This window comes from Diadema antillarum, unplaced genomic scaffold (assembly GCF_040938485.1).
Source record: "Diadema antillarum isolate AM-2024a unplaced genomic scaffold, OU_Dant_1.0 scf00000087, whole genome shotgun sequence".
In the NCBI taxonomy this organism is placed as follows: domain Eukaryota; kingdom Metazoa; phylum Echinodermata; class Echinoidea; order Diadematoida; family Diadematidae; genus Diadema; species Diadema antillarum.
In genome coordinates, this window is record NW_027270976.1 from 703,535 (window position 1) to 847,713 (window position 144,179).

Consider the following 144,179-nt stretch of genomic DNA (forward strand, 5'->3'; position numbering starts at 1 on the left):
ATGAATATAGTGTGTATTCTATCTAATTATATTTTCAGAATGATTGCTTTAAACCAGCTTGGGCAAGGAGGAGAATGATATGACAGATGAGATTTAGTACTTGGTGTCCTAAACTTATCGGACAAGAAAATGTCACTATATTCAGGATTTTTCTTTTTTTCAGTGGAATTCAATGTACTTTCTTCAGAAGGATAAAGGGAAATTCAAGGCAGTCATTTTCTGCTGCTCAAATTACTATTTAGTAATCAAAGGAATGAAAATTATTCTCTTATGTGAGTCTCTGACATTGCTTTTAGAATCTTGAAATAATGATAGTAATAATAATAATGAAAAGAAAAGAAACCATCCATCTGCATGATTGTGTTTGTCTGCCCATATTATTGACTAGTGAAGAAGCGGCACCTCCAGAGATCTAAGTTATCATAATATCACCAAATTTATGTAGTTTTCGCAAATTAACAACATAAAAGTCAAAGATTGAAAGTTAATTTGTATATCTTGTTGCAGATAGTTCCAAATATATATAAAGGAAATTGTAGTTTAAATGTAGTAGGACTTGAGTCGAGTCCTTATTGTTTTTGATGTGAGATTTTCCTCATACAGGAGCTAAGAAAACAGTAGTGATCGTTTGACGCTTACAGCTATTTTTTTCTTAGTTGTGATTTAGAATTTTCCTTATGTCTCCAAGGGAGCAATGAAGCCAGACATATTTAAGAGTTGTTTGCCATATTTTGACAATCTCTTGCTGTTTGCAACAGCCTTCTGTACTCCTCTCTGCAGTCTTTACCACTCCACCTACCAAACTTCCATTAGTTTTTGTGCCTTTGATATAAAACTTTTCCCACAGTGTATATCTGTGGGTTTGTTGTTAGCATTGTGTGGTCATAGGGACAGTTGTCAAATGTAGAAATGAAATTTGTAACTCATTTTTCTGCATTAAATGTACTCTAGAGACTTCTCAAGCATTGGATTAGAATGCACAGTCACACTGAGAACATGCTCCTTATGTGATTAGAGGAAGTTTAAGCTGAACAGCAAGTACGCTACTTGCAGTATTCTGATTGCAGCCCTACAAGTTTATGGACTAAAGCTTTCAGTAAGGGCCCTTCCAACACACAGTTTACATGAGATATGTACATGTAAGTTCACATGTATGTACTTGACAAGGTAGCCTTGCAGTGTTAGAGCATATCAGTTGTTTTTTTAAACCTTCGACTATTTGAATGCTAGGAAGTTTTCTAACATGGACTCGTAAATGTCGTCCTTGTCAACTCTTCAAAGTGTAAGATGGGAGGCCATGGTAAGAGTATTGACTGACATTCAAACTTACTGTCTGTTATAGTTTGATAATAACATCATGTTTACTGAGACCCTTCTAAACTTGTTATGTAACTTACCCCCAAAACCAGCAACACCCGTCCATATATCATTTTGTCCTGATTTACTTTTTGTTAGTGTGTCATGAACCAATTTTAAGTACAGTGTATGTATGCCTTGATTTAAGTCTGACTCGTGCAAAGGATATGTTTTGATACAGTATGTAATTAATTTGTGTGAAGCCAACGCCATAGTCATGTGACCAAAAAGACTACACTGTATTTTCAGATGAGTTTCAAATATTTTCATTATCTGGCCATGCGGCCTGGGTACAGGGTTATAGATCAAGCTTTTAGGATATAATAGATGCTTCCTGGTGCTATCTCAGCCTTATTTCTGAACATACTAATATGACAAAATTAAAGTTTTTTAGGGGGGAGATAGGTTTTAAGCAGGAGTAATTCAGGCTTACATGGGGGAGCTTGAGATCTTCTGCCAGGAGATTTGAACATTTTGAATGTTTCTTTCCTTGGGTGTATTGCCCTGTTTAGTGTCTGTAACCTCTTCTCTCAGTTTGGTATGAGGCTGCTGAAAAGCAAATGAATGAGATAAGGATTGCAAGACACCTATTGATTCAGAGTTTTTATACCCCCCTCATACACAAAGTGTATGAGGGGGTATATAGGAATTTAATAGCATGTGTGTGTATGAGGGGGTATATAGGAATTTAATAGCATGTGGTTGGTCGGGCGGTCCGTCGCAAATCTTGAGTCACAAAGTCCTTCTACAAAAAAAAGCACATCAATTTAGTTTGCTTGACTGAGCAATGAGGCAAGTCCTCTTGTAGCCTTGGATGCCCTAGTCAAATCTGAGTGTTGTTTATAGAACCCTGATGTGATGGGTGTCTGATGTCAATTTTCACATTTGACATAAGTAACAAATTGCACCATTCATTCCTATTCCACAGTGATGTGTGTGTGTGTGCGTGTGTGTGCATTTATGATATCGATGTTTAATCATATCAAAGCTGTAGTTGTCAAGTTATGCAATCTATTGTGCTGAGGTGGGCATGTACAGAATGTCATAATGAAAACACACAATAATATTGTCTGCAATTAAAGGTAAAATGGACTACCTGGGTAATGACTAGTGAGGCCATCGGGTGTGAACTTGGCATGAAGTGCATTCACTCTAATACAGAGCGAGAAGCCACACTGCCAGGTGGTATGTTTTTAGGAGTCTTTAATCAGCTCATTCCCTTCTGAGTTTTACTCTTAAAGTACACTTCACACATCAGTGTTCTTTATCAGATTGTTGTGCATTCATACTAGAAGAGGAGAAATCAATGTGTGTGTTGTATTCCTTTGACTACTTGTTATTGCTAATCTTTATTGGTGGGCCCAGCTAATTTACCTTGTTATATCTGATCTTTGTACAGTTGAACCTCTCTTATCCGGCCTCCCTTTATCCGGATCTCTCTATTATACGGACGCAATCTCTCCGTGATTTTTTTTTAAATGATTGCAGGAGGAAAGGGGGATTCCCAACTCCTTGAGAACTCCTACACAAACACACATGAATTGCATATACTTGATACATTTCTTAATAATTATTTAGGTAAATCATCCCAAGAATTTATAAAAGAAAATGATTTCATTCTTGTAAACACGAACCTCTATTTTGGGGTCTGTTACTGAGTGTAACAATGAAAAGGTTGCAGTATACACATTACTACATGTGGTACTACAATGGGCTACATCAGTACATGTGTATGTATATGTACATGTATAAAGCATTGAGTCTCTCGTATCCGGCCAAATCCCTTATCCGGATAAGCCCCGGTCCCGACTTGTCCGGATACGAGAGGTTCAACTGTATTTGTACACTTGCAACACACCCAGAAATTTACACTGAATGAACAAGCTCCCCTATGAAAGGCTAGAACAGGAAAACAGAAGATGCGATAGAAAAATGCCCAGGTATTCACACACATACAAAGTGTGTTACATTGTATTTTCAATAGTTGTCCAATGTCATAGATTTGATTATAACTGTAGTCCAGACCGAATCTTCATTTTGTTAAGTTCTTGCCCACTAAAAGCTGATCAGAGCTAAGATAATTCAGAGCACACATTGTTGTATGTGAGGCTCGTCAATGGAGGTACCAGGCAGTGATTATGCAGACAGGTATAGAGAGTGGTTCAATGGTAGTTTGCTGGCCTAGTTTTGACACAGTGACAGAGCATACCCGTAATTTTGTCCACTGTTTGGTTTGGGACCAAAACTTGTCCTCATTCTATCTGTACAAATTCGTCTTTGTTTTTCTTTGTATCCCCTTGAATTTGTCTTGCAGTAAATGAATTGTCGATTCCTTTAGGTAAACACATAAATGTTTGTTGGGACCCAAATTACCTTGTACAATGTACATGTAGGCTGATTTTCATTGTATCCAACCTTGCTACAAAGGGACTTCCCTGTAGAAGACTTTTCTTGATGTACACCTCTATGCATAAAATTTAGAAAACAGCTTGGAGTCACTGAATATCATTCACACCTAGCTTTCAAATCATTTGCGTTCATTGCTTGTTCATCCTGGCAAGGAATTCCATCACCTGTCTGCTCTTCAAAATCTGGCAGTGAACAATTCAAAAACATGTTTGAGAATCCGGAGTGTTACAAATCTTTTAATTACAGTGCTTCAGGGACTCTGATGAAGGTGATGTGATGTTGTAAGGGTATTTGTAAAATTCATGTATTGTGATAACTGATAACAGATGAAAACATTGTGGTGTTAGCAGGATAGACAAACTTTACAATCATTTTGTTAGTGCAGTGATATAAACTTCCAGTAGCCTTTGAGATTGTAAACAGTAGATACATTATGACATAACAGTTTGTAACCTGGTTTGCATTCTAGTACTCCGTAGCTTATGCAGCATGGTAACATTGAACTGCAGCAAGCTATAAACCACATCACAAAGTGGTCATTCAATTCATGCTTTATGGCTGGCCCAGTGTGGCGAGGTAGAACACTGCTCTAATATATAGCATGAATGCACCCATTGTAAGTTTGAAGTTCAATCAGCACTGCGCTAATTTCATATAACGGGTATTACATACTTTATTTACGCATCTTAGCCATACATTTCTGTGGCCTGCTTTTATCAAATTTGGAAATGAGGAAAGCAGTTTTACAAGGTATGGTAAGAAATTGATGTACAGTGTACTTCATCATGGCATCTGTAGCTGAAAGTAATAGCATGGACCATATAAAGTCTTTTCTAGTAACAGGTGTATGTGTGCTCTTACTGAAAGACACATTACCAAAGAAACAAAAACCCATTTTTTAAGAACACGGCTACTGCAGTCTGCAGCATCAAATCAAACATGGTTAAAATTCAATTAACATGTTTGTGTTTACAAATTATTAACCCGTTGAGGACGAGTCCCGAGTATACTCGGGCAAGCGTCTACGGGAAATAGTGTTGCAGCAAAATCAAACCGTCCTCAACGGGTTAACAAAGCTTGGGGCAGCATTGCCCGTCACATGCTGGGTGATATTTGGTGACTGAATCAGCTCATATATGTACATGTATTTCTTTGTGAAATGTGGTTGGGGTTGTTTTACAAAGTGTCCTATACAACCATTTCACTTGTGTGTGGAATATATTCTGCTGTACTTGTCCTGATAGCAATAAAAAAATATATAGATATTGATTTCTGTGTGAATTGCTATACATGTACAAGTCTAGTACAATGCAATGTACACATGTACTTCCAAAAACTGCAGACAACAATGTGTTACATGTACACAAGCAATACAAGAGAATGACAGCACAGTTCAGATTTAAACACAAACACACACACACACACAAACACATGACTTTTTGAGAGCTGTAGCTGCACTGCATACATTATATATCAGATACAGTGATTGATTATGTGCTTGTTTATAACTGATTGAGAAATAGTAGAACGACAAAAATACAGAAATAGAATAAGCACGTCCCATTCCATCATTTTCACAAAAGTAGAAATTCAAGAAAATTGTCTGGATTACAGACCTTCCCCATTGTAGGAACCTGTACACCTGTACATTGTACATGTACAACCTATAATGTATGTACCTGGTACTGAGTACAGTATACACATCCTACCAGCAAACCAAGTTATGTATGTGATGTATTCTTTTATCAATCGTTGACAATTACTCATGAGAGCTCTGCCAATAACACCCATATGGTAGGAACTGCAAGGATGATTGGATTTACTGTGCCAATGAAATGGCTGATACAACTCGTACATCTCCATGATTTTTTGCTCCAATAGGAAGGCAAGACCCAGAGAAAGTTCTCTGCCAGAAAGCAGATGATGTCACACTTTCACATCTGTAGCTGGTAAAACACCAGAGATGTAGGTATACATTGTACAAATAACACTTGTAACGAGCTTTATCTGCAAGTGAATGAAAAAAGGCCAAATTCACATTCATTGCAATAAGTGTATCCTCTCACACAGTGCAATAGTGTTGTACATGTATCGCCTATTAAGTCAATTTTTTTTTTTTTTTTTTTGGGGGGGGGGGGGGTCAGTCTCATGAAGATCCAGCTTAACGGAGTTAGATGTAATGAAGCTGATAATGTATCATTTACCACCATGTCACATACTTGCAGGGGGAAAAATGTGAAAAAGAGACAATTATATACACACGATGACAAACACCTTCAAGGCCAATAATGAGAAGTGTGAAAACGAAGTATTGAGACATTGTAGCAAGAATAAGAGTCGTACAATCTGATTTTAATCTGAATTGCTTTGTGTTGTAATTTCAAATAAAAGTGCAAGTACATGAAAATACATGGTACGTATTTCAAAAGCCAGAAACCTGGGGGTGTTTCATCGACGTTTGTCAGCGCTGACAACTTGAATCACCATAGTAACAGTCAGTGACCAGAGCATCTCAGCCAATCAAAACCGAGGATTTTGCTGAAATTGTCAGCGCTGACAAACGTTGATGAAACACCCCCTGGACATGATTTTACAGCTTTTCAGTATCTCAACCAAACAAAAGGTACAACTGTCATAGGGAAAGGTGATTGAAAAAAAAAGTGCAGTAGATCGACTGATAGGGAGAATGTCCCTCAATACAAGTACTCGCCAAGGTGTTCATGTACATAACTAACCTAAAACATGACAGTGACATGCAACAAGTATATTTCATGCTGTGTGATACAAATTTATCAAAATTATTGTCTGTAATGAATTACATGTACTCTGCTTTTGGGTTTGTTTCTCTTTCATTAGAGTGTTTCCCTATGGTACCTTTTGGTGCTACGATTTGTCTGGTTTGGATGGTCAAAGTTTAAAAATTAATGTTGCCGTAATATTGTACAATTTGTTGGAAAATATGTGATCAAATTGCATTTACAATGCCATGTAGCTCCATTTATTAGGTATCACAGCTTAAGTTTAGAGACATGAAGTCCAGTAATTACACATTTTCCCCTCTCATACATCCCATCAACAAAGTCTCTGCCACCTACCCACATACCAAAATATATGAACTATATTATTTACACTATATTACACACAATAAACATGTTAATATGTGACTAGATTTCACAATTTGCCAGATACATAGTAATGACAAGATACAGGTACGTATGAATAAATAATAGTTAGTTTCTTCCTTAATATTCGGGAAATTTCAAAATTTTAAAGTGTTTCAAGTCCTTTGCTTAGAGTGTGTCAATACAATTGTACTGGAAAGCATGATATCACATGATTACTGTTATCTACACACACTGTATTAGTCCTCTTCTCTGGCTCCATTTAGTCTTCCTTCTCCCATTGTGACTCATAAACAGAATATACAGTGTATCATTTTAATCTAGTCTATTCAGCAGATACCTTGATGTGTGTTGCATCAAACAAATACATTGTACTTACACATGGTAGTGTGTGGGTAATGTAGATGGTGAGTGGCAATAAAGAGGCTTTTTATAATAAAATGTCTTTCCCTTGGAAGAAGTCAGGTTTGTTTGTTCATTTGGTTTGTTTGTTTATTTGTTTTTTTGCTGTTTTTAAACCAATGCATTTTTCAAGGTAAAGCTTGTACATGATATGCAAGACAACACCAATGAAGGGATTATTCCATTTGATACATATACATGTAGGTACCATTGGCGGATCCAGAGGGGGGCGCACCGGGTGCGTTCCCCCTCTTTATTTTTGGTTAAAACAAAAGAAATAAAAAGAAAAAAATTGGGGGGGGGGGGCTCATGCGCCCACCTTTAATTTTGTAGGTGGCCACTATAGGCAGGAGGCCGCTTAGACAAGTTTGACTGTATCATAGTACATTGTATGGTGTTACCAGTGAGTTTTCCTTAGCCTTAAGATTTATAATCTTTTTCCAATAACACAGATTGTAGGCTTGATAATGACTAGACAGAAAGATCCGTCTGTCTGGAGGAGTCTTTCTTTTTTAACGTAATCGCTCTCCTCCATATAGGAGGAGATCCGTGAAGCCAGACGCAGTCTCCGCGGAACATATATCCCTGATGACCAGATACAGACCGATCTTTCGGTCAAGATAATGACTCGCTATTAATGTAAATACACTTGTACAATTAGATGTATACAGTGCACTCCCGTTACAACGAACACGGTTATAACGAAATTTCGTTACAACGAAGTAAATCTTCTGGTCCCAAAATTATCACCATTAAAGTCTATGGTGCAAAATTCGCTTGTAACGAACACGGTTATAGCGAAATTTCCGTTATAACGAAGTCTTTTCCGGGCGCCACAGACAAAAAAAAAACAAAAGAAATGTGCTCCGTTACAACGAAATGCAAATTGCTTTCGAAAATACGTAGCGGAACAAGCATATAGCGTCTCTGCATGGGTGAACGCTTCACACCACTGTGTGTTCGCTCCTTGTGTCACGCACAGTTTCTGAGGGGAACTTGCGTTTATTATTGTAATACAGTTATCCCATCACACTTCAGATAGCTTTCCAGTGTATGATGAGTATTCAGCAAACAGAATATGATATATATACGTGGTTTCCTTGTTTTTGTTATATATTGTATTTGTTCGGTTATAACAAAATTTCGTTATAACGAAAGAAAATTGCCAGTACCGAGCATTTCGTTATAACGGGAGTGCACTGTACATACATAGTAAGGGTTCTTTATGTATATCATACACTATTGCTCTCCAATTTAGACAAACACACAAAATATGAGTGCTGTACATGCATTTCCATTCTTGGTTATCTGAAAGTAATTGAACTTCTGTCATCATGAGTTCTGCCAATAAATTATGCACAACCACATGTGGTAGAGAAAGGCATCTTTGAAGACAGAAAAATATGCAGATTACATTGTACATGTAATTCATGATTGGTAATTTGCCAAAAATTACATTGTTATAAATATACTCTCAAGATCAAGGAAATTACTCCATGCTCATGATTATACAATTGTAACCTCTATCTACAAAATACAATCTTGTACACACGTACATGTATTTCCAAATTAGAATGATGATAGAAGAAAAATGGAATTTGAATTGTACAACTGTATGTGACATCAATCCTGATGTGAATTAGCCTAGACAACTTTTCTCAGTTTGTTGCCAGGATACTGCATACGCCATATATTTCGCGAGTCGAAATTTTCACGAATCGGGAATTCCCGACGATTTCGCAAGTGGTTAAATTCGCGATCGTGGAGTCTTGTACTGAACGGAGAAATGTACATGCGTACGTCACATCCACATGGGATAAGAGTCAATATTATCGCGTGTCTTTAATTTCGCAAATAGCACGTGACTTACATAATTCGCGAAAATAAAAACCTCGCGAAACATTCAGCATGTACAGTAAACCAAGAGCCAACTTTACGATCAGTCTTCCATGATATGAAGAAAAAGATTGACACAGAAGAGTTGACATTTGTAGGCAACCATCTCCTGAGGCTGTTCATCTAGCGTGAAATGGATCGTCTGTCCGAGTCGGGAATACTTGATTCATACTCTTCCCTCATCTTGCGGAAGTCATTGACGAAGTTGTATTGCTAGAAAAACATGAGATAGAAAGGAAGCACATGAAATGAAATGATGTATAAATATATTAGACGATACTGTACATTGGGCTGCCATTATAATGAAGCCCTCGGGACCAGTTGTTTTCTTTCATTACATCAAAATTTTGTTACAACCAAACAAATTAACAATAAAAAACACAGAGTCGACAATGTTGCGGCCTGATTTTTACTTCATTGTAAACAGGAATTTCGATATAACTGTGTTCATTATAACAGGAATGCACTGTTTAACACTTCAGTACACTGAACACTATATCTCCATCTATTGATGGTGATAATAACCAGGATAAATATTAAACGTTCACCACCACCACCAAAAAAAAAACAACAACAACCCCAAAACAACATGAAATGTTTCTTTTTTGATTAGTTCAATTTAATTTCATAAAGAAAATACAATTCCCTATTTCTCATTCACATGACATGACAAATTCTACAAAGAAGTTTACCAACTTTTGATCGGCAAGAGGCAATTTAATTGTGGTCTAGAATACACACACCTTTGTGGACCCAACGTCCAACATGCCCAAAGGTGTCTTTGAGTGTCTATGTTAAATTCAAATGAATATGAGCATGTCAACTACTTTCATGACATTCCTTTGCTCCAAGGATGACACTTTCATTGCATTGCATTTGGTGTTGTCCTGAATATGTTTCATTATGAATTAGTTGTGAAAATAAATTTGTGACTGAAATGTTAACTGCAGTTATGCTTATGTCATAATGTAAGTGTCTATAATTGATACACTTATCACATTTTTTTTTTACTTTCCTGCTTTTTAAATATCCCGCAGTAGAATGCACTTTACAGGACAGAAAGTCCCCTCATAACAATATTCAGGAGGAGAAACAAACTGACAAAAGAAGATGAGTGTTAAAATATTTAGATTTTATTTTTGTTAATTTAATTTGTTTTGTTCTTTTTTTGGGGTGGTGGTGGGGCAGGGAATAACCTTGTAAAGATAAGAAATAACAAATTACCACTCTTGAACGTACTTTGACAGTTTGTATGGCCCTGGAACCTTTCAGCTGTCTTATCTTTGTGATTGCATCTTTCCAGTCCATGTATTCATCCACCATCAGAAGGAGACAAGCTGCAATCAAGGCTGCCCGTCCTATCCCACCATAGCAGTGGACCAGTGTACCGCGTTCTGCAACCAAATTGAGCCGAATCTCATCCAACATCTTCAGGCAGTTCCCGGGGGAGGGCACAAGACCATCCGGGAAGGGATAATGGTGGACTGCCAGCCCTGCTGTTGTGTACTCCTGCAGGAGACGTGGTACTCGATACTTGTAGAGTTCACCTCTTGTGCAGAGCACAAATACCTCTTCAACACCTTGACTTATCAGACTACCTGATGATAAAAGAAATCAAATGATGAAACATCCTTGACATTGCATATGGTTTTATCATGAAGATTTATGTGAACAGGGCTGCCAACTCTCACGCATTGAGCATGAGACTCACTCATTTTGGTCCTTTCTCACTCTAAAACTTTATTTCATTTGCATGCATTTCTATTGATCTCACTTATTTTGACTCCTGAATTATAGCATTGGCCTATGGGAGTCTCACTCTCAACTAGTTTCCAGTGTTGGCAGCCCTGGAACAATCATGTCTTGATTTATACACTTCTGCCTCAAGAATGAATTTCACATTTACTATGTGTCTATTCAATCTCAACAATGTATGTAAAATAAACATTCGATCAACACCACAAATGTTAGCAACAGTACCAAAAATAGCTCACATGATGATGAGAAGGTCATGTGCAGACTGGTCCTGACTGAAGTAGACTTGTGAGAAACTTAATTAAGAGAGAACTTACTGACATCACTTTCGATGCTTCTCCAAGTTTCATCAAATCTGCAACCTGCAGAGGGAATGGAGAAGGTTTCACAAGATACTATGTACATGTATGCAGTGCTGTGCCTGTGTCTGTCCCTGTCTGTTTTTAAAGGGATTGTACAGTACTGGTTGAGGTGAGAATTCAGGTTTATAACATTTTTTTGGTGAGATGATAAGAAAGCTCTTATGAAATATGAAAGAGTATGTAATTTTAAGAAGGATTCAATGTTTATGTGATGAGGTCTTGAAATGGCTGAGATATCCAAAAAAGCGATCCTAATAAAATTGACAGGCCACAACTTTTACATACGGTATTAGGATCTCTTTGTTTTACCTTGTTTTTAGATATCTCAGTCATTTCAAAACTGATTTTCATCAAATAAACTTTTGATTACCCTTAGAATTGTATGTTCTTTAACATTTCATAGAGTGGTTTCTAAATATCTCGCAAAACGTTAAAGCTGAATCCTCACCTCAGCCAGTACTGTACAGTCCCTTTGAAGACCTGGTACCGTAGCATGAGGATTCATGGGTGGCCCATGTTTTCTTGATATATTTATTAAAATTATAAGCACCAAAATTCCAATGCAACTGATCATAAATTAAAGTCAAATAAACAGAATAGAATAAGTTTCATCACAATCTGACTTAAGTTGTACTTAAAACACTACATGGGACCTGTCATCAGTGGCTGGATTCACCTTGATTTGATTTACCACCTTGAAGTTTCATTCTACAGTTATTTTCACCAAAGAAAAAAAGAAAGCAGAGCAAACCAATCGCACCTGCAAATGCAAATAAGGGGTAATGGAATGTCTGAGTGTGTGTGTGTGTGTGTGTGTGTGGGGGGGGGGGTCAATAAGATAGGACAATGATGTCATCACCTTACAAAGCTCTCATTGACATGTAGGCATCCATTCTTTTTATTGACATGAAAAATTTGTTTGAAGTGTTCTTCACGTCAAATCAATGTTGCAATTAGTTACTTAACTATGATGATTTTTCGAGAAAGGGTTACAAGTGCTAAATGATTGACCACCTCACTGGAAAGAATGTGACATGACATCCTCACAGTATGTACTAAACACTATACTTGCCAAACTGCCACCAATTACCATTACTGCATAAAAGCATGTGAAACTTTTTCCAGAACATCACATAGCATTGTAATATTCTTTGTCTCATTTTTATAAAAAGTCTGCAAATAGTCTTGTCACTTATATTTTGCCATATTCCTCAGTTTACTTGAACATGGAGTGACAAGTTGCATGATCATGAAATAAGGAATCATGAAATAAGGAATGGTTAAGTGTAGAATAAAAAACAGTGTGTGCAGTGAAGCTTTGTCTTTATAAAATCAATGCACTAAAAATAGTCCTATGGGATAATGCATAATTGTCATTATGTGCATCAAAAGAAAATTAATATGTTGAAAGTAATTGTTCAAAACAACAAAATCTAAACAAATTATTAAACATCTTACCTGGCAGTCCACTGACTCCAAGTTTTTCAGATATTCCATATTCGGACAAGTCCATCCTTTGACCAAGAAATGAAAACAGTTCATAACAGTTAAAGGCATAATTCACCATTTGCAGATGAAACAAAATTCCAGCATTAGTGTTTAAAATACAGTAGTTAGAAAATGTGAGTTAGGAATAGAAACATTCACTGTAAATATCTTAATTGGTAAAATCGATGTTAAGTATTGTTAAATAAAAATGTGAACAATAGTTATAATAAAATGCTTCCAGATTAAACCATCTAAAGTTACGGTTTATTGAAAAAAAATACAGAATCCCCTTGTATATTATCTTGGTCCTTATCGCAAAAATTTATAGGATGTTTTATGGTACAACAGACCTACACATATAGATGCATTAAATGTCATATCTTGAATTTTTTTTAAATCACTGTTCCCAAAGGTAAACAGGACCTTTAAAATGGCAAAGAATCACACTTTTCACACAGAAACCCTCATGAAAATGAAATATTAATTCTTTAAGTAGTTATAAATCAATGACATAAAGAGAATACAATCCAATAGTTATGATCAAATTCACATTTTGCAATTAAACCTAAGAGGAAAAAAAAAACAGAGTGAAACAGACATTCTGACAAATGTTAGACAATATTTTAGAGAGTGATGAAATAAACACATACATGTCTATTTCTTTTATACACTGTAGTTTATGTTTGAAGAAGTATTTTTGCATGGCATACATGAATTAGTACAGCTCTTTTATATGTTCTGTTGTACCTGTAAGGAGATACTTTGTACATATATCTTTTTATGAGTCTGACTAAAAATTATGTTGATATGACTGTTTTGATCTCTTTTGATGACAGCAAAGGTCTCCTGATGTTTAGAAAAAATAATGATTACCTTGAGTATCACAGCCCAAAATAGAACATGGCGCCATACGACATTGTATGTACTACTCTAATCCTCGCCCAGAGTTGTGAACCAGTGTTTATTCACCAACTCACAATACAATGTACACATGTACTTGTATATTGGTTGCTGATAAACATACTGCTTCTATCATACACTTGTATCTCACCAGCTAATGTTGAATGGAGATTTGTCAATGGCTTCATTTTCATCATCTGAGGAGTCAAAACCAGAAGAAGCTCCATCTTCTCTCCTGCTTTGGTCTTTCAGCTGAAATGAAGAAAGCAGCATTTTATCATGTCTAGATGATACAATAGCAGGATAACTTTTTTTTTTCCACACATGAACATGTATTTTGACATGTTTCACCAGCTGATGCTTGTTAAACAGTAAAGTCATTAGATTTGTACTAATACATTATATTCATGTATTTAGATTTATGGCATACACAATTTTACAAACCATATCTGAAAAGTTTTTAAGTGTATAAATACAACATGATCAAAATATGTATTTGCATAATATTTTCTCTATATTCAAGAATGGTCACATACATGTGCACATAGCAGGGCTTGAAATAAATTTTTTAAAGGTGCACTTTTGGCTTGGGGCAAAGTGGCCTTGGATAACCCAAATTTAAAAGGAGCATCAAGGCCATTTGAAAGGGCAACTAATTCTGGTCAAAAGGGCACCAAGGCCTTTTTCTTTTTCTAAAAATGACAAGTAGTGCAATGTAAGGTACTGGTTCCAGAATTATATAACTAACACACACACAAGGACCTATACAGTATACCGGTATAGAATGCCTAATAAGGTCACACTAAAAGTTGTGGAGACTCGATCATCAGCCTCAACGTCTCAGAGATGTCTCCTCAGTCGCAGAGACTGAGTGTCTCTTTGGTCCCCAATTGCCAATTATAGCCGGGTCTTCGCAAGGTAGTGGAGAGATTCACTTGCAGACGATACTGAATACTAATAGTCTTTGTGACTTGGCTTTGCGTGCAGAATTCATGGGAACAATTGTTGCAGGAGCAACTGTCACAGAACCGTCACCATCACCACCTACCAGTGTACCACTACAGTGCTGGTAGTCTCCTAAAACTGCGACCAGCCCAAACGTGAAGTATTAAGCCAAAAGGAGCGCCCCGGATAGTAGTCTGCAACTTGAACCAAGCAAATGAGATACCCACTTAAACAAACACAAAGCTAGATCCAATGACGTGGTAGATAAGCAAAACATATATCTGCCAATTGCAAAAGGAACCGTTGTTCACAGTGATAGGCCCTAGCTTCTCACCCTACTACTGCCAGTAGGGTGAGAAGCTAGGGCCTAGCTAAGGTAGCTAGTTGATAGTCTAGACTTGCTAGAGTTCATGAATGATAAAAGCAACAACAACAACAGCAAGTGTTCGTCAGAAAAAAAAAGAAGAAAGAAACATGAAACAAAAAATCAACTTGCACTCCACCCACCTCTGGCATTTCTGTGGCAACCCCCATCTGTATATCTGGTACACCTTTCTTCTGATGAAAAGAAGCGAAATACGGAGTTATGTCGTGCACTACGCCACTATCTAGACAGATCAGAGCAGAGGCTGTGTTCCAGCTGGAGTGTACCTCTCTAGCTGCTTTAATATGCACGCACGCACACGAACGTATAGCTTTACACGTTTCCACTCTCACGTCTCACACGCACATGCCCACTTGATTGCTTGTTGATGCATTCAAATCGTGGGAAAATTTTGTTGTCGTAATTCATTGGACAGTGTGTAATTTGCCAGCTTGTTTACTAATATAAGATAAATCATACAATTGTTATAATTTTTACCTTTTATTTGCATTTTAAAAATTAATGATAATATCAAATAATTTTTAAAATGAATATATTGGCGTATTTTACTATTATAGGGTAAATAAATGAACAACAACAACAAAACTTTTCTTTGAGCTTGCTCCTCCTAGTAACGTTGTAATCAATATGGCGACGTCCTAGAACCGACTGAAATGCCGACATGCGACATCGCACGAAGTGTCTTTAAATTTTACGTTTTATTTTTCGGGATTTCAACAGATTGACTCGGTATGTTTAAACTTGTGTACATCTTTCAATCGTAAATCCGCTATATAGATCTCTAAGTGATCGCGCTTATGTAGCTTAGGTCTAGCTAAGTTGAGTTCGTATCGGACTTAGCTTAGAAGTCGTAGCGAGCCGTAGGTTCTGTATGTTATATTCCGAATCCTATATGCGAGCTTTATACAGTCGTATAGCGTGGTCCCATGAATTCGCTTTCACGCTGGGAGATGATTTCAGTCATTGGTTTTTACTCGGCCTAATTTAGGTCTACTAGTCTTAGTGAATTGTATTGACTCTTTCGACCCCCTCTCGGGGTATGAGAGTACAAACAAAGAATATAAATAACAATATGACAAACCAGGGAATATAATAGAAGATTTACACATAAATTCTAACCGTTGCAATTTCTAGTCATAGACTAGAGTCTACTGAGACATAACACATAGACTAACAGGTGTTAGGCCTACCTAGATAGTTCTACGACACAGTTAACCATTCAAAACTTCAAAAGATAATCATAGAACCCTAATACTATAAGTAATAGGAGCCTACTAGTAGGGTTGGGGGTACCACGTATCGACACCCTAAGGATCTGTAGCTTGTTTATTCTAAAAATATAATACAAATCCGCCTAATTCTTACCTCAAATATGCCATAAATACTGCAGTTTTGAATGTCGTGACCGTCTCGTTGATTATGAATCTCCGTTTTAAAATAGCGCAATTTTAGTGCGTGCGTTCCGTTTTCTTCGCGCAGCTAAAAAGGGAACCTTGCGATCGACACCCCCTCTCCTCCATAGGTATACACGTGAATTTCACAGCATAGGTATACACGTGAATTTCACAGGCCATAGGTAATACACGTGAATTTCACAGCCATGCGTCGTTACTGATCGGATGTGTAATTTTTAGCTTGGTTTGTTTGAGTTTGATTTTCGTTTCTTCGTTTTTATTGTTTTTATAGCTAATGACACTTAATCCCGCGCGTACTTTTTTGTTCTATACGCAAACAGCCATGATACGCAGGGTGTCGATGGGAAGGTGCCCTGTCGATAGGTGGTGCCCCATACTATAATACTTTAGGCCCCAGCCCGACCAGACGAGACCAGACGGCAGACCCTCGAACACGTCCACACAACAAAACTGTTGAAAATTTCTAACCGTTAGTGGTCTACATTCTTAATCTTATCACAAATTTTAGTACGAATCACTCACATGTCACATGAATTGAAATGCTTGTTTGGAGGGTTGGACGAGGGAGTAGGGTATGTGAATGAGCATGGTATCGCTGTTGAATCACCGGTCCATAGTAATCCCTCACACAACATACACTGAGCAAAAAGTCCAATCTTACTTAACCCGGAATGCTGTGATCGTAGCTGGGCGATTAAAAAACAATCTTTCCCAGCTTTGAACAATGCAAATTGCGCTGCTAGAGATTGTATTTACGCCCGCTCGGTCGACAGCATTTCGAATCATTTCTGCGATTTCTACAATTTCTGCAGCGTATACAATTAAAAAAGGCTTCATTTTCGGTAAGTTGTGATCTGTATGTCAATATCGATAGCTAAAGACGGAAGCTAAATAGATAAAGTTCTCATTTTACATAGTCTGAGTAACAAATATGGTGTCGTAAATTCAGAATAGTGTCGGCGCCCCAGAATTTGAAGATTTACAGACTGTACATTGCCTCCAGTCGGAACGTCGGTAAAGCCCTGTCGTGACACTTGTGAAGTTGTGTACGGTGACAGGGCTGTGTATAGTTATATCAGTTCGGGAAACCCACTCACAAGGGGGGCCCCTCCTTATAAGTAACCCGTCCCCCTTATAAGTAACCCCGTCCCCCTTATAAGTAACCCCCGGGGCACCCCTTATAAGGAGTCTCCACGCTTTTTTGCAATGCAACGCGAAAATGAAAGGACTGCGGCAATTCGCTTGATTATGTCCATAAAGCTTCACAAGTTTCCTAGTTACTCACGAAATTTGAGCAAAATCGGTTCGAGGCATCATATCTAAAATCATGGATTTAAATGCGATGTCAAACGACCCATGCGAATGCTGAAATGCGAGCGATTACTGGCGTGAGTGTCGCCAGGCGCGGCGGCGCGGCAATGCTTGAGTGCAGACGTGGCGACTGAGTACAATACTCAAAAAAGCGTGGAGACTCCTTATAAGGGGTGCCCCGGGGGTTACTTATAAGGGGGACGGGTTACTTATAAGGAGGGGCCCCCCTTGTGAGTGGGTTTCCCGAACTGATATAGGCCCTAGTGTATACGTGTATGTGGTATGGTAGCCCTACTACATGTCGACCACCTTCTTTTAAACCGACCGCGTATAATTCGCGCACTGAACACTTAGTACGCACTTCTCTGCGCGCAAAGCAGGGCAATTCCACGATAACACCGTGACACTTTTGAGTATAATTTCACTCATCAAATGTAAATAATAATTAAAATGTAACACTTGAGAAAATTTTTTATCGTGTATCTATGCATATCGTCATAAGCAATTTTGAAAACAAAAGAAAGGAAGAAAAACTGCTGTGGTAAATGAGTTTAATATGCACAATTAATTACCACTGTAACACCGTGACGCAAAATGGACATGGGTTTTTGTGCACTTTGTTTACGGACAAAACTCTGTGAAGTTAATAAACATTTTGATAAGTGGATCTGTTCGTTGGATGTACTAGAGACTCGATGATAATAATCAAGCAAAATTTGATTGAAGAATCAATTGACAGGAAAACTATGACATAGATTTTAAATGAGTGCAACGTAACACCGTGACTGTAACACCGTGACCTCTGAAATGTGTGTAGAAAACCTATGGAGAATCCTGTTGTCTTACTTTCAGCTCATAGTGTTTCTCCATTAGGTAGAATGAAATGATGATTCATGATGAATGTTTGACATCACAGTATAACACTTCCAGATAAAACAGAAAATTATTGAAATCATAACAGATTAACAAAAACAACAAAGTAAAGAAAAACTTTGCACTGTAACGCCGTGACATGTCATATACGTTTGTACACATTACAGTCAGGAACACTGCTCTTTCAGTAAAATATACTTTATGTTTTGAGACATAATTCACTCTATCATCATTGAAAGCTTGTTAAATATTTCTGAGTGAACTTTTAGGGTTTACAACTACTCTTTAAAAGTCCAATTTGTATATTTAAAGATGACATTCAAATTTGAAACTTTGATTTTAATAGCTTTGGTCACAAAGCCAGGTGAACCCACTTAGCAATTTCAGTAGCAATAAAAAGAATCATTCAAGCAATTTGTGTGGTACAAAATGTACCATGATTATTATTCTTTTTCAAAGATGTACTGGAAAATGAACATGTACATAAAAATGATTACAATGCAAATTCTCATTCATACACATAAATCCTAGTGAGTGTGGCTCTTTTAATGGTGAAACTTCTAAGATTGTGCACAGCATCATGCACAGGAAAGTAGTATTCCAGTGAGATTAACTTTAGGTGGACACATCGATCTAGCTTACAGTATGCCCTAAGTAATTCTTTAGGATACCAAGGAAGCTGCAGCAAGACTTCAGACTGTTTATCATGTTAGGAACACATTTGAGTCTACAAAAGAAGAGTCAAACCATGTGGTAAAATGGTCAGTTATGATAAAAATGTTAAACAAAGGGGATTAACTCAACTGAAACTGTTGCCTTTACTGTAATTAAAAGTTCAAAACCTTCAGAAATGTTTGCTCTGGATAGTTATGAATCTGGTAGGTGAAACACTGTGAGTGGACTGCTTCCATTTTAACCCACCATGTGCTCTGAGTGTTGATTGACATATCAAACCACACTGCATTGTAAACACAGTTCTCGATTTTTGGCACAGAAAGGGTTAAAATTGCATGATGCTGGCAACAAGTACAAGTGATAATCTTTGTGGATATAGCTTGACCCATCTGTTATGAACAATCTTTGAAAAACCTCTATCTTTTGAGTAAATGTGACAGAGAAATCAGATGGTCACTTCAACGGTTAATTATCATGTGTAATCCGGTATGTGTCCTGTGTTATTGCAATGGAAGTCACGGTGTTATAGTCACGGTGTTACAGTTACTGTAACACCGTGACACATTTTAATCAGCTTTAATTAATTAACAAAATGAGTTACCATCTTTTTAGTACTTGTATATGGTAGCTACATGTGGTCATGATTTGGGCTGTCAAAATAAACCCATTTGTGTTTGTAATTTTCAAACAATACTAAAAACATCAGTTTTTACCGTAACACCGTGACATTATTGATGATTGTATTTGCGATGTTCGCTGAAGCTTAACACATAGAAAATCTTGCACTTTGATGATTTGGTAATGATGTTCAACCCTGAAACTCTGAAAACAAAGGCAAAGCTTTTACCTCCTTTTTCATTTTCTCGTGCTACATTCATTTAACTTCATTATATTTTTCAGATATTTATGTCAAATTTAATTATGCTGATTTTATGCACACATTTAGCAAAGTTAATGATGTAATTTTTTGTCCCCGCCGAACGAGTTCGAGCAGGGGACTATGAAACGGGCTCCGTACGTGTGTGTGTCCGTGTGTCCGTCCGTGTGTCCGTCCGTCCGTCCGTCTGTGTGTCCGTGTGTGCGTCCGTGTGTGATCAAAATCTTCAATTTGCTACTTCTCTGTCATTTATGAGCCAATTTTGATTCTGTTTGCTTTATATGATAGCACTACATGGGAGCTTTGAAACTTCTACACAGAATTTCAGTCGTGACCTTTGACCTTGACCTTTGACCTATATTGTACATTTTGCTACAAAATGCTACTCCTTCGCCATTTCTAACCCGATTTCGATTCCGTTTGCTTTATGTGATGGCACTAGGTGAGGGCTTCAAAACTTCTACACAGAATTTTGACCTTTGACTTCTTTGACCTTTGACCTTGATTTTTTGACCTATATTGTACATTTTGCTACAAAATGCTACTCCTTCGCCATTTCTAACCCGATTTCGATTCCGTTTGCTTTATGTGATGGCACTAGGTGAGGGCTTCAAAACTTCTACACAGAATTTTGACCTTTGACTTCTTTGACCTTTGACCTTGATTTTTGACCTATATTGTACATTTTGCTACAAAATGCTACTCCTTCGCCATTTCTAACCCGATTTCGATTCCGTTTGCTTTATGTGATGGCACTAGTTGAGGGCTTCAAAACTTCTACACAGAATTTTGACCTTTGACTTCTTTGACCTTTGACCTTGATTTTTGACCTATATTGTGCATTTTGCTACAGAATGCTACTCCTTCGCCATTTTTAACCCGATTTCGATTCCGTTTGCTTTATATGATGGCACTAGGTGAGGGCTTCAAAACTTCTACACAGAATTTTGACCTTTGTCTTCTTTGACCTTTGACCTTGATTTTTGACCTATATTGTACATTGGCTACAGAATGCTACTCCTTCGCCATTTCTAACCCAATTTCGATTCCGTTTGCTTTATGTGATGGCACTAGGTGAGGGCTTCAAAACTTCTACACAGAATTTTGACCTTTGACTTCTTTGACCTTTGACCTTGATTTTTGACCTATATTGCACATTTTGTTACAAAATGCTACTTCCGGCGGGGACATATGTTACGCACCGCGTAATTTCTACTTTTCCTTGTTTAATAAGATTGTCAAATATGAAAAATTCAGTCCTTAAGCTTTCATTTGATACCAAAATGAATGAGATTTGACGATTTTGAAAATTTGATGGTCATGTTCACTTTATCGTGGAATTGCCCAGCACATAAAAATGGATTGGCTTTGAATGCTAGATGAGGATGGTGTGGGAAAACGCAATAATTCACTGTTCATTAATGGTTTTAATCAAGGACAAAATTTCGAATAAATATTTTCACCGAATCGTAATGACAGCACAATGTAATGTCTATGGAAGTTTCTAAAAGGCTTCTAAAAGCTTCGTACAACACGGTGTTCAATACAACTCGGTTTGCGTGCATTGTCAATGCAAAAACAGCGGTTGATCCTAATAAACGCGATTTACCGCGGGGAGCTGAAACGAGGCCACGCAAGTTCGTCGGCGATATTTTTGCACTGAAACTTCGAATCGAAAAGGGAACAATGGCATTTGATAGAGCTGGATTTTCTCAATCACGTAGGTCAAGTTTTTTATGTGAATTTCAGTGTTAAATATTCTTATCAAGCAAATAAACATTAGGCGGTCGATGAGTAGTAGGTCCAACCCTATATGAGAATACAAACATGAATAAAAGGAAAAGATACGCAGACAATCTGCATGTAAATGGCAGAATATAACATTTAACAAAGGAGGTTGCTTCACTAACCTACTGCTACATGTCTGTGTAGAACCAACTCTTTTTGTACTATCTAGATTTTTCTATGGTGCTTGTGTGATTATCTTTATCAGTGTTTTTAGAAAACTGGGACATGATAAGGCAAGTAAATCTTGCTATGTTTTTCAACTGAGAGGTACTTTTGGTATCAAAAAGCTCTGTCATGTGCAAAGCACTTGGAAACCTAATTTTGGTTAACTTTTGAGGCAGACACAAACGTCTGTCTCTCCCTTTGGAAATAAGGGCAAACAAAAATGTAATGAAACACATCTCCTATGTGAGACGACAAGCAGAGTGTACACTGCATATCACAATGTGATGTGTTCGCATTAAATCGACCTTTGTTTACAGGTAATTAATGCGATCTTCACCGAAACTTACATACAATGAACTAAAAGCATCAGATTTATAATTTAGGGTGATGAAATAATTTTCAAAAACATGGCTGCTTTTTAATATTCTATAATTTGTGCAAACATGGTTTGACCATACTGCGACTCCCCATTCCTGACAAAAAATATCATTCAGTCTAAGTTTTAGCAAGTTAACGTATAAACACAATCTAAAGTTTTCATTTTGGCCTAACCAAATATTTGATAGACCAGCTTGATTAAGTGTGTCTTCAATGAATCTTAACCATGAGGAGTTAAAGTCCAATTTTTCATCTTAATGAATGACGGATATGAATTTCAATAGAACAGTATGAATATTTATTCACTTTACTTCTCAATATTCTTAGCCAGTTAATAACTCTACACTTCACATGGTTTAAAATCAATCCTCATCGACCTTGACTTGAAAAATTGTATCTTAGAAAATATTCCTCTGTTTCAGATTTAGATCTAATGTCATTTCACTATCGCAGAAAATACCACAGAGTCATATCACAGGCTCAGATCGTTGACTCATATCATCATGTATGCACGGAATTCTCAGTGGCAAGTGCAAGTGACACTTTTAATTGTGCACCAGTACAAGTTCATCATTTTAACTGACTGCCTGTTCTCTGTTAGATATATATGTGCATTAACTAATGAGGATTTTCTTCAATTCTTTTTGCCTTCTCTTTCCTCAGGTTATTTACCTGTGCCCTCCTCATTTCTCTTGATTTGTATAATTTATATTCAAATATTCAAACATATTAATTGAGCCCCGTCCCACACATACTTTTGATTTTATACACAAGGAAGCCATTGCATGAGGATGGTCAATCTAAAAATAGGCAGTCGATAAGTAGTAGACTTACTATAGAATCTAGGACATTAGGTATCAATCATTAACTTTTTTGTTGTGTGTAATTTATCAAATATCATACAATATTTCCCGAGAAAAATAAAATGCTCAAATATCAGTGATTTTACTAATAAATCTGCTTTGTACTATGCTACTCTAGAACCAAACTGCCAGTGGATGGACAGATTCCATTGCCTGACCCTCAATTTCTGTAATGAGAGGATTCATTCACCTACATCTCTGTTATTTGCAAAATTTGAAAGGATGACTTAGTAGAATCTATTGTCCAATTTTCTATTTGCTGAAAAGGTGATGTTACAGCATTGCATCAAGCTTTTTGATGCAATAATTATGTTGTTCAAATACTGTGTCATCATCGCATGATAGCATATTTTTTGCTTTCAGAAATGGAGATGAGTACCATGTTATTTATTGTTATCTGTGTGATGCTAAGATGATCTAAAGGCTGCGGATATGGGTTTAGCTATTTTTATTCACCCTTTTAACAGTGAATCAGAGTTTTTGCCAGTATAGATGTTGATATCAATATTTCTTTGTCATTTAAATCATGAGACTCTGCTATCATAACTTGCCAGCTGTTGTGTCTGTTTGATTTTTGTATTGCAATGTCACATTGATTAATTTTATCACATTTTTCTTGTTGAAAATAGGATACATGGAGCAGTTTGTATCTCCACTACCTGCCTTCAAAGGTGGATCATCAGGACACAACTTTGCCAGTTTTCAATCTCTCCCATCTGTTATGAGTGCCAGGCCAACTGCAAAGTCAAGGGAGCATGTTAGCACCTTTTTCAATAATAGGCAAATATTGCGCACAATATGTGACTGGTTTGAGACATGGATGCCGTGGCAGAGACGTATTGTGTTGTGTGGGACTACTGACCGGTGCTCCACAGCCCAGTTGGAATACCTTGCCACAGCATTGGAACCTGTCTTCCACAGAGATTTTCAGACTTCTCTTCGAGGTTCTTATCCACCTTTGACAGCCAAGCATGTGATACCCACAAATACACAGTTAGAGAAGGCTGTGCAATTAGTAGATGGAGGGTATGAGGTAGACAGTGAAAACAAGCTGCACACCCAGACTGCTTCCCAACAACCTACTAATGAATTACTACATAATTTTGCAGCCAACTTAGTAAGGAAGGTAGTGGCAGAAGCAATCAAGGGTTTTGATGGGACTCAGTCTGAGCCATCAACTGAAAATTCTGTAAGTACTGGTAGTGAAGAATCACAAGAACAGAATCATAAAGCAAAACTGAAAAGAGATCAGAGGCGAAAACCATCTCCAATTGCTGAAGTTCAGGAAGATGCTGACATCATTTTAAGTATTGCCTTGCAGACTCTAGACCAAACATCTCATTCTGAAGTGACAAGTCCTACCTCATCCAGAGAGTCTGCCTTGAGAGTACCAAAGAGTGACAAAACCAGCTTTACCAAGCACAGTAGTGCTTCCAGTCAGCTTGGCTTTCTGCAGATAGAGAGAAAAAGTGTGGACAGTGCATCTTTTGTAAATAAGCAAAACAAATCTTTTGGCCGCCCTCTAGAATCATCCTTTTCCACTCGTCCATCAGAAAGACGTAAAGAGAGGACCCGATCGGATGCCTACAATCAATACTATTGCGGTCAAGCAGACACATCACTGACAAATGATACTACACTTGGGGAAAGTCAGTTAAATACCCTACCCCCTCTAGAGGCAAAAAAGGTATCTACCTTCAACTGGTGTGTGAATCACAGAGTGACTCCTTCTGTGCCTTCCACTGCCAACTCTACTGCAAGTCAATACAGTAGACCACAGCACAGAAACAAGGTTCAGCCCATTCCTGGGAGTGCTGCTTCAACAGCCGACTTCTTCGATAAGAAGAAGATTCAGAAGCTAGGCAAGTTTGGTCATAGAGTTGATTACATCTCCTAGTTTAATTATTGTAAAATGTAGATTGAAGCAATTTGTGAATGAAAATAGAAGTTACCATATGTAGTGTAGTTTGAATTGTTTGGACTATTCAAAAAATCAACACTTTCCACAAACTTGGTCAAGACCATAGTGAGCAGTAAATTCATGGCATTGTCCAAATCAAGAGTTATAGGACAAAGTGGCTATAATATGAACATCTTTAATTGTTAATTTCTTTTATCAATGGAACCTGTAATGCTTCATTTTCACAAACATATGAAGCTGAATAGAGATGTGATACATTCTTAAATTGCCCTCAATATTTTAGGCATTAATGGACATTAAACTATTTAAAATGTGTTTCATAGTGGTGTCCAACTCTAAGAGTGCATAGAGAATAGTGATCTCCTCTAAAAGTTTGTTTTTGTCTGTGTATAATGTATCTGTGATAATAATTTTGCAGTATTTTAGCAGGCATTGTACAGAGTAAGAAATTTTGTGAAAAATTGATGCCTAATGCTTCCAATATGTGCAATGGACATTCAGTGCTCATTTAGTTTCTAATAACTAATTGAAAAAAAAATCAATTCTCAAAAATGTTGTGTACAATCTGCTGAAGGAGATGGGAACATGATCAATAATGCCACCTGTACACCACCTTGCACTGAGGGATCGTGTACTATGAGGCACTTGTAAATGAGGATTGAGAGGATGAGTTGAGACTCGTATGTTCTTCTTTTTTTGTCATTTCTAGGACCAATGAAAGGTGTCCTTCGCACAGGTCAAATTAACAAGCCACCTTATGTTGAAGACATCCACATATCTCTCCAAAAGGCGTTCAAACCCAGTAAGTGGTGGACCAGAGATGGCCATGGTAGACCAATGCCCAGTGGAGCTGCACAGCTGGTGTCAGCCAAAAAGCAGCCATTGAGAGCCGTTTTCAAGGAACAAGTGGAGCAAATATGGGCAGTAAGTCTTCATTACTGTAACACACAATATTTTCGTGGCATGGAAAATTTTCGCAAGTTGCCTCTAACATTCAATGCATATAGTGTAGGTAAGAACTATCACATGCATTTTAATTTCGCAAATCTTGGCTCTTGCGAAATTCACAAAATTAGAGTGCATGCAAAGATTCCTTCTCTTACAGTATCCTTCCAGTAATGCTTATTCTCAGAACAGATCAGCTATCACAACCTTGCTTTTTGTTTTCATATTCTACAGGGCATGACCAGGCGAGATTGTCGTATGAGTATTGTCATCATGCCATGGCCAAGTACAAGGTTTATATCAGAATGTGTGGCATTAGCAAGGAATTTCCTAATTTTGCCTCCCCTGAAATTTGATCAGCCTACGTTATGGTTAGACAAAATCTTAAAGAGTATGGTCTGTACATTAAAATGACATTGTTGGTGAAAGGCTTTGCAGTTTTTGGGTGGTCATGAATACAAGTCATTTCAAAGGTAAAGTCTTTTTAATGTGTTATCATCTTCAGAGCAGGAAGTAGTTATCCCTGATGTGTGTTGTATCCCACAGTGGCTGAAGGAGTGGGAGGATCATGAGAAAGGAGACCTCCTGGTGGAGCTCATCAAGATGTGTGACCAAGAGCTGATCAGGTTCTTTGCCTCCTGCCTCATGAAGAGGTTAGTGCTGGCAATGACTTATATCACATGACTATCATTTTCACCATGGACAAATACCATCACAAACAAAATCTTGGGTTATGGATATGCAACACCCAAATTGATTTAGTAAATCTCAGTATGGTACCATGCACTATGCTGTCAGTATTTAAGTCCTTTCTTTAACTTAATTTCAGGAAGAGTACTCCAATATCTTGATGCATATTCAAGTTTTTACATCTTGTTTGGGTTTATTCGTGGACAAACTTTTTATATTGAGAGACAAAAATGAAAAAATATGAGGTGATAAATATTACATTGTTAGTACTGATTATGACTGGATACCAGAATGCACAGCCCAAAAACAAACATTGCCAAACCAACAAAGAATGGTAGTGTTTATTGTGGATAATAATTCTTTCAACTCTTCTTTTTGAGGTCCTGCAGTGCAGAGAGACTTTGTACAGGAATTACCAAGTTTTATAGGAAAAGGGTTAAGAATCTTGCAGTGATAGAGGAGATTAGTGTAAACATTGTTATTCATATGTTGTATCTCATTCAAAATGTAACATTTGGGTTAACATAGACTCCAGTCTTGTACATATCTGTATACTATTTGCATGGAGGAATATTTGATATTCTGCCATGAAAAATGTGAGCAAGTGGTTATGCTTTTGCCAGAAGAATTAAAAAACACACACACACACACTTTTATTCCCACACATAATGCTTCTTTGTATGATCATTTGATTTGCTAAATTAGCTTTGAGATCAAAACAGTCTAGATATGGAAAATACATTGCTATGAATAAATGGGGATCAAATATTTTTTTCCCATTTTGATTGATGAGTGTTACAGCATTTAAAAAGATTAATGATAACAAAGATGGATATCCTTGTTACTTTTTGTTACTACTTCACAAAAGACCAGACTTGATATTTAAATAATAACAAAATAGGTTATTTCAAATCAATAAAATTCTTGCGTTGAGTTTTGTGCCCGAGTATGTATGCCCATGATTTTTATTATGGCTACTACTGAACACTGATTAATTTATTGCATATTTACGTCAATGTAGGGCAATTTGTCAGTCAGTTGCAAAAAGTATTGTAACCCTATTTGTGTGCATATTGATTTATAGAGACATTGACTAAATACTGATGTCTTTGTATGATTTGTATAGTTTTATATGATTTACTGACTTTTGCATGCTGATTGTTCATCTCAATATGTCATCTACTCTTCAGGTTACAGCAATATATGCATTGGTATGTGCAAACTTTGCCTGTACTTTTTGTGCAAAAGTTTGATGTGTGACCTTGATTGTGCAGTTTTTCATTGGTCAGTGCTCTGCGGTAGTAAAAATGGTGCTATGCTGCACAACGTTTGTGTGTGTAACAAATTGGACATTATTGCTGTGCATCTTCATTGTGCTCATTTGATACAGTTACTTAATTGAAAGTCATGTAAAATCATGATAATGTATGTTATCTTGCTGTCTCGCAATATTTTTACATCATTGAGTCATGTACTTGCACTTTATACAACACCTTCCTAGAATGTAGCTATCCGATTAGTTGATTGCCCATCACATGACATTCAGTTAAAAATACCATTGCACGCTGTGGCTGTCAGCTATGCAATTTTATTGAGCAAAAAATGGATAGCGCATGTGTTCCATTGCACGGCTCTGATGTCACAGTAAACAAAAATTTGCCGCGCGTACTCATCAATTACAAGTGTGCTTGCAAACGTGTACATTTGTCACACATTTTTTTATACAACTTCTACCGATTGGTTATGCGTACATACAGTTAAACTCGCATAAGTCGATCTTCTCGGGACTCAGCAAAACACATCGACTTAGGCAAGTTTCGACTTGTGCGTAAGTCAAAAAAATCGACTTACAGTTACACCACGCGTACACATGTATTTAAAATGTACATGTATGTTGTCTACTCTGGAGCCGAGAGCTGGAGCAGTGTGCCCGATATTTGCCCTTCAGCAAGACACTTTATCCACATTGAATATTACAGTTATTCATTTCAAAAATTAAGAGGAAACATCTGACATTTATTCTAGCATCTTATGGAGCCAATTGTTACCGCTGTTCATTTCCAAAACTGAAGGCAAACATTGGGCTTTTTTTTCCGGTGGCCCGGCGTGCGTTTTTGGTGACCCCGGTCGCGTATTAACCATTCGCGAAATCGTGATTCGATTCGCGAAAAGACTCCGCTAAGTATATAAGGCGTAGCTCGCTACACTCGGCAGGGGCTACGTCGTCCTTTCACCAGGTCTGGGTAACGGAAACCAAAATCCCGCGTGAGTTCTTGCCTTACCTATCGTTAATGTCAACGAAACATCGTTAATTTGCGCATGGGATCGTTACTACAAACGTTAGTTTTCCCGATCGTTAGTTTGCATTAATAACGATTCAGGTGAAACCGCTTGCGTTAATGAAACGTTAATGTTTATTGAAGCAAAAGTTTCTTTTGGTAATACTGTATGTAAACAAAAACTGACGTCTCGTGATTTTGACAGTGATTTATTACACAATAAAATCTTATTCGACTTAGGCACAGTGAATTCAATGGTTTTTCCGTGAAAGTGTTCTTGAAATTTCATCGACTTAGGCGAGTATTCGACTTAAAAAATTCGACTTGTGAGTGAATTAATACACGTAAGTCAATGGGGAAAAATCGGGACTTTTTAAAATCTTCGACTTGCGCGATTATTCGACATATGCGACGTCGACTTAGGTGAGTTTAACTGTATCTACTTACATACACGTACGCAAACACTTGACGGCGGACTGTAACTGTGCAGCTGCTCCTTTGCTATTCACAAAAAGGGTTACCATTTCTGTGCTAAACTCAAGAATCTGTGTGGACCACATCAGTTGACGTCGGAGGTGTTGTATAAAACATAGTGTATGGTCTTTACTCGTGCAATAGTATACAAATGATGCACAGGATAGAGTGCGTTAGTGTAGGCGTAGTGCACTCTCGGGTATTTACAATGTAGTGCAACATGCACTCGGCTTCGCCTCGTGCATGTTTCACAATTGTAAATACCCTCGAGTGCACTACGCCTACACTAACGCCACGAAATAATCCTGTGCATCATTTGTTTTATAAAATGGGTCGAAAATTCGAAAACTAACATCATTTTTCAGCGTTTTTCACGTACCTGTGTGGGTCAAGACGTCCGAAGATGTTCGTCCCAAACTTTTACGCACGTCGCACTCGCGGAAGTCCCGCACATACAGTATAAGTATAATGGGGGGTTGGGTTTCCGGACACCCGCATGAAAACTTACTTATTTTACATAGAATATGCACCCTTTACCTTAAAGACTTGATATAGACTCCTCATATAGGCCTACTAGACAACATACTCTGAAAACGGCGTGAGAATTAACCTGCTAAATCGTTGGATTTGCTCTTCAAAGTGACTCCATGTACGCGTCCGGTCCCATAACGCTTGGTCTACTGTACTGTACAAAGTGTACGTATAGTACAGTATACGTACGTACGCCACATAACATGCACAAGGGAAGACAGGCCGGCCGGCCGGCAGCCCGAACTAGAAGTTGTTTACAGGATTGACAGCACGTACGCGTATGCATGCAATTCATCAAAGGAGCCGCCGCGCGCACAGACGATCGGCAATCTACCATAGGATTACAGGCAGTGCAGTTGTACTGAAGTAAAGGAAGGAGGTGTGTCTCATTTCAGCGCTTCCTATTGGCTACATTCTTGAACCCATTTTATAAAACAAGATCTCGCACTCGGTGAAGATGAGGGGCACTATTCAACTCGGCTTCGCCTCGTTGAGTGCCCCTACATGTATTTTTCACCTTGTGCGAAATCATGTACCATTGCACTCGTGACCATTCACTATTTGTATACTATGTGTGTTCATCTTTGTAGAAGGGTTTGCTGTGGAGGGAATTCCATTGGTTGAAGTGTCATGATCCTATTCATGTGTCATTTTGTGCTCTGAATTCTTCTACTTTTCATTCTTTTTAAAAAGAATAGACTCAATAGCATCCAAGGAACCTTCAATGAGCTTTGTGTAAAGATGTGAAAGTTTTGGTATCTACAGCCATGAGAGACATGAGAGTATTAACATTATTTGCAGTGATGTTACTAATATAGTTCTTATCCAAGCCAATCAAGCAAGAAATAAAGCTTATTTCAGTTCTATAATTCAGGTTTCCATTTGCTGCTCTGGTTTAGTGTTTGCAGTGAAGATCACTGTTCTTGGTGTCGTTATTCATATTCTACTTTCTCTGCAGCAATTATATATCCATGTCGTGTTACTTGCGGTCATTAGCGAGTGAAAAGGATAGATTTGAAAATATTTCATTCATATTTTCTTATCTATAGTATTGCAATATTTTTCCTTGGTAGAACCACTGCGTATTTCATAATGGTCTCTGCCAGTTAATTTTTTCCCCATCAAATCTATTTGAACGTTGTGTGCTGTGGTATAATGCACTGTTCTTATATAAAACACAATCATTAATTCTAGTGTAGATATCAAACAAAGCCTGTCTCTTTGTCACCATGGTAACAGGCTTGCAGACCATATGGACATCAACAGTCTGCCAGACAGAGTGCTTCTCAATGTTTTCAGCTTGTTGTCACCTGGCGATCTGCTGCAGGTAGAGGGCGTCTGTCACAGGTGGCAATTTCTAGTCTCCCATGAGGAACTGTGGCGTTTCAAGTGCAAGGAGCTAGGTAACTACAATGCATCCTTTTCAAACTTGATCAATCTTTGCTTTGAATCCTTATTGTTATGTGAGACATGCAAGGACAAGTAAACCATCCAATGGCTGTCTTGAACATTTGCTTTTGTACACTGCTATGAAATGTCCCAACATGAAATCTACTGTAAATCATCCAAAAATTCGTTGTAAAGCATTTGATATACAGTCAAACCTGTGTATAGTGGCCACCCAAGGGAGACGAAAAAGTGGCCATTATATACAGGTGGCCGCTATACACAGGTTATCCAAATTTGTGTGCATTGTTGTATACATCTGTAAGTACTTACATGTACATGTATGTGTGTACGTATGCATGTGCAAGCGTGTTTCATGCATTGAGCAATGCCGGTAGCAGTAGCATGTGTACCATGAAGAAAGCTTAACACTAGTGCAGTATTATGACAGAAAGAGTGATGAATGCAGCGGTGGTGATCACTGAACATTGCCCAGGAATGACTGGCACGGCTACAAAGCAGAAAAACACGCTGAATAACTGGTTCGGCTACGGCTCCATTGGGTCTGTGGCCGCTATAGACAGGTTGAAAATTACCGCGGGAAACAACAGTTGTGGCCGCTGGTCGCGTTAGGCGGGAGGCCGCTATAGGCGGGAGGCTGCTATACACAGGGTCTTTAACAGGGCTTTTCTCTCGGGGGGATTTTTCAGTGGCCGCTGTAGACAGGTGGCCGCTATAGACAGGTGGCTGCTAAAGCAGGTTTGACTGTAGGAACTAAAGTCATTTCAGGGGGAGGGTTTGTAACAAAGACGGAGTATATAGGGATTTATTTAGTGTATTGATCATGAATTCCTGAGCACTCTGATCTCACCTTTGACCTCCTCCAGGTGTCATGCATAATATCCCAGACCTGGTGCTTCTTGTGGAGTTCTACATGAGTGAGAATACAGTTGACTGGAAGGAGGCATACAGGCAGCTAAGTGAGGTCCTGGCCCAAGGGAGGCCCGAGACTGGTTCTAGATGCAGAAGCAGAGGTAAAGTAGGAGAACTTAGCTTTTGATAGGCTTCTTACCGTAACAGCTTACTATAGCAAACAATATATTGGTGCTATGACTAGATACTGTCCATAGAACGACTTATCCTGTAAGACCGTCACGTTAGGTTAAAGCAGTCGTGGATACTACTCACATTTGGCATTCCACAAAGTATGGCAAAATGACTTCCTTGAGGTATTCTTATGCAGCATTTGAATTGATCTTTAACAGTTAAGTGGGGGACAGTCTGAAACAAAATTTGGTTTATGTTACCTTGCTGCTCTTTGCCATCTATAAGAGAAATGTAAACAAATTTAGGTTCTTGCAAAGTGCAGACTTGTTATATGTTGTGTCAGAAAAAGTGCTCATAAGATGTGTTTTAGGGAGAAAGCATACTGAAGTCAAATATTTATACATCAGTGAGAAATTGTCAATAGAAACTGTAAGTACCAATGTTTGTTTGTTTGTTTGTTTGTTTGTTTTTTCTCAGTAACAGTCTTCACAGTCAGCAGATAAACTGGACTGGATTTACAAATTTAAGAGTTAGGTGACTGCTGTAATGCACATTGAAATGTATAATAAGAATATTGCCATGTGTGTTATCATCTCTACAGACCCATCATACAGCTTCTGGAAGAAGCTTTCAGAACGAATCAACCAGTTGAGGGCCAAGTATTTACCCCCAGTAGAGTCTGACACAGAGTCTTCAGGTAAATATTTCACTCAGCCTCCCCCTTTTCCACTCACACCTCTATATATGTGACCCTGCATCACAAAAATACAAAAAAAGTCACCAGACATTGATTTTTCATTAATGGCAGATTCTGAAAGAGCAAGCTTTATGCTTTAAAATGATGTTTAACTCTTTATGTGCCATTGTGTAAACCCCCTGTGTGCCACATCATTCTGAGACCGCAACATAGTCATGCTCTAGAAAAGCATTTTGTTTTTTCAAAACTATGTAACTTTTATAGATTTCTGTTACCCTGTACATGAAATGAACAGAGTTGTAGAGAAAATGCCAAGCTTTGATTGGATATTACATGACACATCTATAGTTGTTTTTCTTTCAAATGACCTTAAAGGGTGTGTACAGTTCTGGTTGAGGTGAGGATTTAGCTTTTAACGTTTTGTGAGATATTCAGGAGCAACTCTATGAGGTGTCAAAGACCATGCAATTCTAAGGGGTATCAAAAGTTTATTTGATGAAAATCGGTTTTGAAATGGCTGAGATATCCAAAAACAAGGTGAAGCAAAGAGATCCTAATAAAGGCGTGGCCTGTCGCCTTTTATTATTATCACTTTTTTTGATATCTCAGCCATTTGGAAACCAATTTTCATCAAATAAATGTTGAATCCTTCTTAAAATTACATGCTCTTTCATATTTCATTAGAGGTTTCTCATTATCTCACTTAGGAACTTAGAAACCTGAATCCCCACCTCAACCAGTACTGTACAGTCCCTTTAAGCTACGTTATTGTAAAGGCATGATTTTTTCACGCAAAAAGTGACAGAATCTGAAAATTTACTCGCAAATCCAGTATTGAACATCACCTATTAGTCAATCACCTCATAGAATGCAAGCTACATGTGACATAAATGGTATCGTGTGAAGCACTTTCATTATAATTATTGTAGCATTTTGGCAATTTATCGATCGGTTTGAGCGGGGTTGTGCAGGGTTGTGCAGGGTTGAGCAGGGCATGCGTTTTTTTGTTGTGTTGGATGCAAGGTCACATATAACATTTAATTGTTTGGATTACTTCATGTGAGAATGTGTTTTCCACCATCATATTTCATGATTTACATCATTTGACAAAATTACCCTGTTACACAACAACAATTAACATTAACCTAAAACACATGGGACATCAAGATTATGACTTTATCATGAGATAGACCTAACAGTCACTTATCACACCATCATTTATATAGAATAGAAACCCAATTTTTCACAAATTAGATAGGATATAGAGTAAATAGCACCACCATATTAGTATTTTGATTTTTTTTTTGTGGATAAAATAGATTCCTGAATGAATGGTTTCCTTCTTCATTCTTAACCCTATCTTCTCCCCTTACCCCCTACCTACAAATAGTCAATGTCAAAGAAAGGTCATTGTTTCCTGCAACTTAGTGTAATTTTCTCCTTTTTTTTAAGTTGATGTACAAAAACTTACCCCATTTCCCTTTCTTATATTGTAACACTGCTCACTTTACCCTGAAAAAATGCTTCATACAAATGTACATGCTGAACACACAAGTTGGAAATTAACAATGCACTCAATCACACAGAATAAGAATGTTTGGCATACACTTTGGCAAGTCATTTTATCACTGGTTCAATTGATTATAAGAGCCATGCAGAAAGGTTCTGTGAACCTAAATTTCTGGGATTCAAGGGCACTTTGCTCTAAAGTCTACTACAATGCAACCATCTTTTCTCCCCGACCCTTTCCCCATGCTGCTATAGAGAGCAGTTTTCTTAACTAGTACAATATACTAAGACCTGTGTCCATCGGACATCCTGTGAGCAGCACATGCTATTCTTGTAGTGTATCAAATTTCTATCGTAATTCTGAGCATTTTTCACTTTTTTATGTCAACCTATAGGAATTTAAGTGCAGTGGCTACAACTGAAATAGGAACAAGCTAATATACTTTCACTGAAGTATCTGCAATTGATAATAAATAGCTAGTATATTTTAACCCTATTCCCAACGGGGGGGCCACTTTGGCCCTCCCCCCTCGTCGTTTCGGGTGATTATTCCACAACGCGTGATGCTCTTGCCGCGACATTTTATGACTTTTTTTTTTCAAGTATTGCGCAACTTTTGAGACCAAATTTGTTGCTCCCGGGCATACCGTTTTGAAGCCACGCCCCTTTGAAAAAAATTCGTCGGCCCAAAAATTGCTCAAAAAGGTGATTTTGTGTACAAATCTAATGTAAATTATGTTTTTGCAATTCATATGAAAATAAATATTTTTACTTTCAATGGCTGATAATGATTTGCTTTAGCCTGATTATGCTTTAAAAAGTTTCTGCGACAAATTTTGATGAAAAAAACAAAAACAAAAAAGTAAAAAACATAGAAATACGTAAGAAATTCAATAAACAGAAAATACATAAGAAATAATTATGAAGCCGAATTTTTGCTTCAATATTATTGTTGAGGATATTGAAAAGAATATGTTCACCAAAAATCAAAAATCTTTTGCATAAATTAGCATAAATTAATTAGTATAAAATACTTGAATTAAAATTTGAAAAATCTAACTATACAGTCTTGTAGATTACATTGGCCTCTACCTTAGTGCAAATTTTCGTGAGGATCGCGCGATCCACGAGATATGTAGGGGGGCCAAAAAGGCCCCCCCCCCCCCCCCCCCCCCCCCCGATGGGATTAGGGTTTAATAAGCGGATGCCTGCCTGTTGCTGTGCACAAGGTTGCATTGTGGTCAAATTCTGTTGTTTAGCCAGGTAAAATAGAGGTGGGACTAAGAAATTGAAATATTGTCCAACCTTTGCCCATCCATTGTCTGTCTGTAAATGTATTGAAATTAGTATTCAAATTTACCCAGAGATGCTTTTTTATGAATAATTGTTGTTCCATTTGCATCCAAACTTGGGTTAGAGATCTACCTAGAACTTCTCTCTACATTATGACATTTTGGTTTCTCACAATTTATTGCTCTGAAGAAATGTAATGCTAAGGAAACTCAGTTATGTTTCTTTTCTTCAAATATGCAATTTACCACTGACACCTATGCACATTTCCACATACCACTTTCAATATTTGTTCCATTCTTACATTCTATCTTAAAATGAGCATTCTAAATACAGTGCACTCCCAGTGTCATGAATACGGTTATAATGAAAGTCCAGTTGCAACGAAGTAAAAATTCAGGCCGCAACATCATCCATTCTATGTATCTATTGTATTTATTTGTTTGGTTATAACGAAAGAAAAACTGCCGATCCGAAGGACTTCGTTATAATGGGAGTCCACTGTAGGCTGAAGTAGGCAAGGCACAATTTGGAAATTGCTTTTCTGTGAACGTAATGTGTTATCTATTTCAAATCATGGCTGCTTTGCATCACTTCATGTTATGTGATTGTCTAAATGTGAGTGTGCAAATCTGTAATGCATTGCTTATTTCCTGTCTATCAAATCTATCATATTATCACTTCTTCTTTCTTCAAGTTATTATTATTATCATCTTCATCAAAGAAATATTGGTTTATTCTACAGAGTATTTCACATCAAGTTCCGGAATTTACACGGAAATGTAAATGTAGTGATTATAAAAGAGTAATAATGAATTGTGATATTCATTGCTTGAAATACATTTGTAAGTGCTTCATGAAAGTTACTACTTTTTTGCAACATTTACCCTTAGATGTATTTGCAGTGAAGATCTATCTTCCTCACTCATTTCCTTGTTTCTGTGGCTTTCTCTGTATGTGTTTCCTTCATTCTACACCTGAGAAGTCATATCAGTCACTGAAACAGAATCCACAGTCTCAGATGTAGGTGAGCTGCTGATGTTTGCATGTTGAAGCAAGAAATTCAGCTTTTCATGGTCTCTTTTTCTTTTTCTATTTCTTTGATGGATATAAAGCTTGACGTTTTAATAGGTTGTTTTTTATGCCTCCGCCAACGAAGTGGCCGGAGGCATTATGTTTTCGGGTCGTCCGTCCGTCCCATTTTGTTTTTGTCGATATCTCAAGAACCGTGAGGTGGTTTTGCATCAAACTTGGTATGAGGGTATATCCTGGGGGGATAATACTTTGTTTGGATTTTAGGGTCACGGGGTCAAAGGTCAAAGGTCACAGGTTATTTTGTGAAAAAAAGGTTGAAATTTCATGTTTTTCTCCATATCTCGCAAATGGTTCAAGGTATCTTCATGGAACTTAGTATATATGCATGTACCGATGGGCAGTGATTATCTAGGGAAGTTGGGGGTCATGGGTCAAAGGTCGGGGTCAAAGGTCAAGGTCAACTCCTCAAAATATCACTACTTTCCTTATATTTATGCAATGCTTGAAGGATTTATTTTAACTTGATGTATGCATGTATAACCCAATATATATTCTGTGGGAAGTTTCTTGCCAAAAGGTCAAAGGTCAAAGGTCAAGTGAAAGTGCTAAATTGCACTTCTTCTTCCATATCTCAAAAGTAACTCAAGGTATTATCATGAAACTTATATATTTATGCATGTTCTACCTAACAGTGATTCTCTTTGGAACTGTGAGGTCAAAAGTCAAAGGCCAGGTTTAGATAATACTATTTTACCATTTGATACTGAAATTATACTTTTTCTCAATTCCTTGATAATTACTCAATGCATAAACTTATAAAAGGGTCAAAAGTCAAGTAAAAATCATCAGTTCCCCCAAATACCTGCACTTTGACGTTTTAATCATTCATCCAATTGAACCTAGTTCTAGGAAAGTGAACATTCAGCACATTTGTGGCAAACCTGTCATTTCAATATTTTGCCAATTGTGTGAAACTGTCATCACACATTGTCAAGACATTGTACTATAGACCTATTAGGAGAACCATGCATTATGGCGGAGGCATACACCAGTTGCTGTTGCGACATTTCTAGTTTTCTTTCTTTGTTCAGATTTGATTTAGTATCAATTTGATGGACTGAAAAGGCTTTATCTGTTAACTGGCACCTTGTGTTTCCAAAGCTTGCAATATTTTCCTTTTTTTTTGCCACTTTTATTGCTTCCTATTGTGCATGTTTGAAGCTTTTCTTTTTTGTATTTGTTCTTTAAATGCTATTGTGGCATGATTCACACAGTTTGTACAGTTTTCTATCTTTCAATGATGATGATATTAAAGTCATGCTACGTTGTATTTCCTCCCTCCAAAACCTCACTTATCATTGTGAACAATGTGTTGTGTGTCTGTCTGTCTTACTGAAACTCTTGTTGTGTATTATGACTGAACTGAATTAAGATCTTTTGATTGAACATGCTGTCATAACATACTCACTGTCCATAATCCAGTGGAGCTGAACATTGCCGTGACAGCTGCACGAACGTCCAGTCCTTGCACAGACACACCAAAAGAGGAAGGGGATCAGCCAGATGACCGGTATGTGAACACTCTCAGTGGTGTCTGAGTGTATAAGGGGAAATTCTTATAACTTGTAGCTACCAATCAGTATGAATATAATATTTAACATTTTTCCTCATATTACAGGAATATGGAAAGATTTTATATTGTTCTTTCATAACAAGCTGTGCGTTGTTACAGGGTCTAGTATATGTTTTATTTTTACATCCTACATCTCTAGGTTTATGTCTGCAAGTTTGCATGGTCACTACCTTGCAAACACAGTTCAAGATGCAGAGTATTTATTCATCTAGTCTTCGATGTGAATGAATCACCAGTCATAACTACCAATTCAGGAAAATTCATTGTTCATGTACCCTGTAGCACTGCAGTCAGACAGATGTTGCAATGCAATTCAAACACAAACTCAGTTTGAAGTCCTGTTTCCATGGAGACAGATAACCAGTATAAATCATGTTCTTCCTTGATCTCAGTCAAGAAGCTGGTGAGTCGACCACACCCCCACTCTCATCAGAGAAATCAAGCAGGAGGAAGCAGAGGTTGCAGTCATCCAAGATGGAAGAGATTGCCTTAGACATCCGACCAGAGCTACAAAGAGCTAAGAATCTCTTGGTGAGTTCTCTCATGTTTCCTCACAACTCTTAATCCAACACATGACAGCACATTTCACCAGTCCCAGGACTAGCAACATTCACACATGAACATCAGAGAGATTTTCGTGTGCTACCTGCATCTCATAATAGGTAGAAATAATCCCAAATCAAGGATGCTCTTCCATCTTCTTGTCAGGACCTGAAGAGATATCTGATTTTTTTTTTCCAGGGGTCCTTCTGCAGAATCAAGGAAACTTGGCAGCTCTGTAGTCAATGTTTCTAATTTTACACTGTTAGCATACCTTGCCAAACTTTCTTGCCTCTTTTCTCTTGTGTGCGGTGTCAGTGGCAGAGACTCCAACTCTCCCGTTTTCGACGGGAGATCTCCCGCCGAAAACCCATTTTTGCAAAATGTCCCGTTCTCCCGTTTGGGATTTAATTTCTCCCGCCCTGGCTCTGAGTCTCCCGTTCGAAAGGATTTCTTACTTATTGCTATTGTATGTTGCAAAAAATAATCCTTATATAGCACCAGAGAGCATCTAACCCTGGGAACTTCGCGCTTCGCAAACATCAACTTGGAGTCTCCCGTTTGCTAGGGGTTTCAGGCGGGAGAATCTCCAGATCAGAAGGTGCTTTGGGTTGGAGTCTCTGCAGTGGTGTCAGTGTCACTGACCTCACACACAGCAGGCATACCCCCAACGCCTTAAAAGCCCTTGAAAAAGCCCGGTAACTCGGTTGAAAGCTCGGGAGAATAAAAGGCTATTATAGTGAACATACTGTAACGTCTGCGAGCAGTCATTCCTACGTCACACCTACATAAAGATAATGCAGCACCCACAACGTACGAGGCCAAGCCCGCTTCACCTTATTTTATTCGGGGGGGGGGGGGGGGGGGCTTCGATTTTTATGTCTATATATATATATATATATATATATATACTGAAAGAAATTGGACTGAGGCGGACGTTGCTCTCGAGAGCAACGTCCGCCTCAGTCCAATTTTTTTCAGTATATGCTACCCACAATGAGGCACTGCGTACGTTTGGGAAGGGAATTATCTCTCGCACTATTTATATACATATATATATTTCAAGCAAATTATGAAATCCACATTTGCTGAAATATGAGGGAGAGATATGCCTCCGGCGTGAGACTCACACCTCAGTTCCTCATCTCACGCTCACACGCCCAGCATCCATTTCTCACACCTCCAGGTGTGGCAAGGAAAAAAAGTAATTTTCAATCCAGAAGTAAATTATAAAATGTCCTGTTTGCATTTTATTCTCAGAAAGCCAGTTATTGATAAAAGCATGAGATTTGGTGCATACCTGTAATGCAATTACATTTACAAAATTGCCTCACAGGTATGCTTCAAATCTCATAATTTTATATCCCAAATTAAACAAATCTCCCTACTGAGGGGAGGCCCTGCCCCCTCCCATGCCCTCCCCCTGCAACTAAAGTTGAGCTAGAGAAGGCTAAATGTTAAGTGGGAGAAAGTACATCTTAAGCGAGAGTGTGAGAATTGGAGATTTTGAGAAAATGATTTCAAAGTGAATCCCTGAGAAAGTTTGTTGTACAAAATATCTCCTTTGCCAACTCAATGAGATTGCAGCACTAACGCTTTGACTTACAATGTTTTTTGGGTTGTTTTTTTTTCAGTCATAAGTGAAATGAGTTTCATATTCCTCCAAAAGTCTTTTTCTGTCCAATACACTAACTCCCTGTGGTTCAGAATACCGAATACATTGCACTCCCCTTAAGAAGTACATGGTTTTGACAAAATTCTTGTTACAATGAAGTAGAAATTCAGTTCCCCAAATTATTATATGTATCTTTTTACATACTTTACTGTTTGGCTGTAGCGAAATTTCAATATACAAATGACGCACAGGTCTGAGTGCGTCAGTCGGAATTGTGTGCATAAGGCAACTATGGAATGCTTAACCCACGAGGCGAAGCCGAGTGGGTTTAGGCTAAATTCCATAGTTACCGCATGCACACTATATTCCGTCTGACGCACGAAAAGACATGTGCGTCATCTGATTTATAGAATGGGTAATTTTCTTGTCAAAAACCCATTTTTCTATCGTGTTACCCGATGACAAAATTACTGGATGCATTTCCTTTTGGCTTGCCGTAAACGAGCATGCATCAGTTTTTACTGGACGCACGGCCAGCCATGCATCAGTATTTACTGGACGCATGGCCAACTTGAGTGCGTGAACGCTTGCTTAGTGCGCAAACCTTTGTTACAAGTACGCGTACTCTTGCTACAAGTGCGCGATAACATGTTTACCACTGTGACTCAGCGTACGTAGCGTGCGGCCAGTAAAAATCAACACATAGCTCTCGACCAATCAGATCGCAGGATTCTCGCTACCCATTCTATAATATATACTGAAAGAAAATTGCCAGTCCTGAGGTCTTCGTCATAACAGGATTTGCCTGTATTGAAAAAACACAAAATCTCTCATCTGACTATTTCGCTTTTCAAATCATTTTGCATTTTTCATCTTTGATAACCTGTTCAGATAATTAAGTTCTGTAGAGATAGTGATGATGTATTTTGATTATCATTCTTGATGAGGATATCATATTTGTATAACATTAGCAGCTAAAGCAGAATACCCATTCTGGAGTGAGCATAATCGAAATTGCCAGTACAGCCTGAAATTTGTATGACTTGTTTTGCTTTAGCAAGAACTTCAATGAAAATGTAGCTTGAGACAACTCAGTAATTGATTTGAACATCTTCCTTGTTTATTACAATATAGATCAAATGACAGAAGTAAGAAACAATGTAATCTTCTGCAGAAAAAGATGTTTGTGAAGCTCCAGTCCTGTTTTTGCCCATTTCGTTTCAGAGACTGCAAAAATGACATACCAAATGTGTATTCTTCAAAAGAGAAATGAAGTGTCAACTAGATTTTGAAGAGAGAGGACAGTGTGTTCAGTAGAATTACTATATTTGCCTTTATGTACCACTTGAAAGGGTTTTACACTTCTTTCTGTTTGATGCCTCTAGGAGCCTTCAGTGGATGATGGTCCACTTCATTATGATGGAAAGATCAAGCAAGTGAAGAGGGTTCGTAGATTGCAGGTAAGATGAATTCGGCAGAATTAGGATATTAACTACTTGAGAACATATGGCATGCAAAAATATTTGCTCGCTTTCATTTCACACTATCTTCTGGTAGCACGAAATGCACGAAAATTTTCACACCGTGAAAATTTCCACTTTTACAGTAATTCTTTGTTTGATGCATGAAACATCACTGATTTTGTTGTATTGGAGGTGATTGACAAATTTTCATTCATCAACATAAACAAGCATTTATTTTCTTTCTCTTTTTTTTTTGCACAAGAGAATTAATCACTTTGTGACTGTCATTTTTCAATCATCTTTCAAGCTAGCCAAAGTGATTACCTTCATACACATAAAAGAAAAGTCATACTTTCAGTCAGCTTGAGTACCAAGCAGATGAATAATGATACCCAAAATATACAACAACAACAACAACAACAACAAAGAGAGAAGAGAGAGAAAGATAAACTTTGATCTTTGGTATTTTGATATTTATTTATTTGATAAGCTTGTGATGTTTTCCAATGTATACAAAATCACTGATATTTACAGTGTGAGAATTCAGTGGAATATATGACTTTTATTGTATAATTAGTAAGGTTTTGATTTTCATACAATCGGTCATCACAGTCCTATACTGATAGGAGTTCTTCCTTTGTCTTAATGGATACCTATGGTTGCCTATCTTCATATGTTTATTATGGTTATTTTATGTGCAGAGCTAAATATTGATACGTGTATTTGCACACTCTTGTTGAAGTCTACTTCAGTTTGTTACAGTGTTAGTCTGTTCCCTTATGTTGATTGTTACTAGAGCTTATAGATCATAATTGATTACTCTAAAAGGTTTGGATAGTAAGATGATATTGTACAGCTTCTTGGCTTAATAAATGGGCAGTGTCATAGCCCATCCCTATGGAATAGTGAAGCAGTATTTGATGGATATGAAGCATACAGGTACAATGAGAGTGCAGACTGCAAGGCCAGAGATTGTAGCCGGTTGCTCTCATTGTACATACATGCAGTGTACCACGGTCATCTTTTCATTCCCTGGCTGACATCAACACAAGGTCCTGTCTCCCTTCATCATTGTCATTTATGTCTACCAACTTAAAACAAACCTTTTGGGGGCTATTTCAGTATGCTCATAATTACATCAATTGAGGTATTTCCACACTGGAGAAGGAACTTAGTTAAGTGAATTTTGTGAGGAATATGCCTTTTTTTATGTGGAAGGGGGAGGGAGTGGAATGGGGTTGTGACTCTTTATGTGGTCTTTTAATTTAGGTTTAAGTTGAAATGAAAGAGAAATGTGTGTTGAGTGATGGAAAATACCGAACCTGTGTAGGGAAGACTAGAGTAAATATGCATTCATTTTATTAAGTAACTTTTCATGAAACCAAAGAATATTTGTGTGTTCTGTTGCTGTGCTTACCAACACATTGCTGGACAAACCTGATACTCTAAACCTGATTTGTGATGTGGGGTTTGGATCCACTGCAAGAATGCGCCCAGGTGTGCTACCGACAGACACCTTTCCCTCTGTGCCAGTCATGTCATTCGACGGTCTCTGCCCACAGATTGACAGTATAATGATACATCCATAAGGCCTGAAAATAGGTCGGCCAAATGCTGTTGGTACCCACCAGCTGCCTCCATTACTAGATGAGATACAAACTCAACTGAACTTCTACATACTGATGAGTGTTAAGTAACTCTCAATATGGCTTCTCCTCCTTCCATCTTGAGAATGCTGTGGGTGTGATGCAAGGCATTCAAGCTCAGTCACCTTCTCCTGTTATTTCCATTTGAATTACTATATGGAAGAAAGTCCTTCAAGGTTTAGTGTCATTAGATGGAGATACAAATTCAAATGACTTTTTATACGTGTCGATTATTTGATTTGATTTGATTTGATATGACTTATTCACAAAATGCATATACATACATTATTCACAAATATGCACATAGTTTGTACATGAAACATATTACACATTTTGTCTGGATCGTCATAAGCTATGAAAAGCTTGACTGGGACGTCCAGTATGGATAACGTACACAAAGTATGTACATAAACATCATTAAAAAAAAATGTATGACAATGATAATGAAAGACTGTAAAATCCAAACAGCACTCATCATGCTGTCATTGTAATTCACATTCTGACTGAATTGAAGTGAGATGTGGCAGGGCTAAAAGTAGATCATTTAAGTCCTCTCAGCTTTGGTTAAAGGACAGTCCCAATTCACAGACAACCACAAAATGTGGCCGAAACAGGAAAACTTTCTTATACCAGGGAGGTAGGAATCTCACCTCCCTTCTTAGACAACATGTAGGTCAAAATTGCTTTATTAATATACAGAGTACACCTGGAAAATGTCACTCTCTTTATAATAGATTTCATTAATAACTATCATCATGTCTTATTGATTCCAGTGCCAGACAAGCTGCTGGTCCAAAGGATTTATGTACGAAAGTAGATCAAACATAAATACATGACTTTTCAGGTGAAAGATTGATGTGAATGAAAAAAAAAATAGAAATATGAAATTCTGTTGTTGTGATTGTACTCTTCAAATGTGTTTTGATGAGAGATGCTGACTTCACCATACAAGTTATCTCCCTTACAAGACAAGAGCTACTTCAGAATGACATTTTGACTTTTTTGGAACAACCATTTTGCCCAATAACAGTGTTGCTTGGTGGACATGTAGGAGGTCGACTGTGATACCAAGGTGTGCAATTTGTGTGTACTAATCCACTTCATGGCATGTCTTTTAAATGACTTGAAAGTTTGCATATTAAGTAGGGAATGACCTTTGATATCACTTAAGCAGACTGAGGTTTTCACAGTATAGTGACCTTTGTGTGTAAAAACATTGCTAAAGTGTAATTAAATGATATTTTTTCATCAGGGATGTGGGAATTCATTTTTATGACTGTGATTAGAGTGTTGATTAAACATTTCCATGTGCAGAAAGAAAATGAAGGTGAGTGTGCATTATTCTGTCATTCCTGGCCAACTAGCCAGTCAGTGATTGTAAAACTTCATCAAGCGTCACTCAAAGTGATGGCATGTGACAGGAAGTGGACAACCAAATAACTCATGGTATTTTAATGATGATTTGATGATAGATAAACGATGTGCACCCCTGATTGCTCCGCTACCAATGCCTGATTGTAATTGCAGCTATGTGGAGTGGTGGAAAAATCCCTTCACCCCATTACAAAACCCATCTTGTTGCACTGCCAACTGGAATAGCCATCCCTCTCACTCACTGTAGAGTGACGAGCTTTCAGGATGCACTGACATTGCGCATCCCTCACACAATGCGGAAGGTGATGCGGTAAGACCTTGTCTGTCTCCAAGGTGACGAGTACTCTACCCCAGCAGATGTTTTAGCTGCCATCTATCCACTCCTGACTGGCATTCACTGCACTTTCCTCCTCGTTCTTTGGTGTCCTCAAATATCAATGAAACTCCTACAATGTTTTGCCTGATGTAGTGTCTCTGTTTGGATGTCTTGTTCAGGCTGTTCATGTTTATGAAGGGTCCGTGTTTGCATACATGTTTATGGCATTTGTCAGGATAGCTGTACTCAGACACCAATTGAATTAGATGGTACTAGTTATTGATATTGACAAGCTCATATATTGTGTGCGTAAGGGATGTTCCAACAGAGGGCATTCTGCTGATAGATAGCTGCACAGTGTACATCAAGTGAGATTGCTTTGTCTGTCTTTTAATGTACATTAATCTGCATCTTATCAGAACATTATTTAGTGCTGCTAGGAAAGCAACAACATCAAGACAAACATACTGTAGGTTTTATCAATGTGTCATTTCTGCAGTTTGAAGGTTACATGTATATGTTTATCTGTTTATGCACAAAATATGTTCATTCCAGATGTTGTTTAATGATTTAAGGCTGAAACTAAAATAACTAGAAAAGCACTCTGAGAGCGCAGACCTCCGCCAAGTATGCAGCTCATTTCCACCACTGATCTTGTTCATCCATAGAGATATCAGTGATTTCCACCATACATACTTATAGCATTGTGTGCTGCAAGTCGCCCGATTTCCCCATGTATAAGCCTTTGTTACGTCATAAACCCTCAGCTGCACGGCACGCCTTGCCTAGCAGAAACAGAGCACGCACTTTAGTGCGCGCATGCAAACCTCAAATACGCGCAGCCTGAACTCCCAAGTTCATTGACCCTACCTGCCAAAATATCAAAAATCCTTCATAAATTCCCCCAAAATTTTCGGATCACTACCAAAAGTTAATCGTTTGTTACTTGTGTCATTCTCAACCTTTCCTGCAAGTTTCATCCCAATCCGTTAACTACTTTTAGAGTTATTTTGCACACAGACAAACTAACTAACTAACTAACTAACTAACTAACTAACTAACTAACTAACTAACTAACTAAAGAACAAACAAATAAACCAACGGTAACGAAAACATAACCTCCTCCCTTGGCGGAGGTAATGATTTTATAGTATAAGTGTGTGCACACATGTATCTGTGCACGAATCAACAGCATAGGAGAATGAATATTTATTCGGAATGAGCTTTTGTATGTCTGTAATACAAAGAAACAAACTTTTATGGAATGAGAGGGTTTAAAGATATATTGACATAAAACTGACACATTTGAATTCAAACAATGTTTGTTTCAAAGGTATACAGTCGAATCCAGAATAAAGTTTAAACCAGTAGGATGAAATGATGCTATCACTGTACGTGTATAGGTTATTAAGTAGATTTGATTCTAATCAACAAGCATTGCTGTTCATAGACATGACTGAGTAAAGACATTTGTTATTAACTGACATGTCTTGAAGCAAGTCAGAAGGCGATACCTTGCCATGAGGGAGAAATGATCAGTCCTTAGATACCATGGTGGTTGATCTGATGGCTAGTTTTCATATTGTAATGCCTAAATATCTGGTCATTGACCTACTGCGCTGTGGACGACACACAAGTGGGTTTAGTGCTGTTTTCACTTTGTCCCACATAGAATGAAGCCTGCAGGGCAGTCCATTACAATGACTATATATACCCATGGTCAAACTACGCAAAACTACACATAGTTTGCTTCCCTATAACTTTCAGAAGTTTGAGCACTCTGTCACACTACGACAAAACTATGCGTAATTTCAGTCATAGGAAACTATGGATACTTTCACTTTCTCGCGGAAAAAAATTTAGACACGCAGCAGCGTACAAAAGAATGCACAGTGTGCAGAAACAACGTGAATTGATCTATCATAGTGTCACAAACTACATGAAGTTGCAGTCGAGCATGGTCACACTGCATAAAACTATATATAGTTTTGCAAGAAGTGAGAAACTTGCCTAGTACATGCAGGAAGTTTTGCCGGTTACTTCTGTAGAAGTTTGCTGTCATTACCCAAACTACACAAAGCAAGATACCTGTGCCTAATGAGACAGTGTGAGAAAGAAAAGCTGTACTTGTGAATTGTAGCTACATGGGTTTGGATGGTAACAACATTGATACCATCTAGCCTCATGGTGAGTGCTATAACATCAGTTGAATACTGATACACAGTACTGATGAGAAATGAGAATGGGATATCATCACTGTCATGCATTTGTTTTAAAAGCCCCACAAAGTTATGAGTAGTAGTATCACAGAAACCACACTGTGACAAAAACAGTTGACTCATACATGCAGATTGCCTTGTTCGCCATCCATAGAAAGTGTCATGCTGAATGGAATAGACAGACCTGCTATCTAAAGCTCTGCTAACACACAGTAATGCTAAGAACATTGAATGATGAACTGCTATCTTTGAGACTCATGTCAGTCAAATTTTCTAGACTCATATGATCTCTGCAGTGACAGCCATTCCTATTTTTTGAAGACTTGTGTTCTGGACATGTACTTTGGCAGTGAAAAAAAGTTTGTGATCGATATTGAAAGAGAGAAAGAGAGGAAGAGGGAAGGAGGGATGGGGCAAAGAGGGTAGGGAAGAGAAGGGAGAAATGTGCCTAGTCATTCTGCTACCTTCAGGCCACTTAAAGGGGATGTGGCTATTTATTCATGACTGTTGATTGCAGTAATAAAATTGACAAACTGCTGTCTCCTAGTTTTTGCCTCAACTTTTAGATGGTCTTGTTGAAACCTAGACAAGGGTCAGTTTACTCAGCTACTCACATTTTGATTCCCACAGAGTGGTGTTAAGGCTAATAGCTGGAAATGAACATGCATACTCATTCTTCATTAATGACCTTATAGGGATATGGCTAATTGATTGCTTGATATACATGCTTGGCAGATGTTTGGAACAATCAAGTAGCAAGCCAATGAATACTTAATGCCATCACATTATCAGGGTATAACAATGTATCAGAATGTAAAGCAATACATATATCTTGCAAGTTTTCTGCAAATTCAGTATCACAATTTTAAGTGAAGGAGACAACACAGTATTTTTGTTTTGGTCACAACTATCTGTGTCTTTTGTGTGCATGTGTGTGTGTGTGTGTGTGGGGGGGGGGGGGTGAGGGGGAGGGGAAGGGTGGCATGGAAGATATTAATCTTACCAGTGCAGTGCATCCATTTCTGTTGCTGTTGTTGAGTGCTGTACGTAGTACTGACATCCAAGTCATGTTCTAGTAATGAAGTGTTTGGATGTAATTCAGGAAAGAATCATTGTGACTTGTCATAGAAGTATTCTCAGATACTACGTGAATTGATTCTTTGTTGACCTCTATAATATGATATCAATAGTTCATGTCCTGGCAGTGAGAGAGGATAGACTACTTGATATGCTGATTTGCTGGGATGACAATTTTTACAATTAAAACAATGATGATTGAACAGATAAAACATGTTCTTGTCAAATGAGGAAAATCACAGCGTCATAACTTCATTATGTTACTCTTCTCATGAGTGTACCATTTCCCTCAACTTCAAACTCTTTAACAATAGGGGATGAGCTTTCAAGTTCAAGCCCTGTGATTAGCCCATGGAGATTCTCCACAACTATAGTCAATATCTGTTTTTACCCCTCAGATCTTGTTCACACATCTAAAGTAATATGCCTCAGTGGAGTTTGTCGATACTTGGTCCAATTAAGTTATACAACAGAGATATTGGCGCACAGGATTAACCAGGATATTCCGTTGAGAATATGATGTGGTGAAACAAAGCAGTAAATGAGATAATGTTACCCTTGTGCACAGAGTATAGAAATTTGATTCTCAAGTTCAAGAGGTATCAACTTAGTCTAGTTTATGTGAATTAAGGCCATGCTATCATAATGTAATAATGCTGTGAAAATTCCAAATAACTGATAATCTCAGCCAAATGATTCCACTTGTTGTGTTTCTCATAATGTTGAAAATAAATTTCTGCAGGATTTGTTAATCAAAATGATTATTAAATCATTCAAGAATGAAAATCTATATATAACGTGATAAATTGGATCACAATAATTCTTAATTTTATTCACTTAATGATAGAAAAGTCCCAAGCCTTGAATTAAGTATGGGCTTTTCTGTTTATTGGTTTGATGAAGTAATCGGAAAGGTAGAGTCTCTGTAAGAGCTAGAAACAATCACATTTGAGTGTTGCGATCAATAGACAAGTCATTTAGATTCCAACAATGAATTCTGAGCACATTTATATTGTTAGATAGTTGTCTGTTTGAAAGACAGACTGAAACAAAGGGGTACAGATACATAGTAAAACACACCTGTGAGTTGATAAGAAATGCCAATTGTATCCTTGGTTGTAGCAGCTGACATTGCAACACCAGACTGCCCATTCTTTGGATGTGAATTTGAGAGTTGTTGTATTTCAGTCTATGATAGCAACTTGTTATTTCTCACAACCAGCAGGATTTTATGTGAACAGGCCTCAGAAGTGTAGGACAGTTGTTGTAAATGTATAAATGTCACTGTGTTTCCAAGGAGAAAGAAACTGAGAAAGAGAATAACAGTCAGAAGTGAGTAAAGGAGAGACATTCCAGTAGCATGTAGTCATCCATAGAAATTATTGACATCTCAGTCTGGCAGATACATGTATGTGTTGGCTGCTGCATTTTAAAGTGAAGATAAAAATCTAAAAAAGATAGAAGAGAATAGATTGGTTGTGGAAGGAGAAATGCAGTCCAGTGATGATGTTAGTCCAGCAGTAGCTGCTCTGAGCTGCGTGACAGATCACACACATTGTCAATGTCTGTTCCATGTTTGCTGCTCCAGGCAAATATTACATGTGCCAGCTTCCAACCTCCTGAACCCTGGAGGACACTTTCCTCCAGATTTATGGAGCACCTCTGAATGACAAGCGGTAATAGTGCCAAGGCTGCCCCCAAGGTTTAAAAGAGAGAAACAGTTTCTATCACCCAGTTTTGTCAAGAATACAGGAGATATATGAGTGATGGTTGAGGCAGGATTAGAGTAGCCTGATAATTGATGCACTGTGTGAAAGCTGAAATCATATGGCAGCATTGAGTGATGAGGAGGGAACCCTGCCTCTGAATTGCTACCATTTGTGTGGTGATACATGATCTATGCTTCTCAGCAAAACTGTTTGCTATTTAACTTCCAGGGAAAGTGGTCTAAAAATATGAGTGTCACTAGTTGATATATGGATTCATTGAAAGACCAAGGGTATGATGCCAGTAGCGCTATTGATGAGTTATTTGATCAACATTGAAACAATGCTCACAGTCACTCTTGTCACATTATTCATTTATTTGTTTGTTAACTCAAACAATATGAAAAGTAACACATATTCCCAGTGCTGCCCCGTGTATAAGTGAAGATACATGTACAATGAAGAACATATTGATTTGCTGTTATAAAGTATTAGCAATTTTTGTGATAGTCCTACCCTGTACCATTCCATGCTAACAGGATGTTTGCACACCTATCAGACAGAGAAGAGCAATCACTTTGCCTCGTGATGGTTGCCCTGTGAATTGGAATGGATTAGAAGCTGGAAAACAGTTCTATTGTTTGATTGTTTTCGGTTGTGGTAATAAGGCTATCGTGCACCCCTTGTCTGAGGCCTACTTGTATTTTCTTGTTTTGGGTTATTGTTTGCCTTGTGTGTGTATTCTTCTTTTTTTTTTTGGGGGGGAGGGGGTTTAGACTGTAAAAACCAGGGAAATTTAGCTGTGGATTCTAGGTATTCCCTGATGATCCTACCTTACTAGGCAGCTTGAACTCTAGATCCCTGCCACCCGCTGTCTCTCTTTCCTCTGCCCAACGTCAAAGTATCACTCAGGGAATTGGACTATCCAGGTCCAATTTCCTGGTTGGGGGGAGAATGTCAAGCTGGCCACATGGCCTAGCTAACAATAAATCAGCCAACATATTTGCTAGTCTGTAAATCCTGCCTTGACTGAATTGATTTCTCACAATACAATATCAAAAGCCTTTTCCTTCTAAGATTTAATTGATACAGCATTTCGAGGACATGTTTGTTATTGATTATAGGCAATCGCTGTCTAATAGAGGAAATGAAACAGTTCTAAAAGACCACTTTTTAGGTTTATTTGTTGAAAAAATATGCATGGAAAATGTTGATTTTTACATTGTTGTCTCGATTTTATTTTCTTTTTTTTTTAAACTTAGGAATCAGTCTTTCATGAGCATTGTGGAGTGCATCAAACATGATTGTGGGAGAGCATACAGCAAAGATCCAGACATAAAGTTGTAGCTTTACATGAACATTATTGTATTTGTTCTCACTCCTTTTTCTTTTCTTTTTTTTCCTGCTAAACTTTGGAGTGAATTCATGGTATGTGCCAAAATATGATGTATCCCATCTTGTCAGGATGTGCATATCAGTGTGTAAAGGCCCTGTCACATCAGAGCGTACTGAGCTAACGAATAATGGTAAACAAATTAGAAAATTTGAAAATGCATTCGCATCTGTGCTAGTACCGGAATAGTTCATAGCTTGTTTGATCTTCTTTGCTGGAGCCTACTGTATAATTTCTACAAATAGCTAATGGAATCAAAGAATTGTGAGCAGTTACATGTAGTTTTGCCAAGCTTGAGATCACAAGAGTTTTTGCATTGTCATGATCATTCTGTGTTACCTGACATCTATGCTTAATGTGCCTGGCATACAATGTAAGCATGTTGTGTGCCCCGACGACGCTCAGCTGTATTTGCTATGGCATACAACCTCTTCCCACGAAGTGATAAATCAATCTTTTTGCAGGGTTGAATGAACCTGATGATACATAAATCAACCATTTGCTGTGTATATTTTAGGTCAAAAGAAAGACAAATAGAAGTCATGATGTTTTCAATGACGGAGTAGAGCTTAGAGACATTTCCTGGCTGTTCCCAGGCTGTTTATGACTTCAAGGAATGCCAGTGTGCAGCGTACTATTGTTTGAAGTTCTCTACCCTTCCCTTTTCTGGCACTCTGTCTTTTATAGAAATGTTTGTCAAGTTAATGTTTTTTCTAATTCATCATGAAGTAAATTTTGCTTCAAGAGACTCAAATACATTAGTTGTTCGCAAATGGTCCTTGTTTGTAGGGTCTTTTTCGTTCATCATTCATAGGGAAGGGGAGAAAAAGGAGTGATTGAAAAGAAGGGAAATTGACAGAAAGCTGTGAGTGTGAGACAAACACATTTCTACAGATAGCGTAAAGCAGTAAGAGCAAAACTTCCTTCTTAAAAATACTGCAGCAAAACGGGCAAATTACCAATACAAAACTAAGCACAACACACTTAAATACCAACAGCTGACTTCTAAATCAAGGGAAAGGATGAAGGGAAGTAAAGAGAGAAAGTTTACCAAAACAGGTATGAAAAAGGATGGAAGAGAAACATCGATCATTCAAGATTTCATCAGCAAAGTGCTTGCGGAATAAAAATATTAGTGTCAATAATTTTGTGGCTTAAATTATATGCACTGCTTATGGACTTTTCATGGGGCTAGTAGGGTAAGATCAACGTCTTAGCAGGTTAATCGCTTGAAAATTAATTCCTATAGGTTGTTCACTGACTCATGTGTCAGTGGTAGTAAAACAAGCAGCAAGTACTGACTGATGTTGCCTTTGGAAGTAGAGCGATGCGCCAATGTGCCTGTGCCACTAGTAGAGCCGAATCAAACTTTCAGTGCCAAAAGTCAGATGTGCCTTATGCATGAGAAAATAATGGTTTAAGTTCATGTTATTGTTCTGTCTTCAATTCCTTATCCCATTTGACATCACAATCAGTTGAAAATTAAAGAAAACCCAAATGCAGTCAACATTGCTTGGGTGTAAAAATAAATGACTGTCCCTCTGAAGTTCTCCCTGTGACAGTATTAACCTGAAGTGTGGAAAGCAAAGTGAATGATGGCCAAACTTCTGTCTACTATTCACTATAATTTGACACTTGAATGTGGCATTACAGAATTTTGGCAAAAATATCTCGACGTTGGATGTTGGCTTGCGGTGGGAAAGAGGTGGGTGATGAGTTCAGTGACAGTGTTTAATCCCTGTGCTTAGGGAGTGACTGTCACTAGCAGGAGGTAAAGGCTGTAGCTGGGCTGGCTAGTCAAGGTCATCTGTGGCCACTACATCACTTTATATTAGTAACCAAAGTATGGCTCAAACCTTTCCATCTCATATCTTGTGCCAGAGCTTGTGTCTAGATAATGCAACATACAGAGAATACCTGCAAATACTCCAGTCATTAGATGTAGGGGAGACAGATATGTCTCATTTTATGAGGAATAGTATTCACATATATCAATATTGTCACAAGAAATATTCAGAGTGCATGGTGAGACCTCATCATGTGGTGTAAACAATCAAACAACTTTTAGTTTTCCTCCTAAAGGGAGAATTTCATTGGAGGTGTCTTTGTTATTGTGTGTCAGTAATTAGGACTCAGTCTTTTTTTCTGCATATAATTTTTTCCACTGTATCTGTCGGAAAAGAATGCTTCCCTAATTAAAATGCATGATCTGACTTTCCCTTGTGCTCTGTGTGCTAGTATGTCTCTAGCATTCTCAAGGTATGTGTCAAGACCCTGTACAATGGTTGGTTTTGTGTGTCACAGGATTATGAATTCCATGAAAAATGTGACACATAAAACTCACCTCCTACAGTCACCATTGTGTTTGGCTCACACCTGTGAGTAGTTTTATGGCATTTGTCAGTGGGAAAGAGAAATGTCATGATGAGTATGCTATCAGTATTTTCATGTAGATAAACTTGGATGCCATACTGTGAATCTTCAAAAGTCGATATTTCTGTGTACTTCCCCATCCCACACATGATAGAAAGAGTTCGAGCCATATTTATTAGAATGGCTATCTTAGAATTAGACAGAAATAGTTTTATTTGAAAAATGCTAGATACAATCATCTCAGATTACGGAGATCATAGAACTCTCCTTTATTTCTTTCAGTGTTTACAATATATACATTTAGAAAATGTAATGAAGCATAATGTTATTAATTTGTACATTTCTACTACTAAATACTGACTAATTCAGTGCTTACCTAGATCGATGTAGGGCAATTTGTCAATCAGTTGCAATCTGAAACTAAGACCCCATTTACAGTGCGGGGCTGGGATGCCCGCCTTCTTTTCAGTGTAAACGCACAAAAGGCCAAATGCGGAGCCAAAATTGGCCGCGCATTTGGCCACGCGCTGGAGGTGGTCTCGGCCTTTTCTCAGTGTAAACGCAAACTGGGCCAAATGCGCGGCCAATTTTAGTCTGGCTTCCAGACCCTCTGCCCGTATTATTTTGCTATTCAGGATATTAACCAATTTTGAATGGATGTTTGTTTCCATTTTCAAGTTGTGAAATTTGGTTGACTGTTGGGTGGAACTATGTACATTTTCATTCAAACAAAACATTTCAATGAGGTATGGGCAAGGCTTTTGGTGAAATATCCATGCATCAAAGAAGGAACTTGCCAAAAATATGTTTGACAAACCAGTAATATAGAGTAGAAGTCACTTCATACACTATCCCCTCTCTCTCACCCTCTCTAGATCTGACTATCCCTCTCCATCTCTTTCTCCATTTTTTAATCTCTCTCCCCTCTCTCTCTTTCTCTCTCTCTCTCTCTCTCTTCCTTGTAGAAGGTAATGCAATGTAAGCTGTCTTTGATATGCCAAAGTAAGTGTCAACCAGGAATAGGGCTACCATTCATGTTCTGATCAAATAATTTGGTTTTCCTGATTGGATGACCAAAAGTATACATTTGCAGTGTGTAACACATTCAATTTCCTTAGGTTTTTGCCATCTACATCTGCCATTGGCTGGTGTGCTTGAAAGACACTGACAATTGCTGGCAGTTGATCTTCATATACTCATGCAAGATTCCAATTGTCACAATTATGCCATTTTAACACATATAACTACAAATCTAAGAGAGCTGGAAAAATGAAATTTTGTTATTTGTGCCATACACTGCATTGTTGATCTTAAGACAGTGGTACAGTTTTTTTTTTATATTTGCTTTTATTTATCTATTTTAGCAGTTTCTTTATTGTACATATTTGTTTCATTTTGTTCCTATTCTGTTGATGACTGTAGGGTCATGGGGATGGAGTCTGCTGTGTAATGTTCGATACTCGTAGACTGGTGACTGGTTCCATGGATCGTTCAATTCGTGTCTGGGACATTCGAAGTGGCAAGAGTGTTCGCAAGCTGTGTGGGCATAAGGTAAGTACCTTCAGCCAACTAGAAATCAAGGCGCTCACTACAGGCAGGAGCCCTCTTTGTTAGAGCATTGTGTAGGGTAGCTGTATCTCAGCTGGAAGGGAAATATATTATAAGAATGTGTCATGAAGTGCAATGTGCAGTGAAATTAATAGTATTTGTAAGACATTTAGCATGCAGAGTAAAACAAATGATATGGTTTTGAAATGAAACCATTTCTGAAATTTGATTTAGTATGCTTAATACATGCCATTTTTCTATTCTTGAACCAGCTTCTGGATGTGTTTTCTTTTTCTTTCCTTTTTTTGTCTGTCTAACCGTGAGCTTTATTATTATTTTTTTTTTGGGTAGGTTTGCCACCTTGATATTATGGAACCAGAGATAAGTGTGGAGAGCTTTTACCTCAAAATAAAGGAGGATGTGTGGGGAGCATGTAACAGAACTGTTTGAATAAAATGTTAGTTATACTTTATTCTTATGAAAACATGAGGAAATTTTCTACATTGGTTATCATATTAGCTTATGATGGAAGAAAGTCACCACTCCCACTTGATTTTGAATTTCTCCCACTTTAGTTTTACCACTCTACCACTTAACCACTTTGAAGTTTTGCACATGTTCAAAATTTCTCTGCGACAAGAAAAACTGTTTATGACAAAGAAAACTGTTTGCAAAAATTTGCACTTGTTTACGAATTTGATTGCAACTGTCAACAAACCCTGAAGAGTTTGCTACGCTCGCAAACATTCACCGTTCAGTGAGATACCCCCTTTATGTTGTGCAGAAAGAATTTTCAGTCTAAGAAATGCATGGTGGTTAAAGTCACACCCTGCGTTCAGATGATCCCCTACTTCGCGGGGGAAGTTTGGAGAAATTGTATCTTTTTTATGGTCGACCGTCCACACATGCATTGAAATCTCCCACTGAAAGGGGGACAAAATCACGGCTGGTGGTTTTAGCTGTGTGTTAGGTCACCGTACGTGGCGCTCCAGGGCGCTCGATTGCAAATACAAACACGTGTCGTAGTTCTTCGCCACCACATTTCGAGCATGCGCACTGATGAGGAAAACAGCTGTGCGAGAAATCAAGGTCAGCCCCCCGCCAGAGTTTGTTGCCGGACTCGACAAGCTTGCCAGGGGAGCGGGGGATGTCCCAGGCGAGCATTCAGATGATGGGATTGCGGGGGAAAGTCCTGGCAAACGGGACATTCCCTGCGAAGCGGGGGATCGTCTGAACGCACGGTATGTGTCACTTTGGAATGAAAGTCATGTAATACCAGAGAATTGTCTCAGATTTTGTGATGCAGGCATCTGACTTGAAATTGATGCATAGAGAACTTGTAAATCCACTAGTGGCATACCTGCATTGTATATCAGGGGCTCTAGTTTTGTCATGCAGAACTCCTCCTCCTTTCTACACATAAACGTGCATGCATAAAAAATGCATGAAGTAACACTTCAATATTAAACACAATTTAAGTTGGGTAATGATGAAAATACAAACTGTTAGCCAAAAAGGTTTACCTGGAAGTGCTACAGTCTCATAGCACACCCAAAGGTGGTTGCCGTGTAATTTTTCATAATTGATTAGCGGTTTTTGACCAATCAGGCCACAGCAATATCCGCCCGTCTTCCATGCTGGAGTGAATTGCATGCAGCATGTTGGAAAATATAACTGCTAGGGCACAATCGATCGTCATGTAACAGTCTGCATACTCACTGCTGAAAGTCGGGGGTGTTTCAGGTATAAAGGTTGGATGCATAGGATTGAAACTACTCTACACTTTCGATTTGAAAATACTCTTGGCAAATCGCTGCAGCCATATAAATTTCTTGGTAGACCCTTTCAATGTATTGCAAGCAAATTCCAAATGGTGGAAGGTGAATTTTGAGCCCTTCTGAGATCTATGTTTTGGCTTTCAGCATTAACCCGTTGAAGACGAGTCCCTAGTATACTTAGGCAGGTGTCTGTGGGAAATATGTCTTGTAGGAAAATCAGTCCGTCCTCAATGGGTTAATTGATGAAATTATTCATAACTCATTTAGGAAGTGATTTCCATGTGTAACTTATGGGATAAGCATTTATTGTCTTTACATTGCAAGCTCTGTGTGTAGGTATTCATATAGCACAGTATACTCGCACCTCAATACCCTCTATTGTGTATCATCCATTGTTTTAAATGCTGCTCTGCGTGTGTATGCGTGTGTGTGTGACTTGAATAAAGGTCTGCACTTGGCATGCTGTCAAGCAACATGAGTTTGCATGGGCCAAAAGCAAAGCAAAGCAATGAAAAAAAAAAAAAATCCAGACCTCTCACTGTGATCATATGAGCCTTATGATACTAGAATCTCCCCAAACTGTAACAAGCTCGTCCCTGCAGATAGAAGATAGTGGTAGTAGTGGCTCCTGTTTTTCCCACATATCATGTTTTATCAAGAATACCTGACCTGCCAAGTACAGGGACATAGTAATTTTTTACCACATCTTTGTTTTTCTACATCTAAGATCAGAAAATTTGATCTTTGTAAATGCAATGATTTTTTTTTTCTAGGATGTATGAGCTTTTTCCAATTTCTGAACCAATAATTGCCCTTTGCCCACACAATGTATTTTTATTCCTCCACCACAAAGGTCGCTAGAGGCATAGTGTTTTCAGATTGTGCATCCGTTATCTGTAATCAATTTTGTGAAAGACATAACGACTTGATATATCCAATTATATACCTCATTTCTAGAATCCTCTCATCTGATTGGTTAAAAGGGGAGTCATGAAAATAACTGTGCCCTATTTTTGAGTTACTGTGACCTGGGCCCGGGCACAGTTAGTAAATAGGTTTTAGAGACAGTGGCGACCCCGTACACGTAGATCGCTCATATGTACGCACCAATGATACGACCGCCGCGCATTCAATCAGCGTGCTGTAAAAGAGACTAGCGGACTGGTTTGGAGACAATCGCAACCTCGTGTACACGTAACGTACACTGTACACATCACTGTACGCACCAATGATACGACCGCCGCGCTGTCGATCAGCATTGATTACGAGTGCTGTAAAAGAGACTAGAATCTATATTTTCGATATCTATATTTCGGAATCTATATTTTCGGTATATAAAACAAATAATGACTGCTTGATATTCGGGGTACAGTTAAAATTATGTAGGCCCTCGATGATGTGAAAACCGTAACAATGCCCTCAGCTTCGCTTCGGGCATAGTTACGGTTTTCACGTCACCTTGGGCCCATAATTTTAACTGTGCCCCTCATAGCAGTCATTATTTGTATAATAACACTTAGTATATGTGCCATATGTGTGAGTGGACAAAGCTGCGCCTGTCAACTTGTGGACAGCGCCCAAGGTCAAAGGTCATACGTGTAGGCTAAGGTCAAATTCTAAAGTGGGTATCTCATTGGGTTGGAGACGAGTTGGCGACCTGGTGGCAACTCAAGTCTCCTTAGTCCCAGAGACATCTCTGCGACATCTCTGCAACAGCTCCTGGAATGTAGCCGAGTCTCCGGGGAGGCAGGAGAAAATCAAATATGTTTGATTTTTGCAGAGACTCTTTCTAGTCTCCAGCAGGTCATGGAGACATCTCCGCAACGTCTCCGCAACGTCTCTGCAACGTTGCGGTCAAGTCATGATGACTTATCTCATTAGCGAGGTCTCCAAGACGTCTCTGCGACTTTGTGAAGACCCATTAGTGACCTTCCAGAGACGTTGCAGAGATGTTTTGGAGATGTTGTGGTGACATCTCTGCGATTTCTGGACAAATGAATCATCATTTTATTTGGAGACATCTGTAAAGTTGCCTTGGAGTCTCCTTGGTTAGAGCCCAAGCCCTTTTTATGTATAGTCTGTCAAGTTGCAAGAGTCATGGCAGGCAGTCTTGGCAAAGTCCCCTCCAGTGAGATACGTCCTGAACATATTTCACTAATGCCCCCATTTCTCTACAGTGCTTGAGGAAATTTTTTTAGGAAGCTTTGTGTATACATGTATTACCAAGATTCTCTAGGGAGAGTTTTTGGCCATGGGGTCAGATGTTGAAGATCAAGTAAAAATGATAAAATTTCACTTTTTTCTACATATCCGGTAAATAGGTTAAAGGTCCTGTTTACCTTTGGGAGCAGTGATTTAAAAATGTTTGAGATATGTGTAGGTCTGTTGTATCGCAAAACATCCCACCATATAGAATTTTTGCGATAAAGCCTGAAATATAAGGAGATATCAGTATTTTTGTCGAGCACAGCGGACATGTGGGGAGGGATCGCCTGCGGCGTCTGTCTGTCCGTCGTCCGTCCGTAACGCTACAAAAACTTGAATAACTCTCTACTGAGGACTTCAATTTCAATCAAACTTGGAGGGAAGACTGGTTTTACAAAGTTACACATTTAACCAAACATGAAGGTCACCTCAAGGTCAAAGGTTACAGGCATAGGTCAATGAACTTTAGGGGCCAATGTTAAGTTTTTACGGCACGTTTCGATTATGGCTTATAACTGTATTTGTCCGTTTGTAACCAAACTTGGATGGTAGATGTTCCCTGGGGAGTTCAAGGTCACCACAAGGTCAAAGGTGACAGACAGGGGTGAACAAACTTTTAGGGCCCAATGTTAAGTTTTTACGACGCGTTTTGATTATGACTCATAACTTTTGATGTATATGTTCGTTTGTGACCAAACTTGGATGGTAGATGTCCCTTGGGGAGGTGAAGGTCACCACAAGGTCAAACGTGACAGACACGGATCAACAAACTTTTAGGCCCAATGTTAAGTTTTTCGGCGCATTTCGATTATGGCTCATAAGTTTTGATCCCTATGTCCATTTGTGACCAAACTTGGATGGTAGATGTCCCTTGGGGAGTTGAAGGTCAACGCAAGGTCAGAGGTTACAGACAGGGGTCAACAAACTTTTAGGGCCCAATGTTCAGTTTTTACGCCGCGTTTCGATTATGGCTCATAACTTTAGATCGCTATGTACGTTTGTGACCAAACTTGGCTGGTAAGTGTCCCTTGGGGAGTTGAAGGTCGTCACAAGGTCAAAGGTCACAGACAGGAGTAGCAAACTTTAAGGGCCCAATGGTAAGTTTTTACGGGGCGTTTCGATTATGGCTCATAACTTTTGATGCCTTTGTCCGTTTGTGACCAAACTTGGATGGTAAATGTCCCTTGGGGATTTGAAGGTCATCACAAGGTCAAAGGTCATAGGCGGGTCTATGAACTTGCGGGAGTTAGAAAAACATTGATTTCTTCAACGCGAATGGGCAAGACACAATTTGGCACTTGCCTTGTTCTCATTAAACCGTAACTGTCGATGGTCTAGTCTTGAAACATTTTTATCATAATGATTGTTCACATTTTGTGTATTTAAACAATACTCAACATCGATTATACGGATTCGAATTTTTACAGTGGTTGTTTTTATCCCTAACTCACATTTTAGAACTATTCTAAAGCACTAATGCTGGGTTTTTGTTTCTTCTGCAAATGGTAAATTATTCCTTTAAGGCAGTGCCGTATATTAAGTGAGTCTGGACAACTACTAAATTGGACGCCATGCTGTTGCCCAGAGTATTACGCGTTACAGGGTTAGTGTCTTCGCTCAGAAGTTATAATGAAAGCAAGCCAAATAAGGGATGGTGAACAATGGGCACTGTGTAGGAGCACACTTTGGTAACAACATGGCTCCACAAACATCACGGGACCCGACGGGCTTCAAAACTCATTATCCGAAAACCGAGTTGGCACTGGCTTGAGGTATCTTTATGAAACTTAGTACATATACACATGAATTGCCTGACAATGATTCTTGTGGGATATTTTGGGTCATGGGTTCAAAGGTCAAGGGTCATAGGTCAGGTTAAAACGCTAAAATTGTGCTATTTAATGCTGACATTGCACTATTTTCTCAATACCTCAGAAATGAGTCAATGTACAGGCCTATACTTTCTTAGACGTGATGCACTACAGCATGATGGTTCTGTAGGGAAAGATTTGGGCAGTGGGGTCAACGGTCAAAAATGAAAATGTCACCTTTTTCCCTCGTATTTTGAAATTGGCTCAAAGTATTGTCATGAAAATTGTTGTATACAAGTAGTGATTATGTAGAGAAATTTGGGGGCCATGTTGGTCAAAGGTCCAGGGTCAAAGGTCAAATGAAACTTGTTTCAAGGAATGTAGCCACTCCAGACATTTTGGGGATGTGCCATCAAACTTTCATACATGTCATTTCAATTTCTTGATAATCATGTGAAATGTCTTCTTACATTGTCAAGATGTACTATAGACCTATTGAGAGAATAATGCAATATGGTAGAAGCATACCCATTGCCATGGTGACATTTCTAGCTTGTTTGTGTTGTTCTTTACTGTACATCAATATGTTTCCAGGATTGCAGAATTTGGCTGCCCCAGAACACTCTTTGCATGTTACTTTTAGTTTTTCTGTTTGTGTCTCTTTGTACATTTGAGCGTTTGAGATTCGCTTCCAACCAATCATCTCTTACCCAAGATTGACTTAAGAGGTTACCATTCACATTTTTTTTTTTTTACATTGAATTGTCTGAATAACAAGTCCTTATCAGAAAGAGACTACAGTAGGTTAGTCAGGGACAGAAGCTTTCGACATCTGCCACAGAGGGAGGAATAATATCTGTATTTGTCCCCTCCAACCCCCCACCCCCCACCCCACTTCCCCAAATCTTTGGACTATTGACTGCATGAATCATGTTGACCTTGTGCACATGTCTGACCAATCACTGGCATCAGTTTGAAATGGATGCTGATGTCCAGTAATGACTGCAAAATGGTTCATTGGGTCATTAACCCAGAAAGGAACCAGGGGAAGAAAAAAAAAATCACGGTTTCAGCACTGGCTAACAGCTTCAATTGGACATCAGTCATGGAGATTGTTTTCTACATTGACGACAGCTCAGAGAAAGTGCCTTATTTTGTACAGGGAACAATCACATCCTGTCAAAATTACATTTGTTTTGTCATCTGCCTAATATACATTGCTGTCACATAGGCTGCTGTTTTCTCTTCATTAGCTGAATGATATAATATGCTAAATGCACCAGTCTTTTTGCCTGCTTTATACCTCAACAACATGAAGGAGATTGAACATGAATGTAAGAGTTATTTGTTGCTATCATTTCAATATTATGCAGCTTTCTCAGGTGTCAGTTGGGAACAAGTTAGTCAGGGGAAATTTCCTGTTGTGCCATTCATTATTTCAGTAGCATAAGGATATGACTTCTCTCTGAGGATCCAGGTCATAGAGTATTGTGCTGACAAAATTGTATCAGCATGTCTGTATCAGCATGTCTTGTAGAAGTATGTCATTGAGAGACAGATAGATGATCCCTACTCCTCTCTTTCATGTCAGTGCAGTAGGTCCTCTTTTCAGTTTAAGGAATATTTGAGTGGAACTTTGCATATACTAGATTTTTACCAAATCATTGAGAACTTTGTTGCCTTACAACTGTTTTGTAACATGCAGGCTAAAACTAATGTAGGCTCTGTAAATGCATAATATCCATGATATGAGCATTACTTTCTTAAAATGCTGTATTATGTAAGGTCATTTTCATTCAGACATTATCTTTTTATTTGTTTCAATATATTACATTTACGCACATGTATGTCTTTTGAATTGTCAAAGTTGAACATGTATTATTTGGTTGGTTGAAAGTAAAGTCTTACTCATTAGGAGGAAATGATGCAAATGTCTCAAATTTTGTGTGTTACAATAACATGTCTGATTTCCTGATAATTTAGTCAAGAGATGATGTGAAAGTGAGATGACAAGTGCGAGTGTTTTGACCAGGTGAATGGAAGCAACCAATAGGAAACTTGCTGAAGTGGGCAGTGAAAGAGACCAAGTCATAACATCCTGTGACCAGTACAGACTCTTAAACTCTCTTTCATTTTTTTTCTTCATCTCTGTCATACTATCCTTCTGTCTCTCCTATTTCCTGTATCTGTCTTAGTCTTCATTGTACTACCTGCACCCAAAATACTTTTATTCATTCCCTCAATTCATTCACTGTTTTCAGCACTATTCATCCAAGCTTCTGATTTTCTTCAATTTGTTTGTGATTAGTTGGCGTACAATTTCTTTTGCTATATGTCTCAACTTCTTTTAAAAGACTGTTTAGAATAATTCTGAGATTTCAAAAACAAAAAAATTAAATTGTATTGTTGTTTCTGAAGTTATGCATGCAATCATAAAATGCTAACTAAATTTGGAATTTAAAGGGAATTTTTTATTTTCCCAGTTTCTTTAGAAGTAGTTGTGTAAATAGGTGTATGTTGATTAATGACTGATCATTCATTACCTGTCCAGATCATCATGATTGAGTTTAATTCTGGCTTTTTTGATGAAGTCTTGTAGGAAGGATATTGTTGCTTATAATCTAATTTACTTTTACTTTGTCATGTTGATTTTTCAGTGTCCCTGGGAGAAATAGCTGACATCCTACCTTACTTTTAATTTTTTCCCCTTCAACCACGAAACATTAATTATGACAATTGGATGCCTGCCAAATATTAGCTGGTCTTCCCAAAATGACCGAGCCTGCAATTCACAAATTCCTTGCAGTGTTCATGAAATGTTCCCCAGGGAAAACACTCCTTAAGGAGAACAAATATTTAGCTTAGGGAGCTCTCTTATGTCAGTGTGTAATGCAATGATTTCCGTACCTGTCGCATGGCAAGAAACATTGAGCAGAGGTGCCCTCCTGGTCACAATCTTTATTTTTCTTATCATTGTGGAACAATTGGGCAGGATAGAGGCTAGAGAGAAGCAAGGGTCAAACTGCAGCCAGTGAATTAGGCCAATTAAGCCATCATGTAGCCTCCTTCCTCCCTGCCTTCCCGTCTCTAGGCACTCAATCAGGATGGCTGCTGGTGTTCCTGAGAGCTTCTCATCTCGACATCCAACCTTTCTATTTGTACAGTTGAAATATTTATGGGGCTGACAGATCTTCATTTGACTTTTCCTATCTAGAGAAAAAAAAAATAGATCTGTTGTCATGTTTCAGTTTTCATTTGTTCTCTTCAAATGTCATATGTGTAGACATCCATAATTACAATCACAATGATTGGAATTTGATAATTTTAAGGTCAAGTAGTGACTTGCAAAACAGGATGGATGATCAATTTTTCTTTCGGTTTTTATTTTTTTTTTAAATACTTTTTAATGAAAATATTGACGAGGATACTTTATTTTGCTATTTTGCAGGCCTTGATGATAAAATTGACTCTTCATCAGGAAAAAACCAAACATGTTATGTGTATGAGATATGCAGGAATCAAATCTCACATATATATTCAATGTAAAAGTATAATGTGCTGTTTTATACAGGATTGTGAATTTCAGCTCTAAAGGGGCAGATGCTGAGATTCAGCCTTTCCTGTTTGCATTCTTTTTCATTTTTATTTGTATTCATGGGGAGGGGGCAGCAGTAATAAATTGCTAATACATCATTTCTTCACTCATTGTAACCATTTCCTTTTGGGTTTTAGAATTTCACTTAAATTTGAACCTTTGACAGAATATACTTCAGGGTCATTTTATTTTGTTTTTGTTATGTTTCTAGTGACAAAGCAAAAGAGCATGTCTGTAGATGTATGTAACTTTCTCAATTATTTTCCGCCAATTTAGTACACTTTGTTGATGAATCCGTCAGAAGATTTGTCATTGCAAAGGGTTGAAATACTTACTTCAAAGGCAAAAACAAAAAACAAAGAATTGAATGGTTCTTAGTACCTGATATCCTTTACTAAGTTTGATATCAATTAATGGCACTGTTAACATTGGGCAGCTTTCACATATGTAAATAACAAAGTCATCTTACAAGTACACTACAATATCATGAGAAGCAGCAGGGATTATGTAGGGTTTTTCATGACGTTAGATGGGTAACTGGTAAAAACTGATATATCAGAGATTTTCAAGGAGAGTCAATGCAACGAAGTTGGATTTCTGAACCACACCATATATAAGCTCATAATGCTAGTTTGATGCAGTCCTAGAAATTCCATGGCTCAGTCCCTTGTGTCACTGTTATACTAGAAAGACTGCCCCCTTGTGGTGGGCTCATTTATATCGGCATAAACATACACCAGAGTTTGTTGAGTAGTCCTGTGTAATATATCCTTTTCTCGCTATTGCTCTCTCCATGCCTCCTTCTCTCTTCTTCTCTTTCCTTTTATCTTCTTTTTTGTTTTCTTCTCTTTTTCTACCCCCCCCCCCCCCCTTGCTTGCTGCCTCTGCCTCCCTCTCATGACTAATACAGTCGGCAGTATCAGGCACAGCATCGCAGAATTAGCAAGGAAATTGCTGTGGACAAGCCCAGCCGCAGCACGCTGGGCATCGCCACCATGTGGTTTGCATTAATGGAGTGCACACCCCACTAGGCCTGCTCTGTACTATGTGACCCAGCTCTCAGGCAGTGGTACTCAGACACGCAAACCAAGGCTCCTAATCTCCCTCTCTCTCTCTCCTCTCTTCCTCTCCTCCTCTCTCCTGGCTCATATTTTGTTGGTCCAGACAATAGATCAGTTGCGTTATGTCTCTTCGTCTAGTAATCAGCTACTTCACTTCATGCGACTGATCCCTACAAAACACTGGACATTGTTGTATGTGTTCTTTACTTTGTTTCTCACATATCACAATTTGTTTCATTCCTAATTTATACACCTGATTTTCAATACTGATGACTTCTTCCACACTTTCTCTACTTTTGTTGATATACTGGTAACAGATCAATCAATTTAATGTTCCATTGAATACAGTTCTCTGTCTGTGTGTGAAAACTGGTGACAAAGAGTTGAAAGCACCATCTCAATACAGAAGCAGGTATTGTTTGCTTGATATAGGACCTATATGGAAGCTTTTTCTCTCTTCTTTAACTGTTTTTTTTTTTAACACATAAATGTCTTTTGTCAGATATTAATTTGCCACTGGTGTTCCGTGCAATTTTGGTGAAGAACACCTCTACTTCTTTATCTTTATTTTAAAAAAAATCATATGAATATAGCCTGCATAGGACAAAAAATATTTGTCCTCAACAATATTGTGCTTGTGTGCATGGAAAGTAGCAAACAATGTGGTTTATTTATAATCACTGAATCACCAAGGAGCAAGTGGTAGGTTGCCATCTACAAATTTCCATTTCCCCAGAGTGTCATAGAATGCCTACTTGATATACCACCACTTAGAGAAATTATCACCCCACTGAGAGCTGAGCCAAATCCGCCCAGTTAGATGGCAGGCAACATGAGGTCAAGTGCATTTTGGAGGTAGCTGATCCCGACTACAGAGGTGAATTGTGCCAGTTAACACTCACCCCTCATGTTCTCCACCCAAGCAAGATGGTGTCCCAAACGAGAGGATTCTCTCTGCACACCCTTTTCACCTGATCCTACCCTCATCTCGGTAGGAAAGGAAGCGGCCCATCTTTGCAAACTGTCCTAATTCCATCAAATTTCACCGTAATATGACCTGATATGATTTTAGAGGAGCTTCGGTACAGTATCAACTTCACAAAACTACCTCCTGGTTCTGAAGTGAGGTATGTAATTGATTTCAATTTCCCTATCCTTTTTTTCCCCTACACAGCTCATTTTCCTTTCTCTTGTAGCTGAAAACGCAATCTTTGAAAAAAAAACAGAAACAGTATTCTTTTTTTCTCTTTCTCTCTCATAGCCAAGTAAAGCTTGGCAGCACTGACAAGTCTGGTCTGTAATTACTACAACGAGGACATTCATTTACAACAAACACAATGGAAATGATCAATTTAGAATTTTTTGTTTTGTTTAAAAAAAAACCAGAAGGAGGTTGAATTGAAGACCTTGAATGTATGGAGCAGTAAAGAAATGTTAATCTTGATATGATTTGATAGTGTGTGCAGTCTGGGTGGGCAGAGAAAAGATGGAGTCAAACTATAAAAGCATGATTGAGTGTGACTGGGAAGAAGTCATTGCACTCCTTGGACTGTCCTCTCTCAACTAATGGCTTCCAAGTTTGTCTCTCCACTAATGAGGAGCAAGGTTTACTTTTTGATGTGGAAGGATCGAAGGCTGGTCAACAACAAGGTTCTGACCTTTTCTGACTCTCTCTTAATGGTCAGTTGGGAGGGGGAGGGATGGACAAGATTGGAGAAGGTATGGAAGGATGGATGAAATGGATGGAGGTAGGAAGAAATGGAAAAAATGAGTGGAGGAAGAGAAGGACTGGTGAGAGAGATGAAAGAAAGAAAAAATTCCATCTCAAACTCTTCTGCCATTATTATACTGTACTTCACTCCTGTTCTGTGCATCTCTCCAGCTATTATATTTGCTAGTCTTCAATTACGTTAGAATCGGTAGAATGTTCAGACACTTTTTAAGCCAATTTTTACAAGCTTATATGAATAGTAGTTTGTGACAAAGATAGGGTTCTCCCTGGTCTATGGCAATGATCAATGAGGTCACTTTTTTTTTTCAAGATAAAAAACGACAACAAACAAACAAACAAACAAAGAGAAGGCAGAGCCTATGGAGGGGGATCTCTGTCCCCTTGCTATTCCTCTAGACCCTGCTGGCTGTGGCATGGTGCTCCTGGTGGCTACATCTATTTTCAGTCTGCCTCAACCTCTGTCAAGGCTTTGTATAACAGGGCACGTGTACTGTGCAATTCATTCATGTCAGTGTCGACTCTTGGTTGTTCAATTTGTCCAAATGTAGTTGGGACCCATGCATTTCCGCCTGAAATTGACATGGCAGTAAATTAGATTTGCCTGATGATCTATTTCCGATGCTTACTGCACCTCGAGATACAAGCCTATCAGTGGCCCATAGTTTGTACACTGAGACTAATGGAGAAGTGAAGTAGCTGAGATAACATTCATGTAAAGTGGGGTGTTAGATTGAGCTCTGTAAGTTTTTTAAACATTTGAAAACAAAATATTTGTAAGGGCGTATTTACGGAGGTATTGACTTAGGTGTCTAGAAAGATTTTGTGTATTTGGACCTAAGTGTTGATCAGTACATATAGTGAAAATGCATACTGTTCAGGCTTTGAATTGACATTGTGATTTTTTTTTTTTAAATACACATATTATCCCGCAAAATCTGAAGAGAAAAATTTCATTATGCCCAACTGAGAACAGAAGAACTTAGTGCTAAAAGTACCCAAACCTATTGGACTTCCTTGTTTAAAATATGAAAATTACCTAAAGGCATAATTTACCATTTGCAGATGAAACAAAAACCCAGCATTAGTGCTTCAAAATAGTTCTAGAATGTGAGTTAGGGATAGAAACGATCAATGTAAAAATTTGAACCAGTATAATCGATGTTAAGTACTGTTAAATATACAGAATGTGAACAATGATTATAATAAACATGTTTCCAGACTAAACCGTCTACAGTTACGGTTTAATGAGAAAAATAGTGATATCTCCTTATATTTTAGGCTTTAATGTTTTGTGATACAACTGATGTACACATATGCATCAAAAGTGATATCTTGAACATTTTTTTAAATCACTGCTCCCAAAGTAAACAGGACCTTTAATACCAGTGCATTTACATTAAAGGCATTAAAAATATCTTCAAGCTTACAATGATAATCATTTATATGTGTACATCTCATTGAATATTTTCAGTTCAGACAAAACAATTCACACATTGGAAATTATGTAGGACCTAAAGAGAAATTATCATAATAATGTTCTGTATTTAGTAGGTAAAGTATGGTGTATAATGTAAACTATCAAACATTCCTCACATCCTCACATTCCAAGCCATTGCTTTAGGAGTGTAGGTCTAGCTCCTTTTTGCTGATGACCAGTCATGTCTCTATTCATAAAGCGAATACTTTCATGAAAATAAAAGAGATCAGCCATTTGAAGTCTTAGTGATGTCTTAGGGATGAGACTGGTATTATCAAGGGACATCTTTAGGAAGCACAACCAGGTACATTATGTGTCTTGATGTATTTTACTTCCATTGAAATGCTCACAGTGTGCTGAATGTGGCTTCCATGAAAAAGGAAGTCATTGAGTTGTCAGCTCTGGCTCATTGCAGCAATTCTCTTCTCAGTTTCTTCTTTAGGAAGAGCTTTTACACTTGTCATTCCAGGCTAAGATTACCTCTTTTACTTTCCCTACGTCCTGTAAACATACTAATCTTCCTTTGGAGATACACTTTAATGATAAGTCATCATAAATTGCAAAGCAAGAAACAAAAACAGACTAATTTTGAATAATGAAAAGATCAAAGCAGTTCTGGGGTCAATGAACATCGTTTACACATTTCATCACTGCATGGAGCAGAAGCACTGTTAATGAGGTAACATATTGCAGGAGTGTCCTCACCCATTTTCTTGGAAGTAGTGCAAGTGGCTAGTTTCAGGCATAGCCAGGCACTTGACTAAGCACATTTTTGGAGAGAGGTAACAAAAACAGTTTGGTGAGAGGACAGTGATCTTTCTTCTCTAAAGCCAAGTCAATTATGCATCTTATGATGATTCAGCTTGCCCAAGAGTAGAACAGAATTGCTTTATTTCAAACACATTTCCCCCAATAGGTCATCTGAAGTCAATCCAACTAAGTTGTTGTTCTCATGAATTGATGTTTGCCAGGTACTGTTACCTTCTCTTAGCATCACTCACACCTGAAATATTTTCGAGGTTATCATCAGTTTGAAATATGTCCATTAGCACTACATCGGGTGAAGGTGAAAGGTAGGTTATCCTTAGATTATACATAGCTTTTGCCTCTGTTTGCAAGAGAGTATAGAGTCTCTTGTCACAATGATTTATCCCACCTATCAATGCGTTGCATCACTTTATAGATGAGTCAAGTTGAACGTAATGAAGCATTTCACTCTGTGTGAGGTGAAGTTGTACAGGTGACATGAATTCAAGCTGGGTTGCAGTGGTTTTACACGTTTCAATAAACCTGTAAAGCCAAAGTTCATGCAGAATCTCATTGATGATGATAATGATCTGTTAGAAAGCCTTTCAGATAATGGAGTCAATGACTTATCAGATTGAGGTATCAGAGACCCACCACATGCTATCACGTCCCTAGAACTTGGCTAGCCTACATAACAAGAGCATTGACGCATTCAACATTATTACACCTTAGGTGATTCACACAAAACATGCATGCACAGACATACAATTGGAAAATATCTCCTATTTGTCTCTAACCAATTCATTCATTTAGTGGTGGGAGGGGATGGTCCTTTTTAGTTGTTGTTTTTTTTTTAATCCTGTGATTTCAACTGGAAGATCACCATTTGACAACCTGGAAGACCTGCTTTGTCAGAATGATGGAATGCATTGACACATGTGTTTCCAAGTGTTTGCATTGTGACAATTTCATACAAAATATCACTTGATTTATAGAAAGTAAACAGTTCAAAAGAAAAGATACAGTAGCAGGATGCTCTTTGTATGAATTATAATACTTTTCAAAGAACTTCGTATAAACCACCCCATCACTACCACATAAAGGTGTGCGAATATCTATTCATACTTTGCGACTGAAAGAAATTCCTGTCAATTTGGTAAATTGTGCAAATCATCAAGTTGATGATGGATGACTTCATTGTCAAATTCTCTTGCCAGGCATTGCCCTATTTCTCCTTTTTCTTTTTTTTTAATAAGGAGATTACATTGCTGCAGAAAACTTAATATCAAATCATTTATTTGTGACTCACATATGGATTGTTGACAATTCCACAATTCATCTTATTATAAAATGGATCTTCTAAAGATGGACAAAGAAAACTCAAAGCTTGTACCACAAGGAATTTGAGGTTGACATACTTATTTTTCTCAATATTCCACGCAAGTTGACTTCATCAGGCTCTTTCCAATGAAAAATACTCCAATGATGACACATTAGATGGTTCTACTGTGCAGGGCTGTTCTTATTATTCAGTCGGGGTGAATGGCCTTGAACGAGAGGTGAGAGTGTGGCTCTCTAGATGTATTTGTCAGAGAAACAAGCCACAATAGTGTCATTCACACAGACAAAATAGCAGGATTTTGATCGCGATCCAAGTACCGAGATTTTTGCGTCCGCTCATATTGACAGAAATACCCCACTAATTGCCGATCATGATAGTTTCTTAACGAAAAAAACGCATATATTCAAAATCTGCCGAAATGATGACCCTTGCCTTCATGTTTGTGTGCTGTTGTGATGTGTGTTTGAATGGCTGAATAAAAAACCTCGAGGTTTTTTGCTCCAGCATTCACACACTCACTATGGTGCAAATTACCAAGATTTTTCTCAAAATTTTGCAATAATTACAAGATTTCTTGGGATTTTGGACCACCCTGCTGATCATGCTGTTTAGTGAGATTTTTATCCATACAGGCAAAAATCGAGAGATCTAGATTGGGATGCAAATCTCAAGATTTGTATCCCACTAATTGGCATCAGTGTTATTCCCAATATTGGGTTATTGCCACCTGCTATCCCTGTTGGTTTTTTTTTTCGTTTTTTTTTTTTTCGTTTTTTTTGGAGGGGAGATATCAAACCATTTATAGAACTTCTTCTTGATGTTAGAAGCTGTTGTTCAACCATCACCCCTATCAAAGAAACAATTCACTGATATATTTATATTTGTAGTATTCAATTTGTTAACACAGGCATAGCCACAATCTAGAAAATGGTATTTGACATTCAAATTCAATTCATTTCAAATTATTTTATTTCCATATAAAGTAATGCAAAGTAATATACACAAAGCGTACATGAGTACATAATATTGTAAGAAGCTTTGAATCACATAAGTTTCAACAAAACATGGATACAATATTATGATAATATCAACTTTGGTTTTTAGATAAATAAACAAGTAAGCAATACAATCCCATTTTGTAACTTTATATGTGACCGTGCACCTCAAAACGGACATAAAGTCGCACACACTGATTTTGCGTGAGGACTGGAAATAAGTGAAATGGGTCAACCTAGCCGAACTTGACTTTTTCATATTTTCTGAAAGAGCGGGTCGTCTTTTACATTATGCTAAAATTTGGTATCATAAAACGGGCAGAAAAGTGTGTTTTTTTAGCAGTTTATCTCGAATATTTTGGGTAGAATAGTGTGATTAGGTGTGTCTTTAGAATCTCCTTTTCATTTCTGAAAAACCTTGTCCACACTCTTCACTTTCAACTCTAATAACTTTTGAAAGGATAGTGCTACTGCTTTGAAAGTTGGCATTAATTATGGACAGAATGTGTTAATGAGGCATGCTTAATTTCACTTTAATCGGATAATCCCTTCATTGTTGTTACTCTGGTGGTTTACTTCCTGATTTTTGTTCCATTCATCGCACAGCCAGCACGGTTTGGTAAAGATTAAGCGCTTGAATAGACACTGTACTTCAGAGCCTCTTTTCTCAGTTCACACTTTTCCTAAGTTTTCGCTTTCTTTCCAATAGTTAGATAGGTTAGGAGAGTCCATTTGATTTGAGTTATACATCATTTTAAAGCTTAAAGTCTGCTCTTTCAAAATATGGTCTTAACTAAAAATTCATGTCTGGCACCTTTTTGTTTGTTTTGAGGTGCAGGGTCACATATGGAAAAGAGGAATTCACAAGAAAAGCATAGCTTGTAAATTTTGTGAATTACTATAGGAGATGAGGGCATCTCAAGATCCATCAAGGACTCCATGTGTGAAAATTTTGATATTTCATTACAATTCATTAGAATGCTTGATTATATTCAAACGATGTATCTCACAGTCCAGAGATCATGTTGTTGTAATTTAATGATTTGTGTTATGTCATCACTTTGTCTCTCTGTGATATTCATGTTTTCATTGTTTTTATTTTACTTGATTTAATCTGATTGTTTGGGTGCATGTATGTAGTGCATTTATGAACAGTACCTGTCTTCACTATAATTCTAGTATTGATACAAGTTTTAAGTGAAGACCATTGCCTAGCACATCATAAAGGGAATAATACTAACCTGAAATCATGAAACATTCGTATTATTTGGATGATGGCAATACATAGTGAGTTTTTACCATTCTCTCTCTCTCTTCTCTCTCTTGTCTGTGGCTGGCCCAGGGTGGCGTGAGGTGTCTACAGTTTGATGAAACACACATCATCTCAGGATCTTGGGACATGTCTGTAAAGGTGTGGGACGCTGTGAAGTTTGAGCTGCTGGCGGAACTGAGTGGTCACATGGGTGTGGTGTCTTGTCTGCAATTCAATAACTGCCACCTGTAAGTTTGCATTCTCCTTGCCCTTTGTATGATGAGCCTCACTGTCAATCCATGATTTATTGCCATTTCTATGCTTTAGAACAGGACAATAGGTAGCCAGGACTGTTAAAGGTAACATGCAGCCTGTTAGATTCCTCTAATCCTTTATGGTATCCAATTCATCTTTACACAATTGGAAATCAAAAAAACTTTTCATAATAAAAACTGATCTAAAAAATGTAATAAATTTATCTTAAAGGAAAGTTTTTCAGCACATGCTTGCATCGAGGCTCTGCCCCTCTGATAACTCTGTATCAATAACATTTATGAGACAAGACAGATGTAGTTCTTAGCCACATTAATTGGCAAAATGATGACAAACCGATGCTTTTGTAAATTAAATTGGTATACTCAATATTTTGCCTAAAATAGCAAGTATCAAGATTCCCACAAAGTAAAGTTTACTGGATAGTTCATAGTGCTGAAGAAGTGATATAAAGAGCATTTAACCTGACTGTTTTGTGTACTGAGGAACAAAGTAATGCAAGAAGTCTAGTTCTCAAACAGTATTCCTAGATTACTATCCCCTCTCTGAAGATAGCACTTCAAACTTTTTGAAGATTCAGCCATGCAGACAATATGTATAAATGGCCTGATGTCATGTCTTAGGAAACAGCCACATTTGGCTTCTCCATGTCAACAAGATTCCCCCCACATGTAACTATATCGATTTGAAGGGCAAAATGTGGAGAAAGTATGTGATATGTGGAATAGACATATTATGATGAATACAAAAAGAAAAGAATACAATGAATTTTCCACACATCAAGTTCCATACCTCAACCAATAACATATGTACAACTGTCTAAAGAAAAACTAGTCTTTCAGAAAAAGGAAATTGAAGCAAATGGATCACACCATTTAAAAGATGAAGTGAATGGTAATTGCTAATTGATGCTGCTATGAGATGATCATCCTTTGAGAAGTGTATGGGGACATCAGCATGAGATCTTGGGAATGTACCTATTCTCATGGTCGGACATCCGGGTATTTTGCGTGTCACGGGGTCATGGATAGCGTTGGAGTGAAAACAAACCATAGTCTATAGTCGCGTGAGCCTGGAGTGGTATTCTGTACGTGTTTTCTGCCGGGGCGCCCCGCGAGCATAGCGCTAGCGCAGGCTGGTACTGCAGCTGTGCGGGCGGCAGGATTAGGCCCTAGGCCTACTCTAAATTAGACGCTACCCTAAGCACTACAGTACTAACGTTAGGCCTAATACTAGACCTACCTGAAGTTTCTATGAGGTACTAAGTAAGCGTAGATATCGGGGTAGGGCCTACTCAAAGAGGTTCTACTGCATATCTGGCCATTTTGTCGGTTCGTTGATCCAGAGTCCTGCCGCGATTTCATACGGGCACAGGTCCAGTCCGGCATGCCTTCCGGCTTGGCAAAATACCGGGACCGATCGATCGACAGGATCCAGATTTTTAGAATATTGCTGGCAAGACATGATGCATGTATCTCATGAATGATGGCACAAATGACAAAATGAATAATGAAAAACAGTCCCCATGTCTGCGTAGAGTTGCACATGAATTATACGCGTCGCACGTGCACAGCATGCAGTATGCGCATTAATATGCAGGCTTAGCGCTTGCAAGCTGTTTGTTTTCACTCCAGTCAACCGGAAGTGACGTGTAGCCGACCACAAGAATACATCATCTCCAAATCAGTATGCATTACATTTGTTACAGATGTTGCTTTAAGGTAACATATAGATTGCTGAGGTAACAATTTACTCATGAGTAATCTCTTAAATTAAAACTCTTATCAACATAATAGAGTTACGGTATGTTAAAGTTATAATAGAATTATTGATTACATTTGCCAAATTCCACAGTTCCTACTTAAACACTTTCCATATTCCAGTCCCTATAGCACATTAGCCACTGATCCAATACATCAATTTCTCTTTTTCATAGTAATTTTCAATACAAACAGTGTATCTAGGACTTGTGCAATAACATTATTACAAAGAAAGTTCAGGCAATCCCTGTAAATTCATGGTTGTATATTCTAAACTACAGTTCATTAAGATGGAAGGGAGTTACCAGAGCTGCTTTGTTAGGTAGAATTGATCTCAACAATAATGATAATTACCAGTCTTCCTGACTCGTGACCCAATTTCACATGTTTCCTATTTGTCTCACAATCACCAATTGACAAGAACCAAGTCCCCTTCAGTCCACTAAATGAACAAAGTACAATTTGAAGACACAGCTTTCATCTGGTTAAGATCAAACAAAGAGTAGGGTTAAAAAAAAATGTCTGGTCACTGAAGAAGACCAGAAAGCAGAGGCATTTATGTTAGAGCAGTTTGACTCCATGTAGATTATCTGATTAGTGGTCGAAGGTAAGTATCTGGTGTTGCTTTAGTCCCACACCTGCTTGTTGCTGTGGAAGAACCTTAACGTGTAGGGGCATATTGAGGCTCTCAATTTGAAGTGTCGCTGCTCTGTTTCTTGTCGCCTAGTGCAGGGTCCTTTTCTACTTTGCTAACCGATTAATGACTGGATTTAAGCCAAACTTTGTCTCCACTCTCCAATGATGCTGATAATGACAGGGGCGGGACTCAGCATTACTGTAACTCACTGAGTCTGTGAGAGAGCTACTGAGGAGCTTATGAAACCAGGACTGGCCCAGTTATGTCAGCTTTCATTTCCCACCATATCTCAAGTGTGTTCATGGTTCCCGCACATTGCCCCCACTGAGTTCTCCACACCTATCTCTCTCTCTTCAATCAGTGTAAATTCCGTGATTTTGCATGCTTGGAATCGATGAGATATTACTTTTTTCCTTTGCTTCCTTTAAGCACTTTTATCAATATTATGCATTCTTTAAGCTGTGCTTCTACTAGACTTCAATAGTGACATTTATGTCGTGAACATGTGCTTTGCAAATAGTGTAGTGTGCAGCATAGAATTATTTGTCTTTACGCCTCTCATTGAAATCTCTTCAGTGAACAACTAGACGCAAACCTAAAACATAAACTATGTAACCTAATGAGCACTATAGCAATTATCATGTCATGCATAGCATACATGTAACTGGATAAATGTATATCATGGCAGATATTTCAGAAATGTACCCTTAATATTTTCTGCTAGTCCAAACATAGTTGGATATCAGAAGGCTTCAATGAAATCTCTGCAAAAATATAATGCACAAACATACACTCACATACACATGCTTCCCTATCAAGAAGTACATTATATTGTATGTAAGCAACAATTTTCTCAGTCATGAATCTGAGTCAGCATACAGTTGTACGTCGGATGGCTGAAGGCAAGTGAAAGTCAGTGAAAAGTCATTTTTCCTGCGCACCTTTTAGACTTATTGTCTATTCACTTCACTGATAAGTGTGATCAAGCTAGTTGAGGGAAACAGAATAAGGAAAAGACTTCACTGTAAGTCACCTATCCAATATCCTCCTTACTACAACTCTGAGAACACTTCATGATAAGAGGCAAACCACAAATTCACTCCTTTTATTTGTCTGACTTGAGGTCCTTTGACATTTACCAGACTCGTTCATCAGCAAATTTCAAGAGTCTCCAACACGTGATGCATGCTTTCCCCAAAACATATAACAGGTGCAGGCTGAGAGGTCTTGATGCTGTGCCCCAAAGGACTACTTCTCACTGAATTTCAGTTTGCCCCTCCCTCTGTATTTCCAAGAAGACATAGGATGGCACATTAAGTAGAAAAACAGGCTTTCTTTGGTTGTATGTGATCCCTCCCCCCCCCCCCCCCCCCCCCCCCACCACCACCGAACAAAAGATTATACCCAATACATCATATCTTATTGAGGGTAATATTTCTGTTCATGCATATTAAAGTTGATTTAGCTTATATGTATTTCTTCCCCCACACTTACAGAATTAAGGGTGAAAAGATAGACTCACGTTGTCATGGATACATTCACATGTGTACAAATGTATGATCTGCACAACATTCTCTTGTTTGTGGCCAAAATACTTAACCTTCAATATTATCATGATGTACAATGCATACTAGAAGTGATAAAACACTGACATTTCTTATGATGTCTTTCTTTCAACAAAAAAAAAGAAAAATGTTTTCCTATTCCTCTTTAGTATATATGTTTATATTCATTTATTTATTTACATTCACATATATTCATATATAATCTTAAACACAGTTATGTCTGGTGGAATATTTGAAGTAAGACATTTTGTTCTTAATGTATGCCTGATGCCTCAGGTTTCAGGAGAGTATGATAATGCGTTATGATTTAGACACTTATCATCACTTGTTTGTACAATATTTACAACTTTATACTCAATGAAGGATTGCTATGTTACCTTGAACTTGGACAAAATCTTTTGTTGTGTATATTTTACTTAACACAATGGGTATACTTTGTAAATTTTATGTAAGCCCCCTTACCCACTCATCTCCCCATCATATCGCAAAAATGAATGTGGGAGTTAGTATTGAGTGAAATGCTTCCTTGATATGGCTTATTCTACACACGTGAGTGATTTTCCACTGCACCTTTTCCCTTCTACACATCCCAAGCAGAGAGCAGTGCAAACTGCAACATTGTGAAAACATTTGTGCATCAGTTTCATCCCCGTGGGCTATTTTTCTTTTTGTGAGCTTGTCTTACGAAGTTCAAGATCCGATGCTACGTCAACAGATGGTGTGAGCTGAATGACTGCAGACGGTAGTGGTGTGCTACCTACACCATGCCAGTGTGCTGGCTTGAAAGGAGTCCAGAGAAAAGCCTGACTAGGATGTTTTTTTCTGGCCCCAGGCACTCCAGTGTGCTCCTACTTTCCCCACTTTTTCCTCACCTTCTTAAAGCACCATTACAGATTTTAATCTCATTTTGAAATGAAAGCTCCTGCCTTGGATGTTCTTATAACCTTCCTAGTGCATATGTGCCACTGCTGCCACTCAATACATGAATATACACCACCTTCTTTTTTGTATGACAATATGTTTATATGAGAGCAGATTGTTGATTTAAACCGAATTCTTAGTGGTAATGTTCTTTGATCATTCATCTTCATGTAAGTTTTCTCAAGCATTTGCTGTGTTTCAAGACAGATAACTCTTGAGATATTGTAGCAGTATCCATGATGATAAAAAATAATAGAAGCTCAGGAAGCTGTTTCTAAGGTAACAACCACTGATCTTTAGTCTAATTTCAAAACTCTTGTTAGTTTGTTTTCACTTCCCATTTGAAAAAACATACAATGTACTTTCTGCTTTCTGCATTCATCACATTTTATTTCTTAACTGATTGTTCCTCTTGTGAGATAATTTTGAGATACATGTACATTTGCAAGACCTTTTTCCAAATGATAACATTCTAATTTGTCTAAATTGCACAATGCCTGTGATCTACTAAATTCTAATGTGTTGCTTCATGGACATCAGATGGGCCAGATGTGAGATTTGATACAGAATGCATATAAATACATTCTTTTTACAAAATTGGATATGTCATTTTGTGAAATATTTGATGCTAGTTACCTGAAGTGAGTGATGAGGACAAGAAGAATTCTTGCTTTAAGTATCAGGTGAAGGTGTTCTACAAGGTCATACACCCATGGTGGAGTAAATTTCCCAGGCTGCGATGACACAGAAAGTGATGGTAGCAAGGGGTGGGGCAGGGAAAGGGGGAAAGGATAAAAGAGAGGTAACATTGAGAGTTAGGGGGGTGCTTTTTAATGGAAGATTTGTGCAAGGTAGTGCCCTGGAAGTTACATAATGTAGCTCTACCATTAAACAAAGATACTCAAAGGAAAAATAACATGGTAAAGTTATTCTTTACTGTCATATCCATTCATCTCAAGTATGTACATGTAGTTTCCAGGACAACTTGGTTTTCATTGCAGAAGGAATGCAAGTCTGTGAGCTTGTAAGATTAACCTGTGTGTATAAATGATATCCTTATCACACTTAATGAGAACATGAGCACTTAAGTAACAACAAGCCCTGCTTTATTTGAGAAAGCCAGGACATTCTTGATAGAGTATTAGATTTGCACTGCGACATATGCCTATCGTACTGAAAACTGTACTTACATTCTTATGAAGTAGATTGCACGCTTTAAGATGATTATTCTTCACTGAATCTTAATTGATCATAAAGATGTCTGATACACTTTTCACTTTATGGACGGCTGTTTTAGTATTCATGATCTTTGTTTTATATCTCATCCATGTGTAGTGTGACTGGATCACATGATAGCACCATTAGGATATGGTGTATGGAAAGCTTTGAGTGTCTTCACATCATTGAACATCACTCTCATGCTGTGACGTGTCTGGATCTACAGAGTGAGGTCATTGTCAGTGGCTCCTTTGACAGGTAAGAGGAAGATTAGTTTGTGTGTGACGCGCATCATCATCTCATCTGGTAATGACTAATACATGCCTTGGGTTGCAGAACTTGATGAAATAAACAGTGTTACCAAATCTAGTATTGGCAATGAAACATTGAGTGTTTTAGTTTAGAGATTTCCACTCACACATAAAATAAAGATTTTGTCTTCAGTGCCATTGCCATAAAATCATATATTCTTTGTGTATGCAGTACCTGCGAGTTTCTTGTTCGAATTGTTCTTGTTTTGTGTGAGCCTGCGCATTATTTTGATTTTGTAATTTTACATTTGTATATTTATGTAGTACTATGCATGTATATTTTTCATTTTTGTAAAATCATTTGTAATTCAGCCTCTGGCTGCGATCAATGATTTGTTGAATAAAGATACCATTAATAATAATAATAATGATAAATTTTTGAGAGATGAAACAGGCGACAAAGATCAGACAGTTTGGTCAAACTTGAGTGTGCATTGTAAAATTAGTGGTATAGAGAAGTAATGTTTACTGATTTATGTCTGCATATTACATAGTTTAAAAGAAAAAACCAAAACAATCTTTATGGTAGCTTAGACTCTGCACAGAGTAAGTTATCATGGTAACAAGACTAGACTAAAATTGACTGCTGCATGATGGAAACAGGTTGTACACTCATCAAATGACAGTGAATATTCGTAAGTAATATCAGGAGCTGAAATAGGATGCAAGTCTAGTAGAGACTTACAGTGTGATACAATGGACTATCTGCTTAGTAAATAGTATAAAAGTATTTGATGCTGATGTAATTGATACTCAGGCAACTTTTTGTAAAAGGTGCAAACCCTAATTACATATCTCTTACTGCTATCAACTCATAAATGCTTAAAGTCAGATTAAAAAAAAAAAATCATGATTGACCCAAAGGAACTTTGTGACCATGATCAGACAAAGGTACAATGTGTGTACCATAAGAAAAGGAATATTTGCGTACAGTCAGTCAGAAATAAGTAGTTGTGTGCAGCGGGAAAAAGATCATGTGTTGTGTCAAAAGGAGATATGATTGATGATGTCAGAGTCCATGATGGAGACTGACATGTGTTATGTATTAATGACATCCTTCTACCCTCCCTCTCATTCTTGCTCTCTTTCTTTGGCAGCTGATGAAAAGAACAAAAAACAAATCATTGCTAAAGTCATGTCAATAGTTAGTACACTGCAGCAAACTTGTACAACAATGATCACACAGATACCCGCACATCAGAATTTACAGGATAGAGACCAATATATTGAGAGTATTTCATTTGAATGTACAAAAGTTTCTCTTTTTGTATGTTGTCTGATTTTATCCGCCAATCTCTCCTAATAATCATGCAACATCAAAAATTTCCAATGTTTTGTTTAAAAAATGATGATATTATGTTTAATCATGACTTTTTTCAAGTTCAAGGCAATGTAAGTAGAACATTAAAAAAAAAAAATGTCAGCCATTTCATTCAAAACAAATGGCAGGTTAAAACATGTACATGAGATACAAAATAATGTCGAAATTCACATCACAAACACAACACAAAATACATGTATCATATCACACACAAATTGTCAACTATTAATCAATTCATCCATATCTATTTCCTCTCTCAAGATATGCAAAATTGTACCTGAATATAATTCTTTTTGGGCTAGTTGGGCTAACTCAGATATTTTGGAGTAGCCAATTGTTCTTGTTTGTTACATTGTGTTTGTTTTACTTTAAGACTGATGTAGTCAAAATTAAAGTTCATGTATGCACAACTTAGAGTCCCAAGTCACTTCATATAAATTCCCAATGCCCCCAAAGCTTAGCTTACGTCACAAAAGGGGCTGCTTGCATGTGGTTTATATCAATTTACAAAGAGCATTCTGTGAGTTTTGTGAATAATGTATTGAACTAATGAATAACTTTCTAACTACATTGAATATGAAGTCACCCATGACGGATGCATGTGTCAACAGCCAATATAAATTTGAAAGTGCAATATTTATGGTGGTTTTTTTTATGAGACAAACTTCATCTGGTTTTATTTTAGACTTGTGAGTGACATCTGCTGATATGCATCATAAGTAGGAGAAGATTTTGACAAAAATATTTTCTGTCACTTATCAGAAATGATTCACACGAAGTAATGGTATGTGTTTTCAGAGTGTGACAGTAGTAGATGAAATCTTCAGACCATTGGCTTTGAGCAGATTATATTTTTCCTTTGTTTTCCTCAGCCAATTTCCTTCCAAGCAATATAGAATTAAAGACAATCATTCATAAATAGAACCAGCTGTCTCGCCCGTGAGGCCAGTAGGCTTGGAATTGAGGGACTTACGTACATGTTGGTAATTTGTGTTGAGGAGTTATCTGCATGAAGGAGTTATCTGTATGGAGGAGTTTAATAGCGGGAGGAGAAAGAAGTAAGAAGGAGGTCAGTGGAAGTGACTGAACATTCCTTCCTCCACCCTTCACTCTTTATTATCATCATGAGAAGGCAGAATGAGTAGAGAGGGATTCCAAAGACCAGAGTCCAAAGTCACTTCACACTGAATCCCTGCAGTGGTTGGTCTATCAAGTTGTGGTCAGAATCCCTCAGGGTGTTATCCACGTCATCTTCCATCAGCTTTAGTCAGCTAAAGACATGCTGTCAGTTTTCAAGGAAGTTTGATTAATATGTAAGGTACATTTTGTTTGGACATTAGTCTGTATTATGAAATGAGCCATTTTTTGTGATTTTCAAGATTTTATCAACATTATGGCTATTTATTCTTTGCATGATTATTACAAAATATTTTGAAGTAGTGTTTGATATTTCTTTGAATTTAAAAATGTAAGCGGGTGTTTACCATTGAAATCTCTTTTTAAGAGATATTGTGTGCATCCCATAAATGGTGTGTGTGTATTTGTGTGTGTAAGTTAGTCTTTTATTTATTACATGCTTGTTTATGCTCTGAAAGAGCCAGAGTGACTGTAGTTGCTATCTATGGAAAAATTGATGCACAAACTAAACTACCAGGGTATGAAAGTTTGGTTGAGAGCCAAGCATAGGAAGGAAGGCAGGGAGAAGTGAATCTTGATGCTGGGTAGAAAAGAGTAAGAGACAGTAACAGACAGTGTTGATAGAGTCCAGAGGTTTCAGAGATAGGATGGGAAGTAGAGAGCAGTTCCTGCCTGCTAGGCTATGGGCCCCTCATGGCATAGAATTGATGGTGCAATGACCCAAGACAGGAGGTGTAAATGCACTCATGAAGGGTTATTTAGCTCACCCCTTAGTCCACATTGGTCAACTTCAGACTTGCTCATCTCACTAGTCTCCTTTTACTGCAAGCAAGAAAGGTTCATACTAAAATGTGGACTTTTTTATTGCATTCTACATTAACTACAACTTGCAGTTCATTTACTAGCAACATGCAGATTTTTCAATTATTTTGATGAGATAACTCTGAATAATACAGTTGTAGCTTTTATATTTTTGCCTCTGTCAAGGAAGGAGCTAAATATTTTTGTCAGCATTGGATTGTCTGTTTGCAAATAACTCAAAAAGTTTAGAACCGACATAGATAAAACTTACAGGAAAAGTTGATAATGACACAAGGAACAGATTTAAAAGTTTTGGTAGTGATCGAGGGATTTTAATGAATTTTTAGCAGATTTTTGATATTTTGGCAAATAATGTCAATGAACTTTGTAGTTCAAGCTGTGTGCATTTGAAGTTAGCATACGCATACTAAAGCGTGTGCTCTGCTCGAGGAGTCATGCAGTAGGAAGCTGATGAGGTAGACACTTCTTAGTTTTTTCTCTCTTTCTTTTTTAGCTATCATTGGGAAGTTGGGTGATTTGCAGCGTGCGTGTCATATGGGTGGATATAAGCTGCTTGGCAGAGGTCTTTTCTAGTTACCAGTGATATACCAAGGCCAAATGACTTTAATAAGTTTAAATGAAAACAAAGACAATGTTGATCCTCCATGGGACATACATGAGACTAGCTACGTCTATTCCTTGCTAATGGCTGTACCACAACACCATTGCTACCATACTGGTCACATGAGGCTTGAATGTTGCCTGTGTGTTGACAAGTCACGTGGTTGGAGTTGGCAGCTGATGCATTGAATCTTCACCAAGTATTGCATACAATAGAGACAGTATTGCTCCAGCCACTGTTATTGTGGTTTGCTTCATGTGGTCTCAGTTGCTGTGTGATTGTGGTTATACTTTGGTTGTCTGTGGTTGCTGTGTCTACAAACTCTTTCCAAATCAGGATGCAACCAATTTGGGCTGTCAGGCCTTACTGGGTTGGTCCGTCCAAGATACATGGACTTGTTTGTCAATTTACACACCTAATATAGTCTGAAGTAGTTGAAATGGATCACACGTCACATCGGAAGTTATGTTTGTATGTTCCCTTTCCAGGAAGTTAGTCAGGAAAGCAGAATTGTGCTCCTGGTATGGAGAATGCATGGCTGAGATCAGTCACACCCTGGACGTAGAATATTGGATAAAATGAGAAGGGTGGAAACAGGAAACTATGACAGTGGAATATATTCCATTTGGAAATCTGATGTCATCCAAACAAAAACTAATATGGACAACAACAACAACAACAACAAATAAATAAAAGTAATTTCTCAGAATTTTCTTATTGCCTGAAACTTGAAAGAGAGAAGTTGCAAATATGTCAACACATTGTCGCGCAAAATGCAATCCTACACCCTCTAGAATAGTTATGTTATGAAGTATTATATCAGAAGATATTTGCGAAAGTAAACACAAGATTCTTTTATACTATAATTCATCATATTGACAGGTCAACTTGCAGTAGAGCCAGTTGATGATACAAAATTGACCATAGCTAAAGGCAGTATGCATCAAAATGAAGTACCAATGCAAACATTGTTTTATGTGACTTGTGATGACATATATATCTGTTCATAAAAGAGGATATATAGAGTAAAACACCCCGTCTGCGGCAGGCTTTGTACAGGATGTCTATTTGCGGCAAGGGCCATTTCATTCATTGATGAAAAGGCCAAATCAGGTGTCACTTCCCATAATACATGCGAGTAACTCCTGCTTGTGTTCTGAAGTGGGACTAAGCACACATGATGTTCATTAGCTGTTTCATTGATGAATAAAAGTGCCCCTGCCAGAAATAGGCACCCTGCCGCATATTGGGTATTTTACTCTACATGTAGCAATAATTTAGTTGTCCTGAAGCCATTTTCTTTTGTCTTCACTCATGTTAACTCGCTGAGGACAAACTGATTTTGCTATAACATGCATTTCCTTTTAGATACCTGCCCAAGTATACTCGGTACTTGTCTTCAACGGGTAAACACTCATTATCAAGTTTTCTTTCATGTTTGCCCGGTATTGCTGTATGTCATCAGGTGGTACCAAAAAATATCAGCTTAATCTTAATCTTAAAGAGGGTGTGTGCCTCGAGCAAGTAGTCTGCGGTGTGACATGTAGCAAGTCAACCTCTTTCTTCACAGGGCTTTGAGATAAGCTAATAAAATCTACCTAAATAAGGGACTCAGACATAGAAGAAAAGTGAAATGCTTACAATGTGGTAGAGTGCTCTCATAAGTGTATTCATACTTCATTATTTTACCTGTGTGATCACGCGCTTGGCTTCCTGTATGAGGATTATTACCCAGTATTTTTTGCCTTGAAAAGGCTCAATGACAAGATTGCCGCACTATGAACTCTGTGCCAGGTTTTAGAATAGAATGATGATATGCTGTTCTCAGAAGTTGTAAATACGTGTATGAATGACTCAGAAGCCCGTACCTTTTAGGTGGCTGTCGCTGTTCTTTTAGAAAGGTGTGGTTGAACTTCAGTCAGGTTACCATGCCCACAAATACCAGGTGAAGTTCAGACATAATGCTGTTTCCTCGTCTTGGTGAATGAACGCACAAGAATGCTAATCTGGAGGTCATACAGTACATCAGGCAGTGCAGTCAGCAATCAATTAGTTCCTGTAGGTAGCAAACACCAATCTCACTCATTCTAATGTTTAACAGTACGTGATGGCAACTAGGAACTCTTCATTTGCTGTAGATATAAGGCGTAGCATATATATTGCATCTTTTTATCATCACACATTTCAAGTAACAAGTACAAACTTATAATTAATGATGTGCTCAAAGGAGTAGTAAATAAAAGGAATATAAAGGTGCCATGAACCTAGTAATGTGCAATGCCTGTATTGGGAAACAAGCGAAAATTTAGTGTAGATTTTGGTTAGTCCTTCATAGTACAGACCTGTACATCACTGGCCAAACTGGAGTCAATTTTTCGTTTAAAAAACAAAACAAAACCAAACAAAAAACTGCTTTGTCTGACTCTGTTGTATTCATGTATTTCTAGAGTCTCATCTTAATTTGTGAGACAGTAGTGCAGAAGTTCATTTATTGTCACTGGAATATGTGCATATTTCTTGTAAACACTCCTAACCTTTGATGGTGTCTGCTTATAAAACATTCAAGGGCAAGTGGATAGTTTTTCACTGACTGCACCAGACTCTGGGTTTAGAAAGGTTTAGGTGAATCTCTTCTTTTCTCCCTGTTTTGAATTTTGAGATCCAAAATATTGTGTTTAAAATCTCAAATACAATCACACGTGAAAATTTTGATTAATGAGAGATGTAAGAGTGTGTCAGGGGCTAATAAGAATGAAGGATATTGTTAATTGAAAGAGGCACAATCCCAAGACATGGCAGAAGCAGGTAATAAGAGGTCTGGACTTAGAAAGCAGCAATATGTCTGCCTCAAAGGGCCTAAAATGTTGATAGTCTGTCTCTCAAATAGCACTATGTTTCAACAACAACAACAACAAAAAAGACCCAATCACAACCTTAATATTATGAATACAGGTTGAATGAAGGTATTTTGCCAACCAGTTCTGTCATCATTCTCTTCCAATGCTTACTAAGGTAAGAATAATCCTTCTCTGTCTCCAAGAGACACAGAGTGTGAGGAGCTACCTGTGTACACCAATCCAAGCCATGTTAAGGCAGCAACCAATGGAAGGATAGGTTATATAGATAAGACTCATCACACGAGGAAGACAACCTAAAAAGATGGAAATTTGACCAAATGTGGCTATATATAGTGTACAATATGATGGATGGCAAACAACAGGATCCTCTCAGGAAGTTGTCATTTTTTATTTTTTATTTTTTGCCAGTTTGTATGAGCCACTAATCTGTGAAGAATTCCCTTATTCTGTCTTGGCTGGGTGTCTCATCCATTCATGTAGAGAAGCAGCCAAATTAGATTAACCATCTATAAAGCCCTGTAAAACCAGGCCTAAAGGGAGGTTGGCAACTTGAATTAAACTTACCTCTTTTAATAGATGGTATGTTGGCTTCACTATTCATCTCATAATGCTGAGTCAAAGGATGCAAATTTAGACTCAAAATACACTGTTTTAACCAGTCATGGTACAATACAATACATCTGTAATCAAATTATTTTTTTATCAAATTTGTATAATTCTAAATCATTAGATATTATCCCTGTGTTATTAAGCATAACATCAGGAAATATGATGTTTGAAGTGGCCTTTATAATTATGTATGCTTGACTGAAAAAAAAAAGAATGATTTTGCGACATTAATGTTGTTTTAGTCCTTGTCTTATATCCATTCAAAGTATAGCAACAAAAGAAGGCATAGACTTCATTTCCAATGTATAATGGATCTGATACAGAGAGACAAATTGCAGTATAAAGATAGCAAAAGAAAGTTTCCATTTTTTCATTAATTTTTCCTATATATCATATTCAATACATTCAGTAGAAAAGTTGTCATGTGATTGTATATCCATGTTTACAAGGTACCAATTGGTGTTCAAATAGTTGAACATTTTGGATTTTACCCTAGTATTGATGATACAATATGGTTTAAGTTTTCTCATCTGTACGGGTTAGCATCTTTGAGTCAATTACATCATATCTACTGTAGATCAGCACTACTTCCTGCTAGTTTGCTTATTCACGGGCAACGTTGAGGAAATTGTCAAAAAGTCTGTCTGCAGAAGAATATTATCCCTTTACCAACACAATGAGCCATTCAGATACAGACTTATCCAGCAAATAAATACATTCTGATGTTTGAAATATGCTGAAGCCTTTCATGATATTCCATTATGTGTCAGTAGCACTTTTTGTTACGGCGTTTATCCTTAACATCCTCTCAGTTTGACGTGCCTCCAAGTTGAAGAACATAGGCCCTTAGCTTTACGCAATGCCAGCTGCCCCCTAGAGAGCTGACATATTTCAACTATACAGGTCTTGCCTTCAGACATTGTTCCTGTGCTGAAGACAAAGGCCAGTAAATGTTCACATGTTTTCACACGTAGCCTTCGTGTAATTAGAAGCAAGCACGTTGCTAAGGTCCGGTAACTCTGAAACATGAGTCTGCCTGTCTTTTTATCACCCCTCTGGGTGTCCTGTCAAAAGTGCACTCAAATATTGCTCATTTCCACCAATCAAAATTATTACTGCCACAAAAATTAAACAAATTCTTGAAAACAAGGAGGAATTTCACACCCGAGTTCAGCCCTAGTTATGATTAGTGAGGCTCCTGACAGCTGAGAGAAGAGGGGCAAATCTCATTCCAATTCAAGGAACAAAATTATAAATTGTAATGATAGTTTGTCTCCAGGGCTGTTGGCCAAAATGGCTCCCCTGGGTGTCTCCTGTGGTTGTGTAGTCCCAGCCATTGAAGTTCAAGGCAGGAAGAGAGTGCTTAAAACCCAGGTACTGAAGGGAAGCATAACACTCTGTTTTGTTGGCCCACTGGAAAAGAGGATGACTAGAATTAAGGTTATAGGAGGAAGCTGGACTAGATTAAAATATCAACCTCTTGATGTTAGCCAGGGGCATCATTTGTGCCTTGGGAAGTGTAGTGGTCAGTTAGTGACAAAAACTCAATTTAACCTCCTTTCCTGTGAATAGTTTATTCTGCTTTTGAGGTGCCTGCAAAAAGAAGTGACCTTTCATCTAGGAGTAACTCCCATGTCATTCCTTTTTTTCTGACTACTTCTCTGTGCGATGCTTACTGTAAAGCGAGGAATTTTCCCGTGCATTTTAATTTCGCAAATTTCGCGAGCACCAAGATTCGCGAAATTAAAATGCACGCGAAAATTCTTTTCTACGCTATATGCATTGAATGCCAGTGGCAGTTCGCGAAAATTTCATGCCGCAAAAAAGGCCGTCGGTTCCAATTCGCGAAAAATTCACGCCGCGAATATATCATGTTTTACAGTATTTTGACATTGCAGTTTGTTCTATACATGTTTGTTTTTGTTTTTTTTTTTAAGGCTGATCCAGGTGTGTATTAAGTGAAGCTGTATGCAAGTCATGCAGATTTCAGGTTGAAATTATATAGTGGACACCCTATAATTAGGAAACAATTTACCAAGAACATCGCTTAAGTTCAACAAAATTTAACATAAACTGTTTTTTACTGCTTTATCAGGATTACAGACAACTTTATCAGGACATATCTTGGCTGTAACAAGTCCATTGTCCATCATTCATGTCTGAAAAATTGTAGCTGTATTAGAAATGATGAAAAAGAATACCAGTATGAAGAAAATGTGTTTTCCACTATTTGTCTTAATGTACGTGTCGTTCACTCAAATGATGTAACGAAAACGCATTGAAGTTATTGCTGCCTATCTCTTGGCATTAATTAGAGGGTCAGAGGTATCGTTACTTGATAAGTACTAGTACTGTGAATTCTGACATAGGTTATTTTGCAGATCAAATGAATGAAGCTTGTGTCCATGATGCAATTGCCCAAACTATGAGTGTAGTATGTCATTATTTTTCATCACCTTTTTTGTTTCTGAGTGTCCTTGCGTGTGTGTACTTGTTACCATTGATATCTCTGAGTTTAATAGCTGTACATGGTTTGGTGTAATGCCCACATGGCCATGCCCAAATGGGGGAGGGGGGTACAAACTTGTCTCCTGACCCTTCCAATTCAGCAGTTTAAAGAAGAGGTCTATCGATCATTCAATGACTGTGAGCTCATTCTTAGTACTGAAAATGGTTGAAAGCACAAAAGATAATTACTGGACTGGGGATGTCAAATCATTTTGCATTTATATCATTGTCGTAACAACTGTGTTTAAATATACTGGACAAGAGTTCACTGTAATCAAAATAAACAATCGGTCTGGAACCAAAGCAAATCAGCTGATATTCAGACTAAGATATGAGTAATTTAAAATTCAAAAATATCAATGTCAGTCAATACTGACTTTTGTTTAGGGCCTGAGAATAATGAGGTACCTGTAATGCAATGAACATTCAGTTACTGTCATGTTCCAAGTCACAGCACTCCCTTTTGCTGCAGATGAAGTTGTCTGTAAGTTAGTGAAAAGTTTGCTCAAGAGCTTCACAGCATACTACGTAAAGAATACAATCTGATGGAATGGCTGTAGAAAAAGCTTCTAAAGTTGTACCTTTCCATACAACAACAACAACAACAGCAACAACAACAACAGCAACAAAAACAACAAAATGTCCCAATGTGTTTGCTCCCCCTCCCCTTTGAAAAACCTTGACCACCAAAGTTTAAATTTGATTACTGTAGAAATTGATACAGTATGTTTGCATCAACACTGCTTAATTCTGTAAGGCAAAACAAGTGATAATTAGTATAGAATTTCAGTACTGCTTTGTGCACGTAACTCTTGAGAGTTGTCCAAATTCCAGCACTGCACTCTAAGCGCTGTATGAGAGTGGCTGTAGATCTAACAGCATCTCACTTGAAAACCACCAATTTATCACACCCACATTAAAATTCATCACAACAACTAGCTTTAGATTTGCTGAACCTCAAATTATGACTTCCTGTATTAATAAGAGGATGAGAGAACTGTCTCCAGGTCCCCAGGAGACGAGGGGCAGTGTAGGATGATATCACATGTCTGATGATCAAGTCTTGCTCTATCATGTCTGATGAATACTCCCTCCCTCGGTCTCTAACACACACATACCTTTACTGTCAAGCAAGATATTTTCGCAGCATGAAATTTTGGCGAATTGGAGCCAACGGCATTTTTTTAGGCACAAAATTTTCACAAATTGCTACTGGTATTTAGTGCATCCATGTAGACAAGAACTTTTGCGTGCATTTTAATTTCGTGAATCTTGGCTCTTGTGAAATCATGGGAATTAAAATGCACACAAACATTTCTGGTTTCACAGTATCACCTCGACTGATGTACATCTTGGCTTTCCATGTAGTTTAGTGTCAAGGAGTCACACAGGTATGTTTGGAGTATGGGTGGAGTAATAAAAAAACTTATAGTTTGAAAAATTCCGTTCATTCATTGCACTGCTGAATGAATAGATGTATAAAACTGGTATCTTATGCAAACAAATCTTCTCTTGGTTTGCTTGCTTACTTGTCTTTTCTGTAACATGCACATTTCCCATAGTTCTGTCTTCTACTAGCCCTGTGCACAGTATACCTCTCTCTCATCTTAGCTCCCTCATCATTTCTCTCTGTCCTTTGATTTGGTTTGTTGTTGTTTTTTCATCACAGATGGTTAAATCACTAAAATCAAAATGTAATGCATGGAATGCATACATAAAAAGATTCATGATAACTTTCATTTGTTTTCATGTTTCTGCGATTGTCAGAAGAATAACTGAATGTGTCTTGGAGAGATTTACTGGTCCTGTGGGAATGAGTTTTGTGCCTGGGAGATGGCAGTGACATGTTTGGCAATGCTGCTTGACTGGCTAATTTTCTACTGCTGATTGGTCAGGAACTGGGAATAACAGTTGTGTCAATTTGGGGGAGCCATGATAAATATCATAATTATAGTTGTCCCATTTGAGCTTGGTGAGAGCCCTGCCCTATCCCATGGGAAGCATTTATCATCCCTCCATGTGACAGCCGTACTGGCTTGATGCAGAGTCTGTACAGAAAGCATGCAGTGAACACCAAGTAGTTGCTGAATGAATTAAATAACTGGTGGAAATACAGTCTCACATTTAATGTTGGTGTGTCAGTTCAGATTTTTCCAGCTTGTCGAAAGAGTTTATAAACTTGGTGATAACTTTTCATGAAAACCGATTGTAGTATCAGAGACTTTACCCTGCAGTCAGTAAGTTTGGGATTATAACTGGGATTACAACTTGTGATTCTCTCTCTACATTTCATTTGTTTTGAAAGCACAAGTACACACCCTCCCCTTGCAGGTTGCAAACATGTCAAAACCCATCAAGTCATATCATTTTTTTCCTGGCGAAGTTTGAAGTCTGCTCTCTTGACCTATGTCTCAGGAATGTCATACAACCAAAATGTTGCAGTGGACTCTGTTAGGTCCTGTCCTTTGTATGAGGATTCACAATTTGCATTTTTACTTTTTTTTTCTTCTTAGTTTGAAGTACTTGCTGGTGAAAAAGAAAAGTATGTAGGTTTGTTGAAAGATGAAGGGAATCAGTACCTAGGACAGGATATATTCTCCTTTTCTCAAAATCTACCACCTTCTGAAACGCTATCAAACAGAAATTGTTTCATCTCTATACTAGCGCATGTGCTATCATTGATGTGGTATAGTTTTTGTTTGTTTGTTTGTTTGTTTATTTGTTTGTTTGTTTGTTTGTTTGTTTAAGAATAGGGCTGAGGATTCCAGTTTTTAAGGTATAGGGCCTACATATCTCTGTATGGATTTAGGTCATGAATTTGCATAATGGTAAATCTGGTAGCTATGCCTCCTCCACTATCTACAAATGACTCAAGTTATGGAGATTTGTTAAAGATTTGGTAAAAGCCCCTTGCACTGACTAATGGGTTGAGAACTGGTGATAACTGGAATAACAGAGGGACTGCTTGATTATAGGCAGCCATGTGATCCTCTTTCATAAGTCACCAGCTTTAGGATCCATCAGTCCCTAGCTGCCCCACTGGTAGTTTGGTTTGAATTTATAACATACTTTAAAACGAATTCTATAATGGAATTAAGAATGATCAGTTTCTTCTGTTAGAAAGAAGCACATTTTTCTCTTTGTGGTTATGCGATTGTATCCAACCCCATTCATGTTGCCTACTTAACGGCATGTTTAAATGTGCCTTCCTGTACTATTCCCCTTATTTCTGATATCTCTGAAGAAAATACCACTTCACACAAATTGAGATTTGTCAAAATATGCCTTAAAGCATTGAGCAGGTTATTTCATTTGTCAAAATCAGGTAAAATTTCCTCGTGATTCAGACCTGAAAATTGGCAAAACTGTTGATATAATCAAACAGAGCTGTTTTACTTAGTCCTTTTCCATCATTTTTAGAATGGCAACTTATTAAAACAGACATTCCATGTCTGTACATCTCTGCTTTTGTCACAAATGTGCAATTTAAGGAAAAAATAGATTTGGAAGAAGAAAATTATATTTTAGACATCATGATTATAAAAGTCTGACGGTGGTCCTTCAAGTTGATGGTTTTAGGTCTTTTAGTCTTATTTAGTTTTATCTTTTTAATCACTGGCAAACACGTTTGGCTAGATGTTTACAGAGAGTGGAATATTCAATTCATTTATTTTCATTTCAAATCACACAAAAAACAATATTAAACATCCTGTGTTACAAGATAAAACATACAAACAATCACACATAAAAAACACAACAACAACAAGATTACAGTCATAGATTTTTACAGGTTACAACGGGCAAAAAGTAAAATGGAATCTCAATACATAGAGTGAAATTTTGGATTGTGATTCTGTAAAAATGATGAAATTGTAATGTAGCATCATATCAAAGCAAGGAAATATGGTATCAGTCACTGTTGGTAGATATTTTCTGACTGTTCAATATCTTCTTACAGTATCAGGTCTAGAGATCATTCTGAATTGATGCTGTAACAATCTTGTCTCCTTGGAAACAGCTTGTATCATGATAGACTCTCCATTGTGTCACCAGACATCTTATTTCCCAGACATGCTTTGAAAATATCAGAGTGGCTTTCACTCTCAAAGATTACCTTTCCTTCCTTCCTCTGGTGCTTGAAGTCATTCTTGAATTTATGGCAATAGCATCCATCCAAGTTTCTTGTTCTCATTTTGTCTTTTGTGGGTTCCTACCCTAGAGGAAGTAGCAACAGGTGCATCCATGGTCTAGGTCAAAGGTCATATGGCAGTGTCGTTACTTAACCAATTGAGGTCTCATAAGGACAAGGGCAAAGGAAAATGACACTAGATTTATAACTGTGTTGCATGATGCAAATCCCGTTTTCATTTTCACTCATTTTTTTTTTCTCTTTACCTACAGGACAATAAAGCTTACAGATGTGAAGACAGGAGCATGCCTGCACTCCATGAGACATGAGACACAAGATCGCATCACTACCATTCATGTAAGTTTATCTACAATACACATAAGAATGAGCTCCTATCTGTATTCGTACCTAGCCAAAAATAAATTGTGACAACACAATGAATTTTTATTGAAAGACAGTATCATTTTTTGTATAGTCTATTTTCAGCCAAGATACTTTGGAATATTAATCAAAAATCATTTTTCATAATGCAGATATGATTTTCACTCTTATCTTACTTGAAATGAATGCTCTGTGTGTTCAGTACCAAAATCTTCAAACACTTGATTCACATCCACAGAATTTCTACTTGATTTTCACCCAATGTAGTTCCCTCAAAGCTGTGTTAGATATGGATAGAGTATGTGTTTCACATGGTTTCTTCAGTAGTTTGAGTTAAAGGACAAGTTCACCTTCATAGACATGTAGGTTGAGTGAATGCAGCAATATTAGTAGAACACATCAGTGAGAGTTTGAGCAAAATCGGACAATCCGTTAAAAAGTTATGAATTTTTGAAGTTTCTGCTCAGTCACGGCTGGATGAAAAGACTACTATAGCTTGTGATGTCACATGAGTACAACGATATAAAGAAAGAACAAAGAAAATTCAACATATTTCCATTTTTCTCGCGTAACAAAAGAACACTCGACTTCTCTCTTTCAGAAGGCAGGGGGAATAGTATTACACTTAACATACGTCAGTAGCAAGTCGAAGAAATGTGCACTTTATTCAAATAGTTAAGTTTTGTGAAATTTTCTTTTTATTTTCCTTATATAGTTGTACGCATGTGACATCATACACTGTAGTAGTCTTCTCTTCCAGCGGTGACTGTGCAGATACTTAAAATATTTGTAACTTTTGAACGGATTGTCCAATTTTCCTCAAACTTTCACTGATGTGTTCTACTAATATTGCTGCATTCTCTCAATCCTTATGTACACTTGTATATGAAGGTGGACTTGTCCTTTAAATAGTTTTAGCCAGATTAAGCTGTAATTGTAAAGTATTTTTGCATTCCATGGCTTAAAGTTACCTTTAAAGGCATTTTGCAGACATATTAATGGGCTGTAGGCTGCATTGTTGAAGTCAAATTCTGAGCCTTGGCCTTTTGGTTAGTCCCATAATACTCCCAGTGTTAATAAGGCATTAGTTTTATTACACAGCATCAGAGGTAGGGTCAACAGAAGAAATGAAATCACACCACAGGGAACTGCACTGTACTTTCTGCAGGAATTTATATTATACCCATGATTCTCTGTAATAGTGATGTCTGGTGGTCTCTACCTAGCTCTAGAGCCAGCGATCAAAATCTCCATTTTTAGAATTATTGCTCCTTTTTTTTATGCCTCTACCACAAAGTGCCAACAGAGACATATTTTTGGGTTATCTGTCCATCTGTAATTGATTTTGTGGACAACATAACTTAAAGGACAAGTTCACCTTCATAAACATAAGGATTGAGAGAATGTAGCAATATTAGTAGAACACATCAGTGAAAGTTTGAGGAAAATCAGACAATCCGTTCAAAAGTTATGAATTTTTGAAGTTTTTGTGCAGTAACCGCTGGATGAGAAGACTACTGCAGTGTATGTATAACTTAGATGTCACATGCGTACAACAATATAAGGAAAATATAAAGAGAATTTCACAAAATTCCATCTTTTGAAAAAAGTACACATTCCCCCGACTCGTTACCGACAAATGTTATGGGTAATATTATTCCCCCCGCCTTTAGAAAGAGGCAAGTCAAGTGCTCTTTTATTATGCGAAAAAAGTGAAAATATGTTGAATTTTCTTTTACATTTTCTTTATACTGTTGTACGCATATGACTCACAAGCTGTAGTAGTCTCCTCATCCAGCGGTTCCAACACAAAAATTTTAAAAATTCATAACTTTTGCATCGATTGTCCAATTTTCCTCAAACTTTCACTGATGTGTTCTACTATTATTGTTGCATTCTCTCAATCCTTATGTTTATGAAGGTGAACTTGTCCTTTAACTACAGTTTGAAGTCTTCAAATGAAACTTAGCATTAATGTATGCGTGGACGAAGCTGTGCCTTTCAACTTGTAGGCGCACATGCTCATGGTCAAGTGCTAAAATTTAACCATTTCCCCCCTATATCTCTGCAATGCCTCAATGTATTTTCATGAAAATAAGTGTATACTTGTATTGCCAGATTAGGCTTTTCTAGGGAAAGTTTTGGGCTATAAGGTCAAGGGCCCAGTGAAAAATGCTGAATGTTACTTTTTTCCTTGATATATTGGAAATGGAGCAAGGTACATACAGTATCATCATGGAACTTAGTACTTGCCTGAAAATTGATTATCTGTGGAAGATTTGAGTGATTAGGTCAAAGGTCAAGGATTAAAGGTCGAGTTAAAATGATGAAATTACACTTTTTATGCTGAAATAATACTATTTTCCTCATATTTTGGAAATGAGTGAATGTATACACTTATGGTATAATTGCACTTGGTAGGTCTATGTGCATAGTTTGTCATACAGTGATTATGTGGGAAAACTTTTGAAACATGGGGTCAAAGGTCAAGTGAAAATGCTAAAATTTCACCTGTTTTTTATATTTTGAAAGTGGCAGAAAATATTTTCATGAAAATTCTTGTATAATTATCAGATAATGATTGTTTGCAAATCATGTGAAGTTGTCTCACAGTGGGTATGAGTACTGTTGACCTACTACTAGTATATTTGGGAAGTAATGTGATATGATGGAGGCATACCAGTCGCCATAGTGACATTTTTAGTTGTGTTTCTATTCAGATATTTTGAGGATTAAAATCTAACAAGCTAGTATTCATAAAATGATAATAACAATAATAATATGGTCTTCTTTACCCGGGTTAGCCTCTTTAGTGTTGACACTGTTCTACCAGAGGGTCCTACCATTATTATTACCCTAGCATTGCCAGATACTAATTTGTACACCTGGGTCGAGAGGGGCATTCTGGGTAAAAATATCTTGTCCAAGGACACAAGCACTGGGCTGGATTGGAACTCTTGATCTTCCAATTGAGAATTGGGAGTCTTGTCCTCGATACGACAGTGCCCCCACATAAATTCATAAATTTGATGAAGTAGTATGAAATATAGTAACTATCATCCATCAATGATAATAGACTAGTATGAGTGCTTATTAATTCTTGTGACTGATAAAGTATGATATCATAGGAGTAAAGAAGAGATGCAGTCAAAGTATACAAATATGGGGTAACTATTTGACTAGTGTTTACCTGCTCTGATTTCTATGACAATGCAGTAGAAGTTATGGCGTTTATTGAAAGTTGGTGCAGTGTAATGATTTATCAACAGTTTTCCTTCTAGTGACAGGAAAGGGTTTTTCCCTGTACCATTTTAAAGAAACTCAATTTTAAAAAGAAAATGATACATAATAGACATAAACTTTATCAAATGAGATATTCAGATGTGAAAAGATTGTACACACGACCACTTTGTGTACTCATATCAGGTTTACAAATTATGTTGAATCTGAGTCAAGTGTTAAAACACTCTTTTGTTTGGTGTGTGTGTGTGTGTGTGCATGCATGGGGGAGTGGTTTTTATACCTAAGTTTGTCAATGACAAAATCAGATGCTTGCCCTATGGCAGTGAATCAGATACTGTTGTTCTGAGGTATTGGAAAAGCTTGACAAATAAAAGTTAAGGAGTCAAAATGGGAAATCTTGAAATTGGTTTTATTTCTTTTTAAAGGGGGATCCTATAATACACCCCCCCCCTTTCACACAAGAGAGTTCTCGTATGGATACGACGTATTGATATAGGATGTATGGATATAGGACGTTTTTATGTGTCTGAATGCTCTTACATTGAAACGTCGTATCAATATACGTCGTATATCGAAACGATTGTTTGAGCGTCATTTCAAATCATTATCCTATATCCGTACGATGTATATTTGTGTCTGAATGCTCTCATATCCATACGTCGAATGAGTAGCGGGGCATACTGCAGCGCGCGCCGAGCTCATGTTTTCGCGGTGCGGACTCATAATGGGCGGCTGACAGATTGATTGTGACGTAATCTGATCTGGCGCGAACTAGCGAACTAGCGGATGAATCCAAGGCAGAGTATAAACACTATGTGTAAAGCCTGCATAAATTATGTACTGCGCATGGAAGAGACTCACGTTTACTCAAGAAATATCGCTTGTGCGCTAGGTCTGAATGCTCCCATACGATTATCATATAACTGGGTGCTGAGTCTGAATGCTCTCATATCCAAACGTTGTTTATCCATACGTCGTATGAATTCACGATAACTCTGTGTGTATCTGAAAGCGCCAACAGTGTGATGATCTAGATCTCATAAACCAGCTTATCTTATATTGTGACATTAAAAAAAAACATTATTTCAAAAACTTATGATTTGTATTGCTTCAAAATGAAAACGAAAGAATTAGAAAATGAGTCACAATAATTGTACACATCTGATTGACTTGGGTTTGGTGTTCTGGTACAGCTGGATGCCTGAAAATTCAATTCCTGCTCAACCTCCCACTCTCTCTCTCCCTCTTTCCCTTTGTGTCTATTACTGTGTACGCCGAATATTTCACGAGGGTTTTATTTTCGCGAATTTCGCGAGTCAGCTGCTATTTGCGAAATTAAAAACACATGAAAATATTGACTCTTATGCCAATATGAATGTGACGTACGTGTATACATTTCTCTGTTCAACACAGGACTCCACCATCGCGAATTTAACCACTCGCGAAATTGTTGGGAAGTCCTGATTCACGAAAATTTAGACTTGCAAAATATATGGCGTATACAGTAGTCTTTTTGCATCATTTGTGCCATCAATATCTTGTATGTGATTATCTGATCATGCTTAGATGCTTACCTACTTTTATAGCTGCCATACCAAATTTTGGTCATTCTCTTTATTTTTTTTTTAATTATTATTTATCTGATTTATTCACAAAATATGAAAGCCAGAAATGAGTTGATATACTGTAAAAGTGGGTATTTTTGCACAAGTAATTTTTCATGTTGTGCCACGAAAATGAAGTTGGCATGTTTTCCATTGCACGGAATGAAGACATTACATAGTGTAACATATCAACAAGCAAAAGATTTCACTTTCTATTATTTTCATGCTAGTTTCTGATCGCGCGAAATGTGTGAACATTTCCACACTACAAAAATTTCCACTCTGACAGTAGTAAATCAATTTTTTATAGTAACTAGTAGAGAGATTCAGAATGCCTTTTATTCTGGTGTTCATGTGTTTAGAAAGCTGCGTTCATGTATTGATAGATCCAGAGTGATAACATCACCTATTGTGGTTATTTTGCAGTGTTATGAAGGTCAGATCCTGGCTGGGACCCTGACAGGTAACCTCATGGTGTGGGACCAAGAGACAGGAACTATCCTGTCTGCCTACCAGGTCCTGGATTCACCCATATACAGACTAGTTGTGGCACCATCGGAGGATAGAGACACAAAGATGATGGTGGCCTCTGGGTAAGTCTATTTTAACCTGTTGAGGACGAATCCCAAGTATCGTCGGGCAAGTGTCTATGGGAAATGCTTGTTGTAGCAAAATCAGTCCGTCCTCAAGGGGTTAGTATTATCTTTAGCTTCACACATTTCCACTCAGTAATACTGATTACTGTTAAATCAGAAATATTTGCAGCATAAAATTTTCACAAATTGAAGCCAAAGATCTTTTTCACAGCATGAAATTTTCACGAATTGCCACTGGCATTCAGTGCATAGTGTAGACAATTGAATTTTTGTGTGTATTTTAATTTTACAAATGTTCGCTCCTCTTGAAATTTGCAAAGATGTCTATTTTTACAGTATGAGGTTCTGCCAAAATGTTTATGGCTAACTCTTAAGAGGTCATACTATCTAGCTCAAAGGCTCAGATGAGAATTATAAATCAATACATATATTACTTCTCCTAGTTTGTAGATAAATGTAAATTAACAGTGAAGAATGACCAGTTATTTTATTTTAGTGTACTTGACTGAAAGAGATTTCAAATGTCAATATTCAAAAGAGTATGCATAAAGAATTTTAACTAGACTTTGCCTCCATGCTGTTCTGTAGCACAGCCAAAGTATTTCTCTGGCTGAACCAATAGTCCTTTAAAAGTTTACTCAAGAAAATTCCAGCAGAATAACAATAAATGTAATAGAAAGTAAGATTCTGGAATCCTAAAATGTGCCAGATGATAGTCAGCAACATATGACAAAGTATTGACTGGTTATAGTTAGATGTTCATAATCATGTGTTTTAGCAATGACCATCTGTGAAATGTAAGTTAAACTGTGAGTGATATGTTGATGTAAATGATAACTAGGGATATTGATAAAGTGATGCTACTGTGTAAATGAAGGATGTATAGTGATGTGTGTCAACATGAGACCAGTCGTCTGTCTCTTGTAACTCATACTGACTCACTGTGGGCATTATTTCTTTATACTATGTACATGTATTAGCCTCCTCTGGTCTCTTCCCATATCTCTCCCTTGATGTCCTATCCACTCAGCTCCTCCTCCTCCATACACCCACTCTCTAGCTTGGCAAGAGATCAAAGATATTAAGGTGTGAACACATAATGCCAATCATTAATTATGATTGATTTTTATTAAGTCAATGAGGAAGGGAGTGCTTATGTGATATTCAGACCCTGTTTGTTTTGTCTATAGGGCTTTCCTGTTAACCTTGTTCTGTATCTCCTAATAGAATAGGGGAGATTACACACCTTTTTGTGCAGTTTTGAGATTTATTGAGAACACGAGGAGTTGAGTGAAAAATAGGTGTCACTACAACGGAGAGTGCAGCTGTGATGTGACAATCATATCATGACATGTGTTTTCCTTACACATGTTTCTCCAATCAGACGGCAGTGCACGCCATGCTTGTTTACTGCCGCTATATTTGGTAGTTATTATGGGTGTACGTGCATAATCCATGATGTATCCTTGAAGGGTCAAAGAATAACAAGTTTGAAATTGAAACTGTAGTAGCATGTTTGTTTGTTTGTTTGTTTTTTCCGTGTCTAGGAAACAATGATATGAAACCACCTTTATGTTTTGGTGATTGCTAAATGTAGTGGCAGCAGTAATTTTGTAATGGGCAACAATTGAGCAATACACCTTCAAGCACTGTAAAAAAAAAAAAAGAAACAATGAGATTTAATACATTACCAAGGCACAATGCCACAGTATTCATCAAATAGAGTCTCCTTCTCGTATACATCTGCTCTTATAGGCCTATACTATATGTGTCTACATTCTCTTAGGTGCATAGAATGCCCTTACCTTACATGGCAGTGTCTTGGTTTTGTCTTTTGTTTTTCAGTTTATCATAAGTGTCATTGTCTGTTGTTATGACTTTATCTTGTACAATTTGCCATTGTTGGTATGATTGTAACTCTACATTTTCACCAATACAGTTCCATATCTTTGATGATTCCTGACTAAAGTGGGGATTTGACATAGATTGGAAGGACTCACTGAATCAATAGTAGTCTGCAATCTGAAATATTAACGGTACATGACATACCAGCGAAAAACTCAAGAAAGCCATTTCTAGTCATCATCAAAAATAGGACAGTTCACAAGAGAGAGAGAGAGCAAGAACAAAACAAATTACTTGCTAAAGAGGATTTCAATATGACTCATGTTCATTTTCTGAAAATAAAGGAAAAACCCAGATATAAGGGTCAAATGTTTGGCCTTTTGAGACTTACAATCCTCCTGGAATCATGTGCACTTCTAATCAGTGAGCACACCAGATGGTGCAATCAACCTCTCAGTAGCTAAACATTGATATTGGGGAGGAGATAATCTATATCATGTATGGAGATGATTTATAGTCAAGCTGGCAAGCTATACCTGGTCACACTGAATGGTTACCTATCACCTGTCCATTTATTTTCCTAAAATTTTCCTATGGGCGACTCCCCCTAGTCCTATAATGAACTGACACAAGGTGACACAGATTTCTGCTTGGATTCATGATCAGACATCTAGCACTATAATTCTATAGGAACCCCCTCCCCCCCCCCCCCCCAAAAAAAAAAAATGAAATAAAATAAAATAAAATAAAATGAAATAAAATAAATGAATAAATAATTAATTAATCAAATAATAATAATAATAATGATTATAGTAATAATGATAAATAAAATGAAATAAAATGAAGTAAAATAGACTAATTAATAGATAGAAATAAATAAATAAAAAATAAATGTGTTACCATGTTTATTTGCAATTAGGCCCCACAGTTTGCAAGAATGGTTGCAGATATCTTGACCTAATAAGGCAGTGTTGGTCAAAGATGTGTATTATGCATATGTCCCAAATTATTACTGTAGGCAAGTACTGTAGTTAATTTGTTTCCTTTTTTTTTCACATTGAGGAATTTAATGGCAGTTTTTCCAAAGTGTGACTAGTAATCTGGAGATGAAGACAAAGCTTTCTGCTTGCTAGTAGACAACATTATTGTTGTGGCATGAGACTGATAGATTAGGAAGTGTTTCTGAGATTCTATCCAGTCGATGTGTCAGTCATCTTTGAGGGGGAATTGCTGACATGATTGAGGAGTGTGGAGAAGCTGTTAAACTATCAGCCTCCCAAACTGTATGCATTCACACTCAAACTGTCCTGCCTGCTACTTTGGCTGTTGTATTGCTAAAATTGCTCTCGTCACTCAGAAGTGATATATCAGCCAAAGTTTCAGTGCCTGCATACTGGGTTAAACAAAATAAGTTGGGATTCTGAATCTCTCAAAGAGAATTGATAATTAAGACCTCTAGTATATTAGCCATCCCACAGTAAACTCATCATGATAACTGTATGATGCTTGATGTCTAACATTCCCAGTAGCTAGCCACTCTATTTTAATCAAAAGATTTCATTTTAAGCAAAGCCATTCAATATCTAGATTCTACAAGCAGGATAAGTTAACCTCTTGAGACTCGACTCCTTTACCTACTGCTTGCTGGGTAAGGAGATTTAACCCATAAAGTTTTGAAATTTTGGTGCTGCATGGATCAAGGAACAAGCTCTGTGGACCTTCTCTTCCCACAAGTATGGATATGTATTATTTGAAGCTTTTTCCGTGACTTGTTTCCCTTAATGTCACTATGACAAGAGACTTGTGTGAGACCCACTCACACATGTATTTCATGTTCTGTAACAGTTACAGATACATCTAGTACAGGATGGTACATTATGCTCTCACAAAAGAAAAGAAAGAAATAAGATGCATAACAGACATTACATAAACTTTAAAAGCATAAGATGATGAAATTTGACATGATGAAACCTTCCCAAGGTCCCAAGAAAACATCCGTGTTTACTGGAGAGACTGAAAGCGGATGTGAACAGACCCTTGGTTGGCTTACCAAGTAGCCATTTTTTTCTTCTTCTTCTTTCTCCCAAAATTGCATCCACAGCTGAGCGTGGTCTACCCTCCTTCTTTGCCCCTCCAGACCCCACCAAGTATCCCACAAGGCAGGAAGTCAACCCTCAGAACTCAAGCGTAATTGCTCATAATTACCTCCGTTCTCAATTTATTTTTCAGGCATCTTTTAGCTCACACTCCCCCATCTTTCCCCTCTCCCCTCTCCCCTCTCCTGCCTCCGTTTCTCCCCTCCTCCTCCCTTCTGCCATCTTGTCTTCTCTCAGTGTCCAAATCAGTGCTTGTTGTAATGGCATCAGATGAGTGCGTTGCTACCAGACATGCTGAGGCTAGCCAAGCAAACGGAAGCATTGCATCTTGAGACGGAGAAAGTTGGATAAGGAAAGCCTTTATGGTGCACACATTAAACCAGTAAACATCCTGGAATGCTATAAAATGTGAAATGACAGCTTCCTCAACCCGTCTTCCCCTCTGTCAAACAACTGACATTTCAAGAAATTGCCAAAGTCATCCATTCTTTGCCAATTCTCTCTCACTTTCTCCTCTCTACTCTCCCCTTCTTTCACTCTCCCTCTCTCTCTCCCTCTCTTTGGCTTTCTCACCCTGCCGTGACATTACGGTAGTGTAGAGTTATGTCCTTGACAGTATAGTACATGAGCTATGGCAAACTAGAGCTCAGGTGATGTTTGTATCTTCAGCCATACCATGTACACATCTTGCCATGTGTCATGCCAGATATTGAAACTCAAAAGCTGGTGGTGACTTCTTAAGAAGAGGAACAGGTGATCACAGAGAGGAAAAAATCCTGGCCTTTTCTTCCTCTTACACAGAAGACTAATCTTGGATAGCATTCCTTGGGAGAGACCCCAGTCCTTATGTGATCATCAGAGCCATTTCCGAAATCAAGAGAAAAGATGGAACACGCCACACTCCTGTCATTTGTCAGCCTGAAACCTATTGTGACATCTGCATCTGTCTTTTTAATCATTTCTCTTCTGATTTTTTTTACTCCATCCGTTTTGCATTTTGCTTTGTCAGACTTCCAGAGAGGCCATTAGTCATTCCTTTTTGATGTGATGGACTTATAGATTGAAAGAGCGACAGGAAGAAATAATGAATGCTGCACTGTGAAAATTTGCGAAATGTGGCAGTTGGGCTCAAACTGCAGTATTATTGCTTAATAGAAGCAATTTGATGTGATAAATGGCTGCAAAGCTGGTGGTAAAATCATTCAAGGGTTGTTGTGTGATCATGAGCAAACTTCCCCAGTGCCAAACCGATGAGCCAAACTCTGAAATCAGAGGGAAAGACACAGGAAATAGAAGGGGCTAATGACTTTGAAAGTTGAGTGCGATTAGTCTAAAGGGGCTTGGTCCCAAAGTACCAACTAGCAGGCAAATATCTGGGACATCTGTCAGTCTGAGGGCCATGTAACCCGCAGCAGGTGCTGCACACGTTGTTGTCCCTCCATCTTTCTAGCCAAAACAGAGTTCCCATTCATTTCGCTAATTCTCCTTTAAGCCCTCTCCCTTTTCAGGGGGCCCCCCTTTGTCGAGAAAAGAAAAACCAAATCATATTTTGTTTTTGGTGCAGTGTTTTCTTTAATGAACTCCAAGGGAGAAAGAAAAAATTAATGTCAACGTGGAACTGTCAGAGACAAACGAGTGGCAAGTGTAGCTGGGCAACCCTCCGAGGTGCCTACGCTATTGTTCTATCAAGATTAACAAAGGCAGACCTGTCGGATACTGATATCGTGACCATATGTATGATGTGTAGTACACAAGCAAATCAGTAGCATTCCTTGTATGTACAAATGATTACCAATTGAGTTTTTGGCTTCCTGTCAACACCTATTGGTCCCAATGAGCAGCTTGGAGTGGATTGCTAGCTGCTGCCAGAAGTGACAGAGAACAGCTCCATTGACTGCCATCATTTCTCAGCCTCTATTTCTTACCTCTTTGTTTGCTAGCTGTGGCATCCTGCATGTCTTCTAGCTAACTTCACATTCACAGTCATTTGAAATGAATGATTATTGTGAATGAAGTAGCATGGAAAATTCATTCAGTACTTGTGATGAAAATAATTAGTAGTAATTAGTAATTGCAAATTGCTGCCAAATTGTGAAAGAAATTGAGCAACAAATTAAATTTTGATATGAAAGCTAATTCACTGTGTGTACTTTTCATTGATTTCAGTGCATAACCTCATAGTTTTTGTGAGGTGTTTTTTGTTTTGTTTTTTGTGGGAGGGGTTGGAAGGTAGTCACATGATATCCTTTAATTGTAAATATTTGTGAAAGTGCTGTTAACTCTTATGATAACAGTTAACAGTGTCCAACCAGTTATTGCCAATTTGACTCACAAAATCAGGAGTTCAACTTTGTGCTTTCACCTTCCACTTTGCCCAGCCACATGTCAGATTAAAGTCCTACATACCATGTGACTCTCAACATTCCATTATAGTGAAAGTACTGCTATGAGATTCAGAAAATACCATTGTGGATCAAGTCTACATACTTTTGATTTTATAACTTGTCATTGATGCATTGAGGTATACAGACTCAGCTAGCACTGTATTCTCCGGCTATCATTATGAGAGAGAAACACAAGTTCAAAGGTGTTTTGTTTTTGTTTTTGTAAATAGTATTGAATATAAAGCTGCAAGGTATGGCCTTCATCAGCAAAGTGAATAGACCTTGGGTCCGTTGCATAAACGTTACTATTATGGTAACTTTGCCATCCAATGGTAACTTCCATGGAATTCTTGATTTTGATTGGCTGTTCAGTATAGTTACCATGGTAGTTACCATCGGATGGCAAAGTTACCACAATAGTAATTTTTATGCAACAGGCCCCTTTTCTTTCCATTGACAACACACACAATCTTATGAATATGTATTGATTTGTAAAACCTATTATTTATGAAAAATATCAATTCAAATAGAGTTAATACATATCTGATGGAAGGGAAGTATATTCAAAATGGGAGATTTTGATTTCTGACTCTGATTTCTAAATATCACCTGCACAACTGAGATTTCATTGTGAGGTAGGAGAGTATGTAAAGAGATTTGTTTGATTGCTTACCCTGCAGTGATGGATCTGTCAGTGAGTGGGTGTTAGAAACCATGATGTGTGTCAGGGTGCTCCAGGGACACCGAGGACCAGTTAGGGACATGCAGGTGAGTCCATCACTGTGGTCAAGTGTAACACATGTCTCATTAGAATTCAGCATCTGCAATGCTTGGGAGAATACTATATATCAGTTATACTTGTGCAGTCAAAGTTGACCCATTGGATGTCTTACATGTGAAACTTAATTTCTTGTTGACTGCATAGGACTATGCAATGTAAGCTCAGTTTCATGTCTAGCATCAGAGTGCAAAATTCCACATGTGAGCTAGTCAGTGCTACATGTAGAAAAGAACCATACCTATGCCACTGTTCCTCTTCTTTTGTATTTGTACATGCATAAGTAATTTTCATATGCATTGACCAAAATGAATTAATTTAGCACTAATTTCCTTCAGTTTTAAGACATTTATAATTGTTTTCCTCATCTGTATCATTTTCTGCATATTCTGAATCAATATGAAAGCAATTAAGAAATCAAATTTTAAAGTAAAGTGAGGTAGTAATGATGGTAGAGAATGCAATGTATGCTATGGTAGTGTAATTTGATGTGCAGAAGTTAGCAAAATTAACATGAAATATAGCCAGATGTTTCACCAGCATACAGACAGTCTATCAGTACTTTCCTCCAAGAAATGAACTCACTTGATGAGTGCTGTTAATGATAACATCCAAAATGCCAAATTCAGTTTAATTACTTTACCTGAAACACAAGTCACTTTACACCAGATTACTGATATGCAGTGTTCACAAACTGAAATCATATGAACACATGACATGTCTGGTACTTTGGGTGTAGTAAAGTGTGGTCATCTTGTGTCCATTGCCAGGCCTCTGAGTCTCGGCTGGTCAGTGTGAGTGAAGACAAGACCGTGAGGATCTGGGATCTCAGCCCGCCATCTCTTAAACCTGGTGTGGAGGAGGACACCATTAGCACACAGATTGTCAATGAGCGGGACAGTGATTAGTGGTCACCCGTGGCTGACCAGCGGTCAACTTCAGCCCATCTACATTTACCCAGGTCTTATTGATTAGTGTGTATGTCCAATGAATCTCCACTCACCACCACTAAGGTATAACTTGCATTCTGGAACATAACATCATGTTATATCCTGTTTGTATATTGATTATGTACACCACACATATCCATATCAATGTACACAAGGCCTGTATATGTATTGATAATGCTACTCATGTGTCTCCTCTTGTATTATTCTTCATATTGTACAAATTGATCAGATTTATTTGATCAACTGATATTTACCTGAGTACATATGCCTACATGTCACTGATATATGTATACAGTTCAGATACATTGATGTGCAAACACACATATGTTTATTTTTATGTATATATTATTATGTACATATACACATGTATGTATTTATACATGTATAAGCTTCACTCTTTCCTTAATTTGGTTATGAAATTAAATCTTATCTTCTGAGAGATTGAAAAACAGTAGAAACAAGGACATTGTCATTGCATGTAACTGTTTCTCAATTTATAACAATGTAATTATTTGTATACATAAGACTTTTTCTATGGGCTTTTCTTCTAGCTGCCTTTTTTCCTCCATGTCTGCGTATCATTCAGTGATTTATCTTTCTTTACACCTTGATATATAATTCAGTGACTATTCATTTGCCACGTATTCAACCATGTGCCTGAACTCAAAAGCTGTTTCTATTCATCATTCCATTTATGCCGTCTTCCTCAAAGGCAATATATCTACTGTATGTCTACCTGTCTGTTTAAGAATCGATTGCAGTCTCTTTCTATTTTTCTGTCTGACTGTTCTGTCATCTAATGATTTATCTCTCAATACACCTGGAGGGATCATAATATAATTTTCCATTTGTCTACATGCCATGTATTTCTCCTTCATAGTTACCTGTTTGTCTTTCTATGCTATGTATATCTGTCTATCCATCAGTACATCTATTTTTCTTCCAGTATATATCTATTTATCTATCTGTCTGTCAGCTTCTGTGTTTCTATATAGCTACCTTATTTCTATTTCCCTTGCTAGTGACTTGCTGAACCCTATGTATGAAGATCCCACACCCAGAGAGAGAGCCCAGTCCTATGTAGACCCCACCCCAATACCCTACCCCTGTCCACCTCTACCCTACCCCACTAGACGTTGGTCCTCACAGGGATCATTACCCTAGCTGAGCACCGATTCCTCCTGTCTGACAGTCACACTATATACATTATCCTGATTGGAGACCAGTATATTTTTTCTGTCAGGTGTCTGATTAATGTTTGTCTGGCTCCAAACAAGATGTCCACCTCTGCAGGCACACGCTGTAGAGGAACAAAAACAAGTTTGAGATATCTTCAGGATTCCATAAATTCCATGGTATAAGGAGTCATTTGAGTTGAAAGAACCTTCTTTCAGCCTCGTCCTAGTTTCCAAAGCTCAGCTTATTGTACAAAATCAGTGATTGTTCAAATAATGTCAGTTTGAATGGTGTCATAAAGAGGATATCAAGAAAGAAATCTTTTCCCTGCCAGCTATATTTCATGTCATATGATTTCATGCCAACTGTAGTGTCCTTATGTCTCTCAGCTTTTTGGCAGTTATTTTTCCTCTCTTAAATTAGGGCAGTGTGAAAGCATCTTCCTTTTTCAAAAGATATTCTGTGAGATTCTATGAGTATTTCTTTGTATTTCTTTGTATCATTGTTGTACAATTGTAAATATTTGTATATAGATATTTATTGGACAGTTGTAAAACTTTGATAAAGTATTTTGTACATGTTTGTGATTTTAATGTACATACTACAAGATGACATTATGATTAAACAGTTTTCTTTTAACAAGAACATTTAAGTTATTGATAACAATATCTGCATGAAATGCCCTGTGGTGTCATTGTGATTGTAAGCAGTAGCTCTTGTCATGTAGGAAATGCCATTTGGATAGTAGTTGATGTGGTATGGTTTGAAGTGGTTCCTATAATTTGTAGATATTGACAGATTGCAGGGGAGGAAATGGCGGCTTCTCTGTCAGTTGCTCCAATCTACCTCGGCTCAGTCACTATCCAGGAGGAGTAAGTATGTCAGATGACATTGATCTTGGAATGCCAGGCCATTCCCCTCTCAACCAAAACACACAGACACACATACACAGTCTTTAAATCTACAAGGTGCCCAAAGAAAAACTGGGGCGCTTTTCACTCCAGCATTTGCTAAGTTATTTAACTCTCCTGTGATGATCCTAAGTACCATTATGAGAAATATCTGCATTTCAATCAACAAGTAGAAAGGTCAGTGTACCCTATGAAATCAGACACAAATACCTTCCAAATACAAAGTGGAATAAACCAAAATTTGAAGCAGAATAAACCTTAATTCAGCTGCAAAAGACTTCTGTCTGATTTAGGGAAACTTTTGTTTTCTGCCTGTATGACTTGTTATCTTAATCCACTGCTACATTTTGTGTCATAACTAACCAGTCTTTCCATATTTCAGTGTATCATTTTTTTTTTAAGTGACATTGTTGAAAGAGATGGGTATATGACATCATGATGTTACACACAGTGGTGTATGTAAGCTATGCAGTATTTTGCACAATCCTTTGAGAAGCATTTGTTTTAAACATTGGTGTGTTGTTTGCTTGTTTGTTTGTTTTTTGTTGTGTAGTTTAAATCCCAAACAAATTTGGGAAAGCAACCAGAAAGAAACTGTGACACAGTTTGCCTTTCTTTCTCGATCTTATAAATAAGACATTATGTGACACATTTATGTACAGGATTTTCAGAAAAAGATTCTCTCCAAGCCCAAATGTGTCTGGCAGCCCAATTACAGACTTTGTGAAGTGGTTTCATGAAACATGATTGTACTGTCTCATAGACAATCAGCCTTGCATAAGTCAACCTCGCATAATTGCCTTAAGTCAATGGTCTTCTCAAGTCCTCTTCTCTTTATATTCTAGTGATTTTAATCCCACATAATTCAAATTTTCTCTGTTAAAAGTCAAAGCTATTTCTTCATCCAAATAGTTTTGACTTAGGCAAGGTTGACTGTACCACTATTTGTACTGATTCTTGTTTCAATGGTTTTAGCACCTGGTTGTAATTTATATTCATTTTGTTAGTCCACTTGACTTTCAATAATGAGAAAACTACTTAATCAACCTTTCAGTACAAAATGTAATGCATTTTTCTCAGTGAATTTTTCTTAACCCAAACTAAACAACACATACACACTTGTAAACACAATGTATAAGCTTGCTGAATTCTGTCCTTCGCTCAGCTGAAATGTCTTTCTGAGTAGACAGTGCCTTTGAATTTGCAAATTGATGACAGATTCATTGTTTGTATTTTAGCCATATGTCAGAGTGATGACTTGACATTTTACTTGCTTTGTCATTTTTATGAGTCACTGTATAGATGTATATTTTTATGAAAACTTGATGAGAGCTGCACCTGTGAATAATCTGACATTTAAAATGTCAGAATCTGTTTTTACATGTTCCTTCTGGTTCCAAGGGATGAAAAGAGAGACATGGCTCAGACAGAGCAGGGCTTGACCGCCCTGGGTGGATGTAAGCAGGGCCAAACGGAGAGCTTGCCTGTTTGGACCTGTTTATTTAATAATGTCTTCATTGTGTATACGCATTGACAGTATTGATTTCAGTTCAGCCAGATGCAATTCTCCCTGAGTTGCTAGGCTGTATGTATAAGAGAGATTGGGCTTGTCATTTTGCCAGTTTTAACCAGTGAGCCGATTCATCCCAAAAATGTTGACTATTTTCCCTTTCCTACTCAATCAACTTACCCATGCACTCACTTGAGAATGACTACATTGATTAAAAGTGAGTAGGAATCTAAGTTGACAACATTTCCTTTATTCCTGATTGGTAAACAATGGTGCAGTATTCATAGAGTTTGTTTCCATTATTTATGTCCTGTTTGCTGTCTCATTTTTTCACCTGTTTTTTGGATATGTACATCACTTTTATTGTATAATCTGTCCCTCATTGGCTGAGTCAAAACAAACCTATTAAACTGTCTGCTCTCTGAGGTAGACACCTTGTGATCTGTGACAAGAAATCTTTTAAGCAGTGAAAGTAAATGTCATGTTTTGTTGGGGTTTTTTTATTTTGTCTTTGTTATATTTTGTAGATGACATGCACAAAAAGAAAGAGAGAATTGTACTAAGCTACTATTCTACATTTCCATTTAAAGATGCTTCTTGTAATTCTTCAGTGAGACTAACTTAACAATTCATTATTTTTATAGACGAAAATATACTATAGGAGATTAGTATTGTGGAGTGACCGTTTTGATATGCGATCTAGATGGTATCTTTTTTACTCATTCATTCATTCATTCATTCATTCATTCATTTATTCATTCATGTTATTTAATCACGGTAATAACATCAGCCACGGCTGTTTTTCAGTTAGTCCGTGCAAAAAAATAAGTATACATAACATGATACATCATCATCTATACAAGGCAGATAAAAACTACATTAAACTACACCAATCAATTTACATATTATAGGCAATACTATCAATTTACAAGAAATAAAATTACATTTCCATTAAAACTTATAATCATAAATATCTTAAAATATTAGTAATTGATAACAAACAATAGGATAAAACTCAAAATTACTGAAATAATATCTAATACAGACGAAAAAAAACCCACTTCAAACTGTAGATAACAGATTAATGTAAAACGAACACTGCACATCCCCTCTGTAATCTATGCATACTCACACACACACACACACACAACCACAACCCACCCGCCCCTTGCATGTATCTTTGAAACAGACTCTTATAATAAAATAAAACATATAATCATAAATATTGTTTGAACAATAAAAATTCCTTTGCTCTAACTAAAACACTTTCATCATTATTTACTCACCTTTTAAACTCGCCCCAACTTGCTACTTTAATATCATCTCCCAAATTATTCCACAGTTTTGTTCCGTAATAAGAAATACTCCTTCGTTTCGTTTCAACTCAGTGCGTACCGGCGGAAATATGATATTCTGTATTGTTTGTCTTAGACTGCAGTTTTAACTCTTTTTAAAAAAAGAATGGCGCCGCAAACATTGAGGCACTAAATCATGAACTACTTTATACATAAAATAAAAAACACGTTTAATCTTTCGATGTTGTAATCTATCTAATTTAAGCATTTTCATAAACCGTATCTGAAGAAACTGTCCAATCTACTCCCATACCAGTTCGCACTGCCCTGTTTTGTACAATCTGCAGCTTTCGTTCAAAACCGTTTCCCACATTTCCCCACACAATATTACAATAATCACATTTAGATTGAATAATACATTTGTAAAACATAAGGGCTCCTTTTTTTTTTTTTGCCTATGAAATACTTAATTCGCCTTCAACGAATATATATCTTTTACAATCTTTTTCCGTAACGTTTCCATTTGAACTGACCAGTCCATGTGTTCATTAATCATAACTCCCAATGTATTTCAATTTCCTTATACGTTGTATTGTGTTTCCTCCGACGGTGACATCTCGGACAGCAGCATCTCTAATTCTTTTTCTGGATCCTCTCAGCATAAACTCACATTTCTTACACTCTCTACCCATCTGTTTATCTATATGTGTTACAATCTAGCTACATGTATCTACTAACTAACTAAATAATGCAATCCGCAGAAGAAATTGTTCATAGATGTGAATTGTTCCTTTTGACCGGGGTTCATTTTTTCCCACCCATCTACTATTTCGGCAAAATGTTTTGTCTGTACTCCTTGAGCAGTTCTTTGATCTTTTTTTTTTCTGCGACATGACGATCACTCATTGTGTTCCTGATATTGGTGATTATTTTGTTCACGGTTTGAGTTGATCCTGGCATGTCAGTTATTTCATGCAGGAGTCCGAGGAGTGTGTCCAGTTTTGTGTGGGCAGTCCCACCTTCACTATCTCTCATCCCAATCATACTTGAGCTGCCCCAATCTGACTCCTCGTAAATATCAAATGCTGCATAATGGTACCCGAATTTTGTTGTGCCATCACTTCATTCATTCATTCATTCATTCATTTTATTTAATCACGGTACTAACATCGGCCACGGCTGTTTTTCAGTTAGTCCGTGCAATAGAAATAAGCATACATAACATGATACATCATCATCTATACAAGGCAAATAAAAACTACATAAAACTACACAAATTAATTTACATATCATAGGCAAGACACAAAATAGGCAAGACTATCAATTTACAACAAATAAATTTACATTTCCATTAAAACTGAACAACATAAATATCTTTAAATAACTTTAATAGTGACAAGCAATTAGATAAAAACGGACTTAATGAAATAATATCTTATACACACGAGAAAAAAAAAACACACTTAAAAAACTATAGACAACAAATAAATGTAAAACGACCACTGTACATCCCCTCTTTATACCCTAGCCTATGCGTACACACACACACACACACACAACCACAACCCACCCACCCCTGCATAATATCTTTTTAAACAACTCTCATAATAAAATATATGATTATAGATATTATCTGAACAATAAAAATTCCTTTGCTCTAACTAAAACAGTTTCATCATTTACTCGCCTTTTAAACTTACCTCAACTTGCTAGTATAATATCATCTTCTAAATCATTCCACAGATTTGGCCCATATTTTGATTAAGAAATATCCTTCGTTTCAACTCATTGCGTATCGGCGGTAATATGATATTCTGTATCATTCGTCTTAGACTGTAATTATAACTCTTTAAAACAAAATGGTGCCGCAAACATTGAGGCACTCAATCATGAACTACTTTATACATAAAATAAAAAACACGTTTAATCTTTCGATCTTGTAATCTATCTAATTTAAGCATATCATAAACCGTATCAGAAGAAACTGTCCAATCTATTCCCATAACAATTCGCACTGCCCTGTTTTGTACAATCTGCAGCTTTCATTCAAAACCCTTTCCCACGTTTCCCCTGACAATATTACAATAATCAAACTTAGATTGAATAATACATTTGAAAAACATAGGTGCATTTCTTTTTAGCCTATGAAATACTTAATTCGCCTCAACAAATATGTGTCTTTTACAATCTTTTTCCGTAACGTTTCCACTTGAACTGACCAGCCCATGTGTTCATCAATCATAACTCCTAAGTATTTCAAATTCCTTACACGTTGTATTGTGTTTCCTCCGACAGTAACATCTCGGACAACAGCATCTCTAATTCTTTTTCTGGATCCTCTCAGCATAAACTCACATTTCTTACACTCTCTACCCATCTGTTTATTTATGTGTGTTGCAATCTAGCTATCTACTAACTAAATAATGCAATCCGCAGAAGAAATTGTTCATAGATGTGAATTGTTCCTTTTCACCGGTGTTCATTTGTTCCCACCCATCTACTATTTCCGGCAAACTGTTTTGTCTGTACTCCTTGAGCAGTTTTTTGAACTTTTTTTCTGCGACATGACGATCACTCATTGTGTTCCTGATATTGGTGATTATTTTGTTCACGGTTTGAGTTGATCCTGGCGTGTCAGTTATTTCATGCAGGAGTCCAAGGAGTGTGTCTAATGTTATTTGGGCAGTCCCACCTACACTATCTCTCATTCCAGTCATCATACTTGAGCTGCCCCCATCTGACTCCTTGTAAATATCGAATGCTGCATAATGGTGCCTGAATTTTGTTGTGCCATCACTTCATTCATTCATTCATTCATTTCATTTAATCACGGTACTAACATCAGCCACAGCTATTTTTTCAGTTAGTCCGTGCAATGAAAATAAGCATACATAACATGATACATCATCATCGATACAATGCAAATAGAAACTACATAAAACTACACAAATTGATTTACATATCATAGGCAAGACTATCAATTTACAACAAATGAATTTACATTTCCATTAAAACTTAAAACATAAATATCTTAAAATAACTTTATGACAAGCAATTAGATAAAACACAGACTTACTGAAATAATATCTTATACACACGAAAAAAGAACCACACTTAAAAAACTATAGACAACAAATAAATATAAAGCGAACACTGCACATCCCCTCTTTATACCCTAACCTATGCATACACACACACACACACACACAACCACAACCCACCCACCCCTGCATAATATCTTTTTAAACAACTCTCATAATAAAACATATGATTATGAATATTATCTGAACAATAAAAATTCCTTTGCTCTAACTAAAACAGTTTCATCATCATTTAATCGCCTTTTAAACTTACCTCAACTTGCTGCTTTAATATCATCTTCCAAAGTATTCCACAGTTTTGGGCCGTATTTTGATTTATAAGAAATGCCCTTCGTTTCAACTCAGTGCGTATCGGCGGTAATATGATATTCTGTATCATTTGTCTTAGACTGTAATTATAACTCTTTAAAACAAAATGGTGCCGCAAACATTGAGGCACTCAATCATGAACTACTTTATACATAAAATAAAAAACACGTTTAATCTTTCGATCTTGTAATCTATCTAATTTAAGCATATCATAAACCGTATCAGAAGAAACTGTCCAATCTACTCCCATACCAGTTCGCACTGCCCTGTTTTGTACAATCTGCAGCTTTCATTCAAAACCATTTCCCACATTTCCCCACACAATATCACAATAATCAAACTTAGATTGAATAATACATTTGAAAAACATAAGTGCATTTTTTTTTTTGGGGGGGGGCCTATGAAATACTTAATTCCCCTCAACATTAATATATCTTTTACAATCTTTTTACGTAACGTTTCCACTTGAACTGACCAGTCCATGTGTTCGTCAATCATAACTCCTAAGTATTTCAAATTCCTTACACGTTGTATTGTGTTTCCTCCGACAGTGCCATCTCGGACAACAGCATCTCTAATTCTTTTTCTGGATCCTCTCAGCATAAACTCACATTTCTTACACTCTCTACCCATCTGTTTATTTATGTGTGTTACAATCTAGCTATCTACTAACTAAATAATGCAATCCGCAGAAGAAATTGTTCATAGATGAGAATTGTTCCTTTTCACCGGTGTTCATTTGTTCCCACCCATCTACTATTTCCGGCAAAATGTTTTGTCTGTACTCCTTGAGCAGTTTTTTGAACTTTTTTTTCCTGCGACATGACGATCACTCATTGTGTTCCTGATATTGGTGATTATTTTGTTCACGGTTTGGGTTGATCCTGGCATGTCAGTTATTTCATGCAGGAGTCCAAGGAGTGTGTCTAATGTTGTTTGGGCAGTTCCACCCACGCTTCCCTCATTCCAATCATCATACTTTAGCTGTCCCCATCTGACTCCTTGTAAATATCGAACGCTGAATAGTGGTGCCTGAATTTTGTTGTGGCGTCGCTCGACAGAGTGGTATTCTCTTCTTCCTGCAAAGCCCTTGCGACTTGAATTTGAGAAAGTTTTCTCCCTTCATAGAACATTGACGTTGCGGTAGCTCTCTTAGGAAGGTTAACGTTCTCGACGTCTAGGTCTGTCAGACCCTCTAACACAGTCCTAAGGACTCCCTCGCAGTTTCTTGTACTCCATAATTAGTCAACAAATTAAATTTTTTATCAAAAAATAAATTCAATTTATTCAATTTTCCACAATCAGGTAAAATATGAACAAAATACGACTGTGATTAAGAATAGGAATAAGAACATGACAACTAATATGTGCATGCGTATGATCATCACAAAGGGCTGTATAAATACAAGAAAGTGGATGGAGATAACAAAAGCAAGGTTGCATATCGAGGTTAACCCCCAAACATGTCATGCATAGCGAATCCCATCAATCAAGTATCATAAAAGATATGTATGTACAGAGTAAAATATTGTATGTAAAGGGAACGAAATAAGATCCTAAATCATAGAGAAAATACAGTCATGCAGGCTATCAAGAACACACACTCTCAGACATACATGCATGCACACACACACATGCAGACACCACGTGCATACAACCATATACGTGCACATATCATACACGAACTTATGCCTTAATACTTCCTTTTTTTGGGGGGGGGTTAAACATTGCTAATCATAGATGCTTTGAATCTGCGTTTGAAAATATCTAATGAAATACTACAAATTATTCTATCCCTCAAACTATTCCATATAACTGGGCCCTTATGAAAAATAGAATATTTTTAAACATCAGTTCTTATTAGAGGAATATGGAATTTGTTGGCTAATCTAGTATTATGATAATGTATATTACTATTGACGTGAAGATAAAAAAATATATATGACAAGGTTTTTCATTTTTAAAACACAAAAACATTAAAATTGCAATGTTGTATTAATTCAAATCAAATATATTCGTTATTTTCAATTTGGCAAAAAGAGGCTTGGTATGCGCTAAGAAGAATTAATTGGAAAGCACTTGTATAGCTCTCTTTTTTAATAAAACAATCTATTCATATAATAATCTGTTGAATTACTCCAGGCACTGTTGCATTATATATAACATTCTTAAGATACATCGAGGTAAAATAAATGTATATCTATTCAATATTCCGACACCTTTGGATACCTTATTACAGACACTACCAATATGCTCATGCCATGTTAATCGATTGTCAACTATCATTCCGAGGAACTTTGTTGAGGAAACACACTTTATCTGTCCTTCACCAATTTTAACGTCGATATTAATATTTATATATCTTTTGGTAAATGTCAGAGGATTATTTTGTTTTCTTAATATTCAAAATCAATTTATTAACAGATAACCACTGAGTCAGTTTTTCTGACACATAAAGACACTTGTGTCATCAGCAAATTGAATGAACTGCAAAATACTGGATACATTGTTAGCATCATTCATACAAATGAAAAATAATAAGGGTCCCAGAATGGATCCCTGGGGCACCCCACATCTTATAGTTTGCAATTGAGATTCAAAAATATCATTGATAACATATTGTTTTCTATCACTTGAATAATTTTTACACCAATGCAACAAAATACCCCTAATTCCATATTTTTTTTAATTTTTCTAGTAATTTTTCTAGTAATTTTTCTAGTAAAACAAAGTGATCTAAAGTATCGAAGGCCTTGGTAGACACCCCTTATATTACTGTTATTACGTAGTTAAGTTCAGTCAATTTGTTGTGTTTTCTGTCTTTTCTCTCATTCTCTCTATCATTATCCACTTCACTTGTCATATTCCTTCACTGCAGATGTTAATTACAGCGACGATTGATGTTGAAAGATATTTATGTTTGTGTAAACTACTGATCTTACCGCAAGTACTGTATTTTGTGAGAGGAAATTAAAAAAATGCAAATTATCCCAACGCATAATGTAGTTCATTTCATATCGTTTTGTAGTGAATATTTCAACTTGTTTTGATATATCTTTATGAAGAATGTTATCCTTATTGAAAGTAGTGACATACATACATGATGATTTCATCACAGCACAGATTTGCTGTTCTAACACGTATTCGATTGTCAATTTATCCCAGTGTGTGGATTGATCAGATAAACTGTGTCAACCATTTAGGTCTTGTGCCAGTTATTGTCAGATTGATAAAGTCTTATCCTTCTGTGGTTCTTTGATAGCATGCCAATAAATCAATAGCCAAGTATTAGTAGACCAAAAATACAGAAAGTATGTGAGTTGAAAATTCAGTGATAAACACCCACAAACTGCCACACCATATAACAGGATCATTCCTCACCCCTCCCCCACCCAAACACACACACACCCATTCATGATTATGAGGAGGAGGATGAAGACAGTTTGGCTTAGAGAAAGATGACCGATGAGTTACTGATGAATAACTGATGATGTTTACTTTAAGATTCATCATTACATCGAAATCATTTTCCCTCAAACAGGAAGTACTGATTCAAACTACTCTTCTCCATTGACACTTCACACAGAAGGCACGGTCCTTGTTCATACCGCTCTAACTAAACCTTTTACGAACTTAGTTTGCCTTCAAGTACGTGTACATCTGCCTCTGGCGACATACGAACAGACAAGAAATATTGGACATCAATCAATGTGGTACAAACTATTACCCTTTATTAGTTTCTGATAATCAAACCTCAACAAAAAATGCGTAATCCAAACACGCGCAAATTGAACTTCATGCCTCATATTTTTCTGCGTGTTTAATGACTTCAATATGGCAGCAGGCCTTTGACCTATATTCCCTTCACTGTCCGTCAAGTCAGTCAAGGGCGTGGAAACCCTTCAGTCGATCACTGAGGTCATATATCGCCTTGACCACTCACTACCAACTACTGTATAGGCATCACTGCCCTGCCAGGACCTCCGCTTTGAGATGACCACTCACACAATGGTCACTTCCCGCTAAAGGCCATTCTCTGCACGGAGCTGCTCACGCCTGAAAAGACAAGTTCTGCACGATTTTAAAGCTATAGTTATAATACCCAATGACCATGGACCTAACAGTCTGTTAGGTCCATGAACAAACGGAATTGAGAATTTGTGTTTAGAATCTGTGCAATAAGAGATGAATAGGCATGTTTAACGATATACAGTGATATTTGTCAAAATCACGTCTTATAAGGGTAGATAAGAAGATGCTAAAATCCTCACCAATGAATTCCTTCTTTCTGTATTGGATGGTTTAGGTACATCGATCTTTTTTGTATTTAGTATGGAATGTGTTAAAGTCGTTACGTTATTGTCGAAAAGGAGTTTGTGTAAATATGTGTATAAAGATAGATCGAGAGAGAGGGAGAGAGAGAGAGACACTGACGGGTTTTATAGGCATCTGATACTGTGATGTACAGGATTATTTGCGTTCTATGTTTAGAATGTGACATAAATGCGTTAACAAGAGATGACACTTATACACCGTTTCAAACATTTTTGTAACGAAGATAACGCCCATACTTCTGAATAAACCCTCCCAAGTTGTGGGAGACACAAAGACGTGCAGAAGATTGATAATATCCGTTAGGATGCCGCAATGTTTGACAGATTTCGGCGTAATGAATAAAACCCACAAGCGATATTTTGTGCCAGAAAAAGCTAAATTGTCTATCGAGTGCGAAATATTATTACGTGGAAGTTTTTCGACCTTGATCTCGTGAAAGCAATCCCTGGCGAGCTATAGGCAGTGAACTTGAGGCTGGTTAAAAAAGGCGGGCCAACCATCAACCTCTACCCGAGTTGTCGGGAGGACAGTCACCGCGGTTATGACGTCATCAGCAACAGTGAGGGTGGTCCGCACACGAGAGCGATTTCTCGATCGACCGGAGAAGGGGGGTAGGGTGAGAGGCTGTGACGAACGGATCCTGATTCTCATTCAATGATGTACGAAGAGAATATGTTATATACATATTTTGTCGACATGCACATTTAAAGACCTCTCAGCCCAATGAGTCTCAGAATGATGAAAGTGTCAACTACATCCTCTTGATTACTGCAAAATGGCCAATCAGTTCATCTGAAAATTAGATTTAAAAATTTCTATTTATGCATCCATCTAGCTTCCTTGCTTTTAAAAGAAAAAAAAAGAAACTTAGTCCTGTACACTATCTTTCAGACATTTTCAAGAATATATACAAAGTAGAAACTTTTCACTTTGTTATCACTTTTATCATTTCATGTACTTAAGGTTACTCTGTCAAATTTCGCCCGTATTTCGGAATTTAGTGAGGCATTATAACCATGCTGAAAGGGAAGATCAATGCGAGAGCTAGAGCGAGTAGCTCGAGGCAGTGTGCGGGCTTCCCTCGGCCGCCCATGAGGCTCCAAATCCAGTGGCAAACCACCATTTAGCCACTATGGGACACGACGTCTTCTCACGATACGTCCCACCCTCAGCGGTGCCGCCTCCACTTCCGGGATGCTGCGACTCCTACGCTCCGCTTCCCTCTCTTTGCCATAGCTTAACTCCTGTTCGCCGCGGGGATTTTTAAATATGGTAAGGTTACGTGACTTTGTGGTTTAGATGGTTTCTTAGAACTTTTTTCATCAGGGATGGTATCGCAATACATAGTGGGTAACGCGAATATTTTTCCTCTTAACTGCGTGCCAAACTACAAAGTTCTTTCACAAAGACTAAAACCTGTGATTTTAATGATTACATACTTGTCTTCTTACCTTATTGTAGCAGTATCTATGGCGTATAGATGTCACAATGGAATTTTGAAGTGTACATCTTTCATGGTCTCAACATTGTGATTGAGGTTTTGGATTTGGACTGATTTTGGTTACCTTTCCCTCCCCCAGTGACCTCCTTTACCTATACAATCCAATGACCTGATCAGGAATAGAATCTGGATGAATCGAGGTGACTAGGAAGCAATGCTTTGAATATCAACAGTTGGCAGCAATACAACGAAATAGAAAAGAGATAGAAATGTCTATCGTTCTTTAAAAGTATTTTTTTAGTCACTGGGAAAAATATACATACCTCTAAGGTGGACAATGTTATCCGGTCATTAAAGATATTCCCCGGAAAGGAACTCTCGTGTAAATGACTTCGTCGTCTTGTTGGTTTTTTTTTTTTTTTCAATGAAAATTTTCCACTGAAATATATGCCGTTATTTTGACTTTCAAAAACAATTTGTACATCCTTAATGCTTCTTGAAGGGATTCTAACAGTCTTTTTCTTCATTCGAATTCGATTGTGAAGTAAGTCTAGTTCATAATAATGATAGGTTTGGAAATAGCTTTCAGCTAACTTAGATAAAAGGGGTTTAACGAGTGACTTTCCTCTCTATTACGTGGAAATAGAATAATTGTTATGTAGATTTTGTTCGGATTTATAGCAGCTATGCCAATTAGTATTTATTATGTTATTCTTTATCCACAAAAGAATCCAATTATTTTAATATTAAGAGTATATAAACTCTCCGAATTTGTATCAAACATACTTTGTAAGTGTTGTCTGTGCAATTTCTCCGTTGTTGAATCAAGATATAATTTTGCCTTCGAAATCGTTTTTAATGTGCAATGGTGGACTACGGAGTTTGCCAGCCGTGACAGATTAATAAATAATGGTTTTCCATGATACATGCATAATTATGCCTTGTACATATATACTATGGTGTGAGCAATGGTATGAAGCACATGGTTCATTATGGCTTTCACAATAACGTGTGACATCAAATAATCTTATAATCGTTCCAAATGAACTACAAGTATGTGCAAAGCAACCAACTTTGAAATAATCACTACAGATCTGCTAAAACAAACCATGACCGTTCGTCGGGAAGATTTTCTGTAATAAAGCTTTGCGATCCTGCTCCTCTCACGTATCAAATATCCTTACCTTATGTGATCAGAGTCTTCGGAACTAACAGTAATATTAGATCGGCAGTTAAAGTGTCATCACCTTTTATCGTTAATATGAACGTATGTTATCCACATTGTGGCTCCTGTCTACATTGAGATGACTATACTGTCCACATTGCGACCAACTATGATATTGTTTTGTAGATCGTTATAAAAGGTGTCATCACAGTTGGCCACGAATTGTTTTTTTTTTTCCTCTCTCTCTCTCTCTCTCTCTCTCTCTCTTACGCCCTACAAATTATTGCTTCCCGACAGCGCAAATTATTTATATAAAAAGGACTGTTAGACATACAGAAGACTGTTCTGCAGATTATTTTCCATCTAAGTGAAGTCAAATGAATAAACAAACCTATTGTTCGAAATCAATTAATTCACATTTGGACTTCACGCAAGCCATGAGGGTCACAATTGATTAAGGATACAAAGAAATGATAACTTGTAATTAACAAACAGGTAGATTTTGTAGCATTTTCTCTCACACCTCCATATCTGATATTCCTGTGTATAGAAGTTATGTAGTTCAGTCTATACGTTTTATTCAGCATTCTTTTAGATGAAGATTTTTTTTTTTTTTTTGACAACTGCACGCATTCTGTATCTTGACCAGAAACATCCGGGTCCTCGAGGCTTATGAACAGACGAGAAATAAGCTGACCTCATTTCTTCATAATTAAAGGCGGGAAAACTCTTTCCTTCTTGATACTTATCTGCAAAGGCCTGCTGCCTATCAGTAGTTTCATTACATCAAGTATTATTCAGATTTCTTGCTTTTCAATTTCATAAAAGGCATTACAGTCCAATATCAAGAGTCCACCAACTTAGTTTTACAGCGTCATCAAGTTTAACATTGCAAACGAAAAATGCTCATTACGTGATGACATTATGTAAAGGTAAGAATTGCATCATTAAGATAACTTTTCTCCGAATAGGAGCCTCAAGTCGGCAAAACAAAGACATACTAGTACATCAGTATTGAAGCTATAATAGGGAGCATCATAATTTGTATTCCTGGTCTCCATGGAGTTGTTTGAAGTTAAATAATCAATAAGGAGTAACAGTCAGGTTAGCGCTTTCGAGATGTTTGTTGGATCACTCCATACATTCTATACCTTTCTTTCGGCGTGAACAATGATAACGATTTCAGTTCGAAGTGATGTAAAAAATCTCCTCCGGCTTTCACCTTCCGTTATTCATCTTTTCTTGTCTTTTTGCTATAATTACGATAACGATAGTAGTAATACGAAGTATAGAACAAGGATATCTATAACTATAATAGTGAATTATATCTGGAAACGATGTTATATAGGTGCCGTTATCAGTGGTAATCTTTTAGTTTGTTGAGTGTGTTTACACTTGCCTTCACGTCATGTTCGGTGGGATCAGTATAGGAAGCTATCACTACAGAGGAGGTCGTCCCGCTTGTAGCGGTATGAGGAGAAAGTATTCTCGGGTCTTGTCGGGCTTTCATCATTGTCGAAGCGGCTGCAGCTTGGAGACGACAGATTTGCCGTAATAGAGTGTGATACTAAACGATTCACATCAGTAACACATGGCCATATCAAAAGTTTCCCGACATGTCAGAAGGGACAAAATCTAGACCTATCCTCTATTTGAGGCTCTTGTTGGCTCTCCCTCTCATTTTCTACGAGTCATCCGCCTATGATATAATACATTTCTAATGTTCATCCCAGCTCTTCCCAGTACATGGTCATAGATAGTCATGATAAGAATTGATATTTTGACGATTTGCCCTTATTTACCGGTGTTTTCGATATATTCTTTATTCCACAAAACGATGATAAAAAGACTCGTTTTCATGTGATTCATAGAATGAACTCTTTTATAATACACGATGTGAAATGGTTTCCCAACAAAAGGATACTGCGTTTACGTAAAACGCATATAGATTGGATATTTCAATGATTTAAACATATCGACACTTCTCTTTCCAATTTTGGTTATCAACCGTATAACAATTTATTATGCCTTTCTCAATAGTCAAATGGGATTTTTATATTCACGATACAAAGGAAGACATAAAGCACGTTTTCTGCACGAACAATCGTGCTTGGTATACATTTTTTTATTTCCTACATAGTACAGCATCTTAAGTCTTCATGCCCGATGTTTCCCATATCTCAATCTTATTTTCTACATGAAATTTGTATCATGTCCTATCTATATATTCCATTGACATTCTTTACTGCTATGTGAATTTCTGCTGCTTTCTGAAGTAACTTAATGCACAATTAGAGGTCTATTATAGATATCTCGGATTCCAAAATAAACTCTACAATAAGCATTAAGAAGATCAGCCGTGATGCTGTCTGAGGAAGTTTGCAATACAAGCCAAGAGCTCGTATAAAGTTTACTTGAGAAGCAGGGCTTGACTTGGCGAGGAGGCAGCAGTCATTCCCGATTGTCTGTCACTCTCTATCCTAACCTCTGCAGGGCCAATTAAGGGCGTGGTCCCTCTCCTCAAATGGAGGAAGCATTGCCTACGGTTTGCCCCCAAAAAGACCCTTCTTGACCCCTCTTTTCATGGCGGGGGCATACAGGGTGTGGCGTGCCGATCTACCGGGTTCCGGCCCCATTGCTGGATCTCTGCGGTTTCGGCAGGCGACGCCGGGACAATCTTGGCCGGTGCTCGATTAGACGTTTGATCTCTTGTCTGTTGTCTTTCACTGACAGTCTCTATGAATGGGCGTTGATGTCTCATCTACTTCTTTCTTTCGACGAAAATATGAGAAGATGAAAATATACAGCTGACACTTTGCAATCGATGCACACCTCCTAAAGGGGAAAAAAGTTAAGGTTAGAAATAAACCCAAGACAAACCATGTTGATTTTTCCTGTCAATATCTGGTACCCAAGCCTCTTTGATTTTCTTCATGTAATCAAATTCGCGCTCAATTGTCAAATATTTCAGAAGATGCTGTGTTTTTTTTCCTTCAAATCCATGAAACCCTTTAGAAATCGAAAATATCGGAAACATTATTGTGCAGAAAGAGGAAACGCTGCTTGTGACACATCACTATAGGGTCATGCAAAATATCCTGTCCACAAAACTCTTGCGTCAAAACTTCGTCAAGTGCAAAGTGAATGTGATCATGAATATTTGGCTTTTTTCTTTTACTTCCTTGGCGTGCCAATATATGGAAATCACCAATTTCCCACCATGGGTCACAGTTTATTTTGTAAATTGGTGCATAAGGAATCCGCGAGTGTCCAACACTGCGGCCGTCAGTGGCTAACACTGGATACCTTCTGCCGTCCTTTCAGCATGCAGCCAGGCAAGTTTGGCCGATCGGCTTTTTCATTCTCCATACGATTCCGCATTATGTATAAGTGTTCACTTTTCTTGAACGCATGACAATGGCATATTTCTCCAAACGTGTCTATATTTGCTTTCGCCATTGCTGAATCTTAACTTTGTCAATCACGAATAAATAAACACCAGGAATGTCATCATTTAAGAAAGAGTTAAATTTTGTATCAACATCAAATTGATCGCAAGTGTTTGTTTTTGTATGAGCATTATAAAAGCTGTGACAATTATGGGGCATTATTTGTATAGTTACGGTATGTTTTTCGTGTTTATAGGATATGAGACCAGGGGGGTTTAATACAAACACGTCGAAACAATAGGCCTACTTTATTTTTTTCTTATGAATTGTCATTCTCTGATACAAACGATTCTAAATTGTTGTATGCTATAAAGACAGAAATGCCATGATAATTAGAAGAAATGAGCGATATAGCATCGAACAAGTTCTTTGAATCCCATCTGATTTAGAAATAAGAAACAATGTCATATATTTCATGTATGTAAGCTTTGGCATAAGCAGGGGGCTGGTATATGGGAAATAATGTACAAATCAAACATATACTTCTGTATGGATTCATCTTGAGCATCATGCAATGAATAAAGCATCAAACAAGACTAGTTTATATTTATGTTCTCTTCTACTGTGATTAATAATCAAGGAAACCATCAGAAAGAGGTAATCAAGGCAAAGATCAGGTGACATTAAAGATAATCAAACCACGGGATCTCGGTAGACAAGGCGTGTATAGGACTCAGAAAAGCGAAGCCCGCCTTGGGTCCATCATAGCAGGGAGGTGAGAATTCTCACCTCTCTGATCATAGCTTACAGCAAGGCGTCTTACCACCATCTCGCTTCTTCTTCTCCTTCATCACGTGATGATGTGAGTCAAATCAGCACACTGTCTGTAGGCCAGCTAGCAGCTCGTCGAGAAGATCTCCACAAAGCTTTCTAAACACCGACAAAGTCCTTCTGATCCCTCCCTCTCTCAAAGTGGAAATCCGTCTGGAAAACAATACCAATATGAACTCACAGCCATTGGATCATCGCTTTGTTGAGTGATTCGAGCTTTCTGCGTTTTGTTTCCCTCTAGGACAAAATTGATGAAGAGGTAGCGCGAATTCAATTTTTGTGTAAACGTGTGTCTTTCATATCAGTTTGGACAACCGCTTGAGAAGTATTGAACCATTTTACTTTCTTGTCTCCAGTCAATCTAAACTCTATTAGATGCACGTAAGTGATTAAACTAAAATGTATCGTTACCAAAGAAAATAAAAAGAGATGAATTTGCTCTCTGACAAATGACATACATCATTCCGACCAGGTGTATATTATGTAACAGTCACAAAAAGCAGAGTTACTTGTTGCTAGGACACGCAGTAACCTTAACAATGATAACAATAAGTTATTCAGAATGTTTCTGATGACAGCCGACTGGATTTTTTTCTCACTTACATCCACCTTAATCCTATGTTTCCTTATAGTTGTCATTGATGTCTCGTCTCGTCTGTGTTGGGATGGACATTTCAGTTTATACAGTCCACATCAATACGTGTAGTCACAGTAAGATCCCTCCCTTTGGAAGTGTGACGACTACACAGTCATGAAGGATTAAAAAATTCATTACATTGAACTTTTTTATTGCTGAAATGTTCATGTTGTTTCCTTTGGTAGAAAAAAAAAATAAAACACTGTTCAGGTTTCACCAACAAGAAGCAACACAGTCCTGTAATTATAACCTTTCTGTGAAGGTAATACACAGTATACTGCATACCCTTGGAACACTAGACGCCGGTCTAGAAATGAAGGATGCGTGTTAGCGCCAGATCCACCTGCCGTGTTTGACCCCAGAGCTAACTATGAGGTTTTGTGGTCAATAAATGATGACTTAAAATTATGATATGACCGCAACGTCGGCAGACCCTCAAATATGAAATTGTGGTAACTGATAGCATATTGTCCAATCATAATTGATTCTGAATGAATGTATGCGTTTTTGGTTAGTGGTCTGCTGTAGGCAGCTTCATCCTGGGCCTTATCTGCTGTAAATCAGTCTCATTACATGGAATGAATGCAGGTGTGACTGGCGTATACAATATCCTATCTTGCTGAAAATCAACATGATTATTAGTCGAAATATACAAACGAACCTAAAAATGCATATCGCAGGAAAAAAATGGATGCCTTAAAATGCTAATTGCACCCACATTTCTTCTCTCCCCCTCCCTCTCCCTCCCTCTCTCCGTTTCTCGGCAGCAAACTGGAGACGCTGGACTCCTTTGGTTGCCGTCTTACCCGGAGAGGGTGAGATGAGCAGAGAGAGGGAGAGAGAGAGAGAGAGAAAGAGCAGCAGAGAATAAATGATAAATTTAACAGAGAGAACGTCACTGATCACGTCAGAATAGGCGCTACGCAGACTGAATATGGAGTATATTCTTCAAAAGTTTTAGGGTGTATTATGCATTATTCATTCAGAGTGAATTTTCTTTTTGACAACAAAAAGAAAAATGCTCAGAACTTGTTACTAGCTGTTGCATATTATAGTTGCAAGTCCCTAGCTATAAGTTATGCCAACTGGAACATGGCGCAGCGCATCGGCATATTTTGTTCTCGGTTTCCGTTCTACTGAAAACAAAGCAAAACAACTGACAACTAAAACTAAAACTGACAATATCTTAACAAAGAAAAACAAAAAGGAATGAGGAAAGCCATAAAGAGACAGTGAACTAGAGAAAAGGGTCTTTTGCCGCATTTCTAATGTCCTATCTATATCAAATCCTTAGTTGGTGCTTCCTTGCCTATCAAAACACAAACACAGCATTCATTGTGTTTTCAATTAAATTGTCTACTCTTCGCTTTATGGTATAGACATTTGTCTTTCCATCCTGTCTATTTCATTCCGATTGATGATTGCAAATAAAGAAAATGCAGGAACATGATATGAAAGAAATAAGGAAAGTTGGGAAGTCGTGTAAATAATCGCAGCTCTCATGAAAAGAGTCAGGTTTTTACAAATTCATTTAGGCAGCCTGGGTCTTGGAATACTCTTTTCCCCTTTCTTTCAATACAAAGTAGGAATAAAGGAACTTGAAGTACATTCTGTGAGCCAGCTGACTCGTAGTTTGATCGACCCACGTGTGACGATTAGTAAACGATCATATACTTTCTTCTATTCGTCTTCTTCTAGTCAAACACGCCTGTCAAGTTTTAACCCCTCATATTGCCATTCCCTTGCCCCCCCCCCCCACCCCTCCCTCCCAAAAATGTGATTGATTTGATATTTTCTGATTCTCTTCACGCGATGTGCTTGTCTCCTGTGTGACTTTTTTTTATTGTATTCTATTCTTCCGATGGTTTTCTCAACGAAGACCAACAAAAAAAAAAAACACACACACACACTTTCGGTGTGGAATTATGCATTTACAACAGCACAAACAAAAAGTTTTAAATGGGACTAGAAAAACAGAACAGCACATAAGCCAGTAAGATTGTGAAACTATATAAGTAATATCTGCTCTAAAAGTAGACAGTGAGTCATTAGTTACACGAAGTCTGTCGGCATCAACAACAGAGAGACCGATAATCTTACCGCTTAAATCATTGAATATGACTATGTAAATACATTTATATTAGGCTATATTGCAAACTAATCTAGCAAACACGTCCGAGTAGAAGATTAATTGAATGACACTTCAAGAACAAATCAAAAGCAGCCATTATTCAAGTGAGGGGGCTTAGCGATCTTTACATTTCCGTGCGCAAATTCACCTTCATGGAGTCGACAAGGGTAGGGGGAGGTGCTAAGCTGCGTGAGGATAACCTTGGGTCTTCATATATTGCAATACTTTCAACAGTTTTAATGTGGCAATTTTTGCCCAACAGTTGCTAGTGTACCTCCATTGTAATAGTCCCAATTATCTTGGCAATTAAGTGGTTACGAGGCCGTGCACGTTCTGTCACGCCCACCTATAGGGTCCTCAATCCAGATTTAGTTTACTAGAACCAATTTACGCAGCGAGGGGTTCACCACCCCCAGAAGTCTCCCGTGTCTTCTTGCTTGGCTTGTGGCAAACTTTCACAATGTCTGGCGGTCACTGTGGGACCGAACCAACCAATCTTTGTCTATTTTCTCCTTTACCCGCTGCTATATATAGTGAGATGTAGGTTGGGTTTAACAGAGCAGGTTCTGTTTTGAGTGACTTTGGCCATCTTCATCGTGGGAATCGTAACTGAAGTTACTAAAAATAAACTTCATCGTTATATGTAAACCCACCGACAGGAAAAAACGGAAATAATTATGTAAAGGTTAATGTCCGTCAAAAGAGAAAACTTTCTTTCTTACCTCACAAATGCATGGTATGTCGGAAAACATGTCTCAACTCATCGATATAAAGGGATTTAATCTAAGAAGGGTTTTATATGTCCGATATGAACAGTATTTCCTCTGGAGGATACCCATTATCTACCTAACTGGTGGATGAAGTCTGTCTTACGTGCAGACATTCATCAAGCATATAAAGAAAGGGAGATTGCACTATAGCACTGAAGATTTCAGTTCTCCCTATATGGCCAGCAACTTCAGAAAGGGGAGCAAATATTAGTCTCTGCTGCAATGATCTAGTTCATTTCAATCAGTTGAAATGACCTTGAATGACTTTTCGCGCTTTTCACACCTAGATAATTGAAGGCCTTGCTCCATGTATTATGCTGCACCTGCACATGCAGAATCTTTGTTCTCATTTATCTCTTCTATTCAAGCGAGCTGTCTGCTTACTTTTGTTAAATGGCAAGCATTTGATGGGTGAAGTCATGGACATCGCTCGGATATTGTGGGTTCTAATAGCTGTAATAAATTTCATATGAATCTCGACATGGAATAGGAAAGAAATGACTCGTTTTCAGCCCAGGGTAAAGCCTCTAGGGGTTACCAGAACGTCAGATAATTGCTCGAATTTCGTGATGAGATCGACCTCACAGCTTTTCGCAACAATTACAAACAGAGCAAAACAAAAATCCTGGCAGTCCTACATTTCATGTCAAATTCTATTTATCTCTGGCGCGAAAATTGAAGACGATTATTATCCAGCTGAAAATGGGAGTCGCTTGGATAATACCTTACCATCAGTCATGGCGTGTGTTTGAAAAGCCTAACATTATCGGGGTAAAGCTCTTTTCTCTCTCTCGTTTACCGCCACCAGTCGATCTGGCAGGCTGGAGGGGAAGGGCACGTCTCGACCCCTCGGGACCTCTCAAAGAAATTAATTTAGAGGTGTAAGCAATCAAATACACATCAGCATTTATGAGCGCTTAATTGGACTGCGCAGTTATTGGTAAGACGTTTGTAGATTCACAAAAGGATAGAAAATTGTCCCTCTAGATCCTTATCCGCGAAACTGATGGCTCTCTATTGAATCAAACAAACGAAGGAAGTCTGACGCAGTCCCTTCGTGTACTCCTCACTCTTTGCCGGAACCCGTTGAGAAACTATAACCTTCCTTTTGTGAATTGTTCAGGGATAAAGCAATCAATCATTTTCGCCTATTGAGGGCGCACGATCTGCCGAAAGAAATTTAGTGTAAACCGTCATTCAACGGCGATTAGCCAAAATGGATTGACAATTTATCACGAAGATATTGATCGCTTCACGCTGTTTGAGGTTAAAAAGTGTGAGGGCATCACAGAGCTCTTCTTTGCGCTTTATAACCTGACATATTTCTCAGGGAAATGTTTCGCCTTCAAATGGCTCAATTTCATCTTCCTGATCCCTCTTATATCAGCGGTGTAAAAGAAAAAGTTTTTCAGGACATTGACACCTCTCTTTAGCGGTATCCATAATGCGTTTTCTCGTTCAACTGTTGCTCTCTAAACACAAATGCTGATGTGAGCTTTGTCAGTACCTGGGAACGGTGGCTGATAATAATAGGGAGTATCTCTAGGTGCTATCATGCCTTACACAGAGATAATAGAAAAAGATAAGAGCGAGAAGAGCGTATTGGTCGTGTTTGATTGTGAGGAGTCGGAATGGGGTGATCAGGTAGGACAAATGGATGCTGAGGTGGGTCAGAGATTTCGACGCTTAGGCCAGTTGGTGATATGAACTTTTATGAACTTTTATGTGACATCAGTCTGGAAAGGAATATCTATTCTTCCATCACCTGATGTAATATTAAAGCGCAGCTAAAACTGATATGTAACGTTGATCAAAGTGAAGAAGATAACATCTCAGTATGGTTTGTTGAGGCATCTCCATGGAAACATCGAAGCACAAATCTTCACTTTACGTTTAATACGAACACATTCAAAAACATTTCGAACGCTTTCTCCGTTTGTGCGAATATGTGCTCGTTTTAGAAATCAATATAATCAGATTATCCTGGAAGTAACTATCATGTGTTTCTTGTACTCCATTCATTTCTGTTGAAGATGTTTTGCCATGCTCTTTCAAAGTCTCATTATATTCAGACATAGCACAAACACAGTATGCCACATCCCATGTCATGCTTGTCGACCCTCGATGCCCCCCTGTTGTCAACATTAGAGTTCATTGTCGCCATTATTTGCGTTGTTACTCCCAGAAAGGGTAAAGTGTATACTGTTTCAATCAAGTCCTAACGACGACAACTTATAGTGTCTATAATGACAATATATGCTGACATTGATCACATCATGTGTCAATTGGAACTAACTCTGATCGATGACAAATTCTGGGTATCCTGCAGATCGGTCCCTATTGTAAAGAAATAAAACCGTATATATGGCACTTACGGAGTTTACAACATGGTACGGTAGAGTGTCCTGTGAAGTTATATACACAATGCACATACTGGTGTTGTGAGCGTTTGTCCTTCCGATCGATTTTTTGTTTCATATGAAACAGTTCAAGAATTAACAAAAAGTTTCGAAATTATATATTAGAAGGTGAAATTTGTCATAGATTCATATGTCTTACTGATAGGCATGTTTTGTTATTGTTGTGGGGTTTGTTTGTTTTTTAAGAGCAAAACATGTTGTTAATTGAGTTTTTGGTGATGGAACGTAGTATAACATCAGAAGAAAACTTTCCATGACAGGTATACGATTCAGAGATAAATTGTGAAAAAAAAAATCTATTTTTTTTTTCGGGAGGCGTTGTGAGAAAGAGCTAAGAGCATTAAAGATAATTACGTCAGTAGAGCAAAGAGGAACGTTCTTGGAAACCAGCTCACTATGTCTCCCACAAGACTAAATCAGGAATGGAGTCGAAAAATGCTTCAGCGAAGATCTACGTTCATCAAATTGGCAACGACAAGGGTTGTCGTGACTCGTCACCGTGTCGAAATCCTCCATGATATCAAAGTATCCATAAATGTCACTTCAGGAGAATTTCCAACGACCAGTTTCCGTCTTGGGGCGTGCTACTTTCCTCACACGAACCCAAGCCAGACGTGATTGTAGTTAACACACAATTGAGGATGACTTATTTCCAAGACTTCGGGATTTTTAGCCAAAAGAGCAAAGTTGCAGGCAGATACATAGCTTCTAGAAGCAGATGATATCAACCAGTGTGTACGAATGCTATATCTGGCTAACAAATAAAGCCAGTTACATTCTTAACAAAAAGCCGTTTTATTTGACCATGGTTAGACCTGAATATCAGTGGTTTAACAGCAGCAGCAGCAGCAGCAGTAGTAGTAGAAGTAACCATAGCCGTTCGAAGGATTTAGGCTCATTTCTCATGTTTCTTTTTTCATGTCTTGTTGTATAAATGTTATCATTCGTTGATGTATGTCAAAAGGTTTATCTTAGAGTAGGTATGTTTGAGTCATCTTTGATGAGATTAGCCTTTGTTCATGTTAATGCCACGTGGTTGAGAAGGATTATAAAGCGTGATATATTTAGCTGTTTCACTCACTCGGTCCACAATCCCTTTCAAAGTTGTCTTCATTTGATGTGGTTACGCCTATTTAGGATAATCTTGGTGTGGAAAAAATGAAAGGAAAAAATAAACTTGCGTCATGGTCTGTGGCTCACCTGTTAAAATTCTGACACTACTGAGAAGGAAATAGCATACAGGTAATATCCAATAGGAGTATTCAGGGCTAATTTAGAAGTTCTCAGTGGAACATCGTAGAATGCAGGGTTAGAACATGATGCAATGGATGCAATAAAGAAATAGCCTCGTTTTTTTAATGAACGATAGCGATTTCATGATATTGTGGATATCTATATCAAAAGCGAAACCAAGTAGATAAAACCAGGTCATTGCAGTGGTTTAAAGTTATTGTAATGATCAAACTCACACATTTGAATCTGACTTCGAATCTTAATTCATATTGATTATGGTGTCATATTGATTATGGTGTCATATTGATTATGGTTTCATATTGATTACTATGGTGTCATATTGATTATGGTTGTGGTACTGCTGCTTGTAAAATCACAATAAGCCCGTTCCATATCTGGTTGTCTCAACAATGTATGCAGTCCTGTGTAAACTCCAGTATTTTCTGCTCAAAGCACGTTTGCCTTTCCGAATATTATTGTGTCACTTATCACAAGTACTACTGTCTTAAACATAAATTTAACTTCTTTGATTGTTCGGTTTCATTATTATTCTGATAGATATTCCACAATTATTGTATATTATTTTCACTTCATGTAGTTTTGCTTACCTTCTTCTCTGTTACCAAAGAAAGTATTATGAATATGTTTTTGTCAAAAAAATTTGAATAAAACTTCAATTGAATTAAATCTAAAAATGAATTCGCCTATAAGCGACTATAACAGAAGTATCCGCTGTGCTAGTTTTAAAATGGTACATCGAAGAGTTCAGAATGTTGTTGTTGTTGCTGCTGTTGTTTTGTTTTTGGGTTTTTTTTGCATTCCTATTATGGCGAGAGTTTGAACATAGCATGATGTAGGCATTATTGAAAGTGTGTAGGCGTTTGACTAAAAGACATAAGCTCGGCATCCACACTGAGCCTGCTTGTTTTATTGATTAGGTCTTCCTATAGAGAAAACTCCAGGATTCGTTCACTCCTGCATATCACACTCGCTATCTGTCAATCAAACATTTCTCTTTTTTCTTCTGATTCATGAGAACCGTTCACGTCTTGGGGGACAGCGGGAATAATTATCTCACAGCAGGAAAAGTAGTTGGCAACATGTGCGAATCGCCTGGGAAAAAGGAGGAGGCAATATGATGGCCAAGAACCAACACATTTCGAGACGATGTTTGGAAGCTGACGATTGGATTCTTGTTACGTGTTGCCACGAAAACTCGTGTCTGCATCAATACGCAGGGACAAGTCAAAATAGTCGACATATTTTCTGGGACAGTGAAAATATTGCCATACGTGCTTTTGAGAGTAGTATTCAATGATGACAATGTCAATCTTTATAACCTTTTAAGATATTTGTCATTTCACCCTGCTCAGACGAAGAAATAGATGCGAAATGAAGTGTAGAAAAGGAAGGAAGGAGGAGAGCGACTATCTTGGAGGGCCAGAGTCAGCAGTTGTTGGAAATGATGACAGAATTAAAATGATTTAGTAAGCAATAACAAATTGTTAATATTTTGCGCTCTGCCTACCATAGATATACGTTCTGCTGCATTCGTGCAGATGTAATCAAAGATTTCTTTGTTTGATGTCAACAATCTGACTTCAGATTTTTCATTTTAATCGATGATAATAGAGGGAATCGTAAGATCTTTGCAACGACTAAATATGTATGATTAAATCAAGTACACACCATGAGAGAGAAAAGTTAATGGTTCTCACGCCTGTCATTAAATGATTCTCTACAATTCCCTTCGGAAATCAATTTGCTCACTGATGGGTGTGATAAGACTCGAATAGAACCTTTGACAAAATGATATCAATTTTTATCATCAGGTATGGACGACTGGCTTTGATGGCTACTTTGAAATATTTTATCGAATGAAAGACTTCATATTTTGGTATGATGGTAATTAAGGTCAACTAAGACCTATTCTTGTGAATCACCAGCCTGATTCCTGCAGAAATAAATTACCCTTCCCATCAACCCCTTCGCTACGGGGCTCCCGCAATTACGAAGAACACATGGGAAGCTAACACTGCGTCCCTCCTCGCTCCCTGCCGGGCGCACTTCCATAATATGGCCGCTGGTATGACGAGCAAGTCAAGCTGCCGTCGCCCGGAAGTGTGTCCGACTAGACACAAGAAACGTCCTGTTTGCTCATGTACAACCGCTTTATTGCACTTATCAATTTACTTTTAAGCATTCACGACAATACGGACATGAATGTGATCATGTCAAAGCTGATATGTAGATTGGCTACAGGAAGAACAGTCTTTCTTTTTTGTTTAGTCTTTTGTCCATCAAACTTGGTGTAGAGTAAGTGCAAAGCACAGCGAGTGTATGCAGCTATTGTTGAGAGAAGTGCCATGTACCAATTGTTTCATTAAGTTGGCCGATTTGCTCGATCCTTTTAATTCTTAGTAGAAAATACTAGTATGGTAACAAAATTATGCTTAGTGTGATGATCATAATCACAATGTAGCACATGGATCCAACCATCATTATATCAATGTCATCAGAAAGCGTAAGCTTGATGACATGCTTACACAAGCATCAAACACCCAGCATGCCCTGAATACGTCTCCTGTACGTCAAGTGATATAGTTGTCATACAGACGAGGAAATATGATCAAAATGGCTCTGTGGAGAAGGAGTAAACATCTTACACAACCTACCACCTATAAGTTTATTGCCTTAAAGTTTTACAAGGTGCCGCGGAAGGCAATCAACGTTTCTTGCCAAACAGTGAGATCAACATGGCTCTGACGTTCGGACCGTATTTCTACTAACAACCGCTCGTCGAAGTATAGATCCAGCGGGGTTTTATATGCTTTCTTACCAATCTGGCTACTGTTGCAGAAAGAGAGAGAGAAAAAAAAAAGATGAAGAGGAGATTTCAAAATGTGCCTTCGAGATACGATCGCCATGACCCGGGCCTGCACTTCGCCGTGACATTTGCCTATAAATTGTATAAATATAGGTTCATAAATAACCCCAGAAATCATCTGAACCACTTTATTGAGTGACTGCGCGCTGAATTGAATTAAGCGCCAAACATGTTTGAAATTTCATTTTGATCGGCATTACTTCCTCCACGAGGGCAGCAATAAATAATGCACGCTCAAAGAAGAAATCGACACAGCAGCACCGCCAGTATACGTAATGCTGCAGTTGGTGTGTGGGTATTTGCATTGCGGCCTCATTTCATTGTGAAAGAAAAAATGGTAAAAGGACGCAACATCATATACTCCATTGTCCATTGTTCACTCAAGTAGCCAAATTCATATGAACTTCTAACCGTGCATGTCTTGTCGCTGCGCACTTCTAGAGCAATCAATTATCGTTACCTTCAACGTCACACTATCGTCATTGTTAACGTTACTTGATTTTTGTTCAGACGTCATCAATGTTCTCTTTGTGTCAGTTAGTTTGATTAATGTTCTCTACTTTTCAATTTGAGAACATTGTTCAATGAACACTATTGTTGTCCTCTATGTAAATATATACATTGCATGAAACTTGTGCATGCAGTTTGTGGTGTTAACTAAACTAAAAATTGTACTATTGGAAGAACTTGATATCTCGTTAACGTAATGAAACGAAGCAATTATAGGGAGTGGTGAAGGGAGAAAATCGGAGATCTAGTGATTGAAGTTATGATCACATAAAGTTATTGGGTTACCTTACCTGTCATAATGATTATCAAGATCATCTCAACTTTGTTGAGGAACATCTGTTTTTATTATGTGCTTTTGCAATTTCTCCAAGAATTCTTATATTGTATCAACTATTGATAAAACCGGGATGTTAATGACACAATCTTGACACAAGAAGAAGGAAAGAACAAACAAGTAGATTGGAAGTTCTACTTTATAAATAGTGATCATGTGAGCTTTTAGGTTTTTAGGGCCCAGTTGGATGCTTCTGGCAATCAAAATATTTGTATGTCCTTGGTATGTGTCCAATATCAAACAGACATTCTCTCGTCTTTTTCCTTTGATTCCAAAGAATACCCCCGTTTTGCAATCAGATAACTTCATCAGAAAGAAGTATACACAAATGAATAATCTCCTTCAATTCGGCAATATGCTATATACCTATAGTTATCCATCAATCACTCTTACAATGAAATCAACAAAATAAAACAAAATAGAGAAATGAGGCCATTCCGTTGTATCTATGTGTTTATGTTTTTGGGTTTGATTTTGACGTGTGTCACTGTTAGTCCAGATTTGCTCTGTTCCTCTTTTTACCCGACTGCGCAGTTTTCACCAACAGTCACACACATACACACAAACATGTTTTCTGTGGTTTTGTCTTATCGGAGTTGATACTCGTATGCAAATTAAAAACAAAAGTTATATTCTAGTCACTAAAAGATAACATGTAGAACACGGAAGGACAGTATACTAATTTGGTTTTTTTAAGTGAATATGAAAAAATGATCTTAAACTTTTCAACAGGTTACAGAACAGCTAACTGGTTGTTTTTATATGTTACAAACATTTTTTCTTTGTTATTGTTGTTCATTGTTAACGATTTTTTTTTTGGGGGGGGGGGCTCATGACCAATATTCATAACAATACTTCACCAAAAGTTTAATTTTTTTTCTCCAAAAACCAGTTTTATGTGCTCTGAATGAGATACCCTTTCTTCATAACACCATATGTCTGTTGTGTGCTATCAGAGCCCTGATTTACCCCCCCCCTTAGAATAGAATACAAAAATTGAGGTATTATAGTTCTACGTACTGATGTATACTTATGAAACTCAGTGTGATTTCTCTGAGGACGGAGTAAGATTTCTTTGTCTTGTTATAGACAGGAATTTAAGCAATCATCACGTGATCAATGCGGCATAGCTGAGCGCATGTCTTCATCTGAGTCAGGATCATGGTGCTGGCCAAACTTTACTTGTAGGGTCACCTGATCGAGGATATTATCACTTCCGGCCAGTTGACCCTGAGTTTCAGGATTCTAAAAGAGCATCGAATGCAATCTTTTTGAGATATGAACATATCAGTTGATACTGACCTACTCGTCAGATACTGGCTACAAAAATGTAAATAAAGCAAATGACTAAGATATGAACAGCTCCTAGCGATGCAACCAATTTAGAAAAGCAAAACATGCTGTTGCTCATATATTTGTAGTGTGTAGACGCAGAAACCTTTTAGCAATGTTTATAAAAACCCTTTACTGTTATTTCTAATCATGCATTTTGTACCAATTCTACATGTGTGTCTTTGGGCCAGGTCTTCATATCTGCACTTCCCTTTGTTAAGTAATCAACTTCTAGTCACCTTAACTTTCGATATTCCCGCAGATGATACAAAATATGATAAGTATTTATATTTCTTTGCATATCATTTACCGTCTCGCGTATGTGTCGTATCATGTCGTGTGGTGATCCGAAAGCTATATTTGTTTGTAATATGCACATCATCTAAACTTGTAATGCTCATGTGTAAAGTGTGAATATGGGTGATAGATGGGGTATTTCATGACAATGAATTATCAAAGTTTAGTTAATTTCGTTTGTTTCGGGTCTTCTTCGCATCTTTACATTCTTCATTACTGTCTAAGTGTCAACCTAGTTTCTGGGATTAAGAGGTATTTAGGGGGTTGTCTGAATGTTGTGTAGCTCCTATAATCATCATGTTCTGGTTATTCATCTTACTTTCCTTGTTTTCTCAGCAGAGTTCACTGTTCTTGTCTTGTGCTTTACAAAGACTGTTACTCATCAACTGTAACATCGACAAACCCACGAACCGACCGTTTTTAGAGCAATTAGATTTGAAGGGTGACAATTTTTCACGAGTTCATATTGTTGTAATAAACAAAAGTACTTCAGATAATACTCTGCTGTTTTGTGTGGCTAGTCTTTGAAAGTAGTGCGAGCGAAATCCTCTTACTTAGTCATTGTCGCCATAGTGTCTGAGAAAGTCACATAAAGAAATTTCTTTGAGATGTTTATGTCCGCAAAGCGCCACACTTGTGCGCAGAAGGCATCTAACCAAGTCACATTTATGAACAAATATTCCACACCGTCTCCAGTTTATAAGGGAGCCCCAAGATTTATGGATGGGAGTGTGCTTAGCGGCAGTGTTTCATGCTTCTAAGTAGACGCTTCCCTAACCACCATAGTGCGCAGATTTGTGACTATGTTCTTCTTCTAGATTTCCTTTTAAGTGTCAAAAAATATTGAAAGTTAAGATGTTCACGAATCCATTAGTAGTCATTTTTTCACGTCGCGTGCAATCAGGGCGTGCGAAGTAGTAATTCGATAGATTTCCTTCAATAACTATAAATTCAAATTTATTGTCATGTCTGCGTAATGAAGCCACTAAGTTTGTGGCTGGCAATATATCACTCCACGGGAACGCGGTGACCAAGAGATAATGTCTGTCATATGGGAGGGGTAGCCATGACAGTTTTCAGACCCTTAAAAACCCGAGTTTAAGAGTTTAAATCAGGGAGCCACAAGGCAGTTCCCCTTCCACAGAACACGCTCTTCGGAACGCCCACGTGATTCTTAATGCAGATCAGAATAATTATCATAGTTAATCAAAATAGATAATCATATTCATGAAATGTATACCTTAGCCATAGTCAGTGAGGGTCAAGGTATCAACTGCAAACGCTCATTGGAAACATATTACTTTCAGTAAACATATCACTTAGTCCATGCAGACGTCACAAAGCCGAGCCAATGATTGCTTCATCCGTGAGAAACAGACAAAATTGAAGTCCAGAAATCGTGCGATGTCATGCCTTACTCAAGCAGTGTTCCAGCCTGACTAAACTTGTAATGGGATGTACTTTTCTTATGAGAAAAAGTAGTATCCCCTTGATGTAAAGTATTACGTAATTGTCATCACCTAGCACATTTCCAACTTTCCTTATGCTTGTCAGAGTTTAATAAAAAGTGGAAGAGACTCAATTTCCAGTACAAGTGACTTCCATTGGGAGCCCCAGAGACGGAAAGAATGACAGGAAGTGATAGTACAGTGAGGATCTTGGAGACCTCTCAGTCCTCAAGCTTTTCCTCCAACATTCCACTTAATCCAAAGACTTGTAGGAATTGTGCGTCATAATGGAGAGCTGCAAACAGGATTCATATCATAATGTCTTTATCGAAAGCTAGGCATTAGCATAATGTTTCGCTGTAAGAGAATATTTGATAAAAGAAGAATCACAGACACAATAAGTTATGATAACATACCCTGTCAGCACTTTGACCATGCGCACTGGTTTTTAGGGACTGACAGAAATCTGTTTTGACATTCCCCTTTTATCTGGCCCTTTTCCACTGTAAATGATCCCTTTTGTTGTGTTGACTGAGTGCTCGTCTGCCTACCCCCGGGGGAAGCCTCGCGAGTGAATGGAGTCCAGCACGGTGCTGATACGGCCTGGAATTCTGGAATGGAGTGATGGGCGCCCGGCGAAGGAAGACAAAAAGAGTTGGGGACTCGGGCCGAGGTGGCAGGCAGAGATCGGGGCGAGCACTTTGTGGTCTTCACTGCTTCTTTCGCTCCATCACTAAACTCTATTCTCAGCTATTTCTTAGGGCTGATTGAAGTTTAATTATAAAGAAGAACATCTTGACTTGCTGTTAGTTTCCATTGAATAGAAAGGAAATGAGGTAGTGTTGGAAAAGAGAAATTACAGTATAGACTGATAGATAATTACTTTGATACATAAAGCAGGGTTGCTTTTTCTTTCACCTGCCTGCCTCCACGCCTTCATACAATCAGATCGCGTCAAATTTTGTAGTCATTTACACTTCGACATTTGAATTTTTTTACAGACTTGAAATTCTCTTAACCTTGGACAATTTCAACTTAAAAAGACAAAATTTTATCGAAAAAGATACATCTTTCAATCAAACGTGATTCCAAGTAGGCTACATGTACTGATATAACCTAAGGAATCCTTTCTTATAATTTCATAACATGTTGTCAGTTATGCAGACGCAGCTAATAACTGTATATCTCGCCAAGACATGTCAGGTCAGTTCGAACTTTCATTACCAGATCACCCCATCCTTCGCTTTGTAACACTGTATTAACTTATACATGTATCACGAGGCCATATACATCGATATTTTAATATGCTACGGAAGGTTATCTTGAATGACGTCAGAGACACGTGGTTAAACCTTGTGGTGTTGTCAGATGATCGTCATAAGATGTTGACAAAGTATGCCGAGTTTTGTTAGTGCTTTGACATCCGACACACGTCGAAATTCCTGCCTTTTGCGACTAAAGCCAAATAATAGTCCGAGTGTCTTAATATAGCTTCCCTTAAAAAAAGCCTTAATAAAGGTCAGGAAGCAGAGGTGAGATAGGATGAATGGAATGGTTCTCTGTTGAACAATGCTTGTTTACAGCTGTCGTCATTTGAGACTGTGGAGAAAGAAAGTCACAACCCCACCTGCCGAGGAAATCAGGTGAAAATAGACAATTTTCTTGTCTTTATCGATGAATAAAGATTGTAATTTATGGACAAAGAAATGTTAGTTGACGTGTTGAAAAACACGCAACTCCTTCCACAGAAAGTTCCCTTCCCCACTTGTTTGACACAAACTTGTTGAAGGGAAAGGAAATAATAGATAGGTGAAGTCCGACAAGGGCTTCGTTTAACACAAAGAAGAGAGAAGAGAGTTGAAAACTACCAAATTGTCAGAAGCGGGGGAGCAGGAGAAGAAGAGGGTAAAAGAAGAGATTTGAGGCAGAGACATTTCATGCTACGCTGACGCCACTTCCTCTCTTGCGTAAACTGGTGGCCAGATCGCCTCCTGTGCCCCTGTATGACCCGGGGACATGCTTGACAATATGCCAGAGATTTAGTGAACATTAAGTCAGTGTGATTTAGCGAATAATTATACACCTGCACAAGTAAAAGCACTT

General features: G+C 37.7%; 2 protein-coding genes across 2 annotated transcripts; one reads left to right on the forward strand and one right to left on the reverse strand.

Moving 5' to 3' along the window:
- Positions 1-9,284: 9,284 nt before the first annotated feature.
- On the reverse strand, positions 9,285-15,267 carry LOC139718009 (cyclin-dependent kinase inhibitor 3-like). Its single transcript, XM_071629495.1, has 6 exons — positions 15,143-15,267; positions 13,842-13,942; positions 12,761-12,816; positions 11,258-11,302; positions 10,425-10,783; positions 9,285-9,398 (listed from the first exon to the last, which is right to left on the reverse strand). Exons 1-6 carry the CDS (start codon positions 15,167-15,169, stop codon positions 9,309-9,311), a joined length of 678 nt encoding a protein of 225 aa, XP_071485596.1. The 5' UTR covers positions 15,170-15,267; the 3' UTR covers positions 9,285-9,308.
- Positions 15,268-15,670: 403 nt separating this feature from the next.
- Positions 15,671-108,616, forward strand: LOC139718032 (uncharacterized). Its single transcript, XM_071629522.1, has 19 exons — positions 15,671-15,749; positions 23,995-25,227; positions 25,996-26,210; positions 26,778-26,884; positions 28,112-28,132; positions 31,445-31,608; positions 32,479-32,625; positions 33,240-33,335; positions 37,120-37,161; positions 38,652-38,739; positions 39,195-39,333; positions 42,343-42,417; positions 55,947-56,075; positions 74,158-74,315; positions 80,559-80,699; positions 95,010-95,094; positions 100,392-100,558; positions 107,567-107,654; positions 108,435-108,616. Exons 2-19 carry the CDS (start codon positions 24,000-24,002, stop codon positions 108,570-108,572), a joined length of 3,228 nt encoding a protein of 1,075 aa, XP_071485623.1. The 5' UTR covers positions 15,671-15,749; positions 23,995-23,999; the 3' UTR covers positions 108,573-108,616.
- The last annotated feature ends 35,563 nt before the right edge of the window (positions 108,617-144,179 follow it).

Excerpts from the sequence above, each read along its gene's own strand:
- LOC139718009 (XM_071629495.1), bottom strand. The coding sequence starts at position 15,169 with ATGGGGGTTGCCACAGAAATGCCAGAG. Across the intron at positions 12,817-13,841 it reads TCTCCATTCAACATTAGCTG|GATGGACTTGTCCGAATATG; the intron begins GTGAGATACAAG and ends TCTTGGTCAAAG. Across the intron at positions 9,399-10,424 it reads GGGCCATACAAACTGTCAAA|CAATACAACTTCGTCAATGA; the intron begins GTACGTTCAAGA and ends ATGTTTTTCTAG.
- LOC139718032 (XM_071629522.1), top strand. The coding sequence starts at position 24,000 with ATGGAGCAGTTTGTATCTCCACTACCTGCCTTCAAAGGTGGATCATCA. Across the intron at positions 37,162-38,651 it reads ATCCACAGTCTCAGATGTAG|TGGAGCTGAACATTGCCGTG; the intron begins GTGAGCTGCTGA and ends TCCATAATCCAG. Across the intron at positions 80,700-95,009 it reads GTCAGTGGCTCCTTTGACAG|GACAATAAAGCTTACAGATG; the intron begins GTAAGAGGAAGA and ends CTTTACCTACAG.